Source organism: Nymphaea colorata, chromosome 2 (genome assembly GCF_008831285.2).
Source record: "Nymphaea colorata isolate Beijing-Zhang1983 chromosome 2, ASM883128v2, whole genome shotgun sequence".
Taxonomy (NCBI): domain Eukaryota; kingdom Viridiplantae; phylum Streptophyta; class Magnoliopsida; order Nymphaeales; family Nymphaeaceae; genus Nymphaea; species Nymphaea colorata.
This window is the reverse complement of record NC_045139.1, coordinates 355,481-473,203: the sequence shown is the minus strand read 5'-3', so window position 1 is coordinate 473,203 and position 117,723 is coordinate 355,481. Positions and strand designations below refer to the sequence as shown.

Genomic DNA, 117,723 nt, shown 5'->3' with positions numbered 1-117,723 from the left:
TTCTTCATTGATGATATTTCCTGAAAATGGAAAAATTCTACGTCGTCTGTGCTAAATTAGACTTTATTTTTCATTAGGGAACCTTGTATAGGATTGTGGAGTCCATCAATTGTTGTTTCATTTCAAATTATTCTCTTTGATTTTTGCTTTATAATATGTGGAAAATTGTGGCACTGGCTTGTAAGTGCGTTCCGCTTTTGCTTCTCAGTTCTATCTTCTAATACATCAGGGTGAGTAAGATGTTGAAGTCTTTCCCCCCTCTTTTTTAGAAGAAAAGTTGAGTCTCGTTGAAGTTTATTTCATTACGAACCCTATGGCGCTCTGGGGCATTTTTTATTATTCAAGATGGTTACGGAGTTTTGCCTGTTCCGCTTCTCTTTGTGAGTTTTCAGTGAAGAATCGAATTTGTGCTTGATCGAATCTGTTTCAGTTATCTGGTACACATTCTGTCTCCTGTAGAATGAAGTGGCATCTGATTGAATTCCCTATAGACTTTATCTCCTTTTCGCCTAAAAGTCTACAATTTTTTGGCTAACAGAGTCAAATGGATCATATCTTATAGGATTTATTCCACCTGCTTATAATTACATCAATTTTTTTCATTTTTAAGCTCCTGCTTGTTCTTTTTACTTTATGACGGACAAAGCAGGCACCCTCCCTCCCTCCTGGTAGTTGTCCCTGTTTGTGTCACCTGGCTAGTGCAAAAATATTTCATTGCAGTAGTTGAAAGGGAAACCGCTTTAGTTGTTATGTCTTGTATACCACGTTGCTTAATGCCCCTATAGAAAAAATTGTGTCTTGACTTATCTGCTCAAGGCCCGTGGTTCAAATGCTTACTGGCATTTTACTCTGGAGTCTTATCTGATTTGGAAAAGATCATTTATCCTTTCTAAATAATACCTTATATTTGCCAAGTAAGAGCACCATTGTGAAGAGCCACAGCTATTTTTTGTTTCCATTTTTTCCCCTTTCCATGACCGGTGGAGAAATAATCGGATTATGTACTTCAAGTGCTTTTCTAGTCAAGCCCATGAGTTTATTATTCTTGGAACCATCACAATTATGCCTGAAGACTATTCAAAGTATTATTTGTGCGCTTCTTGTGATTTCTGGGATGCTGCATGGTGGCCGACCTAGTCTTTGTTTGGTTTACGTCTTTGATTCTCTCTCTCTCTCTCTCTCTCTCTCTTCCTGTTTACTATGCTAGCTTTGGAATTCTAAAGTATTTCATTATTTTCTTACCGTTGGCTGTTGGTCAGGTGTGGTGAAGGTAACGCTGCAAGCAGACTTTTGAACATGGGAACCTTGCAAGGACCTGTTATTTATCATGCTGTCCATGCAAAACAGGAGCGGGGCACTATGTGCTTAGTAAGAAAATCTCTTCTAAAGACGAATGTGATGAGAAGTGGGAGCTCCCGCTCCATGGGCAGCTGTAGAGGTTATATAAAAGTTGGGGATCTGCTGAGACCAGCAGTTGTAGGAAAACACCGGACAATTAAGTGCAGTTTCAGTTCATCATCAGATGGTAGTGGGAGTATGGCAGAAAACTTCAATGAGAATGATGAGGAATATGTTAACTCCAGCGTTGTTGAAGCTGGTAAGTTATTATCTTTGACAAACTAGTATTACTGGAGTTACCTTGCACTCTCGTGTAGCTGAAAAATTTACTCAATTGAGAAATTCTTGCTCACCATTTCCCTAATCACTCCAAATATGACATTTCCATGACTTAACCACTTAAACTCTTGTTTTATTGCATATCTCACCTGAGTTTTTTTTTTTCTGATGGTTGGTTAATTGGTCCCTTTTAATGGCTATTTCATACATCATTTACATCACTGTCACTCTGCCTATGTGAAGCTAAATCAGGAGAGGACATGGGACACACAACCTGGGGGTTTGTCCTTATAAATGCCATGATATTGGTCTCTTCGGGGGTTTGAACCGTGGCATTTCTCAATAAATTTTGGAAGCCCAAACAATGGTGTCATTGTAATTTTTATTATGAAAGTGCTTGGTAAATTTTTCAAATAAAAATTTTTTATTATAATTTATTCAATATCTTACGGCTACCTTATTTTTCCTTTTTTGCATCACTAAAAGTCTAAAACAACAGGAGTAACAACAATAAAATCATGTCTTTATTTTTATTTCTTTGCTTAAGTGATTAGCAGATCTGAGTAGAGGACAAATGCTGTTTTATTGCCAATTGTTTGTCTATTTATAGCCGAAGAGCATCATTCTTTATGCTTTAGGTTTCATTACCTGTTCAAGGATGTAAACAAAGAGCTTTGTTTCAATGTCCCTTTTTACTGTCCGTTGTGAGTTTCTTGTCATACTTGACTGATATCATCTCTATTTATGTATTTTAATTTTTTGCTACTTAACCATCTTCTTGTTCCAGGCACATATGAAACTATTCAGTACTAGACGTATTTTATTTCTGTAGTTCGTCACTTAATTCATGCTACATAGCATCAGAGCGCTGGTGACTTTCTATTTCTGTGATTCATCATCTAATTATGCTGTATAGCATCAGATGAGAGGTGTCAGTTGGAAACATGTGATAATTGATAATTTGCTTTTTTTTATTTATTTGGCTTCATTGTAAGTTTGTTACAATGTGCCTGGATTTTCTTTCCTATTACAACCGACATGACTCCATGGACTTATTAGTTTCTCATGATTATTGGTTTTACAGTTGAAGTAAGAAGTGGGGCAGAGGGTTTTCTAATTAAAATGCGAGATGGTCGGTACGTTAGGTGTGAGCATAACAACCCCCATGGTGGACCTTTGCCAGATTATGCTCCACATCCTGCAATTGTGCTCAGGATGGAGGATGGAAGTGGTCTTCTTCTTCCAATCATTGTCAGTACGTATTTGTTTCCTTGGGAATAACAAGTTGTTAACTCGATATGCTAAAATTATGCAGATAAGAATAAGCTGATGAACAGTGTGTTTTAATTGGACTTATGCTAAGAACCTTGATTTTATGTTGAACATTTTTTTTTAATTGCAGTGGAGATGCCAAGTGTGCTGTTGATGGCTGCAGTTCGAAATGTTCAAATTGTCTGTTACCTGTTCCTCTACAACCTGCTTTTTTGTTTCTTTGAAATATTGTTTTTAGATTACAATTCAACTATATCTCTTATGAATAGTCCATAATTGTGCTAAATTTCTTTCCTCAGGCACGGCCAACCCTTTATCAAATACTAAAGGAAATGATTTCAAAAATGGGTTATGAGGTAATATTTCCTGCTTGGTTAAGAAACCAAGGTGAAGTAGGTTATTTCTTTTTTGTAACCGGTTCTTTTTAGTGGAGATACTGGATGCACTAAAGATGGTTCTTATTTGCAGGTAAAATTAGTGCGAGTTACAAAGAGAGTGCATGAGGCTTATTTTGCTCAGTTGTATCTTGAGAAGGTAAATACACTGCATTGCTTAATCACTTTTGTGCATAGTCAGTCAGCAAATAAGCAGCAGGATTTTAAAACCTATATTTGTTTGATATAATTTACAGGTTGGTGATATTACAGAAAGGTTCTGCTTTGATCTCCGTCCATCAGATGCCATTAATATTGCAGTGAGATGTCAGGTACCCGAATAGTTAATTAGATGTATAAACATGAACGTATCTCCATATTTATGCTGTCTAGAAACATGAAATATTTATTCTATAAATATCTCAGTGTTAAGTTGCTAACTAGCTGCCATCCTGGTATGACTGTTGAGGTTGATCCAATAATTGATCCTATTGTTCCAGAAGTATGAACTTTAACATATCTCCATATTGCTGTCTACAAACATGAAACAGTAATCTTGTAATATATCAGTGTTAACCAGCTGGTATCCTGGTATGACTCTTAAGGTTGATTCTATGATTGATCTTGTTGTTGACTTGTCAGTTGTCATTGTCACATCTTAGAATTTGTTATATTTTGCTAGTTGCTTCTCTTTTAGTTTGGTCTGAGCAACTTTGTGGTGATGGGCGATGACAGATAAGCTGAGCCTCTTTGAGAATCTATTCAAATGTTCTTTTTATTTCATTTATTACATAACCTGTACTGAGAGTCTTTTTTGCTCTCATTGGCATAAAACCTCGAGGCTAGTACTTCAGCCCATGGCATGGCCTCTGTATGCTTCAGCTTGCACAAATAATTGAAGCTGGAACCTCACTGGCCGTCAAACAGCTAAGGCCCACTCCACTCCACCTATGCCAACCCCTTGGTCTTACGCTCGAATGCCAGAGTCTAGGCAACTTGGCTTGGCTGGTTTTCCCCCTATTCATGTTCATTTACAATATTTGTTAGGTTTTGGGGCTGTTCAGGAAATATCTTCTAAGCTCCAGAGGTAGTTGTTGGTTTGTGGGGACCAAGTAAATATGTAGGTAGTAGGTACACATTAATGCAGTGTTGTAGATACGATTGTGTATCATAAGATACATTTATTAATATAATTATGAATAAGAATAATTATACATTTCTGAAACTAGCTTTAGGATGTAAGTATACCCTATATGGTGCAACTTACAGTCTTACAGTGCGCACGCACCCCCCCCCCCCCACCCTCTCCAAAAAAAAAAAAAGAGAACACCCTACTGTATGTTACAATATGGTGCAAGGTCATCTTTCATTACACCACTTAAACATAAAAGACAAAGAAAATGCGTCGTTTCAAATTAAAGTGATATGAACTTCTTAGGGCTAAATATTAAGTTCACTGTAAAAGCCTAAAAGGCATTGTTGCTCCTTTTTTAAAGAAAAGAAAACTTTAATGCTGATTTCATGAAACAAAAATTGGAGCTTTCATGTTCTTTGTTGTAATAGCTATGTCTATTGACCCAAAAAAAGTTCAAATTTTTATTGCCATTAAGTTGTTTCAGTACTCCCGCGAGTAAGTCAATAGTGTCATACACAAATGAAAACTTATTTGTGTTGACACCCATTTAAGTATTGAGAGTAATGATTTAAGCGGTCAACTTTGTTTGCATCTACAAAAGCCTGCACATTATAGGGTATAAAGAAAAATTTTGCCACTTTTTTCTTCATTTTATTTTTTGCTTTACAAATTTACGATTTTTGTGTTAGGTAATTTTAAGTCACATTACATATTTAGAATTTGGACCCAGTCGATATGGGTCATTTTACAGTGAGTATGTTTCTTTTAAAACTTAACTGGAATGGCATCAAATATATTTAGATCCATATCCAATCTCATGAATTAATATCCTGTCCTGGCTTTCCAAGTCTGCATTATGTTCATGTTGGAGTCCTTATTTTACTGCAGTCATGAATGGTAATGTTACGATGGTATCTGCCTGGAGGGTTTGCTTTCTAGAATTCATATTAGTTTACATTTTTCTTTAGGTCTTTTAGAAAGCACCAACGAAGCTGTGCAAAAGAAATGCTGTCTGTTGTGGTTAGAACTTCGTGAAACATCTGGCAAATATTACATTACCTAATTCAATGTTGATTTTCTGAGGCCGTCCATCTTGACAAGAGTAGGTTTATAGGAAAGTGGAACTTGTGAAAAGATTATTACTTTATCTGGTGTTGATTTTCTCAGCTTTATCCATCTTGCTCTAGTAGATATCATAGGAAATACAGCGTATATGGGAAATGAGAAAAATCGATACCTCAAATTAAAGCTTACTACAGGAAATTTTTGGAGTTGGGGGTTTTATAGGAACAGTGCTATTATCAGATTGTGCTTAAGATGTAACCTGCACCAACTCAACTGTCTAGTTATCATTTTATTTTTGAATTTGTTACAACAGAAGAAACTGCATGAGCTCATTTTGCTGGCCTTGTTTGGGAATTCCCGAATGCATTCTAACTTTAGTATATTCCACATGCCACTGTGGTTGCCATTGGGAACGGGTTGGCTGGATGAATTGAGTTTGGAGGTCTATGTCCTATTTTATTTATCTTGTTTAATGCAAATGCAGGTGCCTATACAAGTAAACAAACAATTGGCATATAGTGACGGGATGCGAATAGTTGAGCCAAAGAAAGTTGCTATTGACACCCCTCTTTCCGATGGTCTGCTGTTCACGGAACTTGATAGGTGACATTAAAAGCTTCTCAAATATTAAAAAGGAAAAAGACATATATGGGCATGCTTATTGTCAATATAAGAACATTTGTAGTCATGCTTAAATCTTTTTGGTTGTTGTTGTTCTGCTTTTCTGAATCTCTGATGCTCAATTCACAACTAAAATTGGAAACTAACATGGTTAAGAATCTTTCAGGCCGGATGGTCAGCCTTGTATTGAAAGCACAGAATTTGAGTTGGTCCGTAATATGATAATTGCCGCTGGTGAAGAGCGTTATGGAGATGCAGGTATTGCTTTCTTATATTCCAAATTATTCTCCATTGTTAACAGATGATTTCCTAGTCTTACACACACACACACACACAAGAGAGAGAGAGAGAGACAGAGAGACAGAGAGAGCGTGATAGGTTGAGATTTTTTCAGGATTTTGGCAAATTGTAGGTCGATCTTGGCAAGATTCTTTCAGATTTTGTCGTTCTCTGACTGTACCCGTATTCTGTTGGCCGTCAGGTCAAATCGGGTCCATGTCGAGTGAAAGCACCAAGCACCAGTTGCATTGGAATTTATCCTAGCATGTTTTAGGAAGCGTCAACTTGTGCTGGGGACTGGGAAGATAAGCAGTGGGCATGTAGTGGACTAGCTTGATCTACCTAGTGGGTCGTGACATGTATATAGCTCCGCATCTCTTCTCTGCTGTTAATCACACAGTGTCAATGGCCGTGTGGAACTAGTCGGTTTTCGTCGACATTTCTTCTGTAATGACCTGTTCGTTTCCTGTCGTGTTATTTTAGCTCAATGGAGAGACAAGCTCACCCAGCTGCGGTCCAAGAGGAGGAATCGGGCGTCGTAGGCTAACTGGTATGACTTTCTCGTCGTCTTCAAAACACAACGTTCAGTTACTTTTTTCCCTCGAGTAGGTTGGAAAAGGAGGAAGGGCCGAGGAAGCCGCCATCTAAGCATCTACCATCCCCGTGATTTCCCAGTTCTACAACCGCCCAAAAATTTTGAATTTGTTGCCTGTGTGTCTGCATTTGAGCTTGTTAACGACTTCCAACCACACATCCTTTTCACACTGTCCAGGCATTCTGCAATTTATGACGCTTCACGACTGACGTCCTTTCTGACGCCATCCGCTGTATGCTGCAGGGTCATGGATGCCCACACTGTACATAACGAGGCGGTCCCATGCAGACAGTTTCAGCCTTCTTCTTCCTTTTCATGTATATCTCTCCCTACTATAAACGTTGTGTATAGTGGTGTAAATGCACAGTAACTCTTTTACCAAGTTGGTGATGTGCACGTATTCTGCATCTCTTGCTGCCATCTTCCAAGAATCCCCCCCCCCCCCCTCCGGTATGTTCCTTTTCGAACAACAAGTTTTAATTACTGAGTGATTGAGGGGACACTGGGTCGGGAAAAGGAGGAGAAAAAGATGGGAAAAGAAATCCTCTGGCGCCATTGTAGAATATGCGGGTACTGTGCGTGAGGGTAAAGAAAACGACGGGTCTGCTGCCATCTTTCTTGTTCACTGCGTGAATCCGCTGGGGAAAGGTTTGGTGGGAAATCTTGGGTTTGTCGGTCCCCATGTTTTTTACTGATTGGCTAAAAGGCGTGCTGAGCTTTAATAATGGAAGGGTCTCGTGTTCTCTGCTCTACCGATGTCTACGCGGTATCCTATGTTGTTCTTTTCCCGCTTTTTGTGTCTAGGGACCATGTGCGTCCTTCCGCGATGTGCGAGGCAATGGCGATCGGCCACTCGCTGGTGGTAGGCATGGATGAACTGGGCCTGGGGTCCTCTGGGGACAAAAGATTTAAATTTGCGCGTCGAACATTTTCATAAAATGTCTAAACATTTTCTAATTTTTTGTTTGTTTTTTCTCTCACACTTGTTAGACAAAATGTATTTCTTGAAATTGATTTGGTCGAGAGATTTCGCTCTATGCAGTTGATTCACTGAATTGTTTGTTTTTCCGATTTGAATCATAAGCCTATTTTCACAATGTCGGCAACTTGTAAGATCTCATCTTTCTCAAATATCTGTCCGCTCTAGAACTGAATTGGTAGTCCGTTAATTGTTAGAAAATAGTTCTTGAAGGCATTTAAATCCATAGATTGTTTAGTGAAGGCTTGTTTTGGTCGATCGGGTAACTTTTTTTCTTTTATAAGCTAATTTTATTTGTCATAGCATGAGTCGCTTTTATACTGTTTATCGAGTAAAAATATGTGGTAGTGATCAGATCCCTCAGATTCGTCATTCAAGATAGCCGACTTGTATAAAGTCACAACCACCATTGCACGATAGAGAGCGGGCAATTAATGTTGGATTAGACATCAGATCTCGCATGGGTAAGCGTCCTTACGAAGCTTCTCTGCTGCCCTCAAGGTTTACGTTTCTCTTCGACTAACTTGGATAAAGAAAGTCAGGAATGGTAGCTTGTGAAAAAATTAAGTCAGAATCTCTCTCTCATATACGTAAGGATTTTGAAATTTTGGCATTCGTCGTGATCAGATGAACGTAAATGAGTTGTAGGCTGCTCGTACTTGTCTTCTTACTGAGGCAATGGAGAAGCCACGCTTTTGCTGTTTCATGGGTATCTATGTCTAAATAAGGGGCCACAGTAGAGCTACGTTTTGTATAACTAAAATTGCAAAACATAGTCGTGTCTTAACTAGAATTTCATGTCAAATACATTTCAACTGCCACAATTTGTCTTGGGGAAAATGAAGAGAAGAAAAAAGCACCAACTGAAATCTTTTACTCTGCGCACTCTGCATATAGCATGTCCAAACTGCAGAAACGAAGTTCATAAGTAGGTTGTGTGGATAAATTATCGTATATAAATTGCCACCGTGTTTGAAGCAAGACGTGAGTAAACTGAGATCTGAAATCCGGAATTTTCCAACAGAGTTTTGCTTGTATTGTGGTGTTTCAGTTGTCATGCAAGCAGCGGGAATTCAAAACCTACAAAAGTCGCTCGAGTCAAAGCAAGCATAGGCCGCCTTAGGAGCAGACTATTAGCCTCAAGTTCTTCTGCCGCAAAATCATGCAATTGAAGTCGTACCGCTAGGTGTGAATGGGCGAAAAACAGCGTGTAATCAAACAAACCTCTTAAAGTCAATGGAAATGAAGATCCTCAAAATGAAAAGGTGGCCTCAAAACTAAGGGGCAGGTTCTTAGTTGTGCCAATATTAATTGGTTTAAATGTGTACGCACCTTGATTTCTTGAGCATATTGAAAGAACTGAGTTACTATGAAATTTCATTGCCAACAGTTTTGTTTTATTTGGCCACTATATCTGGACTAAGACACCAACTAGTTTTTGGTGAGTAAGAACAGTATTTCATTATATCATCTAAAAGAAAGTCAAACCAACCATTTATTCTCTTAGCTTATAGTGCCTACTTTCGAGGTGCCACCTTCTCATGCTTCAACTTGCATGTCGGTGACTCGCCTTTTGTAACACAAAGAGTTAACGTCCCGAAATTTAAACCACAGACTGCCTACCTACCAGCCCCTGCTCCATCTGTTCTCTGGAAACAATGACACTTCAACATACATTAGACATTTATTTAAGCGCTTAAACCACCGAGACATTGCAAACCTTATCTTATCTGGGTACCCAGGTTAAACTCTGCCTTGGATCATATCTGGCTTTTCTGATGGGTGATGATATTGGTGCATAAAGTTAAGCATTTAAAACATGCACTAGAAGATTTCAAAGCTCAAATTACCCAGTATAATTTCTGCCTCGTATCATATTGGTGGCTTGCCTGATGGGTGACCTTGGTACACAAAGTCAAGCACTTAAACCACTAAAATATTTCAAACCCCAGCACAAATTCGAACTTCAACCACTAAAATATTTCAAACCCCAGAACAAATTCTTCCTTAGATGATATTTGTGGCTTGTCTAACGGGTGTTCTGTAAAGAATAGGACACTGACTAAGATCTACTGTATTAAGGGGAGGCCATCAAATGATCTCCAATTCTATATAGTACATGCTTCCTCATCATAAAAAAAAAAAAAAAAAGGAAGGGTAACGTTATTTAATCGCAATTATGGTACTCTTTCTCTCTCTCTCTCTCTCTGCAATCACCTTTATCTTTAAAGCAAGCCAAACAAAGTCAACCATCATTCTGAAAGAGCCATGTCAAGATCTTCACTGCACACTTCCCCTCTCCGGCCTTTCTGCAGGTGGCGCTCTTTTCGCTATTAATGAATTCTCTTCGGCAACTTTGGGAACTTTTATGATTTACTGTTAAGTTACTGTTAGCTTTTCCCCGGCGAGAAAGCAGAGATGAATTTGGATGTCTGGCTCCGGCAGTGTCTGCCAAGTCTGCAACCACCGGCATGTTCTCCTGTACACCTCCTGACTCCCATCCGTCACCGAATTAATTACTCAACTGTGCTCCCTGAGTTGGTACCGGGAGTTGCAGCATAAATGCCTTTGTTATACTGCGGCATGTGGCGAGGAGCCAAGCTTTAATGCCCATCATTTTCTTGAACAGAGAACGGTCTGTCTTTTGAGCGTTGACCAATTAGCTGCAAATTGGTTGATTCCAGAGCAGGAGGTGCCACCTTTCAATATATAAAAAAGTAGTAAACAGTAGTCTTGGTGGCAGTTATAAAAAGACCCATCATTCTTTCTTGATAAAAAATTGTCAGGCAAACAGAATAGTCGCATTCTTGGTACCAAATCCTTTTGACCAGTTGTATTTTTGAGTCTTTTTAAGCCTTTCTGAACTTTGAAAGTTTCCTTTTCCTTTTTCTGTTTTTTCTATTGCTTCGTTTATCGAATTCAATGGCGCAGAACCCCAAGCCTTCTTTCTACCAAGATTTGTGCTTAAGAAACATGAACTTAAGAACTTCCAATATCCAAGAGAAAGTTGATGGATGGCACCGTACTGGATGGCAACTTGGTTTGCATTAAAAAGACAAAAATATCTCTTTAACCATAAGTTTTAAGGCGACATCTATGCCTTTATGTTGGAGTTTTTTTATCTTTTTAATTTGAGTTAGCAGAAAGAGCCTTTAACATAAAATCTCAAGATCATACCCTCATGTTTTAAGGTTCCAACTTGTTTTGGGGCTTCGGTAGACTTATGGTATACCTTTCACCTTGAATGTTGCGCTAAGCTCTTATGTTGGTGCTTGCACTGCATGTCGACTAGTAATACAATTTCCTCCTCCATTGTCTCTTGAGCCAGTTACCATCGTCTATCAGCTATTAACCCAAGCTGTTATGCCAACACCTCTCGCGCCAACTTCATGATTTTGATTAGTCATCCTAATAATGAAGGTTAACACAGCTGTTGATCAATGTCAAGGGATTTGAACTCTTGACCTTTTTCAACCAGATGACCTCGAATCTGTGTGTGCCATGTGTTACAGAAATAAAGAGAAGTTGGATTTCTGGTCATTAATCAGGAACGCCTTCCCTTTGCTGAACATAGATGAACGAAGATGGCATTCTTATTGTCTTCTAGCTGTGGCATGGACCTAATTTGGGAGAACCCAACTGCGGCAGATTGCTGGGTTAAGTCAAGTAGGTACAGCCAGTAAGGTTGGTGGCTTTTTTATGAGCTAACAAACTTAGGTAGAAATGCATAAGAAGTAGGTAGAAATCCAAATTTTGTTTTTTTTCTTCTTCCCAATTTTTTATTTGGTTGATGAAAATTTTGACAAGCCAAATAAGAATTCTTCCCAAAAAGTCCACATCGGGAAGATACCCTCATTGAAGAAGAAAATGGCAAAATATATATATATATATATATATATATATATATATATATATATATATATATATATATATATATGTCATAAGATGACAAGAAAAATGCTGGAAATTGCAGTAGGCTCTGAGCTTACAGATGCTGACAAAGGGACTATTTGAGATAGGAGCGCCATGAGGATCACACATTATCAATGGGGACATTGGGAATGTACCCAACTCCCGTTTTCTTTTTTCTTTTTCTTTTTTGAACTTTTACTAGGTCGGATCAGAGAATCGGTTTGTTTATATTTTTGCTGCTGTACCCAAAATCATAGAATTTTAGAATCAAAAGGCTATTTTTTTTAAGAATTTGAAATTATTAAACAAACATGGTATTCTGTTTTCGAAATTAAGATACTGGAACCTGAAGTTTTGATTCTATTCCAGTTTGAGAAGAAATTATAGTCCTAGAATTTTCATTCTTAAATCAAAAACCACTAAACACCGCCTCAAGGTTGAAGGATTCAGATTCAACTTTTATTCGTCCTAAGGTTGAAAGAGTCAGATTCAACTTTTATTAGTGATGTGATAGAGCTCTAGGTCGCTGAAATCATTTAATAATGGTAAATACATTATTCGATATAGTGACATGATAATATATTATAGCAAGACGACACTCGCATATAATAGATAACTAACATAGGTATAAAATAATTAATACATGGGGCTCCATATGGATTATATTATGGCGAAAAATGCATCTAATGTAAAGTAGGCGACTCATCTCACACGAGCTCATAGATTATGAAACAAGGGCTCCATGCATTTGGTAGCAGCAGGTCAAGGTGGCCTCATGAAAGTCATTCGGTTGAGCTATGGGCTACAAACTAGTTCATGTATGTTCACTGCCCAAATGATAGAAGCTTTAATAGGAAGTTTTCTTTTGTGTTTTAACTGAAGTAAATTAGAACTAAAGCCAAAGCCAAGTAGCACAATATCTCAGCAACCCAAAATCTCTCTCTCTCTATATATATATATATCTCTATATATATATATATAGAATGAAAAAGAAGGAAGAGCCGATAAAATAAAAATATATAATAAAATTTGGGGACAAGAAGTCTCTTACTATAAAAACAAACTGCAAAAACAAAATAGAAGAACAAAATATACCAATTAGCAGTACAATAAAACATAATAAATAAGAGTGATGAATATAGAGTAGACAGATGGAACAATAGAATCACCGAGTAGTAGATGAAAAACCCGTAGGCGAATAGCAAAGTGAACATCCTCTACACAAGACGCGCTACAAATTCTTTCAAAACGTCTGGAATGGATGGTTTAGAGAGAGAAAAAAGAGGTGTAAACAGCTTGTAACACTAGATGGCTCATTAACCTAGAATTTGACGTGTATTTAAATGAAAATTATCAAGGAATTGTTAACGTTACGCAAAACCAATAATTCAACAGCCACCACCCCCACATGGTGTGGGCGAGCCGCCCCATGAGTTCTTTGCATCCTGTATAAGCTATCTCTCTTTGACCACGCTTTCCCAGGCTTTGGTCACAACCAAACACGGTCCATTCTGAACTTAACCTCATTTTACAACTTCGTTTTACGCGTTATACATACAATATCAAGCGGTTGAAAACGCAGGAAACTTCAAATGCTGGACAGCAAATACGCACAAAATAGTAAACAGCCGTATTTAACGCCATTAAATGTGTTTTAATATTATAAAATATCCAAGCGTATTTGTCTTGCCGACGGCCTCCAAATCAAATGCGGGTCCCGCAGAGGCGACCGTTACTTGTTTGCCCCCCGACCATTTACCACGACGAGTCAGAAGAGCGGAAGGATGGGGCCGTTAAGCTTGAATTACTAAATTGCCCTTTCCGATCACATTCTCGTGGCATAGATGGGGGAAGTTTGAACTTAGATTTGGATTTGGATCTAGATTGTGGGCTTTTGTTTTGTTTTTTCATCGACCAGAGCAGCGTTTTCTTTTGGTTTTTCCTTTTGAGGTTATTTGGTGTCGTTTGTTGGGCTGTAAAGCAACCGGTTTGGCTCCGGAATCATGAAAGGCCAGATTTGCTTAAAAATTAGCCAAATCAAGTAGGACAGATATGCCTAACCAGCCAGATTTTATTTTATATGGTGCACTGTTCTTCTTGTCTTTACTCTCTCTCTCTCTCTCTCTCTAAAAAGATTCATCCACCAAGTTTGCAAGCACAACTCCCTCCCTCATAACCTTGCTTTTCTTGAGTGTAACTGCATTATTGAGCATCGAGCCAATGAATTTAATACTGCACAGAGTATGTGATTACCATAATCAAGGCGACCTATGATTTTAAGAGGCTGTTTGGCAATGAGAACGGTTTGTAACAGTTTCATAAATATACTTAAAAATTGAGAGTGTTTCATGAATCTAATTCAATTAACATTGATTAAAGCAACAAGATTTGTTTTTTCCTTTGAAGAATCAGATTCGAATCCTCTCTATTAGATTTGTTTCCACGTTCAATACTCTCGTGATCCGATCCGTTTATTGATTGGAACTAACTTGGGGGGTGGGGGGGGGAGGGATGGCGCTCTCGTAAATATCAAGTACGGGCAGTGGTAATAGTGTCCTTATGAAGAGAGATTTCCGGGAACCGGAGTAATGCTGTTCCTCCCCCTATCACGCCGACCGCTCATCAGGGGTCCACGTGGAGCCATACTCGTAGTGGGGCCCACGGTGCGGCCCCGGGCTCCTCTCCCCAAAAGAATCCCGAGACTGCGCAATCTTTCCCCTTTTCACCTCCCCTCTCTCTCTCTCTCTCTCTCTTGTCTGAAATTCGCCCGATTATCTCTGCGTTAAAATCGGCGATTCTTCCCCTCCGCCACGAGGCCGACGCCCTTTCCCCCAGCGTCGTTGGCGAAGCTCCGGGCTCAGCTCCTCTGACTTGCGGTTCCGCTGATCTCAGATCGACGCCTCTCGTGGTGAACTATGGATACTTTTCTTCCCTCTTCCTTTTTTTTCGTGGTCTTTTGTTTTTGGCCTGGTTATTGCTGTTTCTTCATTGGATCCGATTCGCCGGTTTTTTTTTAATGATTTTTTTTTTCTGGTTCTGGTACTGTTGGTTAGTCGTGCATATGGTTCTTTTGTTTGAGATTGCCGTGTGGTTTTCTGGGTTAATGCAGGCGTGGTTGGTGATGAAATCGAGGGATTCTGGTTAAGCTTGTAACAGCGAAGCTCATCGGTTAATCGTCTTGCGATGTCGGGTCCTCTTGATCGGTTCGCTCGGCCTTGTGAGTAAACCTTTTTCTGATTTCTTTTATGTTCTTTGGTGGGTTTATTATGAATTTTGGAGAATTTTAGTCGATTTTTGGTGCCTGATTGTTGAATTTAGGGTTCTATAATGGTTTGTGTTGTTTTTAATGGAGGTCCTTTGTGGTTTTTGAAGCAATCTTGTGCTGCTTTTTTTTTTTTTCTTAGTCGAGGAGAATAGGGCTTCCTCGGTTAATTTGTGGGTTCTATTTTTTTTTCTTAATACAGTTCTTTTTTATCCTTTATATATCGCCGCACTTTTGACGCCTGCGTTGGATAGTAGAACAATTTCGATGTTATCTATGCGATGATGCTACTATTGTTCTGTAGGATTTTCTTTTTCTTTTGCCTGGAAAACATCTGTTTGCAACATGGAGACATTAAAGAGCAATTGAATTTATATTGAACATTTTTTTTTGACAGAAGGCTGCTGATGTAGATCATGATTTTGTTGATGTAGAAATTTGGAAGTTGTCTGGATTTCTCTTCTCCATATTTGTGTCGGAGCTTCCATGGAATAGAGAAACTTTTTGGCAATTTTGCATGTTATTGCACTTCTTTCTTTTTTACTATTATGAAACTCGAATTAAATGCTTTGCTTAGCAAGAACAAGCCAGTGCACTTCTCTGCTGTAAGTTGTACTGTGACCGTAGTTTTTAAAGGTTATTTTGTTATTGGTGTTTTTGCATTTTGCTTCAAAATGTAGGTGGGTTATTGAACTTCTTATAGTTCAGTACTTGGAATATTTGGAGTATTTCAGTGCAAGTATGCCAGTCATAGTTTTGAGATGGATTACTGATTACTCAATATCAAGGTGTAAGACAAATAAGAATCAACACAGTATATGACTGTTTTGATGATAAACACTCTGTCTATATTAAGGACTGATTCTTATCTGGCTAGAGTTTGGGCTAATTAATGTAGTTGAATTACTAATCCACATAAGGACTTGAAGTTCGAAATGCGAATGAGATGGTCGATGGTCAAACTGTCTAAGAGTAGGTTATCAATCTTTTGACACAAGTTGTATCATGAATCTGGGACATATCAATGCTCAAAATAAGTAAGAATCAAGAGAATTTGTTTTGCAAGTTAAGAATAATAACTTTGAAAATCGGAACTTGAGGAAGATTAGTTGGTAATATAAAAAAATAACTCGATGCCTACGACGTTGAAAATTTCCAATTCATGAATGCTGCATTCTGCTGTCTGTAATTTTGGAAAGGATTCTCTCCTAAGATCTTTATACGCTAGGGAAATTTTTTAATAATTGGAAGAAATAGGCACTTGGCTCTATATTGGTGAGCAGAGGTGGTGGATATTGCATAAAAGGAAAAGAGAATTGGAAATAATGTCAGGTGCTATTGAATTCATTTCTTACTGACTGTCGACTGGTTGTCACACCATATTATTCATCTGTTGAGTAAGTATAGAAGAAACTTCGACGGAAATATTGCACTATTAATGGAAAGTTTTTTTGCCAATGGGCAATATAGAAGCTCAAAGTAGAGTAGATCAGCAAAACCTTATCGGAAATCCACTAGCTAAGGCGTTAGGCGTGACAGTATTTTGAACTGATAAATAATAAAATCCTACAAAAACACTCAAATTTTGGTGGCACAACAAGAAAAATGCTTCAGTTTGGTTTCTTTTGATTTATCTGCCTGTGTCGTTTATAGTCCAGGAAGTTAAATGAAAGAAATTAAAATTGAAGCATGTTTTTGTCATCCCATCAAAACTTGAACTTGATTTTGAAATTTTTGATAAAATAATGTTTTCTCAACAGGTTTTTTGTCAAATTTCATTGGCATTTAAGATAATATTGTGGACATAGGATTTTGATTGCATTTTGTAACTTGTTTGCAACATTGCTACAGGCTTTGAGGGATCTTCTAGCCGTGAAGAGAGAAGAGAAAGAAAATCTGATTTTGAAAATTCAGAAGATGAGAGAAGGACAAGAATTGGTTCTTTGAAGAAAAAAGCAATCAATGCATCAACTAAATTTCGGCGTTCTCTTAAGAAGAAAAGCAGGAGAAAGAGTGACAGTAGAGTTATTTCAATTGAAGATGTACGAGATGTTGAGGAACTGCAAGCTGTGGATGCATTTCGTCAGACACTGATTTTAGAGGAATTACTTCCTCCAAGGCACGATGATTATCATATGATGCTGAGGTGATCATATTGCCCCTTTTTTTTGGTTTTTCAGACTGTTTTATATTTCCTCAAGATGCTATCTTTTTTTACCCATCGAATTTTGGTTACGTTCCATGTTTATGAGATGTTGGACCCTTGTGAGGATTTTCTGTAATAATATTAAGCTCTTGCTGCATTTTACCTGAAGAATTTTGATGAAACTCTTCTATATGTAGAGAATATTTTACTAGCTTTTTTTTTTGGTGAAATGCAGAATTATTATTTTCTGACCTATAGTTAGGGAACTTTTAAATACTGCTTAAGTTCTTGAAGGTTGCTATAGTATGCCTCAAATTTATTTCTTTGTCAGTTTAATTTTGATTTATTTCTAATTTTTTACACTTGCCTCGTAACGTACCGTTTCTGTGTCTAAAAAGTTCTCCTTGTTCTCAATGCTATAGTATGCCTCAAATTTATTTCTTTGTCAGTTTAATTTTGATTTATTTCTAATTCTCTACACATGCCTCGTAATGTACCGTTTCTGTGTCTAAAAAGTTCTCCTTGTTCTCAATGGTTTTTTTGTTTTTTTCTGTTACTTTTGTGATTTTCAGGTTTTTTGTTAATTTATACATTTATTTTTAATTTCCTTTGCTATATTTGTTCCCTTCACCTCAACGATTGTCTTTTAGTAATCATTGCCTTCCCTGCAAGAATTTCAGTCTCCCAAGTGATGGGATGAGGAAGCTATAAGGTTACACCCTTCTGTTACAATCCTTTGAGGTTTTTGTTCAAGAGTTCGGGTATTTGTTCTGAATTGTTCTTTTATTTGTGAAAAGAGAAAACAAACTCTTTGTTGCTTTGTAAAATATCATCTGACAACTTTGTTGCATGTATTTTGACCACTGCTTTGCATGGTTATCATGCATGCTGGCGTGCACTCTGCTGTACCAAAGCTTATCCTGTGATAGACATGGCATTTTGTTTATAAACAGGTTTCTAAAAGCAAGGAAGTTTGACATTGAAAAGGCAAAACATATGTGGGCCGAAATGCTCCAATGGAGGAAGGAATTTGGAGCTGACACAATCATGGAGGTAATTTCATCTTAATTATACTGGCTAGTTTATGCTATCAAGACAAACATATGTGATAATTCATAGAAAACATTACATCTCATATTTGAAATGAGAGCTACTATTTTCTGTTGTTTTCGAATGCCCTGTTTGTTCATTTAAGCTTCTTTTGTACCAACATTGTAAATATTAGCATTTTTAAAAGTCTCATAGCTTAATTGCGAATTTTTTGGATGGCAAATTGGTAATATAGCATAGAAAAGAGCAGAATATTTGAAAAAACATATAAATAGGGTAATCAGTGTAGGAACAAAAGAAACCAGATTGTTTATACTACTTATATCTTTTCATAATTTTTTAATTATTACTTATGTTGGATTTTCTCGTGGAAAACCAACAATTCTAAGACATTGCAATTTTTCTTTGCTGAGGTTTACCCATAAAGCGATGTTTGGTTGTGGTTTCTGCATGCTATGTGGGGTTCTGAGTCAGTGGTCCACCTGTAAAAGTTCTTGCTTCATTGGCTTCATAAAGAATTATATGTGCATTGTGCACTAATAAAGACATGCTTTTTCTAGAATTAACGGATTTATTAACTATGTCAATTGTTAAACTGAGGATAAGAAATTTAGAATAATTTAACACCCTCTTATCAAGGTCAAATTCACAACATGTGGGGGCAAGACCTTCATAGAGTGCAGTTATGGTTTTGGGTTACGTCACAAACAGCTTCATAGTTGATCCTTTGAGAAGATATGAGAGTTCTCCAAGTGTTTATGTTTTCTAGAACGAGAGGATCCAACCATCCTAAAAACCTGGTTGTGTGATTTGACCAGCTATCATGTGAGGATTGGTCACCTCACCAAATTGTTGGGTTTTTGTGCCAATGAGGGAAACTTGATTGCGCTTTTAATCAATTCCACTTTTGGATAGCATTTTGCACTCGTAAACGTCTGTTTAAGTTCAGGGCAATCCTCTTGCATTTCTTCTTGAATTAGCTGAAATATTTTCTGTTACATTTTGAAGTATTTTCCTAGTTGTTTAATGGCTGTTTGTCTTATGTCAGGACTTTGAATTTAAAGAGATAGACGAAGTTCTAAAATATTATCCTCAAGGTCATCATGGTGTTGATAAGGAGGGAAAACCCGTTTACATTGAAAGACTGGGAAAAGTTGATCCAAACAAGCTTATGCAAGTGACAACTATGGAGCGGTACATAAAATACCATGTGCAGGGCTTTGAAAAATGTTTTTCTGACAAATTTCCGGCTTGTTCTATTGCTGCAAAAAGGCATATTGATTCAAGCACAACAATCATAGATGTGCATGGACTGGTATACTTCCTTTCCCATGTCAATTTTTTACCTTTTCTTTTGCATGATTTTTTTTTTTCCAAATAGGGAACATTTTGTTCAAAATTTTCTAGTCTATTATGATCTTTCTGTGAATTTTCAATTGGTGCCCTTGTCTGCCACTTGAATTACTATAGGGCTTAAAAAATCTCAGCAAAGCTGCAAGGGAACTGCTTGACCGTCTGCAGAAGATTGATGGCAACAATTATCCCGAGGTAAAAATGATTCTTCATTTTAACTGGAGTTGGTGTTTATTCGTTATCAACTAGATCATAAGTGATATCCTCCCAATCGACTGTGTACTGCATAGCTGAAAGTGTGAATCCTCTAAGGCTCTAACTTGGAAACTGCATGCTGCAGACCTTGGATCAAATGTTCATTATCAATGCTGGACCTGGTTTTAGGCTTCTATGGAATACAATAAAGTCCTTTCTTGATCCCAAAACTACATCGAAGATTCATGTATGTAGCAATTGCTTTTGCCATCTCTGGTATGGAAAGTTGTGTTACAAACTATGGATTTTTAGAGCTGTATTAATTTTCTTTGTTCATTCTTGTCAGGTTCTTGGAAACCGATATCAGAGTAAATTGCTTGAAATAATTGATGCCAGGTAGGTAATTGATGTTGCAAGTTTGGCTAATGGTACCATCTATAATTTATGTTAAGATGCTTACTGTTGTTACTAAGATGGTCTATCCTTATCAGTGAATTGCCAGATTTCCTTGGTGGAACTTGTACATGTCCTGATCAAGGTGGATGCTTGAGGTCTGACAAAGGTCCATGGAAAGATCCAAATATATTGAAGGTTTCATCTCTTTCATCTTCTTTAGTTTACATTCCATGTGAATATGTAACAATTGCATTGTTCTTTGAGTTGCTGTACCTGCATGTGTTTGATCTTGTGAATTGCTCCTGAATGTCTTTTGCAGATGGTTCATAGTGGGGAAGCCCGATGTGCCAGACAAATTGTTACTGTTTCGAATGCTGAAGGGAAAATAATTGCTTATGCAAGGCCTAATTACCCGATGGTGAGTAATCAGAATGTCCTTCTAAGCTGTGGAATCATAACAACATGCTGGTTTCCTTGTGATCATATGCAGTCACTAAAGATCTTCTTGTTCCATTGGTTGGTCAGATGAAAGGAGGTGATGCATCAACTGCAGAGTCAGGATCTGAAGCTGAAGATATGGTTTCACCAAAAGCCCTGAGGAGATATCCGTCAACCATTCGGTTAACTCCAGTTCGTGAAGAAGTGGGTCATCTTTTGCTGTTAGGATTTGGTGCATCATTTTTTTGGATGAAGCATGTATATGATAGTAATAAATCACCATAAAGGCTATTTGAATGGAATGTCTCCTGCATGTAATGAAATATGAACTAATGAAAGTTTTCCAGTGGAGTAATTTGGGTTAGCTCATTTCCCTTAAAAATGGTATGCCTCCACTCAGGTTGATAATATTTAAGAAACCGTGGTTCAATGATTTTCCTGCATTTGTCTTTTCCAGCAATCAGATGGTTGTGCAAGAAAACCTCTTATATGGAACTTGATACACCAAAAAAGTCGTAATAGCTGTTTCAACAGTTTGTGACAATAATGGATTAACAATTTTCCTTTTATTCTTAGTGATTTTAATGTTCAGATGAACATATTAGTAGGATCTACGTATCCAATAATTGGTGGAACAGACACATTAGTGCTGCTGCTAAACCCTCTAAATGTGTGGTGGTGATTTTTGAAATTGGAACTACTAAATTAAGAAACAATTACCAATAAGAATTGTTTAAATCATGAAATGGAAATTGTAAAGGTTTTTTTATTAGTCCTCTGGAATGTAAAGTTAAGATGCTCAAGTTATACCTGACTGTTTGCACTGCCATTGTGCATAAATTTGTTTGATGCTGAAATATCAGACACCATTTGATTTTCATACTATCACGAGTCTAAAATCAGCTATATGAAAAGTTACACGTGTTGCCTTGTTTGATATTTTGCAGGCTAAGCTATCCGCTAAACCAAATCCTTTTGTAGAATATGATGAATATGTTCCCATGGTTGACAAGCCTGTGGATGCTAGTTGGAAGAAAGAAGTATCTGCACAAAAGGCACCTGTTCCTAAAGGTGAGACAGCCTGATTTTGGATCTTCTTATTTATCTTTGATTTAGTAGATAACCTTTTATGCCTGGCATTTGTTGCCTTGACTCTTGAGTCGCTTGACACAATTGGGTGTCTTTCTTTGCTCAATTTACTTCTATTCCGGTTGCAATTTGGGAAATACGCCAATCAGGATGTCATATAATTCTCAACACTGCTGCGCTGTCAATCATCCTTTTGCTATTAAAATTTCAAATGATGCTGCATTTGGATGTTTATTTCAATTTTTATGTATCGTTAAAACGTGCAATTGTCAAATTAAGGTGTCACTGCGATGTGGTGAGTTGTCAAAGAGAAAAAGGGAAAATGGCAAATCATTAAGTGCAAGCTTTTTTCTTCATTAGGGTATGTCTGTTACTGGTATCCAACTTGATCAAGTTGCTCAGAAATCATCATCTGTCTTTAGAAAAAACCCCATATCAGTCTTCAACTGCCTATTGAAGGAGTTGCTGATGAACTAGACCACTGCATTGTAGCTGATTGATGGATGTTCAGTGATTGGATACTAAACATTATAGCTGATTGTTGGATGTTTTGTGATTGGAAATACAACAGAACCCGTCTCTTATTCCACTTTGCACCCACCTCATCCTATTGCATTCCTTTCTTTGGTGCCACTCGGTTCCTAGGAGTGGTGGCTAGGGCACCATGAATACCAGGTATTAGCCTCAACTTGGCATAGATCCCCAAAACCATCTTCCCTCAAAGTGCCTCATGCTTTTAACTACTAGGCATGAACTAGCAGATAATACGGTGATTACTTCATAGTTGAGACTGATGATGTTCCGTTTCTGCTTGTGTCTCTTTCTAGCCATGAGGTGGCTCCACTTTCCAGATGTCCACCTCTTCATCTGCCTCCTTCCTCACTATCTTTTATTTCATTTATTTTGATTATCACTTTCTCCCGTCATTTTGTAAAGATTTGGCAATTGCCAAGCTATGCTGCCTCCAAACCCTATGTTTTCTTGCCACCATTTTCCTCAAGCTCTATGCCTCCACCTTACCAGGGTCCCTTTCTTCCCTCACTTCTCCTGTGACCATCTTGACCTGAAAATTCTTGCTGATGGTTGCTCTCTGGGTCTTTGGTTTGGTAACCAGTTGGAAAAACCTTTCCAGAGCTTTTGTGTGAGAGTATACAGGCCGGATGAAAAAGGAGGAGAACAAATATTTACTCTTCTTTTCTGTGCGCTGCCTGCTTTCATACCGTGGACAAAAAGGGGAAACCAGAAGTCTCTTATTTCCTGTACTCATACTTCTGGATTGAAATCTCAAGTGAGCGTTTGCAAGGTGCAGTTTTGTAAAAGCTTGAGCAGCAGCCTCACTAAACAGTACATTAGTTTCAAGCACATCTCTATCTCATCTAAGAAACATTATTATTAAATTATAAGCTCTTTTAGCTAATTTGTTATCGTGTTTTTTTTCATATGATATACTCAAGTGGAACTTGTTAATATCTTTATGTCAGGTTCATTTCCTCTGGGTGATGCAAACAAGATTGCTACAGGGATGCATGCCCAAGTTTTTGCTGGAATAATGGCCTTCCTGGTGACCCTTTTTGCTGTGGTGCGTACCCTTGTCAGCCGTGTGACTAAGACGCTTCCAGACAGAAGATTGTATCAGGATTACCATGATGCCATTTTCCCATTTGATCCAACACCTAAGGAAGAATTCCGTCCTCCTTCACCATCTCCGAGGTTCACTGAGAATGACCTTCTCCCTTCTGTTTTGAAACGACTGGGAGAGCTTGAGGAGAAGGTTGATGCATTGCAAGCAAAGCCAACAGAGATGCCGTCTGAAAAAGAGGAGCTGTTGAATGCTGCTGTCCGCCGTGTCGATGCACTAGAGGCTGATTTAATTGCTACAAAAATTGTACGTGGCCAAATGTCCATAAACTCTTTTCCTCTGAATACATGTCAAAGAATTGGTACAAGTAATTTGGTAGAAGTGAGTAACATTACAAATTGTTTTGACTTTTTCTTGTGTAGGCTTTGTATGATGCTCTAGTCAAACAAGAGGAGCTTCTCGCATATATAGACCGTCAAAGGGAGGCCAAATTCCGGGTAATTTTTCTTTTTCCTCTCTCATTTGACACTTTAGCATGTTAGGTTGCTTATTACGCAGGGACTTCAAGAGGATCCACTTGAGTCGCTGACTGGCTCCAATCCATTTTCTCTGTCCACATGCTGAAGTTTGTAGTATGTTTCCCTTTGAACTGTAGCACTTACCCTAGATGTTTTCTTCTTCTGCAGCACAAGGCGTTCTGTTGGTGAAACGGGGTGACAGATGCTTGTTGGTTTTTCAACACCTTAGGGTCTACCCTGTGTAAGTTCAGGATCTTGCCGTGAACTTATTCTTTAAAATAGTCGCCGTTTACACTGGCAATGATGAGTTCTCGTTAAATATTGTCATGTAATTACACACAAGCCCGGCGAAAACATTAATGCCTTATATAAATATAGAGGAGATCTGTTGGTTGCTTATATGATAGTGAACAAGGGATGGGTTGGTAAATAATCGACTGTGATTATCATGGACGTGTTTTTATATACAATCTATTCCTCTCACGTTGATGACAATACCGTATGCTTGTTTTGTCTTCGCATCAATTAGTTGGACAAACTCCGTCTTGATTGCTGTGCCGCTGTGGAGGGTCGATGCTCCGGACGATCATTCTCTTTGAAACTCTTTTCTGTGTTGGTAGTGACTACGAGTATGGCTGAACGAATGCGTGTAAGATCCGAGTTTAAACTACCAAAAGAGTTGGCAGAACCTAGGAGAATTTTTTCTGAAATGTTTGTTGAGCTTACTTTTCTAAGCTTCCACCCAAATGACAAGCAGGTCTTGGGTATTAATCATTCAGAGTGATGAAGTTAAATCAGAGGGTTTCACTTGGTTCATTCGAAATTCAAGGGAAAAAGATTAAATAAAATTAATACATCACGTGAAACCACAAAAGAAAGCGTTTGACTTGCAGTTTAGGAAGCTATACTGGGCAATGTGCTGAATGTTCTACTTGGAATTTGGTTCTCGTTCAGTAACATGACAGTGTTCTTTTCTGCAAATTGGTTCGTCGACGACACGTGATCATTCTTTTAAACAATTGCCAATAATAGCTGCGAAAATCCTGTCTTGTTTGTTCACTGATAGAAGATGGCAGGCAAGAATATGTGCGCATGTTGGCTCATCTTGAAAAGCAAAGAGATTTAAGCAATGTCAGTATAGTTATCTGTTCTTTTCCAACTGCCAAACTGATTGTAATCGGAATTGACTAAAGCAGCGCGATTGAGTGGGCAGAAAATAGTCACTGACTTGCTTAGTGAAGCGTATAATCCCATACTCCTTACCAGTGGGGGATGTAAACGCAAGGCAGCGAAGGCCTACCCAAGCATGTCTTCAATCCCTGCCGTTACCGTTTCCTAATGTAATAATACGTGCGAGTGTGGTTCTGAACTTTCTTAACTTATGGTGATAATTTGTCACTGTTGTCAGAATCAGCAATTCGAACTCGATGCGGTAACCAATAAATATAATTCAGCGGTCGATTCAAGAGTACCATACTTCAGGTTTTAACTATTTTTCATTTTTTTTATAATTTGTATACGTTCTTCATCTTTTTTTTTTACAAAATTCTGTAGAGCTAGGCGTCAAATGGTTAATGTTAAAATGATGTGCTTAGTTTGAGTAATTTTTTATATTACTAGGCTTAATTAGCTTTAACGCATGACAAAATATGAGCAGTACATTATGTAGTTTAAATGATCATGTAGGACTGGAAGTTTAGGGAAAATACACTTACCTGTGCCCGTAAAACAGCAAAAAGCCGAAGGGTGCACGTTGAAAAATGAAGGCTCAAGGGAAGAACTTCATTTGGATGGAACGTCAGGACGAATGAGATGGCATCGTATGTGTATATAACCTCGTATGTGTAGATGAGATCATATAGTGTGCGTTGAATACAATTAACGGATTAAATTTAAGTTACTGTCTCATCCTGAATTTACATTCACAATCGGGCGACAAGGTTATTACATCATTTCTTACCAGAATGAAGCCATTGATTCAACTGAAGGCAGGTTAAAATTTTAGGATCAGTAACTGAAACCATATTATGTTTCTGGCGATCTCAACCACAGCAGCCTCCTCCTTGCGTGACCGTGCCATCTCTCCCACCAGCGGGAACTCCTGCTCCATATCCGACTTTAATTCCATAAGACTGAATCAGACAAAAAATAATTCAATGATTTAGACAAATTTATAAACATTCTGAATTAAAACATGCACACCCACACACAAGCACAAAGATACAACTTTAAGCATACCAAGATTGCACGACCATACATAATTGGCACTATTGTGTGTATGCATGAGAGAGAGAGAGAGAAAAGAAAGAGAGAGAGAGAGAGAGAATTATAGTTGGGAATGGATACAGAACAGAGTTGGTTATGCCACCCAGCTACCGTGTTATATCGTTTATAACCTTGCAGTAGCCTACAACCTTGCTCAATTAATAGCCATAAACATTTCCTACTAACGACCCAAGATGATATCTAACTCAAAACTAAAGAACCTGACCTCATTGGAGACATCAAAGACGCCATCCTGTATCTTTTTGTAGATGGTGGCTGCTGTACTTATGAAAGCCTGGATAACCAAGTACACAAAATATACACGTACAAGACTGTCAGCAAGAGTTCCACCGAAGTAGATAGAATCATAGAAGCTTGAAGAACAAGTGACTCAAAGAGCTAAAGAAATGTGGGTATAAAGTTAAGTAACCTCCTCTACATTCTGAGCAGTTTTTGCTGATGCCTCCATAAATATCAAGCCATGCTCCTTTGCAAATTGTTCACCTTCTTCAGTGCTGACAGCTCTTCTATGGGCAAGGTCACATTTATTACCTATTAGCATGATTGTCATGTTGGCATTTGCGTGCTGCCTTGCATCCTCCAACCAACTTGCCAGATGATTAAAAGTCTCCCTCCTAAGGATAGAAGGGAGAGTAAAGTTCAGAATGATTTATTCCATGTTAACACATAAAATAGGTACAAAAATGCATTTTGGAGCTTAATTGCTCAGAGTTCTTGATAAATATTACAGCATTACCTTGTAATATCATAGACCAATAATGCACCAGCTGCTCCCCTATAATAAGATCTAGTAATTGACCTGAAAGATTCTTGCCCAGCCTGCAATTTAAATAAAAAATCTCAGAATTAATATCCACCATCCGCTCTGCATAAAAGACATGGAAGTAAAAATAATTAAAATAGTAGCCCCAGCCAACGATGAACTCATGGTCTAAAAAATTTTGACGAAACTGAAAAAAGGATAGAACTCGTAGTCTTTGTTTGTCAAGTATCCAAAATTCCAAATGGAAGGCGTAAATTCTACTGCACGGCTTTTCATCTCAATTCAAAATTAAAAAGAACAAAGTAAAGCAGCTGATATTCTTCTTCAGGAAACACCTCTGCAGTACTTGAAAATGATAAATCTTAATTTTCGTTCAACAGCTGGACACATAAAAATGTCAAAGTTCAAATGGTAAAGAGAAATTCTGATAGCACACAGACCAGGAAATCTCAAATATTCACCAATTAGTATGCAATAGGATAAACTAACCGTGTCCCATATCTGGAGCTTGATTGGCTTGTTGTCAACTGTTATCATCCGAGCACCAAACTCAACACCAATCGTCAAGTCATGCACTGGTTGGAATCGCTTGTCCGTAAATTGCAGAAGAAGGCATGACTTGCCTACACCTATAAGAAACCAAAATTAGATTAATGAAGGATGACCAAAGTAATCATTACGGAGAAGAAAATAAAAAAAAGTCCCTTGGGAGCTTCACCCAATAAAAGTACTACAGGAAGAAAAAAGGAGAAAAAAGAAAGCTACAAAAACTTAAGAAGACGTTAGGTTTGGGTGATAGTTACCCTTTATGGGTGCATGCTTCGCATCAAATGACAGAATTAAGACGCAAAAAAGACAACTCCATTCAGATGAAGAAGAGGAGTTCACTTAGATGGGAATACTCCTCATCAAGAGTATTTCTGGTGAGACCAGAAAAATTAGGGAGAGTGCTTGAACGTATATAGATTTTCCCTTGACGGAATCGACACAGAGGAATAGAAAAAGAACGGCCTCTAGCAAATGGGTTTCCACAAACAGAAAACCAGACAACTAGAGAACTGGTGCAAAGGTTTCTAGAACAAAAAGCTGAAAATGATGTAAGAGACACTAACAGTTTTCCAGATCAGATACTAACATCAAAGATGCATTCCTGATTGAGAAAAAAACTAAAAATATCTCCTGCCGACACAAAATCCATGCAATGAATGCAGATCCATCAAAGATGGGCGTGTACATCCATCTTCAAATATTGACTACAAGTTACAAAGAAGGAAACAGAGACGAAACCACTGACCTGTATCTCCGATGATTATATACTTGAATAGGTATGCATATGACATGGTCGTTCCGGGTCTTGAATATAACAACGCCTAACGTATTACCCTGCAAATATGACAAGAGGCGTATCTTGCCCGTTAGAGGTCCACGGTCATAACAGCTGCTTATGCTGAGTAGTGAAAATCAAAAGAGCAAATGGCATCCCTTGGAATCATATCAAGTATATGTACTTAAAAGAAAGCAAATCTTGCATGTTCAGACTCCAATTGCAATATCAATACATGGCAATTCTCTCCCTGTACAAGGCAGGAGAAACAGACGATATAACACAGTTGAGTTCAGTACAGAACTTTCTAATTATTTGATCAGTGACAACAAAATTTCATTTAGACCAACGATTTGGGCAGAGAGAGAGAGAGAGAACCTAGCAGGAACGCAATCCTTGCTCAAATCAGGAACCCCTTCCGTCCTTCACGAGCATGGCGAGACACCAACCTTGGAAAGAGAGAGAGGGAGAGATAAAAGGGGCGATGTGCTTGTACTGCGGCCTCCAATTTGAAGAGCCCTAGGTAGGTAATGGTGAGAACATGGTCAACCGAGAGAGAGAGAGAGAGAGAGAGGACAAATGTCATCAGATGGGCAGAACCAGTTTGACATAAGGGAGGGACATGCTACCCATTACGCTATTATATTTGGAGTGAACGACATCACATGTGCTCTTCGGAGACGCCAGAAGAACATCTAATAGAGCAAGTATCCGAGCCTTCATCTAATTTCTGTTTTCCTTCACTTTCTACGTATGCTTGTTCATTACCAAACTTTCAGAACATTTATAATATCGATGGCCTCTTTTACTCTGAGGACCAATCAGAAGGAGTGGTGGCATATGTAATGCGGTTCCTAAACATGTTGGGTGCGAGAATTCGCTCTGCAAAGTCACCAAAAGGTGAGAATTATATGTGTACATACAGTACCCGTGAGGACCTGAATCATCGACGTATTTGAATTTAATCACAGAGAGAGAGAGAGAGAGAGACGTGTGGGACTCAAGAAAGAAAAGGAAAGAAGGAAGGATGAGTTCCTTCCTTCACAAACTGAACTAAGCAAAGCAGGAGAGAGAGAGAGGCTCACAGAAATGTTCGACAAAGTTCTCCTGTTACAAGGCAAATGTCGGCATCACCATCACAAACGAACAACCAAAGTTGAAGACAAAAGAAAGCGGAAGAAAATAAGCGGTGGATGGGTTGGAGAATTCATCCATGAATAAGAGAGAGAGAGGCCTTAAATAAAGGGCGCCAGAAGGGCAGGAGGCAGAGGAGTACGTTTCCGCTTTCCTTGGCTATGGGGTTAACCTCTTTCGTTGCGCGTACAGATTGATCCCCGTTGTCACCGTGTCTGGCACGCTCTCCCTCTCTCTAACCTCCATCCACCGCCAGCAGGATTCTTCTCAGCGGATGGCTTTTGGATCAAATCCTGGAACGAGTGTTGTAAAAATTGATCTGAATTTGGTTAGTTCGAATAGAACCGGTGGAAATTTGATTCAATTCATTGGCAAAGGGGTCATTATCTCACAGAATAATGTATATTATTTCAAGAATGTTTTTGAAGTTCTCCTTATTCCTAATTATCTGTTACATATTTTCATTTATTTTAAAAATGTATATAATACATTTTTTAAAAGATCCAAATAAGAGTTTTATTCGTTCCTAATTAAGAGTTTCATTGGCAAAGGGGTCATTCTTTTAGAACCCCTTTGGGTATCAGGCCAGTTTGGGCTAGCCTAAGGCTCGATAAAGCCGAGCTCGGACAGACCAAAAGCCTTTGCCAGCAGCTCAAGTTCGGTCGGCTTAGTTATTGGGTCAGTATCAATTTTATGGCTGTTGGGTACTTGGTTCGATGCTTACGCTTATTTGAAACCCTCAATATTTTATTTTGTAATATCTGAAAGACCCTCGGTGACGTATTAAGAGTTTTTAAAAGAGCCATCAACCATACACAAAAAGTTTCTATGAGAGCCATAGGCGACATGCTAAGAGTTTCTAAGTGAGCTGACGGCAGCTGTCACACGATTTGCATATATATATATATATATATATATATATATATATATATATAGAGAGAGATCAAGCCGAGTCATAACCCTAACCCTAAAACCCTAATACTTAACTGGAGCCAGCCTGACCCAACAAGTTTTTTTTTATTATTTTAATTGAACTGGCTCAAGTATCTAATAACCAGCCCAAACCCGATCCATTACAGTCCAGGTACCTGATCGTCTGTTGGGTATCCGACCCGACGCCCTCCCTTACAGTGCTTGGTGGAACCCAACCCAAGAAAAGGTGCTCGAGTTACACAGTTGGAGTAATGCACTTTAGATTCAATTACTAATAAGCTCTATTATGTGGGTTGGTTTAAGTTTTAAGAAATTGACATCAGATTGGATTGAAATTTACGTTTGGATTTTAAAAAATATCCATTTGGAGTTGGATTCAGATTCAGGTTTAGTTTTAAATAAGTATATAATATATAACATTCCATTTTCAAAGTGGGTCATAACATATCATGATGAAGTTTGATCATATTCACTTTAAATGTTGGACATTTACTCTGTTATAATTAATTTGAAAATCAGATTTGGATCAAATTTGGAAGGTGAATTGGGATTTAGATTCAATATGGTATAGACTTTTGCTCATTTGTATTAGAATTCGAATTCGAATCCGATCAAGGTAAAGCGTACATGGTAAAGAATGCATCCAATTAGAATATGATCTATTGGCATCCCTAACATTATGGATCTCTATGCAACTAAGCAGTTGAAGAGAAAGTCTTCTCTTAATACGGGTCGTTCAGGCTAATTATAGACATTGGCCAGTATGAAATATAAACCATGGAACATACAGACGGACATGCACATGCGTGCACACACACACACACACCAGAACATAGAGTGAGAGAGAGAGTAGCAGTGTTCAGGAAATTTCATGTCATAGACTCAAATTAGATGTAAATTTTTCATGGCATGCAAACACGCCCGAAATAAATGTGGATTTATGATCCACAGATTCATTGCTTGTCCACCTCATTAGCCGCTTGTCTGTGCACATAAGTGGAAGGAATATGTGCTTCAAGCCTGAAAGCTTACATTCAGAGAAAAAAAAAAAAAATCGTTTTTCGCGTTTTTTTTAACTTTTGATTTAATCTCTAAATACATGGCTAAATTGAAGCTCTCGATTATAGAAAATAGTTTTATCTCAACGAATATTCATAAGGATTGCATAGATGAAGATAAGATCCTGTGTGCCTATCCGCCAAGTCTGGAATGATTACAACTGGAAATCTTAATTGATTTTTTTTTTCTTCTTGCTTTTTGTGATGTAATTTCAAAGAAGTCAGTATTGGAGAGGAAAATCAGCAATCTGATTTTCAGGAATCAAGAAAATCTTTTCTATTCATCAAAGAGGAAAATGGAAAAGTGAAATTTGAGGAAAATCTTTCCTTTTATCACAGGAATGTGATCCTCCAATCCCAAAATTTGTGGGATCTGTATAAACTTGTATAAATACCTCATCATATATGAAATGATGTATTACCTTTGGCTCACTCGTCTCTCTCCTTTCCTTACTCTTTTCTTCTGAATCAGGATTTAAAAGATGAAAAAAATCAACTAATGTGTGTATGTATATATATGTACATGTAAAGGAGCTGAAATCGGCTGCTCGATGCAATGCAGTATGCTGTGAGAAGCCAGACAGAGAAATCTACAAATTATATATATATAAATAAATAAATATATGTATATATATATATATATGTGTGTGTATAGAATTGTTGTTAGAAGGAAGGGAGGGAGAATACAAAAATCAGATGTTTAAAACGTGATGAGAGAACCACAAATCTGAGTTGCTGGTAAAATGGTTACATCATGAAGCTTGACACTCATTATGGCAGGTGAAAACAACAGACTGGGTTACAAGGAGACAAATGACTAAGACTTCTCCCTTGTTCATGGAACAAGGGGATCACATACATGATTCAGTTTTCTGCCTTATTCATCTCACAAGCAATATGTACAGCTCACCACAGGTACAGATTCTGCGATCAAGTCAAAATAAACAAACATCAGTGCCTTCCAAGAATCCCACACATATTCAACATGAATTCTTAAAGCAATGTAAGATAATACTGACACAGTAAACAAACAAATCAGTACATAAAAGGTGAAATCAGGAAAGTTTCTTGCTGCCTCAGTCAGATGAATAAGACCAGAGCGAAAAGCAAAGAGGTGAAAGAGGAAAACAGCGTTGCATTTTCGTGATCAGCTTCCCTTTTCAAGCTCAAAGTGGAAGATTCTTTTCTAGTGATTATGATTGTGAAGACGGATAATCTGAGATATGATCGGACAAAAACGAAAAGAACAAAAACATTTGTTTCTGTTTGGTATCTATGCACCGATCAATTTTTTTAATCCAAGAACTGCTACCAATTTTTAAGCAAAAGGAACAAAAATTTGATAGCACTGAAGCCTTTTAAAAGAGAAGGTAAGTTGGGAGTGAAGATCCAAATCACTTGGAAAACATGCATGCATTCTTAAGCAACTTATAAGAAAATTTATGAACATCGCTTCTTGAAATTTTCTTGATGCACTTTCATGTTCAGAATTGAGAAGCAGACGTACCCTCAACTTCTTCTTCTTCTTCTTCTTCTCCAAGTATGCAATTAGCTCCTCTTGGTGGGCAAGGGCGTCCTGAAGAGCCTGAATCCAAAGAAACAAATCCATCGTATCAATCGAGATGCACATTAAAATGAGAAACTATGAAAAGTTCTTGATAACTACATCCAAGAACACGTCGGCCAATATTTAAGATTATGAGAGAACACCAATTTCCATATTCATCACCTATCATATACTAAATTTTGCTTTCTGGATGCAAACTTGAAGCTGATAAAATGGCAGCAGGACCCCCACGAGAACAGACTCAAAAAACTAATGAACTTACCTTCTTAGTTTCGGCTAGCTCATTTTCCAAGGCATCAACACGCTTTAGTGCTGCATTCAGGATTTCCTCCTTCTCAGGTGCCAAGTCTGCAGGTTTCTTGCTTACTGCACTGAACCTATCTTCTAACTCACCGAGGCGTTTTACAATACATGCATACTCAGCACCAGAGACAGGAGGCAATGATAAACCACAAGGCAGTCCCTGACCCTTCTTCATTGAGTTGATCCCGAAGGTGGGCTCAGCATAATCAAGTGCTGCTTCGGTGATCTTTTTCGGCACGCCGCGTGTAAAACGAACGACAGTGGCAATGCCCATGACGACGGCCATAACTCCAGAGAAGATTTGTCTGCTGATTCCATCGTTAGCCGGATAGACATTCATGGTGGAAAAGGAGCTTGCTGCTAAACACAATTTGGGGAAGCTGTAAGTCACAATCTAGAGGATATTCTCAATTGGTTCGATTGGGGTGTTCTCCAAAAATTCATCTACTGGATGCTCTAGAAGTCCTTAAGGATTGCAAAATGAATAAATCATAGGGGATTTTATGTATCAATCTGACAAAAACACTAGCATCATAAAGAACAAAAGCAGCAAACGGAATTTAAAAAGTATCAATTTCTGATGTGCACCATAAAGTAATGCTGCCACATTCCTGAATATTGAACCATCTTTACATAATACACATTAAGAATCACCATCAAGGTAGAAATGTTTCCTTACACTTAGACAATGCAGAAAGTTTCTGATCATGTGCTTCTTTCTGCCAGTTGGTGTCCACAACCTTGTCGACCATTGGGATGCAATCATCACAGTCATAGGCCTTTGGAAACCTATCTTTCTCAAGCCGAGCCTACCAAGTTAGACATGATCAGGCCCAGGAAAAAGAAACTATACACAAAAGAACTTGAAAAAAAATCAACCACATGGCCGGAATAAATATGCCACATAAATGCACACAGAGTCTTAAGAAAGGGAAAAGTTGCTGCATATTTCCATATATGAAAAAGAAAATACGTGCCCATATGCTGAAATGATTTTTTGATTTGGCAGACCTAGTACACAAGGTCCTGTGCGAAGTATTACGTCAGCCAAATTCATTCACACTCATAAAGTCGTTTCTCTTTATGCTTTTTGCACCGAAACATCTGTATCTTAATTGTACATTGAGTCTAACCAGGGTCCAGTGTAAAACTTTATGAATAACATCCTTCCCTGTATACTTGTTGAACGCTATGGTTCAGGTGGGATTCTCAATTGGAGATCTTTTATAAACAGTCCTCAAAGTAAGATGTCAAATCCAGATCAAATATGTCACATCAGCACATGTTGTCATGCTGATGCACAAAAATAATCACTCATCAGGAGTTAGAAATTACCTAATCTGGCAAGCTCCAATTGTACTTATAATGGAAAACAAAAAAAGCCATTTTTAACAATGATCATGTAACACAAACTATTTTGTCCAAGATCAAACCTGAATATGTGAGCACCTCAAAATGTTTCATAAACCCTGCATAACCTCCTGTCTCGACTCCAAAAGACTAGTAATGGATGTCTCTCAAAATCAATTATGGATGATTAATAATGAGGTAGTATTTAGTTGTCTGCAGGAAGTAGACTATCAAAAGCTCTATATATCAACAAACAGGTAGAAAGCGCAAATGTGGTCACTTACTTCTTCATGGACAGGAGACAGCTGAGGGTGATCAAGAAAGTCCCTTGGATTTCCTGCAGTCTGCAAATTTTCAGCTTTGCACAATGTCTCTCCAACAAGTGTCTCAATATCCTTCAAAAGAAGCAATTGAATGTTTGTCAGGAAGGGAAAACTTAAAAAAACCAAATACATATCAGCATAACTTACGAGCAGCTTCATGTGCTAACCACATTACAGAACTACATCCTGCAGAGAGGAGAAAGTAACAACCTTAGGATACACTATTGTAGTTTCAGAAATAGTTTTCTCTTCACTTCCTGAAACAGTAATTTTTCTGGCACACTTGGCTTCTCCATTTTGAACAATCTGTCAAAAAGAAAGGTAGAAAAACTCCCATGAGCTGGTTATGAAGTAAAATTTTACTTGCTGAAGCAATTATCGTGACGCCAAATCAAACACGACCTTTAAGAGATCAGGATCTTTCCATGGGCCTTTGTCTGAATTTAGGCAACCACCATGCTCTGCACAGGTGCAGGTCCCTCCCAGAAAGTCAGGCAATTCGCTAATAAGAGAGTTCGATAACATTGTCAGGGAACTTACTGAAGATCTAGTATTTTAGTTTCCAGATGAGAAGGACATTTTGGAAATTGCAGTCACAGGCCTTATGTCATTGAATAAAGGAAGAATTAGATATATCTATGCAGAGACGTCCATGCACAAAATAGCAGGAGCATGAACAAGATAATATCTATGTAAACATGTAAAAGTTGAGAGGAAATAGTATTCAATAATAAAAGAGGCCCAGCCATGAAAAGAAGCTGGAATCTTCATACGAGGAAAGATAGTTTTTACCTGGCATCAATTATTTCAAGCAACTTGCTCTGGTACTTGTTTCCAAGAACCTGAAATAAACAATGCTCAAGCATGATGTATCTGACAGAAATTTGACGTGTCTCTGTCCCAAATATATTAAAAGAAGCTACATACATGGATCTTAGAAGTGGTTTTGGGATCAAGGAAAGATTTTATGGTGTTCCAGAGCATTCTGAATCCAGGACCTGCATTAATGATGAACATGCGGCACAAGGTCTGCAGCAGGATGAAAAGAAGGAGAAATGATCGAATCCAAATGCCCACAGTTCACGATAATTTTTTTTTTTTTTTTAAATAAACTTCTTGTAGCCATGAAAACATCAAATGGAAGTGGCACCTCAGGGTAGTTATCTCCATCAATTTTCTGAAGCCTTGTAATCAGGTCCCTTGCTGCCTTGTTGAAATTTTTAAGACCCTGAGAAACAAGTCAGGTTCCAAATTGAAACTTGAAGAAGCTGTAGTGGGTAGGTGAAATTGGTCAAGGAAATGAACTGAAGTAAAGAGAGCCATATTTAAATGAAAAAGAGAACCATACCACGCCCTGAACATCGAGGATTGTTGTGCTTGAATCAATGTGCCTTTTTGCTGCAATGGAGCAAGCTGGGAACTTGATGGCAAAGGTCTTCTCGAACTCCTGTACATGGTACTTTACGTACCGGTCCATGTCTGTTACTTGCATCAATTTGTTAGGATCAACTTTTCCTAGTTGCTCTATGTACACGGGCCTCCCTTCCTTATCAACTCCATGATGACCTTGGGGATAGTATTTACGAACTTCATCGACTTCTTTGAAGTCAAAATCCTACAAATAATAAAAAAATACAATATGAGACTCGAATAAGATGCTTCTGAATCACAATTCAGCACCATAGTAATTCTGATGTGAATGCAGCGAGAATGTAGCTCTATTAGTTCTTTTTAATGTGAGGCTCTAGGCAGTGTATCTGACATAATGGAGACCGAAACAGCTATGTAAAGAACATGAGAAGAGCAAGGAAGCCATGAAAACATTTTCCTGTCAGGCTGAACATAAAGAAAGCATTCCCTCAAGAAATGGAAACTACAATTGCAGGCAAATAAACGAACAAAAAAAGGATCGTAGGCAAGCTAAAGGTGGTAGCTCCTCTAAAACCAATAACGGGTTATATAGAAGAGGATAACAGTGCCAAAAAATTTCGATTTTCATGAAACTAATATTACCTCCATAATTGTGTCTGTGCCGAACTCCTTCCTCCATTGGAGCATGTCAGCCCACATTTGCTTTGTCTTTTCGATATCGAACTTCCTTGCCTTCAAAAATCTACATTCGTGATAGCATAAAATTTACAAAAGATGGTAAAACATCAACTCGTATCGATTACATTCATTTATAAAGCAATCTAGGTACGTAAAAGAACGGAATTATGTGCGAATTTTGTACGCGTATACACATATACCTGTTCGACAGCTAGTGTGATCAGTGGTGCAATCTTTAGGCATGAAAATATATATACACTTTACCCTATGGACTGCCGTATAAGCTTTTCATACGTCTGATGTAACACGTATATTGGGGGATAAACAATGAGGTGGTATCATTGGCTTCATAAAAGGACATACGGGACCATGTTTTTTTCAGGATGTCTAGAACACATCCACCTGGAGCTACTGCTCATGCGTATGTACGTATAAATATAAATTATATCATTACATGAATAATTCTACATGGTAATAATTTTGAGCACTTCTAGCAAAAATGAACACTCGTTATTCTGAATATTTGACAATGGACTGTTTTGGCTACAATAGTATTACAATCTGATAATCTAATTATACCAACAAAAGTCCTGTAGAGTTCCCGTATGTGTAGTTAAATTTTTGGGGAAAACATCAATAAATACAAATCTTACAACAAATTAAGAACAAAAATTTGCACAAAGTTTACATCAAATTAAGAATAAAAATTTTCACAAACGTTAGGGCTGTCTTAGATTTTGAAACGAACAAATAACCTTTTTGCTTTTTTTTTTAGATTCAACAAATGAAAGCTGCCAACATGAGCACGGATAGAATAAGAGCTAGCAGCTAATATTCGAATGAAAAGAAACTGAAAAACATTAAAACAAAGCTCCTGTTTGATATCTGGAAGCTGAAGGAGATGAAATCTTTACCTCAACATCATGTGATAATCGTCGTGCTTTGCGGGTAACAGCTCCTCCAAGATGAGTATCTGGCGGAAGGCGTCAACAGCCTGTGCCTCCTCTGCGTCTCGCACATCCTCGATGGAGATGGAATGGACTCTGCTGCTCCTTCTGCTTCTCTTGGTCAGTGAATGCCTGAACTTTGAGGACGCATTGATGGCCTTCTTCTTGAAAGATCCTATCATTGTCTTCCTCTCATCCTCCGAGTTTTCAACGTCTGGTCTTCTCTCTCGCCTTTCATCGCTGAAGGAGACCTCCTCAACAACTATGAACCAACCAAAATCATCAAAGGAGAAGTCAGAAAATGTCCAAATATCAAGCTGCCATGCACATTCATGTCATGTTTCAAAGCATCTGAAAAAAGCTCAACGTATCTAAACGAATTAATGAACTCTTGAAATTCTTCGAGAACTAAACATGCATTATTAATACAGCAAAAAACGTTAACTTCATCATCTTAGTGCTCATCAACTATTAAAAACAGCAATAAAAGAGAGTGCCACCTCTTTCTCTCTCTCGCTTTCGTTGCAATTATAATAAAGCAATAAGAAGGAAGCTGGCAGACATTGCGACAAAGCAAGTGTTGTCGAGATAAGCATAATTCAGGAACTATCTTTTTCTATGGGTGTAAATTAGATATTAAAGATATGATGACACCAAAATCATGGTATTATCATAACCATATCCGTGTTACTTATCGAGGTTGTTGACAGTGCCAGGATCCTGTGAGGAGGCAAGCTTAAAACACCATGTCTTGGCATCAAATTATGCCATAAGAAAATTAATGTATCCAAACATTGGCAGCAAAATTATATACATTGTAGCAAGTTACCAGGTCTAGCGAGTTTATCAAGCGGTCCGGACATCAAAGTTTCTCCCATGGTGACGCCCGCGATTGCAAAGGCAGGATACTTAGAAACGCATTAATTGGCCCAAAAAGAGCCTTCCTGCAGTTCCCCATCATGAACAATGTAAGTGCAACTGTTAGTTCACATATTTAAAGTTTAAAGATAGTTTAACTCTCAGCTAGCTAAGATTTATTTTCTAAAATATAATTGAAGATTAGCTATGTAAACCAAAATCCGGAATAAAAAATTCAATAAGAAAACCAAAATCCCGAACAAAAAGGCATTTGGCAAACTCTAGATTAAAACACATTATGTCATAATATTCTAGCATATGACATAATATGCCCATATGCTACACATAATGTGCTTTAATCTAGAGAATGCCGAATGCCATTTTTACGCGCTCGCGTATGCAGAGTGAGCTGCACTGCATCACATGTTCCAGTGAGTTTTCATGACTTTTTGATAATTGAGCAGATTATGTGCTGGAATGAATAAACTTGAATGATGGTAGATAGAAAGCTGAAATGGAATCTTTCTTGGTAAAAGAAGAACGAAGGCTCTTACTCTTGAATACAAATACGACGGCGATTTCTCCTGAGACATGAAGATGCACAAGTTAGAATTCGGTTATGAAACGTAAACTTGTGAACAGCAAATCTCATACCAGCAAACAATAGAAAGAGCTATTGAATTGTCATATTGCAGAATAAATAGATAAATAAAACCAAAGAAAATTAATGAAATGCATCAGAACTATGCAACACGCAGAGTAAGAGAAAGAGAGGAAGAATTGATTTTCTTAAAATCCTGGCCGCAATCATCAACCTACGCTCAAGGAATCTTTACAAAGGCAAAGGATCAAATTAAAAAGATAAACCGATAAAGCTGGTCGTAGTCTCTCTGTAGAGGGACGGGAAGGAGGTGGTACCTTCGTTGATCAACTTGGTAACGGGGAAAGAGCGAGAGAGATGGAGAGAGGAAGAAGAAAGGGAGGGGGACGAGGGTAGAAGTTGATGATCGTGAGAGGGGGTTGATGAATCGGCCTGGAATTCCGGCGGAGGGCTAGAATTGAGGTATGCACGATTGTTAACTCCCCACCAAATTTGACAAAGTCAACCACTTGCGTAGAGAGAGAGAGAGAGAGAGAGCATTGCTTCTTTTAGAGCAGGGTGGTGGGGAGCTGGATATTTTGAAGGCAATCACCTTCTCCCCAAGCGAAAACCACGCAACGCCAGTGAAATTTTGGACTTCTGCATGAAGAGAAAAGGAGAGATGAGGATCTCACTCTCACTGTCCTGATAGAGATTAAAAAAGACTAGCATCCAATACGAAAATAAAAGTAAAGAGATTAATTTTGGAAACCAAACAACCAACATTTTGATAGAGATAAAATTAATCAGATGAATTCTAGAAATTCAATAGACATGCATGTAAATATTTATATAGTTGGAGAGGAGGACGGAGATGGACAATAAATCAAATACCCTTTTTTTTAGTGTTAACTCATAGGATATGCCAGGAAGATTTGAAGTTTGCGAATTATGTCTACCACGATCTCCACTGAAAGTTGGTCCACTGGCCTTGCAACATTCTTTCATGCAATCGCAAATTTATTTAATAAAATTACGCACTTCAAGCGGTCTGACCAACAGCATAAGCTAGAGAAGACATTGCAGAGGATGCCAACCACGACATTTCGAATTTCTTGTCAACTTGATTATATATATATATATATATATATATAGAGAGAGAGAGAGAGAGAGAGAGAATTTCTTCTCGAGGTTTTTGTCAACTTGATTTGATATATAGATTCCTACTCGCGTCAACATCTTTTTTATTCATCAGTATTAAAATTATATATAGTTAACTATATGATTTATGTTTTGTACAGGTTACCTGGTACAATAGAATGTTTTTCATTTTCAATTCTATGTTGTTCCAAACACTGAAAATAAGAAAAATTAAAAGTGCCGAACTTGTCTCCCAGAGTAATTTAATTCTTATGATGAAATGAAAAGATGGTTTTGTATATTGTAGTATAATATGGAGCTTATATGCTTTGCCACATGTGGGTAGGGTGCATGTGGAAACATGTAGAGGCATTTGTGGGTTTATCCATCCTCTCGTTCATGCTCTGCTGATAAAGGGCTGCTTCAAACTGATAAGCTAATTAATTAGTTCAGGAGAAAGCGGATTTTTGGCTTAGTCATCTAATTATATAAAAGCTTACTATCTAGTAGTCTTTGCATGTTAATAATCAAATATAGATTTTCAAGTGTTTAGATCGCAAGGTCTTGATTTTTTAGATCTTCCTTTAACCAAGATCGGAGTTTGAATTATATTTAGTTTGTAGACAAATAACGTAAATGTTGACTGATTAAACATAAACTATATTTTTTCTTCTCATTATAAAGAAACACTCTATGCTATGGCCATAAACATAGTTAGCCAGGTCTGACGGAACAACGATCATTAGATCATCAGTTGGATTCTTGTAGATGTTAGATTCTCTTAGATGTTATTTAGGTCGTGAAGCAGTTTTGGATCCCAAAAATAAGGAAAAAGAGTAGTGACTTTAACTTGTTCAAGGTACCCTCAAAGCTTTTCTTTAAATTTTATTTTTTTAATTATTTTGCCTCTTTTTGTTCATACACATGAACAGCAGCGGTTTAATTGGACTATCCTTTGAGAGGTAGTCCTATACTAGGAACGTTAAGGGTTCAAATATTATCTAGCATCTCATGTGAGTCTAAATCTAGTTATTCAGATTCAATGAGGGAGTCTAAATCTGATTAAACGTTGAACCGATATTTGGTAAGGTTTTCTTTATATCTGATGGATATTCAGATATCATGGATTTTTGAACCAAAAAAACCGAATTCAGCTTCTCATTTGTAGTTTTGAACCCAAATTCAACTCCAACGCAATTAAGCAAATATCTTTACATTCAAATTTAGTATATGCAATTCACATTCAGCCATTTTTCATCCATATTGCTCTATGAAATTTTACTAGTAAAATGATTTATTAGCAGCCAAGTCAGTGTCGCCTTTGACAACATTGGCATGAACCTTCTTCACAACTTCCGTTGATTCGGATACTCGACATCCTCGGAAGTCGGAAATACCCTAAAAATAGCATAAATGCAGCGAAAAAGATGAGGAAAAAAAAAAATACCTAAGCCCTTGCTACCTCCCCTCTGTGCAAGGATCTCGCGTCCTTGCCCAGTAGAGAGCTCGGAGCTCCCTTCACTTCACTAATAATGGCAACCACCAATCTTCTCCCTCCGTCGCTGGCCTTCTCCAAAACCTACAACCCTCCTGAAATCCGTGCAAACCCGACAGTTGGACTGCGTCTTCCCATTTGCAAGCGCCAGGAGGGGGTCCTGAGACTGCGGGCGGTCCTGTCAGATAAGACCCGGACCGTAGATGCCGTTTCCACAAAATTCTCACATTGTTTTAAGAAATCAGAAGATGGGTTCCTCTACTGCGAGGACACAAAGGTCCAGGATATCATGGACTCCGTCGAGAAGCGCCCTTTCTATCTCTACAGCAAAACCCAGATCGCCAGAAATGTTGAGGCGTACAGGAATGCTCTTACTGGGCTGAACTCGATTATTGGGTATGCAGTGAAGGCGAACAATAATCTGAAGATACTCGAGTTTCTAAGGGAGTCGGGATGTGGGGCGGTGCTTGTTAGCGGGAACGAGTTGAAATTGGCCCTCCATGCTGGATTCGACCCTACCAGGTAACTTCGCGACTGAGTTCCGTCAAGTTTGTTTGATGGTCTTGAATAATGCGAGTTCTGGCCTTTTCTTTTGCATTGGTTTTTTGTTGATTCTGTAGAATGTGGAAGAGATTTTGGGAAAAAATGGAGGCTTCTGACGGCATAAACAACACAGTTTCTATGTTATGATAATATTGGAAACATGTTTCGCTCTATTCCTGTTATATGTTACTTGCTTAGTTGGAAGTGCACGTTTCTTAATTCTTATGTAGTTTTTAAAGCAATCGCTGCATTGGAGGAAAATTTGACTTTGACGACTCTTCGTAAACATTTCAAATGTTGATGTTCAATGTCCGAGTTTGAAGGATTACAAGAAAAGGATTCTTAGATTATTAGAGCAGCTTAATTTGTAGCTCTGGAAACTATTCCTTATTGGTGTCATTCATGTACTACTTACTACGCTCCATTGGAAACATCGGCCTTTATATGTAGTTCAGTCCATTGTCTGCTCTCTCACCCTGTGCTGCTATTTATCGTGAATGTAGCTGTCGAAAACTTTAAAAAATGGAAGCATTCTTAAAAATGTCGTATTTTTTTAACATCTGCAACTTATTCGGACGAAGTTATTCGACTAAACACACTTAAGAATTTTCAAGTATTCGTAAAATGTGGTTCCAAGAACTTAATTGGTTGAAATTATCCGATTGGCAATACTCTACATATGTCAAATTCAGATGCACCAGATTATCTGACATCCTGTTAGTACATTAATTGATTTTTTTTTCATTCTTGCATCTTAAAGTACGGAGAGGTGACTGTTTGATATTGTTGAAGTTTCTTAGAGGATTGTGTACAATCTTTTCGTTTCAGGTGTATATTCAATGGAAATGGGAAAACCTTGGAAGACCTTGTCTTGGCTGCAGAAGCTGGAGTTTTCATTAACGTTGATAGTGAATTTGACTTGGAGAACATCGTAACTGCAGCAAGAATAGTAGGGAAAAATATTCCTGTTCTGCTTCGTATCAATCCAGATGTGGATCCTCAGGTCAGATGACAACATTGTACTCTATATTGTCTTTTCTTCACCTGCTGAATGATTGATTGTCTAATGTTGATGCTTTTGCACTCTTCTCTTATTTTTGCAGGTTCATCCTTATGTAGCTACAGGTAACAAGAATTCCAAATTTGGAATCAGAAATGAAAAGTTGCAATGGTTTCTTGATGCTGTGAAATCTCATCCAAATGAACTAAAGCTAGTGGGTGCTCATTGTCATCTTGGCTCCACTATTACCAAGGTAGTAATCTGATTTAGTCATATTTTCCACTGCAGTTGGATCTTGTACTGATTTCTGTACGTCTCTTTACAAATCTTGGTTTGAATATTATTTTACAAATTGTAATTTTGAACATTTAATAATTGGTCATTCTTAACATGGAAAATGTGGAGTTGCATTTAAGAATGTGCATGTTCATGTACTTGGTGGAGTCTCATTTGCTTCTATTTCTCAATAATAGTAAAGTTCATCATATACAGAACGGAAGAATCTGATGTTAGTAACGAACATAATAACAATAATGGTGACAACTAGCAAATTGGCAATTGGCATCTAATTGTCCCAGAACGTCTATGAACATATACTGGTAGTATTTTGTAGCAGCCACACTATTACATCAATGATTGATGGTCAGCTAATAGGCTAATGTCTACTTTCATCAGCAATCAATTTCTAAGTTAGCTCAGGAATTGGTGCTTACTTTTGAACCGCTTTTCTTCATTTTTATTTTTTCCTCAGGTGGACATATTCAGAGATGCTGCTGTATTGATGGTGAATTACATAGACCAAATTCGGGAGCAAGGCTTTCAAATTGATTACTTAAACATTGGAGGTGGCCTGGGGATAGATTATCATCATACTGGTGCTGTTCTTCCAACACCAATGGATCTTATTGATACTGTACTTTTCTAACCTTTCGTCATTCATTTCATGGTCTTCCCAAATTATGTTTAGCCAGCAATGTGGTCTTCATTTTGTTTAGTTGCACATTTATAAATCATAAAATAGGCAGCATTTTCTTCCAAAGTATAAGATCCATCAGCTACATATGTACATAGTCTCGTCTGTTGTACGAGAGTAATGATAGGCAAGGTTTTAGATGAAGCTACCATTTCAACACTTCTGATTGTGGATTTGTTTATTAAAAATTAAGAATGTTGATCTTCTGGTGTATTTGATTTGCATAATGCAGGTCCGAGAGTTGGTCCTCTCTAGGAATCTGAACCTTATTATTGAGCCTGGAAGGTCACTGATTGCCAACACTTGTTGTTTCATTAATCGGGTGACTGGTGTTAAAACTAATGGGACAAAGAACTTTATCGTGATAGATGGAAGCATGGCTGAGCTGATCCGCCCAAGTCTTTATGGAGCTTACCAGGCAAGTTTCATAGGTTAAATTTGGCTTATAGTTTCAGTTTGTAATAACTTGGTGACGTAGGTAACAATTTCAAGCTTATTGAGAGGCATGTTCCTAGTGTGGTCCATTTATGAACCACCAAGTATTTCTGTCTTTCTAGTGATTCTTTATTTGTGCCCATCCTCAATCATTTAGTAACATGCTTGAAGGAGTTGTTGATTTTATGTAAGGACCCACATATGTCTTCTGATTCGTACATACCCAATCTCTTAGTATCTACTTGTTTTTAACACGTTCAACTGTAACATTTTTAAATTGAAACTTAAAGGTCTTTGCATAGCCAATCGGGCCTCAACTCTGCTGTCTTTGGGATAGTTTTTCCTACTCCCTTGACTATCCACTCAACTGATATGGAGGTCTCATCCCTTTTTCTCTTTATTTTCTAAGACCAAATTAGCTCACTTCTTTTTTGCTGTAACCTTAGTATTATTGTTGGTCACTGATGAAATTTGCCATCTTATGGTCTGTCAAGAATCAAAGCACTTGGTAGCTGTCTGCAAGTAGCTAACCTGAATATGTTTGATAGCTTACTTTTTGTTTATAATCATTCTTTTAATTGTTTTTATATAGCACATAGAGCTACTGGCTCCCCCATTGCCTGATGCGGAGATCTCTACCTTTGATGTGGTTGGACCTGTCTGTGAGTCAGCAGATTTTTTAGGGAAGGACAGAGAACTTCCAACACCAGAGAAGGTTCGTAACTTATTGGAGGGATTGGATCTTGCTTCACGTATCATTGGCAATTATCAATAGTGTTAAGTTTATATGCAGGGAGCTGGTTTGGTTGTTCACGATGCTGGAGCATACTGCATGAGTATGGCATCAACCTACAATCTCAAGATGCGCCCACCAGAATACTGGGTACTGGATTTATTTACGTTTCTTTGATATGAGTAATTTGGCTATTAAAATGCTAACACAAAATGGAAAAAGAGGGCAGGCATCAATCCATTATTCCTCATGCACAAGAAGAAAGATACAGAGTTACTTATGAATGCCAATACAAATTATACATTGACCATTCATCAAAGGCATGCTGATTTCTGTGATTTTATAGAATTATTTTGACCAAGCACATATGGATGTCCTCCTTCTTGTCTCACTGCTCGTATTGTTTAGATTGGAAAAGTTCAATTCATGGATCATGAAATCCAAGCATTTGTTTGACAACTAGATTTGCATTGTCTGTTTCTCTTTTCAGTGTTGCAATGTACCAGATCTTCTCATACTCCACCATTTTGTAGGTTGAAGATGGATCAGTTGTGAAAATCAGACATGGAGAAACTTTTGAAGACCACCTAAGGTATTTTGAAGGTCTTTGATCTGAATGTGCCAAACCCATTGATCATGCTCTGGAGAACTGATGCTTTGTTCTGTGTAAGAATATTTTATTTTATAGAGTACTTGCCCAATGTCTAAGCATTTGGTCATGCTTGCCACGTTGGAGGCCGAGTTATGATATGACTAGCAAAGCAGAATATTGAAAAGCCACCAGGAGGTTCCCCTCGTCAATTTTTCATTTGTTTCACAACCGTTGCATGTAGATCAAGAAAACCCCTATGTTAAGTTGTGCATTTGAAACTGCTTGCTCGGTAGCTGAGTGAATGGTTTGGCAAGTCCTTTTGGACAGTCTCCTTGATTATTGCATGAATTCAGTGGTTAGAAGTTAGAACGCAAGCTGGGGCTACGCTTATGACTGTATTTTATGTGCAGTAAATGCATATTAAATGTTATGCCATCATCAGGTGAAAGCGAAGCTCGCCAATTGATCAATTCATATCTGTTTAATTGGTTGTTTATTGTTTCTTTATTTGTATGGTGGCGCAAGCATGTTAGCACGCGGTAACTGCTAACTGCTGGTTTGATATTGTTAGACAAAGCATGATGCAAATCAAACATGAGTCCTGCAAAAAAACAGACGAAGTGACGCTGAATACAATCAAAATCGACTTATACATGTTAGAAGAGGTAACTTCGTTGGATTTCCTTGATGCGTTTTGACGCCACTTACAGGAGAGAAGAGGTCCAAAATTCCTTTTGAAGTGTCATTTAAATAAAAAAAAAAAAAAGAAGGCCTGTGCATCGTGTGTCAGTCGCGACCTGATTTCGAATACTCAACAAAATGAAGCGGTCTCCTGGAACAGATGATTCTTCTTAGGCTGATAGGCGGGTTGACATGGTGGGATGAGCGCTTGTGTCACGAGTCAGTCGAGAAAAGGGCTTTACTACTGCTGCCAAGACCGGTCATACTGGTATATGCATGGAAGAGAGAGAGAGGGAGAGAGACAGAGATCTCCCTTGACTCTATCTCAATGCCACGAGAAAATGTAGTGTTCACGGGAATTGACTATGAGATACCCGTCCTGGCCCTCATCTCACAACCCCTACTCGACCAGCTATGCTCCATAGAGAGTGAATTTGATTTTTTTGTCATGTTTATCTACAGTCTTCCTCTATTTTCATCAAGTTAGTCGCTCAGTTTCTCGAATATCAGTTGGAAAATAGTCGACATCACTCTAAATCTGAAGAGCTGTAATCCGTCAATTCCAAGTCCAAATTCAAAGACAGAACATATTTCTAGAAGTAATCTCCCTCTCTTAATCATCTAAATTTTATGCAATTCTAATTCCTTCCTGCTGTAATAGACATCAATTATTGCAGTATGCGGGAACTAATGTGCTCTGGCATTGACATGACATAAGCCATAGCCGCAAAAGTTCAGGTAAGTTGGTGGCCCCAATGACTCTTGGGGAGTGTGTGTTGCACGAGGATCACCAAGACAGCTATATGTGAAAAGTTTGTGTCCTTAACGTCAAGGAACATGATCATGTTGGAGATAGCAGAGTGGCTATCCTTATGGAGATGTGATGGTGCTGATGCAATCAAACGCTCATAATGGAAGACAAATGACTTCCGTGGGAGCCTAGGGTTGAAACTTGAAGGTACATTGTTATTTTTCCTAACCCTCTTGCCATCTAGAGGTAGCAATTGCAGATTCCGGAACTACCTCTGTTGTTTAGGAGCAGTAATGGACGTGAAGTTGGTTTTAAACTAGAAATTTACACTTTAGCACCCCACAGGAAGAATTCTTTTGGCAACTTCATCCCCAACATTCTGTTCTGTTAGTAGTATAAATTTCACAACAGAAAGAACCATTTCACTGGAGATTGGTCTGTTCACTTTCTTCATGGGCACAATTCGAGAAAAGGATTTGTCAAATGCCAGAGTGAGATCTGGAACCGTGATCAGAAAGAGATCTGAGAACACCACTGCTCATATTGTTGACGGATGATCACCATTATGAGCACTAACGGCGAACTGCAGTATCTCCACTGTGCAGTCCTGCCCTTCGTATTGGAAGCCATTGAATGGCACCAGTCAGTGCTCCGGAAGTCAGATTTATCTAAGAACGTGATTTACCGGACGACTCGAATCTATTCTCATGTTACTGCTAAGAAACTTTCCCTTTTCTCCAGCAGAAAGTATGTCGAAGTGTCCTAAACTCCAGAAGCTCAAGCAAACTCCTGATTTCCAAGAAACGGAATTCCACAAACAAAACTTCGCTTTGCGAACAAGTCAAAAGGTAGATGATAGGCAAGGAGTGCTGCCAGAAATTCTGAAAGGGCTTGTAGAAAAATAGTAACCAGATGCTGACCTTTTTTACTAGCAAAATATGGGCCAGCAAAATATGAACAGCATGTGTCGCTTCCATAGTTTCATTAATGTAGAGGAAGCTTTTTATCCAGGACTCGTGGCAGAATTAAAGTAGATGAACGCCACCAACCTCCAGAATGTTTCTAATGCACCTAAGAGGTTAAAGAATAAGGAACCTTTTTGCTATTTGCACATGATAAACGAACCTTCGTTAAGCATAAAATAAGAGAGAGAGAGAGAATTGTCGTATTTCGCACAATACTGTCAAAATATCACATAATTGCAGAATGGCACCAACTAAACTTCCATTTTGGTGAGTGATTATGTCATAGAACATTTTCTTTTTTTCCTTTTTTTCAAGAATGTCATCCTTTTTTCTTTTTTGCTATTATTGTGCTGTTGGCATCTCAAATCAGAAAAAAAAAATGATGGTTTTCTCTGGGAGGAGAGAAGAAATATTTTATTTTCTCACAAATAAGTTCAATTTATTAACGTGATGGAAGAGGCATGAGATTGATGTACATGGCGAAACGAAGAGGAAGTTTAATTGTTGTGTATTTAGACGTCAATGGATTTTTACTTGCCATCCAAAGGCACAACAAAGCTATATGTCTAACAGTCTAAGGGCAAGAACATAAAATCACATATAATAAGTTAATATCCCTTGATATCTCATTTAATAATTGCAAGCAGCACATTCCACAACTAACCCCACCATCCTCTTTGCCCCTAAACATGTCACATCCTTCAAAATTTTTTTAAGTTATCTTTGGATGTGCCCACAAGCAAGCATGGCCCCACAAATGCCTCACATAGTTGAAATGACCACATCATTATTTTTCTCACTTTTCCACTAATTTTCGCGAACTATTCGACTTTTTCCACTTATGCCCTTTCATTGACAACACCAAAACAAAGGAACAAGACAAAAAAAAAAAAGTTAAGGCATCGCAAATCCAATAATAGAGAGTTGACGCCACAGTAGTTCGAAATAGGAACTGTCTGCCTGAGAGTGACTATTGCACCAACCTTCCAGGAGATGATAATAGTTCATTTCATTGCTTTGGGGTTTCTAAATGTAAGGTAATACTGTGTCAAGCATTTCTAATCCATAATTAGATCTCCTTTGTCCTCCTCTTTGTCCCACTTGGGTCAAGAGGCCCATGTGTCCGTGTGGCTTTTTGAAGATTATCATATCAGATCCTTCAATTGAAAAAGCATTGAACTAAGATGGGTCCCAGGCCAGGTCAGGGCCTTGGATTTGAGATATGAAGCAATTAAAGTCTATCCAATAAAAGAATTCAGATAATGTAACATACTTTATTCTCATTATGGTTTCCCCTTAACCACATTTCTTAACTACTGACATCATCCAGATTGAATATTTATCAAAAAGTAAAACAATGTAGAGCCAAAAACCCATGTTCCTCCCCCAAACTCTGCCAGCATATCAGATCACCAAAAATGCTAAAGGACAACTCATCACATTCACTGTAAAATGCTTGATTTTTTTAATGGTGAGGGGAAATCTTGGAGTTCTTTAAGCATAAAAGCCCTCTCTAGTACTGCCAACAATAGCAAATTAAATATAGCCGGGTGTCGAATACCGAGGTACCACTTATATATATATATATATATATATATATGTATGTATAAAAGTGAGAGAGAGAGAGAGAGTTTTGTTTCTTAAGAAAGTTCCTTGAATGAAAGTATTTGGAGAAAGGTCTGTACACCGATTGCAGAACTTCTGCCTTTAGTTTGAAAATCTTATAGCAGGATTCATAACCACTAAACTTCTGAAACATGTATTCTATGAACAAAATAATATTCTTCTTATCAAATGCCTTCTTAGAGCCTTGGTAGCAAAAAATTTATAGTTGACGATCAAGATTTTCAAAGGGTAGAATGGTCATGTCCCAAGGCCAAGGTGGGCCGGTTGTCACCATCATCTTAGAAATCTCTATCAGTGACGTAATGACAAGTGGAAATTTCAGGGCTGTGGGCCACCAGGGATCCTTGATGAACTTCTCACCTAATCGATCATCTACTTCTAAAGGAGGTGGGATTTCCCCTGCAGAAATCCAACAAACTGCTTCTTAGTTGTCCTAAGTTTTCTTGTGAATTGTCTTTTTAGATGAAGATACAAGTTCTCATAATAACTGGATAAACAGAACGAACCCTTCTCAGCTATGACCAGTTTGAATTGGGTGTGGTTCACTTGCTTGTTGTTTGGGTTTGGTGTTTTAGGTAGGTTTGGCACGGTCCGCAGTGACCCAGTGGGCTCGCTGGATGGGTCCGCAACTTACATCACCAAATGCTAAGACCAAACCAACCACAAGGGGATCCTTTACCAGCTATTGTGCTAGGTCTTAGCCCAGGTCCAATTAAGCCAAGTTACCTATCAGGTCCTAAACTGATAGGTTAAGAGTTGCAAATGAGCCAAACTTGGTATGATAATGTTGTTATTTTTTCCCTTGGTTCTTGAATTTTCCAATGTTTCCAATTGTCATGAATTCAAGATGTTTGTATTAACAAATCTTGGGCTCATGAAAACATTTAGATTGCTCTTGATCACTAGAAAGCACCTTGTAGGATGCACGCCATGTGGTTCATACCTGAGATAGCAAACCAAACTTGGTGCTACTCACATGTTCGTTCCTTCTACCAAAACCAATCTTGGCCTTTTTACTCCCAGTAATGTCTTAATAGGCATGAGTAGACTAAATAGAATATTAGACTGGAGATGTGTCAACTTTAAGAAGACCCTCAACTCTGTCCTTTAGGACGACAAGATTGCAGCCTACTGCGAAGATGCATGGACCTAGTGAAAGACAGTGCAGCCTTGCTTTTGGTGCCGCACTTCAACCCTGCCGGAACCTGTCTTTGCCTACCCTTTCTCCATTGGCAACACCTAATATGATCAAGATCAAACGGATCTTGTTACTTCTTTGCTGGTCCAACTCAACAAAGCGCAGGAGTGAAGAGAGGGATCTTATACTGTAACTGTAAGACCCGTTCCCGGTCCGTTGACACTGCCAAGAAGCGGATGGAATGGCCTCTCTTTGGGTCGCTTGACCCTTGACTTGCCCCCCCTAATGACCCCATACGACCATGTAAGTGCAGAGAGCATAGAGAGAGAGAGGGAGGGAGGGCTATATATCAGGGGAGTGGGGAGGAAGGGGGAAGAAGGCCCCAGGACTTCGCATTGACAGTGGTGGGAGCGGGGAGTTTCTGTTTCCATGGGTGGTTTCTTATGTTGTATGGAAGCCGGGAGACTGAAAGCCACTTAAGATGTTTTCTGCAATTAACTGGTGTCTATGCTCAGGTTCTCTCTCTCTCTCTCTCTGTGTGTGTGTGTGTGTGTGTTTGTGGGAGGAGGGGGTGGGGGTGGGGGTGTATGTTGTATGATTGATTTTTTTTTTGTCATTTTTGAGGGGAAATAAGATGGTTCTCTGTGGGTTATTATTAGTTTTTTCTTTTGTTTGATGGTTTGTTGTATTTGGTGGAAGTATTTCTGGGTTTGTCATTCTGAATGACGTTGTTTATGTAGGACGTTTCTTTTATGAAGGCATTGTTGGGATGCCTCATTTTGTAGATTTTGGCTTTTGGAAGGCTCGGTAAGAAGACTGCAGGTGGATCTTTCTTTTTCCCCCTGTGAGTTGGTACAGTTGTTTTGGTCGCCATTTGTTTATCTTGACGGCTGTAACGTGTGATTTTTCTCAATCGCAAACGAGATAGCCTTGCTTCTGTTTCGAGGAATGTGGCTCCTTGTCTATCAGCCTCGGTTTTGGACGATCAGCGAAGCTGTTTTCTGAGTTCTGACACAAAGTCTGTATCTATATTTTTTCCTTCGACTCATAAAACACCGTCTGAATAAGAAAAAATCATATTCATAATTTGAAGCCTTAAACGATGTTTCGAGAGGCCTTCTCTTTCTTCTTATTGCAAAAGAAGGTCTGCAAGTGTACTGGTATTATATTATATGGTAAAATTAGAAGACCCCTACTTCAATTACACAATGTTAACTACTCATTATTTATTTGTTTATTTTATTTATTTTTTCTTCATATAGTTTCTTTGAGATTTTGACTTCGGATTGGAGAGTCGTACATCGAAATGGAGTCCTGAAGCATAAAGTTGGAGGTGTCTTGAAGCACCAAACTATCAACCCACCAGTCTTCCTGAAAAATGCTCATCCCCTGTTGTCTAAACAGTTGAAAATTTATAATGTTGTTTCAGGTTTCTTTTCTCGTCAACAAATAGAGTTGTGACTTCTGCATCTTCCATAACCTGCAATAATTTTGTAAGGCAAACACGTTTCCTGAGCTTTTCGACCATCATGGCGAGTGATGCACCGACTGCCTTGCAAAATGGCAACGGTAAAGTGCATGATCCTCAAAGAACATTTCAAGTTGTTGTTGCAGTAACTCCTCAAATGGGTATTGGTAAAGATGGCAAGCTGCCATGGAAGCTACCGAGTGATCTGAAGTTTTTCAAAGAAATCACTACGACTACGTCATCTCCCCAAAAGAAAAATGCAGTCATTATGGGCAGGAAAACATGGGAAAGTATCCCTCATGAGTATAGGCCCTTGCCTGGAAGGTTGAATGTGGTGCTTACTCGTTCTGGAAGTTTTGACATCGCAACTGCAGAAAATGTTGTGATTTGTGGAAGCATATCCTCTGCCTTGGAGTTATTAGCAGCACCACCTTATTCTGTATCAATAGAGAGTGTGTTCATCATAGGAGGCGGTCAGGTACTAAGGTAATTACTCTCGGTTCTTCAATCCTATTGAAATATCAGCTGTCTAATAAATGCCAACGTCTTTCATCACTTGCCTTGCCTAGTACCTTCTTTAGTTCTAGCCAGCAAAATTCTTGCGCATGCTGGTAGTTCTCCAAGTTGGTCACGTATATCTCTTTTCAACATGGGTAAGGCCTTTGAAATCTATAATTATTCATTGATTACATTCTGCAGGGAAGTTCTAAATTCACCGGCTTGTGATGCCATCCATACTACGGAGGTGCATTCTGACATTGAGTGTGACACGTTTATCCCTACAATCGACTTTTCAATGTTTCAGCCATGGTACTCGTCTTTTCCACTGGTGGAGAATAACATACGCTATTGCTTTGCAACATATGTTCGTGTTAGAAGTTCTCCGGCGGAGCCTTCAGTTTTGGAAGAGGGATTAGTTTCTAGTGTAGAGCAGGCAAATGATAAGTTTGAGATCCAAAAATTTTCCTTTTTGCCTAAATTCATATTTGAGAGGCATGAGGAATATGTGTACCTGAGGTTGGTCCAGGATATCATATTGAATGGTTATCAGAAAGAAGATAGGACTGGGACAGGGACATTATCAAAATTTGGTTGTCAGGTTCAGTTATTTTGTTATTTGATCGTTTAATTTTCACATCGTGTAATGTGCATTGATGACATTTTCCTCTAACTTTTAGCTTACTCCTCTTTCACTTTTGACCTTTGCTTTACAGATGCGATTTAATTTGCGCAAAACATTTCCACTTATCACTACAAAGGTACTTGTTCTTCATTGGCTTCTTTATTCTTATATGTGATACGCTTAACAAAAAAAAAAAAAGAAGTCATTCTGTTTCCTGTATATAATCATATGCTGGAATTGTCATGGTGGCTTATTTTGTGAAGAACCAGACTATGTTGTTATCTATATGTTTTGTTGTCCATCTTTTCAGAAAGTTTTCTGGCGTGGAGTTGTTGAAGAATTGCTATGGTTCATCAGTGGTTCTACCAATGCAAAGGTAAAATGAAAAAAATCTTGTTATTTGTGGTGCTCTGAATAATTGAACTAGAATGGCTCTGCAACCTAAACCTACAGTCCTGAACATCTGTCTAGAAGAACGACTTAACAAGTTATGCTTGAAGCTGGTAAAAACTCTTTTTTTGTGAACCTGAAGGTAAATTTTTCTCAACAGGTTCTACAAGAAAAAGGTGTGCATATTTGGGATGGAAATGCTTCCAGGGACTATCTTGACAGGTGCCTGGCTGTTTCCACCCAGCAGATACTGATTGAAAGTGTGAATTTTTGCTGTAAGTCTAGTTTTTCTTAAATGGTTCCTCTTGTGGTTGTGGTTGCAGTATTGGCTTGACTGAAAGAGAAGAAGGTGATTTGGGTCCCATATATGGTTTTCAATGGAGGCACTTTGGTGCAAGGTTTGTCTTACATATTCCTGGAGAAAATTCACGTGAAAAAATTATCTATAAATCTCACACGAAAAATTTGTTGCAGGTATACTAACATGCATGCTGATTACACTGGACAAGGATTTGATCAGCTATTAGATGTAATCAATAAGATAAAAAGATGTCCTGATGACCGTCGGATTGTTCTCTCAGCCTGGAATCCTACTGATCTAAAACTGATGGCTCTCCCACCCTGCCACATGTTTGCACAGGCTAGTCCAAATGAGACATCGTAATTTTATGTTTTTCTGTTATTATCTATTCTGGGGATCTTTATGTTTAAATACATTCTTGATAGGATGATTAAAATCTTTTCACAGATCCTGACCTAAGGTTTCAACTTTCAAATAACGCAACTTACACATTCTGGATGGATCAACGTAAATTGCTTCCTTTTTTTCATTTTTCTTCTCATATGGTCTTAGTTTCCTTATGTCCCCTAACAGATTATTTACTAAGCTGGTGGTGATCTGCTTATTTTATTTTTATCCATTCAACTGGATTCTGGCCAATTTTTTCCAACCTGACTTCGTGGATGAGCTTGATGGCTCAAATCTACATGTCTGGAAAAAAATGTTGAAATTTTATGCACTAATCAAATTTCAAGAGGCTTGTAAGATAAATGGGAAGTTTTTTGGGGGGCATAAAATTGAATGCAGACATTGGATTTTGGCAATTTTTTTCCAATCAGGAGAGCCATAAACATATGTATAGGCATCCCAAGGTGTCAAAATTTTTTCATGCCTGCGAGCCTGTCAGGATTTTTTTATCTCTGGGGAAATGCTAGAATCAATTGTTCTCATTGTATTTAATAAAGGCTTGTAATATTTTCTTTCTGTTGATTTTGGATTTCAAGTTGAATTCCTTCACCAGCAACCACTAAGTGCCGATTTTGAATCCTTGAAATATCCGAATTATTCATTGACATCTTTGCCGTAGAAATGGAAAAGTTCATTGTCTAGTTTCTTTATACGTTTGGCTTTTGACTTTTTCTCTCCTTTTAGTTGTGGTTTTTTCTTTTTGGCAGCTGGGTGTGCAGTTCAACACTAATTGCATATTGTGAATATGATCTGGTTCCTGAAAAATGTGTTTTTTCTGTTAGGAGTTGCTAAGATAGATTGGCTATTTAATTTCTAAACACAAGTTTGTGGTCATTTACCTTCACAGTTTTATGTGGCCAATGGGGAGCTATCATGTCAGATGTACCAACGATCTGCTGATATGGGACTTGGCGTGCCATTCAATATAGCTTCATATGCTCTCCTAACACGCATGATTGCTCATGTCTGTGGTATGTTATTTGTTGTTTGTTATTTGGTTCAATTTAATTTGATATAACGATTGGTTTGTCAATTGGGCCTTGATGTGATCAAACCCCACTCTCTACATTTGTATTTCCGCAACTTGGACTGTAGTTCATCAACCTTGTTCAAGTTGAATAATGATGATAGCTCCTGCTGAACCAAGTCCTTCTACAATCCCAAATGGTTATCAAATATCAACATTAACCTGTGTTTGAAAAAACTATGGGATTTGATTAGTTTTTGTTTTTCTGGTTTTAAGACTGGTTTAGTGTGGAAAGACATGTTGGAATGGTAGAAAAATTCATGCTTATTCTTCTTATGCTTAAGCTTTTGCAGAACTTATTCAAGCCGCTCTTGTTTGCTTTCCTTTTCCAATGGTTAGAGTGATTTGATTGAAGAATGAAGGCATGGTTTGTGTCTTTATGGTTGCCCTGCTAGCTTTTGATTGCTCGGGAAACTGACGTGTTTTAATACAGTTCATGCATTTATTCTCTTGTTCTTGATTCTTCCTCTTTTTGCTCTTTGAATGAGTGCTATTTGTCTGCAGATATTTCTCCAGGGGATTTTGTTCATGTTATTGGAGATGCTCATGTTTACAGGACTCATGTTAGGCCCCTTCAGGAGCAGCTCCAAAACCTGCCCAGACCATTCCCAGTGAGACTGCGGGAACACAGTTCTTACGTTCCTATGAATTGTTATTTTCATTCTTTCCTTCATTCCTTCCCTGACAAAGCATTAAAGAAACCTATACATGATAATGCTAATTTTACCAAATTTTTTTGCTTCATTTCTTGTTCTTATGAAACGATTGCACATCTTCTTTTGACCATAGATCTTGTGTTTGACAGGTGTTGAAGATAAATCCTGAGAAAAAGGATATTGATTCTTTCGTTGCAGCTGATTTTGAAATTGTTGGATATGATCCTCACAAGAAAATTGGAATGAAAATGGCAGTCTAGAACAGGCTTGACAGAAGAACGTTCCTGTTCAATCCTTCAAATGAGTTGATGTCTTCATTTTTATAGTAAGACAGGTTTCACACCAATAACGAACCTTTCTTTCTGGATAAGGTTTTGCTGTAGGGTAATCGGCGATGCAAAGTGAGATATATACCAAGCGATGGCAGTCGGATCATGTTTTTAGATCGTTTGGAGTGCTTTTCTGCGAGAGAAAAAAGCTTATAATATTTCCATTGGTTTTTTAGAGTTTGTGTTTCTTAAGTTTACTTTGCTGACAGATGTTGGAGGTCAGTTACTTAAGTTGTATCCACATTTCAACCTTTGGTTGAGTGGCAAGAGTTCCTAGCAGTTTTAGCCGTTGGCGCTTATGCTATTTGTTAACTGAAAGGATTGAAGTTTGTTCACATGTTTTTCCTATGAACAAAGCTTAGAAACTCGGGAGCTCTCAATGGTACAGCTCTTTTGAATTCTAATATACTTCGAAAATCTTTGATGGCCTTCGTAGATTACTTTCTTAATTTGGTCTGCAGATTTATCCCCTTTCCTTAGTTCTAAAACCACTTCAATCATTTGGTGATGGCTTGATCCATCAATCCTGCCTTCCTTTTGAATGTCCAGGCGTGAAACGGATGAATGCTTACATGATGAGAATACACAGATGTGAATATGCATCGGACGTTCTTTTCCTATTTTCTTTTTCTCAAGCATCCACGAAGACTCTTCATTGGACGATGTTTGCACAATGTGGTGAGACATAAGGAGAACTTTTTTTCGGAAAAGTGAACCATAAATTATTCGCAGCTTGGAATTGACATCTAGGAATCATTCTAACATATTGAAGTAAAATAGGTGGATCTTAGAACTGACTTTGCTTGGTGGGGCATTCCTGAATTCATGGTTTTAAACAAATTGTAGATTTAAAGGTTTTCAATATCCCTCAAATCTTGAGGGGAGGAGAGGGGGATCTAACTTGGAACCGTACATGTTACACGATGCAAAAATTACTAACTGCATGCATCTCTTAGACAAAGGATTTAGATCATGATCAGAAATCAAGGATCTGAACTCTTTGAATCTAAGACCCCAATATCTCAAAAAATCTTGGATCTTAGATCCAACCTAACTGAACACCCTCATAGTTTATAAAGTCTCATGAATTAGCTTCATCATGTTCTTTTAGCAGTAATCCAATATTTATTAAATGTCTGGTTCTTTCTCATGAGATTTGGATACGTCAAACCAATGTATATAGTGTTGGATTCCTATTTCAACTTATATTAGGGTTTTGGAGAATAAAAAATCACAAACTGCATGCATCTCTTAGACAAAGGATTTGGATCCTTATCAGAAATCAAGGTTCCGAAATCTTAAGAGTCTAAGACCCGAAGATCTCTTAGACAAATAAATTAGAGATCTTCAGTGTAACTTGGCATGAGTCCTAGAATCGGAACTTTACCATTTCGGCTGAAATGTTAGTCTACTTGCCAGTCTATTGGAGCTCTTGGATCTGATTTGATTATATCACATGAGAATGGATAAGCCATGTTGGAGGCAGAACTGGTTGCACTGGTTTAAACCGTCGCAATAAGATTAGGGGCCGTTTGATGGGCATGGGGAAAAGTCTGTGATTAATTTTTCCCCAGCTTATCAAACACGCCTGAATTTGTCCTCCAGAGAGTGGATCAGGAAAAAATGGGATGGGACAAGTCGGGTCCGACTTTTTCCCATGGATTATCTTTTCTGCCGTGCAAGTCCCCAATAGGAAAAAATCCAAGTTCTTCGCGCAAGCCTTCGCCTGCTTCCTCTGTTCATCTGCCCGAGTCTCCTCCTCTTCGGCCCCTGCATTCCTCGCCTCTCCGTCTTCCTCAGGTAAAACGTCTCTCTCTCTCTCTCTCTCTCTCTTGTTGGGCAGAAGGAAGAAACTTGCTCCGTTGGTTCATGTTGATAGTGGAAACCTTAGCTTTGTAGGGGTAGATTCCTCGGCTTTTCTCTTGTTTATTGTTATATGAACCGCAGGTTTGTGAATGCATACAAGTCTTCGATGTAATTTCACTAGAGGTGTTGTTGCCATCGGACCGTGGATTCAGATCACTAGGCTAAAATTGTTTTCCTTTTTGTGTTTGATGGACAAATCCTTTCGCACCCATTGACCGACTTTTCCTGAAGGTCTTGAAAATCTTGGTTTGAGAATTAATCAACGGTGCAAACATGTAATTTTTTTTGTTCGCCTTTAGTGAATCTGTCATCTTCATCTTTCTTGCTTCTTCTGGCTCCATTTTGACTTTTTCCATTTTCCTTATGTTGTTATCTGTCTCCTTCTGGACCATTTTTTTACAGGAAGCTTTAGATCGATGATGGCAGTAGCGCCCCCGAATACAAAGCGATGGATCATTCTCTATCCCGTTTACATGAATTCGAAGAAAACGTTAGCAGAGGGACGCCGGATTTGTACTAGCAAAGCGTGCGAGAACCCGACTTGCGCGGAGATCGTAGATTGTTGTGCCCACCTCAAGGTTCCTTGTGTTTTTGAGGTCATTGCCTGATCTGTTACAAGATGTTCATCTCATACTAGTGTTCATATACTTCACTGATGTTGTTGTTCAAAACTTCAAATATGTTTCTTTTTATATTTATGACATGCCCATACATCACATATGAAAAAATGACGCCAAAGTAATTGTTGCAGGTGGACAAGGCATATCCACGCGATTTCATGCAGGTGGGGAGGGTGAGGGTTTCACTGAAGAAGGAAGATGGTTCTTTCTATAATCCTGAAATATGTTCAAGTAAGCATCTTCCTGGGCTTCCTGTCGTGTTAAATTGGCTGTTCCAGTTATAAGCTACAAGTCATGATGCCTTGTCCGTCAGACACGACCAATTAATTCGGCATTGTCATTTCTTGAACTGTTAAAGGAGATTGTCATTGTGATATTGTGTTATGGTAAAGCGCAGGAACAGGCAGAAAAAATAATGATGTTTTACTAGTCTGCTGATGTTTTTTTTCTTCAAAAAATGAATGATGGGCATGCTGCTGAGATTAGCTATTTGATGCTTGATTGAAAGTATAGTTCTCGTTCATGCCCGTTTACAGAAACATACCATTGTGCACACGTGATCCTGTTAGAAAAGTAATCCACATGTTTCCCATGCATTTGGTCTAATATGATTGCTGATTCATATGGGTTTGTCTGTTGGTTGATTACAGAAAAGCCTCTAAGTGTGTTGGAGTTAGTTATTGCTGCTCCATGAAAGTATGCGTTCAAATCTGGCACCTAAACTTTTGGAATAATCGAAATGCAGTTACACATACTTTGGGATTCTTAGGCAATTTTTCAAACTTCGACATTTGCATGAGTTTGAAGTGTTCATATCATGATTCACGTGTTCTAGTTTTGGTAAATTATATACATTTATACGCTGAAATTACAGCTCCCAAAAGCTTTGTTTTCCTGGTGATATCAAAGCATGTAGTTGATCTTTTCATGTCTTTGTCTTTTCTCCCTGTATCTAAACAGTTTTCGTGTTCTACTAGTAATTATGCATATTTCCTGATTCGTATATTTTGGTCGCTATGCTTCACTTATTCTCTTATGCAAGCGAACACAACTTATGCTTATAGTTTTCCAGGGTATTGCTATCTTATGAAGTTTTTTCACCTATAGCTAGTACAGAAACGCCTTTGGAATAGAACCAAAGATTGGATTACCACTTTGATTTATTTAGCAAAAAAAATCTACTGGATTATGCATTTTTAGCAGGTAGAGCATTTGTGTTGTTTAGCAACAGGATCAGCAGGATCTTGGGAGACTATATGTGTCATATTGGGACCAGACTAAGAAACATCCTTATTGGAGTAATCTAATCTTCTCACTGTCAGATGGATATGGCTGTGGGTATGCTATACAGCAATTTATATGAGTTTTTTCCCCTACAAGGAATTCACAAATGGGATATGACATAGCAGTCAGCGTGGAGCATCAAGAAAAGTCATCTCTGGACTCTGGATGTTTACTATCTTTGAATCCATAGCTAGAAAAACCAGGTGACTTATCTTCAGTACAGCCACTGTATGAGTTACCTCATGGATACAATTTATCAGCCGTATTGCTGTATTTTTAGGTTTTCTGATTTTTAAAGATAATTCAAAATATTTAAATTGATTTTATAAATGAAAAAATAAAAATCTGGATCTGTCTTGCTGAACAATACCATACATATCAGCCGACATGCTCCCATATAGAGAGATATTGATAATATGGGTTCCGTGACACCAGGTAACCAACAGTTTCTAGAAGTAGCTTCATATGTGGCTGCTAGAGTCGGTTAACGATAGTGAAGAGTTATTACTAGAAATTAAAATAATTTTTTCTGATAATACTATATGCTTTACATCTTGTCTTGCCATGAGGATGTCTATAGCATATCGTGGCAGCAAAAAGCTTAAAGAGGGTATGCTTTGATTTTATTGGATGTGCTATATTTGTGGAATGATGGACTTGATTGTCATTTCAGGGAAACAATTAATGCTTCAAGTGGCTGAGTTAGTCCCTAGACATCCTGGAAGGAGCAAGAAGCAGGAACCAGCAGCAAGTACGGCTGCAGCATCTTCTAAGCCCAGCAAGGGTGGCAAGAAGAAGAAATAGAGAAAATTCCAAAGCCCGTAGGGTTGCATCTTTTCCCAGCTCATTTTCATCTGAGCAGTCATTGGGTTCATACTGAGGGTCTCTCCTTGTTTTCCCTAAGGAGGCATTGTAATCCTAACCAGAATATCAAAGACTATGGGAACAGAAGTTTAATAGGAGTTATTGCCATTCTTGTTGACATTCGGGTTGTTTTGGTAACTCATTGAAACGACTTGTACATTTCATCACCCAAGTTACTCATGCTATTCCAAACATTTACATTCTTGAAAGTTGAAACGGCTTGTACATTTCATCATCTCAGTTACTCATTCCATTCCAAACATTTACATTCCTGGGAAGGTTTTTTATTTTTTAATGTTTATGTCTAGTTAGTTGGTGGAAATCCCATCCTTGACTCTACAAATTGGCTTCTGGTTTGTAAAATCCTTAACTCCTCCACCTGACCTGTGTGTACAGCCACCTTTTGATCTTATAGCAAGGGAACTGTTGATTTCCCAGCAACTTGGTGATATTTAAGTTGCTCTTATGATCATTAGACGAACAGAATTTTTGCTGGGACAGAAAGGCCTAAATTTTTACCAAGGATCTATGTCCGACATTTTTTTTTCACTTTCGCTTGTTATCCCAAGCATGAATTCTTCCATTTTTGCTCAAAGTCTTTCATGATAGGCTTAGTCAGTTTTTTGTCTGTTAGCTGCAGAAGATATCCTTCAAACGGATGAAGTAAAAACCAGTGACCAGGGTCACTGCAGCCTGAAAGGGAAGGGTGCTTGTAATTGCAGATTGATTATGTTCTGCTTTATCTATTTGTCTAGGCATGAAATACAAAACCTTGCGAATAAGTTTTTGGTCAGTTTCGGGAGGCTAGAAGATTGCTTTGATAGATGCAGCTGTTTTGTGTTATCACGAAGCCTTAAGGTGTGAGAGTAGTTACTGGTTTGGTTGTGCGTAAATTCTTTGGTATTCAGAGGCTCTGAAGTCGGTTTATAATGTGGAATATAGCCATAAGATTAATGTCATTGCCTTCCATCTACATGATTTTGTACATGAGATTCTGAAACAAATTTATCTTTATCATACATTTTCATGCTTCTTGCTATTTTTGAACTGTTGAAAGTTGAAATACACATGACATTATGTACTGTAAAAATCGTTGACAGTACAACGACCCTTTTACCATCAAATTTGAAATTTTTTTCTCGGTGAATAGTGGATTTCCGGCCCATCAAACGGGCGGGCCCTGAGGGAAAATATAGATATGCTTTAAGTAGGTTGGCTTGTCCTACTTCAAACCTCTTCAAAATTTTCCTCACCATGTTCTTCGAATTCTTCCTCACCATTGTCATCCTCTTCTCTGCCTTCTACATCTTCCTCACCATTGTCTTCCTGCTTTTCTTGTAGTTCCTTCTTTTTTTCCATTGCTTGGATTGCATCTTCAATTGCACACGTAGTCTCTTTATTTCTCATTAAAACTTCTGCAACTTCTGCTGGGGTTATCTCCACTTCATCTATCAGTGTCCTTATTCTTTCGAATAAAGGATGGTAATCAATCTGAAGGTAATTGAAGACCAAGACCTTGAACGCTGAAAAACTGCAGTAGTTCATGTGCACATGCATATCCATTCGACCTGGCCGTAGCAATGCCGGGTCTAATCGATCCTTGTGATTAGTTGTGAAGACAATTATACGTTCGTTTCCAACACTGGACCAAAGACCATCCACAATGTTGAGGACACCAGAAAGGGTGATCCTCGTCTTTTTTCTACCATCGTCCGTTGAGCTGGAGCGGTCCTTCAATCCAGAACAGTCGATGTCTTCAACGACGAGGATAGATCGGTTTCCAGTTGCAAGCAGGACCCGCCTGAGGTCATTGTTAGACTCAACCTCCGTGAGCTGAAGGTCATATACATCGAAATTTAGGAAGTTTGCCATCGCCGCAATTAAGCTAGATTTCCCTGTCCCTGGAGGACCATAGAGAAGATACCTATAGAAAAGTTTGACAAGTAAGAGTTTAGTAATGGCCTTACCAGTGAACACCAATGCAAATAAAGTATTCGATTTGATTGCTGAAACTGACATCGTTGCTTATCTTGAACCCCAGAAAGTGGTACGTGAAAGCAAATAAATGCCAATAGCAGGTAAACTAGTTTCAACTAGTAAAAAAGGGTTTTCTTCAATGGACAATAGAAATGAAGGTTTAATAAGGCAGACGCAGTCAAAAAATGCCAAGCAGCTGTAAATCACATTGAATTAAGAAAGTTGATGTATGGAAACAACTTTTTTTCGTTTTTCCACCCCCTCCTTCGTTGAAATGGTGACAGAAAAACAATTTCCAACTTCTGTCGAATCTGTTTTAAATACGAGAAATTATGTAAAAAATTGCCAGTTCATCTGGTACTTATCACTTTCCACTGAAAATTTGGTGATACCCAAACTGGAATTTTAAAATTGACTCATCTCATGAACCTCCATGGTTATTCATCTACCACTAGACAATTGACCTGGAGAAGTGATGGCAATTCCATGCTAAAGTTCATTTTTCCTATGACCTCTGTTCATTTTTATGTTTCGTGAGTTAAAATATTAGCACCCTAATAGCAGAAGATTATCACATTATGTTATTTGATAATGAAGGAAAACTACCAATAATCAGTAAGACATCGATTTATGGGCGTAAATCTTTCTTGCTGGCAGAAGAAGCCTCCAGCTTTGCTTCAGTTCAATGGCAAGTGACACTCCCAAATAGACAAGGTTCAATTTAACTTATCCACCCATGCAGATATGCAGAACTCTTTTTGGGAGGTTTGGGATATTATCAAATTATATCAATTTTTAACAAAAACAGATTTCTCTTTCCCACGTTGCAACTTGCAAGCGTCAAGGAAATTCAGAAACGGAGGATTGGTTGATAAGCTATGATAACACAAGCAGGTGGGAATGTGCAAAATAAAAGTGGATCAGCTTACCCTCGCTTCCAGGCCTTTCCCACTCTCCGGTAGAAATCCTTTCTCTGTACAAATATTTTCAAGTCATCCATGATCTCCTTCTTCATCACCTCATCCATTGCCAACGTCTCGAAAGTCGCTGGATGATCCAAGTAAATCGATCCCCACACGTCGCTAAGCTCACCATACAAGTTGTCTATTGAATAGATCTTTGGTGCTCTTCCTTTCTGCTTTGTTTCTTGGGCGCGCTCTAACACGTAAGGCAAGTAAGAATTTAAAGCCAATTCCTTGTGCTTCTTGTGGAAACTCAGCTCAAAATGTCGGCTGTCAAAGTTCCTGATGGCGCCCGTTCCATGGTTAGGATCCAATGCCTTATTTTTTTCAGAAATCAGAATCCATGTGAATTGTGCGCCATTGAAAGTATCCACGACTTCTTCACCCTTATCAATACTAATTGCCATTAGCTTCTCTTGCTCTTCCTTGTGGACGCATAGCCTACGTACAGAAGATGAATTAATTAGGCTCAGGTACTTGTCCGTCGCTTCGAACATCTGATTGGCGTTCAGGCCGTCAAACTCCTTGATGACGATGGAGAAGTGATTGGACAGGCGCAAGAACAGGCCTCGAAATTTAACAGCCACGTAATCGTACATATCCTCCGGGATCAAATCATTTACGATCGTTTTCATCATCATAAGCGATGCTGTGATTGAAGCAGCTGTAGATAGAATGACTGCGGCAGATGGCAGAGACTCACCATTGAACCTCATTCTCGGCTTGCCAAAACTTGGTGCAAGAGATACTTGACTACCACGACCTAAGAACAGCAATCTTTTTCTTTGTGCAGCAAGTTCCTCAAAAAACTTGCCAGTTGAGAAAGAAAGAAAGAGATTAGCCTTGAAGGAGGCTCCCAGGACGCATGCAGACTGAAGTAACGAGTACCTTCTTATAGGAGAGGGATGGATGCAAGGTCGCTTAGTCGGTCTTTCGGCGTCTGAGGGAAGGAGAAGGAAACCAATAGGAAGAAACTAAGCTGCCCATTTTGACGAAAAGATGAAACCAACGTGTAGCAGGGGCGGAGTCTAAAAAGCTTTTATGAGTGACGGAACCAGAAACTTTTCACAATCGAAATCGAAATTGAATTAAAGTTTTTAAATTTTAAGTAGAATTCAAAATTTTTTTTCAAATTTTTTATATAAAACTAAATAAAATTTTTAAAATTTATATGTAAATTCTTTGAAATATTATTTTGAGGCAAAGCCAGGGTCTATGCAGACCCTATCTTGACTCCGCAGTAAGGGTGGGCAGAGACGAAAGATATTACATATAACATTTGAAGAGGCATTAAAATGTAAATGAGAATTTTTTTTTTCAAAAATGTTAATATAAAGATAAAAAGTGCTTTTAGAATCCACACCTGGCTACGCCCACGATCGAGTTAGAACGGCTTATTAAAAAAGTCAGTCGGTGAGGAGCAGGTTAAACGAGTGGTGTTTGTTGTTGATTTCTTTAAAAGAAAAAAAGTATTGGCAGATGGTAAGGAAGGAGGTGATAAGGCGTGCATGTTTGAATTGCGTCTCTAGATGGCACCTTTCTGTGAATGATTGTAGGTTGGTTGCAGTCCATCTTGCATTTTCTTGTACATATTCGTCTCCTGCACGAAATCAAGAAAAGGTAAAGAGCATCCGAGATAAGGCCTACAACTTTTGGGGGCTAATGTACTCATAATGAAGCATATGATTCCTTCCGAATAAACGGTGAGGAGCTTAGCATCCTTCAGGAAGAAGAAATTCAACGTAAGCGTGATCTAGTATATGACAAAACTCCATCTGGGACGACGCGTCTTTCCATTAGAAATCATAAAAAGGAAAACTTTTGAACCCTTCACAGAGATCAGACCACTTGACTTCGTGTCTTTCGGTTGGTGCCCAAGTTTCCTCCTTACTTTTTCTCCTTTGACCCTTTCCATGATTTTATGTGTAGGAAGCCGAGAGGAAGAGACCTTTTCTGCAAGTCCGTCCACACGGGAGGGACTCGGCCACTAATACAAAGCTTCCCTCAGCAGATTCCCAGGAAGCAGCGGCTTGATTGTCTCGTCAAATGTTTCACACGGACACTCTCAAAGGGAGACGATACATATAATTCTTTACACATGCAACTTCGATTAACAGGCACTTGCAAGATAATATCAAAGTGGAAGACTCAAAAGAAGAAATTCACCCACACAAACACTTGTGCATGTTCTGTGTTGTTTATGTTGGGAGGGATGTTCAGTCAGTATAATGCTCTGTAACAAGTGCTGGAAAACGAGCCCAACAAATCGAATTTCCTGTGTTTGTCTTATTTTCTGCAGCCGGCTAAATTGGGGTCATCCTCATGAAAAAATTGAAGCAAACAGCGAGCTCATTTGCATGAGACTGCATTGTTATTTCAAATAACAAGAACTGAACACCAATCTATTTGCTTTAGAGGGAAAACACTTGGAAACGATATTTTTACATCAGTTCTGTCCTGTAGATAATGGTTGGAAAGCACGAGTCACTAGCCAACGAAATTATATAAGTTCAGCCAAGCTGAGAATCCACCATTCCATTTGCAAGCCAATTTTATAAGATCGAACAAGAATTTGCAAGCCAAAGAAAAAAGGACCCAGTTTCTTTCCTGTCCATGCTAACCGCTAGCAATCAATACAAAAAAGCTACTCAGATGTCAGATCAGGTCAGGTTTGGTCATCTTCGGCCTACATGATCCTACAGAGCTGAGTGTACCCAAAAAAGATTTTCGTTGCTGAACTGAACTGCCAACATAACTAAGACAATCGAAAGCAGCAAGTTCTGGACTCATGAATTGCTTTGCAAAGCATGTACTTAGAGAAATAAATGCACACAAACACTAAAACCAACGCCTAACTGTGAGTTCATTAAATTGCTGATCTTCTTGCTTTTCTCTTCAAAGAAAACACGAGAGGAACTTGACCGTGCTCCATCCTCTTCTAAAGATGAAATTGCTTCTACTTGTAAAAGGATGACTCCCTCACTCCTTGAGGTTGTAACTTGGTAACAAATCCAGCAGAACAAGCCCCTGTCAGATCTTATTTTGTTAGGCGCCAATGGAGATCTTTTGCATACCCCTTAAACTATAAAAGCTCACACTTAAGATATATCAAAATCTTACGCAAGTTAGCTCAAACTAGACAAGTGAAAATTTATCCACATCTGTAAGAAATGTTCAAATGTATGGATTGGTGGTGAGCAGAACTTACACAGGGGTGCCTAGAATTTTATATTCAGTCGAAAAATCGCAGCTTAAGATGGCGGAATTTACACATTTGTAAGCGTTTCACATCCAAAAGACGCGAGCAGACATAAGTTTCAACGGACAAACTCCACTTTTGTGGCTTCTTTCACCCAGGAATTTGGCTGAAAAAATGAAATGTATACAATTTGTTTACTTTTTGCAGATTTGAGGCATAGGCATGAATCGGATTCTCATAACGAGGAGAATCCTATCCATATTCTAGCCATTTATGAGACCACACCAAATATCAATTTGTGGCTTCTTTCACCCAGGAATTTGGCTGAAAAAATGAAATGTATACAATTTGTTTACTTTTTGCAGATTTGAGGCACAGGCATGAATCGGATTCTCATAACGAGGAGAATCCTATCCATATTCTAGCCGTTTATGAGACCACACAAAATATCAATTTACGCGTTTTAATTTACAAAAGGTTCACACAATTCTCTTCTACTTGAACGACCATCTGAATGCTTCTCTCATTTTTAAATGACAATTAACTTCACTGTAGGGAAAGCAAGTGTTAAATCGATAACTTTTCACAGTATATTGAACGTGGGGAGCTCTAAGCAACACACATTTTATCACAATAAAAGCAATGGTTACGAAAGGATCAAGATCACAACGCGTCATCTTTGTGATGCACAAATAGAGAGAAACTGGATACCTGTAGTCCTGGACGACCGATACAAATCTAGGAATCGTCCAATTTAAAAAATTCACGCTTGAAACTCGCCATAGAACAAGGCGTAATTATCGGTACACCCAATATTCGGAATATCTCAGCATATGCACCCTGAGAAATAGAAATGATGACCTCCGAGGTCTTTCATATCATTCACTGAACAACTGCTTCTTACTCATTAGCAAGCACCGTCAAAAGTAGCGTCATTTGATTATGAATGATTGATCCCTTCCCTGTCAGGAATTTCCATTTTGCGCAGAACATGCTGCGGTAGCAACAAATGATCATCCCAGAGAAGTCACTAGTCATCTTGTTCACATCTGATACAACATATTCTCATGGGTGGGTGTACTGTTAGCAGTTAAGAGTCATATGCTCATTCTAATCCTTGGCTTCTGTTCTCCTCTGCTTATCCTAATTCTCATGGCTCTTTCCGAACATATCACCTTATAACCTTCATCAGTTCAGGACTTGATGAGACTTTCTTATTTATGTAGAAGTTCCATCATTCCATGCCAGTTGAGATAACAAATTTAAGTATTTCACGTTGCGCTATCACAATCATTTGGACCTCCTTTGAACGGCCTTGGCGTTGAGAGCAAACTACAATTTGACAGGTCCTCTTGAAGGGGATTTAACACTAACTTGAGTTAGCTGACAAGGTCAATTGAGAAGTCCTGAAGGGATTTAACACTTAACTTGACTTAGGCAAGGTCAATACACTATACCGCAGAAACTTTTCTTTTATTTTGTCATTTTGATAAACTTATTGGTCCACTAAAACGAGGCAATAGGAAACATTTTGGGTTTGAATCTTTAAACCAGTATAAAATTTCAAATATCAAAAGTTATGCACATATCAAGGGGAGAAAAGACAGGCTTAACAAACAGAAAGAAACCATGTGAAAGAAAGGACTTGAAAATAGTTCTATAACGAAGAATTTGGAAAATGTTCAGGGGCTCATACACTCGTCTGTGATATTGTCAGTTGTCCTAGCTCATAGCTTTTTTGAGGTGCGAACTGGAGTAATCGGCTACATGGAAAGATGAGACACACAATATGAGGCAATCATTAGTTTAGGTCAGATTATAATAGGTGGTAACAGACCATATTCAAAACTCGGTCCTGAGGTTCAACACAAGTACCCTTGTTACTTAAAGTAAATTGTTACCCCTCAAGTGTGCAAAGGACTACAGATTTCAGAATAGTCAAACATTAAAGCTTTTGATAAACCTTGAGAATTTATATGTCCATGTTGATTGTCCTGGTTTACAGTGAAATGAGGTCAGCTGTGGGGTTAGTGGTATCCGTCAAAACTAAGAAGTCAACTGGATCTAAGATCCAAGAAGTGAGGAAGCATGCTTCTTAAGGAGAGTGAATTGCAACCCTAGTGTGTGGGAAACTGACTTTAAAATAGTCCTATATTGAAGATTTTGAGAAATTTTAAAGGACTTTTCAGTTGTCTTGGATCAATTTTAAGTTGAACTATTATAATTGTATCAAAGTTACAACAGTCAAATGTAAGGTCCAACATGTGAAGACATATGTTCAAAGTAGATTGCAATAAAGTGACTTGACAGCAATTCTATATTGAAGATGTTGAGAAATCTTGAGGGGCATATATGATCACGTCCTATGCTATCGGTAGTCCTAGTTCATAACCTTTTTGAGGTGTGGATTGAAGCTCGCTATAGGGGTGCACTGCAATTAGCCAAACTGAAGAGAAGCTAATTCTGAACAAGTTATTACACAAAAGATCACTCTAGACATAACCTAAGATTTTCATTCTAAAAGATCTTTGAGGTGATCTCTACATTATAAAATTGAATCCACAAACAGGGAAAGGAAAAACCATTAGCAATTACTGTGCAGTATGTGCATTGCCATATTTTAATAGATGACAGTTGAATAGCCTACCCAACGAAAACTAAAGTTTCCAGCAATACACATGATATGAGAAACTATTCACCAGCAATCTTTTCATGTTGATCTAGGGACAGCAACACAGCCGATCTGCAAGGGCTCTGATCAGACTAAATCCTTACATTTTTTTTCTTCGTAATTTAAATTTTAAAGATTGAAATGGAACGGATCATCGCATATAGCTAGTACTTGAACAGTTGAACTGGTGGCAATAGAACATGCAAGGTTGCAACGGCGTGAAATTACAAGCATGTTTTCACGCTTGGTCTAAGAAGTAAGAACAGCCACGTGAATGTGGTTAAGAGGTTGCAATCATATTATGTTTAGAATAAAGCAGATACATCCGACTCAAAACTTCGCTTGTACTTTTGTCATAATAAACTTGTACCCAAAGATAGAAACACAATGTGAAGATCAGCTTTTCCCAAAATGCCAAGTGTCTTCTTAATCTCGTATCTCCTCTCGTAAAGGAAGACTCAGCCACTCAAAACCATGTCGATATCATCCTGAACCTACTTAGACACACACTAGTATACTACAGCCCAATGAGAGACCAAGTTCATGATAGAAGTTTAGAGATTTGCATCTTACCATATCCTCTATCAAGTCTATGGCGGAATGTAAGAGCCACTGATTTCTCTGCAAACTTAGGTTCTAACTCTCAACAAGACCAAGATCATTCAATTATGACACCCGGAATCCGGATGACCAAATTATGTTTCAAACAACCCAATAACCTAAATGCAACTTTCTCCATGATAGAGCCCAATATGGGTGTGCTCTCCACCCTTAAGATGATCTTTCTGGCTCCACGCTGAAGAGATGGATCATAGGTGAGCCAACCGGCTCCAAAATGCACCCAGATCAGGAGGAGTATTTAATCATGGAACTGGAAACCGACAAAAAACATAACATTTTTTTCTTCTCTATGTTACTCTTCAAACACTCTCACCATATAGTACTGCTACTGCCCCTTCAATTGATCCAATTTCCCAACGCCATATAGCATCAACTTATCACCTTTTGATCCATCCTGTTGCCAATGTGTTAGAACTTAAAACTCATGCACCTCAAGTAGAACACAAGTTTTATCGTAACTTGCAGGAAGAACAGTATCGGTGAGAGATCGGAAATCATGAAGCCAAAAGCACTCTAGCTTCACAAGCTACTACCGATATCCCAGCTCTCTATCAGACAGAATCTCGTTAGATGTGGCACAACCTGGAGTGATTATCTTACTACTTGAGTCCATCCATCAAAATGAAAGCCTCCGCAAGTTGGGAAATGTTGCAATAAATACAACTTAAGAAAAAATGCACCATTAAAATTTCTTTGGTATGAGGTTGTGAGCCCTTTAAAGTTTAAAGCACTGACTGATGTCTTCTTCCTCATCGAGTAATGGACAAATCGTTGAAAGTGATTTTGAAGTCTATCAGTACTTGAATAGACAAAACTTGTTCTCACAGGAAAATGAGTAGACATTAGTTTCTACAGTTCGAAAAACCCTAGCTTGCGAACTGTTTACGGTTAATAACCATTTCATCAAAATCCCTTTGACATACAAGATGGGAATTGACCTCCGTTCACAGTCATGAAAAGGACATAGATACCAGAAACCCATTCCATGCCGGTGAAGCAAATTATCAAATAGGAAAGGACCAGAGTAAATTAACATCCAGAAAACCATATGAATCAGAAAGAAGAACTCCAAAGAGCACCATGGAGTCGAAATGTACCTAGAACCCCATCATTATTACACAGAAAAACAGATTTGTTGTCCCTATTTTTGTCCGACGAACTTCCTGTAGGGTCTCCCCGCATCCTCATCCTGCATATTCTGAAAAAGGAAGAAATGGAAGAACAAAGACCGGGAAGCGACCCAAAAGGAGAAACGTGTCAGAACTAGTTCACCCAGCGACAGAAAAAATCGAAGAGAAAGATTAATGGTTGGATGGCCTTACGAATTCGTTGATGATCCCCTTGTAGACGAGGATGGGGACGGCGATGCCGAAGATACCGACGAGTGCCAGATTCCGGCGGGTCCATCGGAAGTTGTGCTCAAGATTCTCCCTTGCTGCGTTCCAGTCTTCAATGAATTTGTTCTTGTTCACTTGCATTCCACCCGCCATGGTTCCCGCGTCTCTCTCTCCGGCTCTGCAGAAAGGCACTCACTTTGGCTCCGCCCCCAATTCTGCCCGAAACTTATGCAGATGATGAGAATTTGTGAAAACAATTTTCATTTTTCAGGAAAATTTTATCTTTAATCCCACAAACGGAGCGGCCTTTTTCAAATTGTGACACGAACCCGCACATTAATTTCATAAATCAATAATCTAAGATTTCAGGTGCAGAATTATAACGTTTTCTGAACTTTTATTAGATCAAATGAACAATTGCATGACGGGTAAATTGTGAACACATTTTTAACTCGCCAATGTAGGTTTTTTGTCTGACGTTTATGTTCATCTGCTGTTAGGTAAACTGAAGCCTATAAAAGAAAATTTAAAATTTGAAGCTCAGTTTGGATATCATGTCCTAACATTGGTTCGACACGCAAGGTTATCATATATATATAATATATATGGGCGATCAGTACTATGCTCATACTCATATACCTATATATGCTACTGGTCTAAATTTTAACCATTGCTTCAGTAATTTCTCTAAAACATAAAGGTACCACATAATAACTATGTTTCCTAGAGGCCTGGGCTTGGGCTTGTTGCTAAAAATTGGGCAACTCATTAGTTCAAATCAATACAGCTTGGCATGTCAACTTAGTTTTTTTATTAATTTTGTTTAAATAAGTCTATATATATATATATATTATAATTAATTATATTTATAATATTAAAATATATTATTTATTTTAATTTGGTCGGACCCCTTCGACCCGAATTATGAGCAGTCAAACGGTTCAATCCAGTCCGATGCCCAGCCCAAATTGTTTTGAATTGGAGCCGGTAAAGGAAATGCTTAAATAAAGGTAAGGGCTCCGAAGATTTCACCTCTTAGGGTTTCTAAAGAGAGAGAGAGAGCGAGAGAGAAATGGCGTCACGTGTTTCTTCGAAAGGGAAGGGGAAGGGGAAGTCTGCGAAGTTTCTGAAAGGATCAGAGGAGAGATCGACAGCAAAATTCGTGAAGGAATGGACTACATGGACGATGAAGAAGGCCAAAGTTGTTACCCACTATGGTTTCATCCCTCTTATAATCATCATTGGCATGAACTCCGAACCGAAGCCTCAGCTTTCCCAGCTGTTAAGCCCTGTTTGAGGCGAATTAAGCGATGCCCACATCGCAAACTTTGTCGAAAAAACATGCGTTTATGATGTATGCGTATCTCTTTTGGCAAGAGCTAATATGAACGAAGTAGATCTTCCTTCCTTATTGTTGGTTTGGTGTTTTAGATCATAGTTTATGATGATGAAATTCTTTGTCACTATCAATTTTTTTTTTATTTACATGATATGTTTGATGCTGATCAAATAGTTAGTTTCTTTGCTTTTTGATTCCCAGCTCAATATTGTTGGTGCGCGCCCTCTTTATTTTCGGTGTATTTAGTTTCAGATGATAGAGAAACTGCTGGTTGCGTTCCAAACTCATGAGTTTTACTGCAAGGATGAGCTCGCGTATGACGTGTTTATGATGCCTATTGTTGACGGATGCTTGACAGGCCAATATGATTTAGATCCATTTTTTTGTTTAGTCTTATTTGATGTTCGAGGTGAAAAACAAGGTGGTTTTGGTATTCTGAATAACCGTAGCTTTGAGCAATTTGAATTGATTGAATCAGGTTACCCTGTGGGGCTTGTTGCGATTTATTAGGTTCTAAAACAATCTTGATATACAAATACTGTAATGCTTCCAGGGTTATTAAAGTATGGTGGCACCTGTTACTTATTTGAATAGCTTCAGTATTTTGAAGATAGAAAGTTGAGTGCTTTTATTACACTTGGAGAGTATGCCTTGATTCAGAAGCTGATAGAGATCAATTCACAATGTTGGACATTTTTCAGCTGCACTCGGTATGTTCGACATATATAATCAGTTTCACCATGTATTGAAGACGTTACTGATATAGTGTGATATTGATGTGCTATTTTTTTTTCCCTAGCCTTCTTTTTTTTAAGGTGAAAACTGGGGAAAGACATTCTGATTTAGAACTGGTGGCATCGTAAACGATGTATGCTGTTGCAATGCAGAGTTGGGATATTTTGGCAGCTCAGTTCTATGTTCTTTAGGTTCTGTTTTTTGCCTTTTAAGAGAAAGAACTCTGTCTCTGTTAAGTCTTCTTGGTCTCCCAAATTGGAGTAAAGTGCTTATTTTTATTTAAAATTGAAATTCTTAAGGAGACAAGTTATACACTGAGTTAGCAACCCATGATTGAGTGTGTCTGTTTCCATGGCACATGGAATAACCACAGTATCTAGTGTGCTTTATATGCATGTTATTGGTGGAGGAAAATTGTAAGATGGAAAAGAAGTCTGTATTACGCAATAGTTAAAATCAACAATGTTTAGCATATAAAATCTTTTGGATTTTGGGGCCAGAATCCTTAAGCTTGATGCTTCAGTTGTCTCTTAGCTAATAAGTCGACAGTAATTCCAGATTTGCTATGTTACTTCGTGCAGGAATGCAAAAAAATTATGTCATTAAGCTTTGGTATGTTCAATTATGGAACTCTAAAAAATTTTATTTCATATGTTTATTGTGGAGATAGGTGGAATATGAACTTTCTTTGGTTTCATTGCGAAGATTGCAGTTGTTCTGAATTTCATAAGGTGTGAACTTATTCAACAATTATAAATTAGGTAAACTTTTATACGTCGGGAAGTTTCAGGCTTGAGGGATGTTGCAGCTAGATTAAGTTCTGAATTATTCCGGTTCTTGTGGTGCTTCATCCAAACACAAATATTGAGAAGTTGCTCTAAATTTGTCTAATAAGACAATTATGAACTTATATTGTAGTGTCTATGTCAAATGTTAAGAGTCTGCTCAAACTATCTACTAAAATCAGTTATGAAGGTATAATGTAGTGTCTAGCAAGCAATGAATAATAGACAAGGATTTGGAAAGAACAAACCACGACCTTGACATTTCAAGGCAAAAAAATGGTTTGAAACTTAAAAGTACTTTATCCATGTTTTAAATGAATATCTAAACTAATCACTGGATAGGTATGTGCTTCCAACCGTGAGATAAACCCATACAGTGTGGCTAAGGCTGGATGGTGGTGATGATGATGGTCTATGGTATTTTCTTCTGTTTGAAATTAAACTGCAACTATATAGATTTAGAAATGAAGGATTTAAGGAGGATGATTCATGATGTGGAATACTTAGTGTTGATTATTCATTATTGTCTTTAGTCTGATGGTGATGATGACAACAATGCCGATGAGTCCAGATAGCAGGACAAAATTTGTTCTTATGGATGTCAGTTGCAAGATTCCTTCTGTTAGAAAACCAATTGCTTCTATATGTATGGTTTTTAGGGGGAGGGAGGAAGAATGGCGAAAATATTGACTTTTGAGTTCATCACGTTGTTAGGCAGTTTCACCAGAGTGTCTTGCTTGCTGGGGATTGATTTCTTCCTTTTGCAATTGTTTCTGTACTCATGATCTCCTTCAGCAATGTTTTCTACTGCATCTCCTTTTCGTTTTTTTTTTTCAAAAATTTATGTATTTGTTTCCGTTACTTTCATGGTGACACTTTATGGTCACAAATGTAAGAAGATTACCATGGACACACTTGATTTTCCATTCATGAGGTAGAGTTGGGAAAGAACTGAAGGATCCTTTTTGCCGTTCTTGTTGGGCCTGAGCTAAGAAGTTTGGCTGAACTAATATGAAATCAAAGCGAAGGAAGGGAGCAACTTGATCTATTGATTTTTCTTCTGGCCAGTTAGTCTGGAAAGGTTGGCAAAAGATGCTCCTCCAGCACCACCAAAAGTTCCAGCTGCAAATAACTAAGAGTTGCAGAATTTGATACGGCAATGTAACCATTGAATGTAGGGAACCAATTCATTTGTGCGGAAACATTTGTTTTGCCTATTTTGCTGTTTGTTGCAATATTGATTTTCTTTATTATGCCCGCACCTCAAAAATTTAGTCTCGTGACAATGGTACTAAGCACATCTTTCAGCCTTCTTGCCCTAGTATTCCATACAGAGTAATCATGTACGTGTAGATAATACGGTCAACCACTGGTGTAGTACATGTTGATCACTATAGTGATCGGAAGCTTTAGTTTTGTGTTGTGCAATCCTGTCGACACTTGCTGTTCGTTGTATGCACATCGTATTAGAATATTTTTGTGAGACTTGCGTGCGAGCTTTTCGTGTTACGTCACTTGTATTTCTAGGAGCATATTCCTGCTCATCAACAATTGTTACGCAGACACCAGTTCCACGTATCCTGGGGCTTATTGGCAGTTCTTTCTGAACCGAGTAAGGTTGAGCATGTTCAAGGTGGTCTCTTTCATCAGCTCGGTCGTCAATAATCTTGCGTCAGCCTCTCAAAATTTAAGATAATTTCAGTGGTTCTAATGTCCTGGATGTATATGTCGACTTTGCCAAGAAAAATAAGGGAGATCGGCAAAAGAAGTTGGTTCACTTGACAGTTTTTTCGTCTGCTTGTCATGTTACTAGCTTCTCCTCACCCTTCCTTTGCCCATATTGGTGCCTAGTTCTACCCATTTCCTAGTTAGTTAGTTAGTTGTTTTCTTTTTCGGCGTCAAGCATATTTGCTTGGTATTCTCTTTTCAAGTAATGGCTTTTGGTTATGGGGCCTAAAATTACTCGTCTGGATCTGCTCAATCCATGGAGCTCAGAATTGTTTCTGGTCTGAGCTGGGCTAGGTCGATTCTGTGTCATCATTGTCGATCTATAATTTATCATACCATAAAATTCATAACATATTCTATGTAAATCTGGTATATCATAATTTGTCTTTTGAATCTGCTACTAACTGCGGTAGTACACTTTAACATTATGCATTGAGCTACCCACAGTTAACTCAGGTATGCAGTCTGTAGGCATTAGAACGCGAAACATCACATTGGTGAGGCGAATGGCTCGTTATTGACCTTCAGTCACAAATTCCAGCAGTAATTTCAAGTAGCTTCTTCACTATTGTTTCATTACGACGATCAAGAGCTTACTTGTTCTCAGTGAAATCAACAGCAAATGACTCCCTTAATTTGAATATGCTTGCTTCTTTCTATGTTCAAATGCGTTTTCTTATATTATATTATGTCTTCACAATTCGTAATGTTCATCTTTGATTTTCAACTAACCTAGAAAAAATCTTATCCTGGGGGTGTATTTTTCTTTTAAATTAAATAACTGCAAAGTGGTTATCAGCAGAGTCTCCAATATATATAGACCTCACTGTTAAGCATTAAATGAATGGAAAGAGTCGTTGGCACAACATACAGACGCGCCTGCATGCACATCTATTTCCAGGGCGGTCAATGATTTGAAGTAAAATTTTCACACAAACAAGAATCTCATGAACCATTAACAAAAAAAAAAAAACTTACCGATAAATCTGATATCAACATGCATGTGAAGTAGTGGTGCATCACCTTTGATCTTATTTTATTTGCCGTGTGACGATGCTTCGCGTTGCCCCGGCAGATTCTCCGGCCTGCATGCAACATGCCGTTTCAAGACATATAAAGTTCTTCGGCGGCGAGACAGCTTTCCCCAGCAGATCTCTACTTGGTTAGGTTTCTGGACTTTAAAGCAGGCTTCCAAATTGAAAGAGCTCCCAAAGATCAATATTTGGGGCGCATCTTAGGAATAAAATTGGTAAATCTGCTTAGCTCAAGCCTTCTCATGCAATCAACAAACTAGGGCTTGACCAAGTTCACAATCAATCTACAATCGCTTCAACGCAACTGCAGGCATGAAAGTGTCACCTACACTCTTGGTCGGTCAGCATGAATTCTATTCTAAGATTAGCATCTCAACTCAAGGGGTTTGGTATAGCTGGTTGAGTCAGCGTCGGCCATTGGTTCTATTGTAAAGGCAACAACCCCTTGTGAAAGCCTAGGCAAGTATAGGCTCTAGGTGTTGGGGTCCTAGCCTTGGGGTTTTATGCTGCCGCCTGCTGGGCGAGAAGTCTCTCTGCCCAAGTGCGGTCTCCTTGAGACCAAAATTAAAGCAAAAAGAAGAAAAAAAAAAAAAAAAAGATTAGTATGCTGTCTTCACCTATATAACTCGATTTTTGGTAATTGAAAGTAGTTGCTAAGTTTGGCATCTTACGAGTCACTAGCACGTCTTCAGCCGGTTTCACTTGGCTAACCCTTTAGCTAGGTTTAAAGAGCTTTTGTTGGTGTCGACGATGTGAATGGATGGCCACAAATGGACAAGAGCTTAGTACTTTCAATACAATTTAGTTTTTAGCTAATTGAATAGAACCACCCACATGCTTATGTCCAATGGTTTCCAACTTTCAGCCTTTACACCAACTTGGTTGTCTCTCTAAAATAGCACAGAGCAAATTTAATTCAAGTCAAGGGAGTAGCGGTAGTATATTTTATGAACCAAGGGGATCTTAGGTATAACCCCCATTTCTTCTCATCTAACAAGAAAAGGTAAGAGATTGAGATTGCGGGTGCTGTCAGCGTCAAAGTTTCCTTTCTCTAGAGTTAATTTGGTAGCAGCCGTGGCATCTGAACATGGTGGAGAACAAAAACTACCCATTGTTTGGTAACTTTTTTAGGTGAACCAGCGTAGACTTTTAATTCAAGAATGACGTCTTCATCACCTTTACAACAAGACATACAATTTGGCAAAGCTGAAAGCAGTTAAGAATTCATGTAATGAACTCTGAGTTCAAAAAATCTGTGATTTGAATATGTTAGGAAACAAGTTCCACGGCCTTGCCTTGAGATCAAATCATTGTCTGTATGTGATACAATAATATGATTTCACCGTTTTACATAACCGAACATGCAGCAGGTGGCTCATAGGGTAAAATGCTAATGGTTATCTGTTCACATGATCTACAGCACGGTGGCAATTTGACCTCTTCCTTCTTCTCTTCCTTTTTCTCTTCCTTCTTCTCTTCTTTTTTCTCTTCCTTCTTCTCTTCTTTTTTCTCTTCCTTCTTCTCCTCCTTCTTCTCTTCGGGTTTAGGTGGCGGCCCTATGCTTTCTACCTGTACACACTTCCCTGTCTTCCTCGCGCGAACAATGATCTCAATTGGGTCAGCCTCACCAGTTACTGTAATGATGCCTTTGGCTGCATCAACGTCGATCTGGTCGATGCCTGACAAGCCACATTAGTAATAAATATTAACCATTGCTAAATTATAAAAGACAAACGCTGCAAGTGGTGATGGTGTTGCGAATTGCTGCATATTTAAAGAACTGACATTGTATCATGCATTCCTGCAGTTTTTTTAGTTAACAAAGAAAGGAAGCACCAATAGACCAAGACCCCGAAGATATACTTCAATGAATACTGAAAAGTGAACAAGGATGAATGGCCCCATCAATTCAGCATCAACAAGAGCATAGCTATATAGCAGATGGATCCAATCAATCTGCTCACATATTGAAGTTAAATACCTGATAGTTCCTATACATTCAGGCAGACAAAAAGTTGATCACAATTATGAGAAAATGGTCCCCTGATATAGTAGCCTAACTTTGGCCGCCTCATAATCTACCAGAATTTGATCATTTTGGGAATAGAACTGCAGTAACAGATCAAGTATGAGTTCCAAATCTTTCCCTCTCCAACATAATAACAATTAAATACCTGATAGTTCCTATACATTCAGGCAGACAAAAAGTTGGTCACAATTATGAGAAAATGGTCCCCTGATATAGTAACCTAACTTTGGCCGTCTCATAATCAACCAGGATTTGATCATTTTGGAAATAGAACTGCAGTAACAGAGCAAGTATGAGTTCTAAATCTTTCCCTCACCAACATAATAACCATGATTTGGTCATTTTGGAAATTGAACTGCACTGACAGAAAAAAAATACGAGAATCAACGAGAATGGCTCTCCAGCTGATGACCACTGCAGTTTAATGACCTTTCTTGAAGGCTTATATATTGAGTTGGGATTGTTCTTGGACATCTAAGCATCTCCACAATATCAGTAACTCAAGATAGGGAATTGCACAATCCTGTTTGTTTGATACCAGTTATAATGATGCAGGCTCTTACCTTGAAGGCCAGAGATCGCCATGAGGAGCATCCTCTTGCATTTCTCGCATGAAATCTCAACCTTGAGAACCGTCTTGATCACCATGAGGAAAACAAAAGTTGCAGCCAAAAACTACGAAGAACTCAAGGGGAGCCGATGATTTCAGTCTTTTGGCGTCTTTTTATATGTAAATAGTAGCATGTTGGAGGGCCTTGTAACCTACCCACCATGTACGGTTGACTTGCGATTATGTGATGCCTTCACATTGTTACATCACATTCCAATTACGTTTATTCAACTTATTATCCATATGCTACGATCAGTAATTTCCCATTCATGGAAAATTATAACCTTTTTAGTCTTGTCGATCTGTAATTTCCAGTTCATGGAAAATTATAACCTTTTTAGTCTTGTCGATCTGTAATTTCCCATTCATGGAAAATGAGGACTTTTTTAGTCTTGTTGTTTTCATTTTTTCTTTCTGGAGTTGGACGATACGGAGGTGAAGTACATGATTTGGTTCTAAGGAATCGGCCATAACTACATCAGTTTACATGCATATACAGGCATTTTAAATGTGAAATTTAAAAATTTACAAGCTATCCACGTGTTTGTGTGTGTGTGTGTGTATATATACACACACACACATATATATACACATACACACACACACACACACACACACAGAGAGAGAGAGAGAGAGAGAGAGAGAGAGAGAGAGAGAGATTCTCGCTACCAAATGCAGGGTTGGTGCGTAAATGGTGATTCAGGGGATCAATTCTTCCCTCAAGCAATCTAAGCACATTTTTCCATCCAATGGTCGGCAACCAATCAAGCGCCGAGCCATTATTAATTGCTTCAACACCGTCACCATGGGACCTAAGATCCGACCAACTGATCAGGGTCGATCTGGGAAGTTGGGTTTTTAATTTCATTGTTTTAATGGTGTGTCAACCATTGATAGGTGGTGGGTTCTTTTTTCACATGTTTACTCCTCTTTTTGCACATTCTGTCAAAATCAAACATTTCTTAGTTTTTTCAGCTGCTGTTTTGGTGTAACGTTAGAGAGACAGAGAGAGAGATTTCTAGCTTTATGCTTCGCAAACTTTTGAACTGTGCAATTCATCATCTTCAATAACTTCTCATACTTTAAAGTGTTCATATTTACCTCACCCTTAAATCTTGAGAAAACTTTTCAATTCTCCAGTACTGTAATTGTTTCAGGAAAACCTTTCAGACCCTCTGAAGTTGATAAAAAGTATATTTGGCTTGTTTAGAGCATACTATCTGTCTAATTGTATCTCTTCAAGTCATCAAGAATTCAAATTAAGAGACCACAAAAGCAAGTGCGTTGCAAATGAATGGAATCCAATACAGCAAAATATATAAAAGGGGATCAAATATTTTGATTCAGTACACTAAAAACTGAGAAAGATCCTCAAACCAGATTCAGTACAAGAGTGACATGGAAACTTTTTCTAAGAACTAAAATTTGGATGGTAGCTTGCCTGCCTGAGTGGAACCTGCACCGCCTCAATATCGAGGTACAGTTTTTTCTAAATGACAAACAGCTTCTGTAAGGAAGAATAATTTAATAATGGACAAAATTTGGTGAGAAGAAAAATAATATCCGTAACAATCACAATTAGATATAGCTGCGTACAATAAGTTGGTTGTCTAAATACAAGATGCTTGCATGAAAACGATATACGAAAGAACTAAAAACTAAAAAAAAAAAGTCTGCCCAAATGAAAATGTAAGCGTTGAAAGGAAGTTAACAGACCAATGAATACACAGAGCCACGTCCCTTAAATGCAGAAACATGTAAACACGTAAGCGTTGAAAGCAAACTAATTAATCAATGAATTTAGCGAGCTACGTCCCTCCATATTTTAATAACAGAAACAAAGTGTTTTTATTTCTAGATGAAGAGATAAAGAAACAGGTACTCTCTCTCTCTCCCTCCCTCTAAAGGCCTTTTCAACTTCAAGGTTCAAACTCTTTTTCACGATTCCTACTTTCTCATCTTCGAGAACAAACTTTAATTGTTCAAACTTTTGAGGCAGTAAGTTTATTTCTTTCCAATTGCTTTTGAAAAATGGGAGTTGGTCGTTACTCTTGCCCACCTTGTTTCAATGAAGGATCTTTCAGCTCCACCTACCCTCCATTTCTTATTGGCCCTTTGCTTCCTCAGCCAATCCAACCATAACGGAATTGGGACAGAGGGAATTGATCAAACCCAGACGAATACCCATGAATCAGATTTTAAGCGACAAATTTTCCCAGTAATTGTCACATAAGAAAACGGCAACCACAAAGTGAGAAATAGCATCTGTAACATTGAATGTTTGTCAAATTTGGTAGGAAAACTCATACCATCTGATCTGAATCTGATTACTAGTGAGTGAATTTTCTTACTGGATCCAATTATTTGAAGACAGATTCGGATCAAATATCAGGTTATATCCGAACCATTGACAACCCCATGTGAAAACCAAAACCAAATGGTTCCCGAACAAAACTAAGTTTGTGACATAGATGGGTTTTGAAACACAGCCAAACTGCTCATGGAAATGGACCTGGTTTGTTCTGTTTTGTCCATGTCAGTCCTTACCTGCTTTCAGCATCCAGTCTGTTTCCATGCTGTACATGACGCAATCAGCTTGATATATTGACCGCCTACCATGAATTGACCTCGTTGGGATTTGGCGTAATCTCTTTTATTGTTTTGCCTGAGTACGCAAGTTATAGGTGACTTGCTCCCCATTGGATTATGTTCAACGCGAGGAAAACCTTGCACGGAACAGAATGTTCCACTCTGTTCCAGTCATTCCATAGTAAACCATGAAATGCTGAGGAACACCAAAACCGTTTGAACGTTCCTTGTTTGCAAGTGCTTGCAGGACCTGTTCCACGCGTTCTGCGATGCCTATTAATTATTAAGTGCCCTCTTATGCGATACCAGGTGTAACCTTTGGATATGTGGATGTGTTCCATGGGGTGCGATTGCTGGGGATACTCGATTGTTGAAAACATGTGTAAGTGAGACTATTCAGTGCTCTTCCATGATCTGAGTTTTTCTTTTCTTTTGATTGAAATCATAAAGTTATGGGGAATGCTTAAAAAACTTTAGAATCGACTTACCATCAAAGTTTTTCGGATCTCTTAAGATTTAGTTTAGAAAAACATTAAATTTCAAATCACTATAGAGTCTGCTCCATATAACAGAAATCCCACGTTACAGTGAACAGCCACAGTTAAGAGGTTATCAGATTCAGAAAGAAACTTTGATGAACTGACCTTTTGAGTAGGTGATGAGTTTGAGTTTAGCATGTCCTAGACTACGTACATAGCCAGTCAATTTCAACATTCAAGTGGAAACACCTCAACTGGTAGGGAGTTCATGAAGTCTTTGAGAGTTCCTGCATGCACGGAGAAATTCATGTACATTTATGTGAATAGACTGGTAGGAGTCCGCAAGACTTAAGGTAATTTCGAGTATCAGGTGCGACGTTACCATGTTCAACCACTTCAGCGGTTCTTTTATTGCATTGATAAGGACAATGTTGTGCAAACTTTGGATTCCTTTGCTGTCCCATGAAGCATATGGCCAAAGCCTTCAACTTGGCAGCCAGAGTTCCTGTACGGCAACATACAATAGCTTATTACCTCACCAAGACAGATTTTTCTGGGGCTGTAACCTTAAGCCTAGGAAAACTAGTAGGTTCTTATCGCTGCTTCTGCAAGGGTTGTGGCTTGGGTTTCCTCTTCAAAAGACCGAAGAAAGGAAATCCTATCATTTTTATTGACAATTTGAAGAAAAAAAAGGGCGTTAGCTTTTCTAAGTTCTGCTATTTGTGATAATGAATGTTATGACAGTAAGGCTGAATAGGCTGACTTGAAGTCTTGAACCGATGCGATGACAAACTCAATCCTGTGGCCGGTTCAAGAGTGTCATATATCAACTGTTGACTTTGTTTTTTTAGAATATATATATATATATATATATATATATATGGCTGGTTTACAACCAATTTGATTGAATCAGTAAATTGGCCGATTCACCGAATGGGCAGCTCTGCTGATTCTGTTTAAAACTGATTTTTGCATCACTGATTATCATGAGTGGAACAAGGATAATGTTTATAGGTTAACTCGAATTTTTCACCAATTTTTCCTTACCTACCAAAACATCTTTAATACCTCCAAATCATGGGATATCCTCTAATGACCTGTATTCGAACGTAGTTTCATGAAGTAAGCCGCAGCAACCAACCGAAACAATACCATGGGAAAGTTCAGGCAGCAGAATGGCAGGTTACGACTTGATATGGGGTCTTCAACTTAGCACCCTTCAGATTTCGCTCTTGCCACTTTCTCACCACCTGTGGCTGATGGATATATCATATATGCATTCTTCCTTTTTTTAATTTTCTTCTTTTTAATTAAACAAGACAGATGATGCTTGAACCAACTATTAACTTCATGTCAGAAACACAAACAAAATCACCTCGTTCTAATAACTGGCGAAGATTGCCTTTTCTTACAAAATTGCTGTTCAAGGTGTATTTTCACTGTAAGTCATCTCTGTTTTCTGGTAACTTTCCTGTTGTACATTTTTGGTTATTAAGGGACAACAACCAAATCTGGTGTAGGCTTAAGCTGATAGCATCAGTTTAGCTTTTGACTAGCATGAATATAACTGATCCTGCAATAAATTACAAGTTTCAAATTGAGGCACTTTACCTCCATAGTGCTAATAAAGGCCCAGGAAAAACTAGTTGATTCCTATCAAACGATTTGCTGGTACTTTTGCCCCTAACTATGTCAATGTAACATGATAAATGGAAACTTAGCTCATGATTGTGTCTACTAACATTGTCAGCAGGTCAAATCTACTGGATTACAAACTCAATCTACACTCATTCAATCAGGTCCGCCAAAGAAATTTGCAGCTAGATATCAATTGAATTTGGGCACAGCTTCAAAGTTGTGTCCAAGAAACCATCTGATTAGGACATGTAACCATCAGATCTGAAGCAAGACCCAGTTTTGGTTTCACAGTATTCAAATTCAGGTCTGAACCCGATTAGATCAGACTAGTAAAGTCTGAGCCTGGTTGAAGTCTGAACCGTTTGCACGTCTAGCTTGTAGTGCTTGGCTGGAAAGCATGGACAAGGCTGTGGAGGACGGTGCAAACTCAGGAAGTTTTCTATGCCCTTGCCATGAGTTAATAGCAAAATCTACTTTTTTAAAGTCCATCTTTTCTCCTTATGTAGGAATTAATTATCACAAAATCTCAGGTTAATTACTTTCTTTGAAAATAACCTCAAATCCGAGTGTAAGAGGTTAAAGAACATAGTGTTCTTGGAACATGTGTTCCAGAAACACGAAGTTCTCCTTATCAAACACCTCTATCCATCCAAAGGTTGGGGGGATCTATTGTTTATGAGACTTTTGGTGTTGCTTGCCTGGTGAAAAAAAAAATACTTTCAAGGTGTTTTAGGTGGAATACCAAACTGCAGATCCCTAGATAAATGTTCAGTTGATTCTTCAGCAGAGTAGCTTAAGATGCCCATGCTTGGAACCTCTCTCTTGCCTCAGCACTCTTTTGTGTCCAAACACGACCAACAATGAAAAGAATACCAAAACTCTAGATCTTGAGGAAGAACGCTGACTTCATAGACATTTCTTTCATGAGATATGCTTAGCAGGTACAAGAAGGATGTGCATGTGAATGCACCAGAAAAAAAAGGTGATGGAGATGGAATTCCCTGGAAAATGTAGATCTTAGGGATGGATTGATCAATCACAAGGTAACATTGATCGGCTCATCAATTCCCTGTAAGGTGGCGATCTGTCTAAAGTTTTGCATGTCAGGTCGGACACATGCCCTCATCTTGCAGCCAATGTGAATTTATCATAGATGCCGACTTTACAGGCATTAAAATCCCATACCTGCTTCAACTTGGAGGCTTTAAATCAACCCACCTAACCAGATGCATAAAATCCTTACTGAGACACCTATATGCAATCGGATGGAGGTAGTTTTCTCTTCACCTATCCACTCTCCCTCCTCCTAGTAAAGTAATGTACCTTAGGCAGTGGCGTGTGGAGACTCACACTGGAGCACCCGTTCCCTGAGTCCCTTTTACAGGCAAAGAAGGGGAGAAACATGACCACACGCTAATTGAATCACACCATTCTCCTACTTCCCTCCATAAATTCACCAATTCAAGTTTAGTCTTACTGGCTCTCATTGGACACTTGTTCATCCATCTCTGAGCTTCTTCCTTCTCTTTGGATGGGTGGAAAACGAGTCTAAGTGATGCATGCTACCTTCTTCATTGGTTGAGTGCCTTTCTTATATATGGACTACCGCATTTCAGTTATGGACACCAATTTTCGAACGTACAGGCAAGGTGCTAACTGTTCATCTAGTGAAGTGCAAAGGCATTTCATGAGAGAGAGAGAGAGATGCATTGTTAGACCATGTTTTGCTTGTTCAAAGCAAGAAGCATGAACATGTAATGCTATTTCCATGATATTGCTCGAATACTGGGCACAAGGCAAACCAAGGAAAGACACAAGAAAATGGCTACCTAACGAAAGCAATGACAAAGAGAAGACACGGTGAAAGACTACATGCACTTCATTACCATATTGGAAGACAAAGTAAGCAATTCACGCTTGTGCTCCGGATGAACTTACATAATGACTGCAGTATATGATTACTGAACAAACAAAGCCTGCCAATATGAGCCGGCATCACCAATTAATATATGTGAATGAACTTTTTTCACGGTATCAGAGAATGGGGCAGTGCCAGTGATTATCTTCACGTACAACGAACCAGGAATCACATCTTTGGCAGCAATTTGGCATAATAGGATATGTCAACTTCGTCTCATCCTTAGGAGGACCAACACTCACAAGCTCTGCACACTTTCTGAATTTCCTTATGCTTTTAATGATCAGTGCGGGATCAGTTTCTCCTACTACCGTTGCCGTGCTTTTAGATGGGTCCAGCACAATGGAAGTAACACCATCCAAGTCTGCTACAAGCTTCATCACTTTCCTCTTGCATTTGGTACATAAAAGCTGCACAGAGACTACGGTTTTCTGCGACCGGGTGCAAGAGATGCTTTAGTACTTTCAGGTGAGAAAAGTGTGGTACTCAAAAAAGAAAAAAACTTGAAGCTGCTTATTCTCCAGCCAAGATGTCAGTAACAGCAATGAGACGAAGAAACAACAGAGATGACATTAAACATACCTTTGGCATGCTTATTAAACAAGAACCGCAGAGGTATGCAGGCTCTGGCAGTAGCAGCAAGGTGGTAGGACAAGATAATAGTGCGCAGGATACTGGACTGCAGAGTTGCGTATATAGAGGATGCTTGTTGTTCTTTCTCTCAATCATAGCCCTTATTGTCATCCATCATTATAACCATCAGCATCATTATTGTGCCGCTGCCGTAACAAAAGGCAGGACCCTTAAGCTACCTTATAGTTGCATATTTTTACATAATTTAGTATCGCGTACTGATATATCAGGGGAAAACAACAGCTCACGAAAACAAACATTAAAGTTAAGATAACATCTGTCACCGAATTTTAGGCGAGTTTTAGGTGAGTCGAACTAGTCCACTCGACGAGTTAAATCAGCTTTTGGAAGAGTCATGAGTTTTGGACTTGGTGATATCGCACTTGGTATCGTATCACCACCATGTTTGATTAGCTTACATGCAGTTACGAAGCATTATAATCATTATCGGACCGAGTCAAAGCCTTTGCAGAAATAGTAAATCTAGTGCATGGAACCGTTGGTGTCTACCGAGAAGGTAGGCGGGAGAGTAATTATGTGTCAGACGTTTGATGGCTATGCCAGTGAACATTCATTGACATGCATGTTGCCTCTTCAAAATTTCTAAAACGCAGCTATGGAAGTAAAAACAGGATAAATGGGTGAGAACTTTTTCTGTTTTGGATGAAAAGGGCGAGGCCATTTTTACGCGAGAGAGGGAGAGAGAGAGAGAGAGAGACGTGACATATTTGTTGCATCCATTGTAGCACAGAACTACTTGCTATTTTTCATCGTCGCCCGTTTGAGCAGCCGAGTTGGACGATTGCTAGCCCCAGAATGGGCTCTGGAAAACGCAACTGTAATAATTTGCAATATATGATAAAGCTGATAGGGTTACCTTGAACCAACATAAGATTGATGCTTGCTCGGTTATGCTGCTGCTGCAGGCAAGAGACCTTTCCGCGGCTTGATCAACAGACCATGCGGACGTCGTTCATAAGCTTGTCAACAGTTGTACCTTATTAGGCATCACCAAATTTTACCAGAAAAGTTTTGGAGAAACCTTTGTTTTCCTCACTTTGAAGTCAAAAAATTCTTAGAGTAGTCTGCCTAATGTATGTCCGAGCCCGGAGTTGAGTACAGTGAATGTTTTGATGGGACCAATTCTGATATTGCAAGATTCTCCCCATTTTGTTTCTCGACTAAAAGCATAGAACAGCTGAAACCCGACTTAAACGCAGTGACCATAAACTAGGCGACGCCAAGACGCAGTATATTTGTGTTCACGTGGAAGCTAGTGCAAAGTTCCGGGTGGGATCGGAAGAACCTCCAATTCAAGGCATTCACAATTCCACATCCACATTTAATGCAGCTTTCAAGGCCAAAGTCTGAGAGGTCATCCATTATTGCAGTCAGAGACCAAAATAACAGATACGCGATGGTTGTACAGCTCGCTCATTTATTTGAGACAATACACCAGTTGCTTATGACTGCAAATAACGTTAAATAACTTGGCAGAAGAAAAAGGGATCGTGGAAATAACTGTCCGTTTTGGTGTGTTCATAGGTGACTTACTGTCGTAATTAATCCCATTCCAATGGATGAACAACAGAAGGAGCTTCAACAAGTGCATCAACAATCAGTGATCAGTTTACTAATCAAGAACTTCAATAGCTTATTTTCTGATAAACTATGCTAGGAGCAGCACTCTGAGTAACGCCACTCATGAAGTTTACCTAACAATCGGTCCCTAGAAGTAGCAGTTGAAACCTGTGTTACGCTAAGGTAAATGCTGAGATCTTTGGTGGTAATAGTAATACCTCTCGCGTTTCTTTCGCATTAAATACCAGCGCTGGATCCCTGGCAGCCCTATATTTCTCCTCGATCTGAGGCAGGAGCCACAGAATAAAATCATGCAGTGCCAAAATTTATCACGAGTATACCAGTTTGAAACCAAATTTATGATCTAAATAATCACAATGAGTTCATGTGACAAGGGATACAACAATACCAGCACCATCAACCAAACAAAAGAAAAGAAGCGTTCATTAACCAAATGAACCTCAAAAGACACCGGGTACCATATGTTAGCTAATCAATTGAATGACAGTTGAGAATGCACGAGAAACTTGAAATATTCACTCAAAAATATTATTGAAGATCATGGGTCGCTAATGTTAAGAAAAGGGCTGGAAGGGATTGGGGCGTCAAAGCACTCGCATTTCATTGCGTTAGGGAGTGTCTTCACGTAAAGCAGTGCTATTGCAGCACACATAGCCACAAATATCGTTCCCGGGTTTTTATCGCAAAGTTGTTTTTCCAAAAATCTTGAAAAAATCTTGGAGTTTTTTTTTTAAATAAAAAATCAAAATTTTACGTAAAAATACAAGAAATAAAAAGCTAATACGTTTGTATTGCATTTAGGAGGTCATGTTAAATACCTAAAACAAGAGGAAATAAAACAATGAAACAAAAATTGAAGAAAATAAAAAGAGAAAATTTAAAAAAAAAATGAAAAAAAACGCAAAAAAAAATCGTGACAAAATCACGTTAAAATTAATCATTTTTTACGTTTTGAATGTATTGCGATATTTTCCCGTTTTTATCATTTTCTTTATTTTTTTCATTTGTGGCTGTCGCATATAGCTTCATTCTGATCATTGAATCCCACAGTTAAATGTGCAGACTATCTTATGTAGAACATCTCAAGTTGAATTTTGCAATAAACCACCCAGGTTTTGAGTAGGTCATTCCTTTTGATGCATATGACATCCATGGGGAGAAAAGGAAAAAAAGAACTGAACGTCTGAACAGTCTTCCAGTCCAGTAGTTGAAATCGTCATGCAGACCATTGAAATCTATGTGAACTATAAATTAATTTCCTCAGACAGAAGTATACACACTGTGCACAGTAGACAGATGTGGCACGAGGCAAGAGGGCAAATACATAGCTCTTCTAGAAAGTAAAGCTCAATATAGTGGCCTTGAGGCTGAAACTATTCATGTTGTCTATACTTGGAAAGAAAAGTTTTATAAGGTAATCCACGCAGTAGATACCAGCCTATGACATGTCCAGTGCCAAGGAGTTGCCCAACTGTAAACTTGTACGTGAATATGCCGGAACTCTACACGTATCAGGGTAACTTGGGTCCTTGTGCGAGTTGCTGCTACATGCATATAGATGAAAGGAAAGCTGTGCCATTTGTATAAAAGAGCAAAAAGTCATTCAGTCCTCAAGAGCACCACAAATTCTCAAACATTATTAAAAGTGACCAATCTCAAATCCATGAGTTCTTGCTCAACGTGTCTCCCACTAATATTAATGTACAACAACAAAAAACTATTGTCGCATTAGATTGCACATGAAGTCAATTATGTTTAAATTTCAGAAATAGGCTCTGTTCAAATTCCACGTAATTTCACTAAGCAAGTTACTTATATGTAGGCATTTGCTTTTGCACTTGCAAATATGGGGATTCTTTAGCTAATAAAGTCTATTGATCACCGTGATTTTAGAGCAGTTATTATCAACTTACAGTAGTAGAATCAGTCAATTCTAGCTCTCCTAGTTGAGGAAAAGAAGAGAAACCAGAAACCAAATAAAGCACAAAAATACAGTTATCTGAACAAAAGATGAGGTGAAGCTTTTATTCAAGGTTTCTTCTGTTACAGATATCCAAAATAAATGTGAAAGGTGAACGTCTACCTGCTCTAAGCAGTAGCCTATGCCACATTAAGCGGCATCAAAGACATTCTTGCACACTGTGTAGTGCTGGAAAGTAATGAGCAAAAGTTCCAAGTAAATGTGAAAAATACCATAAGCATTCCATTTTTGGTAAGTGTGTGCTTCTAAGAAAAATCAACATCACACTTTATTTGATTGCTCATGTTTGATATCAATTACACCAGTCCTTGGTTTTGCATTCTGGACACACTCACAATTTCCAGCCCCTGCTTTCACCATATGCATGCGATAACAACTTGTTATTTTCTGGTCCAACTCATAATGGTAAACCATCTTTTTCAAAGGCTTCATATCAAGGTCAATGAAGTGAACCTGTGGATGTATTTAAATACGCTCATGTTAATTATTTAATAAAAGCAACCAACAGTACAACAATTGAAGCCAACCAATATTCTTCAGGAAACAGTAAGTAAAATTTCATATTGACTAATGAGTGAGAAAAGACACACACACGCACATGATACAGAATGAAAAAAGCAATTGCACAATTAACTGTAAAAGTGATTGCTGATCAGATCTCAGTGCAACTGGGAATCAAATTTAATGATGACAAAGTGCTTTTTGCAGTGATGAGATCACATATTTTGCCCCTTGGATCTTGGCAATAGAAGACATGCCAAAGTAGAAATAGTCTATTAGGATTTTGCTAAATAGGTACTTTTAAGCACATAACTTGATTCTTTCTTCATTTTCATTACAATGAATAATACTCAAATACTAGGAAACAGATAATCATGTTCATCCTTGGAACTTGGAAGTAGTCAACATGTAGGAACAGGCAAAAAGCAGTACCATTGTCAAGCTGCGAACAAAATTTAAGACGTACAGGTTCCGATATATATTTATACACAGACACATTGAAGCTTATACATTAAGTCAAGACTTTGAATGATGAAGCAAGCAGCAACGGACATTTTATGTAAAGCCAATTGTAGTACATTAACACAAAACCACAGAAATAATATGAATTGAAACAACTGTTGTCTGGTGATAACACGAATGAAGTTGTAGAACATAAATCCATGCCAAAAAGACAATGTCCTCTATGGTATCACAATTACTTGATGAATTTCCTCAGGACTTTTCAAGAGAAACGAATAAAAAAGCAAGACCTTCTTTGATAAGCAAACATCCGTAAAAACAAACTAAAATAAAGAATTATCTTTGACAGGAACTTAAAAAAGAACAAGAAAACAAATGCTGAAGATGGATGAGCGTGTAAAACAAATAACTATACATGATTTAATTTATTATGTAAAACCTTAGCTAGCTAGCCCAGGCTTGAACAGCTATGATGGTAACAACAGAAATAAACCCTCAGTATTACTATTACCTTGTAATTGAAACTTTGACTTGTTGATGTCAGATAGATAGAGTCATATATGTCATCCATCTCTCCATCACGTCTGGGTTGAAAGCTAATCATAACACTGCAATCTTTTGCAGTTACAGATATGAGATACTCCCTTACGATTTTTAAGCTCTCCTCCAATGGAAGAGAATGGAAGAAAGAACACCGCTGTATCATTTCCTCATCATGCAAGTTCTTGCATATGTTGCATGGCTGCGAGATTATGTCATAATATGCATGAATTGCCCCTTCGATATCAAATAGGTCAAGTTTTTGAACCTCAAGAAGCTTATTTAGTACTCCAGAATGGTGAAATGCCTCTGTAACCAGTTCTATAAAGCTTGAGAGACGCATATCATTGCTAGCCTTGATCACACCATCAAGCATACCCACAAATTCTTTGCCTCTTTCACATGCATCCATCAAAGAACATGTAGCTTCAGAGTAACCACCCAAGCCGCCATAAATGAGCAATCCATCCAAAAACACACGAAAATTGTTTTGTGGAGTAGTGAAGAGAGATTCAATAGCATGGGACATTCTTTCTCTAGATCCAGAGAATAAACCTAGCGGATCATATAGGCTTAACTCTGATATCTGAAACAAAACCAGGCAGGAATCATGGGTGAGACGAGAATGTATGACGAAAACCTACCAAGACATGAACTAGCAAACAAGACTCCCAAAAGTGTCAAGCTTTCTGGAGCTTTTGGAAATCCATTTCCAAACTAACTATTTGTCTGCTTGGTGCAACCAGGTAAGAAAGCAAAAGAGTGTACAAAGGTTCACATGAAAAAGGAGCAAAGAACAACTTGTTTAGGAGTCGAAGGCAATTACAATGTGTGAAATTTGTAACGTGTAAAAGCAGCATGACATATTAGCAAATAGTTGTAAATAATGTAGCAACTTGAAATTTGTGAACCTTGTAACCGAAGACTTCAACTTCATGAAAATCCTCTCAAAGTCAGTTGCAGTTTGGTTTAAATCTAGACTTCTATAGCAATTTGAGAGAATCAATACCTCTCCTTGATGAAATTTCAGGGCTTGGTGCATTTTGAAACGAGAGACCTTCTTCTTGATAGCATTTGCTTCGGCTATGAAACTTGAGAAAGGAAGAAATCCACATTTTGGCTGGTTAGTTGTAACCCAATGGGCAGCGAACAGGGGAAAAGGAAAGAAAAGAGGTCACAAGATGAGAGTGTCAATGGAAGGAAACAGCAAAGCAGAACAGGACTTATTTACTAAAGTTTCAGAAAAGACACCTTTACTTCCACAGCAATGCAGTGGCTCTCTGACAGCAGACCTGAAATGACAGAACAAAGCCACCTTGAGGCTTGCACACAAGTGAGAAAATAAAAAGCGAAAAAGAAAAAACTGGAAGCATGAAAAACAAAAGAACCTACAGAAAGAAACAGAAATGTGTCCATCTAAGAAGCATTTTCAAAATTCTTTATTAGCTGCTTGTATAGATTAAGGGTGCTTCAAGTTCATGATAAGTCACAATGCAACAGACAATGAAGCAAGAAATGCTGAATTTATGATTCCCAATATAGTTTTTTTTCTTAATCCTCAGTATTCACACTTGACACGCTACTGAATACATAAAACTGCTTTCACATTATTTAATTTGCTCAGGCCAGATGAATTGCTGGAAATGTACTAGAGATAAATATTGAAATGAGTAGCCCACAGAAACAATTAATACAACAAAATAACATACACCAGTTACATTACCACAGTCACATATTTTGAAAAATGCACATGAATTATCTTTACCGTGTGAAAATAAAGAATGGTCAGACATAAGAAGAGCATAATCACAGAATGTGTTGACTTTGGCAGCGTCAACACGCCAAACTGGGCGCAGGCCAATAATCCTCTTCTCCACTTCCTCAAGGAATTCCTTTGATACTCGGACCAGCCTCTGACAAGTTCAAGAAAAAGGCTATCCAAAATTAGGACCATGAAGCGCATGATCTCTGAATCAAACAGAAGAATAAAAGCTGAAGTGCAAATTTAACAATTCCCAGTATATGCTCCTTGAACAAATTATTCAATCCATAGATCATGAAAAATCATTCTCAAAGAAATAAAGACACATCTGCTCTTGTTTTTTTACAAAACCCATCAAAGGCTTCTTTAATATTAAACTGCACTTTAAGAAGATGGTGATTGCCATATTGCATAACAAGAACCAAAACTTTCCAGCCATTGAATGATTTCCATGTTAGCAAGGTATAGACTATGTTGCAAGGATGTGTAACAAAACGGGTGTTGTACACGAGTTGACATAGGCACACATGGGCATGGGTACTGGACAAGACAAAATACATTCTAGGTCCTATTGTACACTAGTTTATATTTTATGCATATAAATAACTATCTCACATGAGCCAGGAGTGGAGAGTGGGTTGGGTTGCTATAGTAGTATCAAAGCCAGTTCAAAACTTGGACCTAAGGTCCCACACGTGCGGACACGTGTGCATTAAAAGGTGTAGATTATAACACTGCAAAAGTTTAGTCATGCATCTATGATTGTGAGAAATCTTGGGAGAGTTGTTAAGTGATTAGTTGTCATGGTTCCTAGTTTTTCTTCGGATTGGAACTGAAACTGCTAGGGAGCATGTTAGGATCCGTCAGACCAAGGGGCCCGAGCCCGGTGTGAGAGTGAATTGAGCTACTACAATTAAGATAGACAAGACTGAAGAACTTATGTAGTCATGTTCGAAAACAGACGCAGAGACCATGAAGAGTTTTCTTTCCCAAGCCATTTCTATGATTCATTATAGTTTTGGAATTCAATCCGAATAACAAAGTTTATCTTGGGCTTCTTGCATTTTTGCAGAAGTTTTGATTAGTTTTCCATAATGAACAGCAATGAACTTCAAGCACAGTAAAAACAAAATTACCATCTTATAAGGGAAAAAATGAAAGGATAATTGTTGAACATTTGTCTCATAATCTCACAAAATACAACAAATTACAAATAATTTATATCTTCTTCAATAAACCAAAGGAGCTGCTTTCTGGCAATGCCCAACCGTTGAACTAAAACAGAAAAATGGCAAAAATGGTATAAAAGTGACCAATAACTTGATGTGCTATCATGAACTTTGCAATAGTTATTTCGATCTCATAAAATTTCTTAAATTTAATTTGTTTATACATGTCCTAACTTTAATTTCTTGAATGGAATAACAACTTTATCTTCTTGAACATAACATGAGAAAAATCATCATGTATTAAAAAATGATATCTGAAAACAGTAACTGTTTCTTAGTTATTAAAGATTACCCCTGCATCAGTATGTGTGTAACCTAACAAAGGGCACATTACGTGCAGGGCAAAAAAGTGGGAGATCATTTCTTTTGAAGAGCATATCACAAGTTCTGGCATGTCTTTCCAAAGAAGCTGTTCATGTGTGGTCAAGATTGTAGCACTGGTGACTGCTTCAGATTTCTTTAGAGAAGCCTTTGGGACACGGATGACTTTGCCAACCTGAAATATCCAGAAGTGGATAAGAACGCAAAGTAAAATAACCATGAACATTTTGAAAAAAAACATTAACGAATTGTAAGCATCAGACCAGCCGAAAATATAACGCTAGAAGTTATAAAAGCGAACCGATGAGCTGATATTTTGAAGGACAAGCACTCAATACAGCAGTTGCACAAAACTAGAAACAAAAGTTGAAGTATGGAAAGCTCCAAGAATCAACATACAAATGCAGATGAAGAACCAGAATATCCCAAGACTAGATTGGCAGCTCCTTCTCCCCTATATAGCCAATCATCTGCATCCTTTTCTTCCAGAATCAGCTCCATATTGATGAACAACTGCAGCCACTGCACATTCGTAAGGATAGAAAAAACCCATAATCCCAAACCTACACAGGGAAGTCAACTCTGAAAAACAGTAACTTAATGACTACCGAAAGATAGAAGTCACGGCGCGTGAGAGAGTGGAAAAGGAGAAAGCTTCGTCTCGCTAAAAGAAGAACTTACAGTCTACAAATATGACAAGTTTCAGCGAGATGGTGCTAACCTCAGAACCTGTTATAGAGGTGGAATACAAAAATTGCCAAGACATTGATTTTGCAAAGAAAACAGAGGAACCATATGCAACAAGATCAAAATCAAACATAGAAAAAGATAAATAACCAAAATTCAACCGAATATAGGCAGACCATGTGACGACCCTATTTTTTCAAAATCCAAAATCGTTTTGAATTAAAAATCATAGCACATGGAAATAAATTTTCAAAAAATCAACTTGTAATACCATTAGACATCATTACCAATTAACTCCAAACTGCCAACATTTAATTAATAAATTAAAACAAACCTTCTAAGTAAATGTTTCATGAAAGGTAGAGAATACAAATGTCTAGGACATTTAATATTGCAAAATCCAAATCATAACAGGGTTCAGTTGGGTAGCATCAGATCATCGTACAGTGCAGTAGCCTTGTCACCATATTTTCTATTCACGATCTCCTCAAAGGGAAAATTAGGGATGAGAACTTGATGAAGTTGTCAGTACGATGTCTACAATTGGTTTATTCTGACATACCTTATCACCACATGAAATCAACAGATTTAATACATATCTTCAATATAAAATATGCATATGGATGATGAAAACGTATAACAGGCAATTACAACCACAATACATGGATGTCTATGCACATGCATGCATTATTTATTATCTGTTGGTATGCTTACAGCCATAATGCAAAACTCTTCGCAACCACTAATCATGCATAAATGTGTATGCTCAATCAGAGTAAATAAAGTATTAGAAATGACCATCATACGATTCATATACATTAGTTAGCAAAGCCATAATATCATAATAATATACATGTGGATGCATAATTTTAATCAAGTCTTCTCCAAATTTATATCTGTATGCAATTATTAACATAAGATACATGTAAAACGAGGCAAAACGTGTTTTACATAATTTGAAGTTACTCCTTTTAAAATTTATTAACATGTAAAGTTATTAACATTGTAAAATAAAGGGTCGCGAGTCATTTTTTGCAATTATTTTTCAGAAAATGAGGCGAGTTAAGCACAAACTAATCACAAAGTGTTTCTGAAGGCGCGGATTTGAAAATTTTCGTATCGAACGTATATAAACCCCATCTCAAGCCCGATCTGCCATTTTCACCCACTCTTTCTCTCTCCTCTCGATTTTTTTTATCCGACCGAAGTTTCTCACGGCTGTTCCGGCCACCTCCGGCAACCACTGGCAGCTCCAGCCAGCGACGGTGGGACGGCGCCTGCCAAACCCATGGTGAGTTTTCATTTATTCCTTCATTCATTTGTTTTATTTTCATTTTTGTTTTCCCTTCTTCTTTACTCAGGGTTTTAAGGTTTTGGGTTCGGCGGGAGAATAAACAGCCAGTGCCTCCCGCCTGCCCTGCCCGGTTTCAGTGGCCAACTCCGGTGATCGACAAGGCCACCGGCGAAGGCCCAAGGTATGCTTTCCATTTTTTTTTTCAATCATTACTACTTTCTGCACATGCCAGGTCAAAAGGGGGAAGCAACATTGAGGCAGCAAGATAAATCAGTCGTTCCCCATCACACGCTTCGATTCTTCATTTCCATTCTTTAAGCTATATGATAAGCAGGGGGATGCATAGGTTATGCATCGCTCGTGCTTACGAGATATGATGGCATGCAAGGGCATTAACTAACAATTATCATGATCTAAGTAAAGCTGGTAGAGGAAGGATAGACAGGCATGTACATACGACAGTGATGTCTACGAGATAAATCAAAACATATTTGCATATAAGGAACATCATCCGACTCAAGCTCATAGAAATACAGATGCACAATATTAATCACATAGAATCATGCAGACGGATATAGCTTTCCTGTGGAGATGTAACCAACAGTGCAATTAACAGATAGACATCGGTACCTTTCTTTGCGCGAGCTGGTCCTCAATGCACGCAACTCAACAAGAATGACAGAGAAGGAGAAAACAAGAGGAAGGAAAGAGTAGATACACAGATATGAAGGACCAGAGAGGGGGAGAAAGAGTGAGAGAGATTAGCGTCTTGTCTCCGCAGACATTTGGCACGTCTTCCTGCTGGCGGTGGCAAGCACGTCAGAATTAAGGCCCTCCTTGCTGCGCCTACATGCTAAACCGTGCAAGTCAGAAATCCTGCAGGTCGACCCTGCTCAGTAAAAGGAATAAAAGGCCCTCGGGCCTCGGCTGGATGTTATATCGCTAGTCAAAATCTGACTTTTTAGAATTGCAGATTGGATGCAGGTAATTTTCTCTAATCCAAATATATATCGCCGTATTTGCATTTCTACTTATTGAAAAGATTAGATATCGGTGTTTCTCCGCTTAAGATCTGGTTAAAAGGTTGGCATTTAGAAAATGACAGATAAATATTTGGATTTCATTTTAAATAAATAACTTATATTCGATACATATACATCACCAATAAAACTATTAAAACCAGTAGTCTTGAATTCGAACAACTGTCACTGTATTTGTTTTCTTTTCTGAGGACCCTTTTTTCGCAGATACGTCAAGCGGAAATGCAAGGAGATTATAATGGACATTGGAAAGGTTGTCATTCATAATCATGAATCAATGTCGCTTGAATCCTTTCTTGATAGAAAATAATTGGCAAATTTTGTCCGCAGAAACTTTCTGCCAACCTGAATTTTTGACCCTGAGAAATCTAACAAAGAACTATGGGCAATCTTCGATCCATTCTGCAACCAGGACCTGAAAAACTAAACCCCGTCCACTATCTTAGACAAACATCCCAGCAAATTCTACGGCTTAGCGTACAAGCACGCTGTGACCTTCTAATTAATATTATAGCATGATTAAACTGACGAGTAATTAGATGTGGGGTTCCTTCAAAATGTCGAGCTTTGACAAAGCCACGAGTGGGTAGAGAAAATCAGAAGCCTCTTGTTTTGATCTTCCAAAGTATGAACTTTTCTCTGTCAATTCCTTCCGCGCATTCAGCCTCCTGGGATCTTTTCCTTTTCAGTTAGTTCGCTCAACTCATTCATGCATCACTTTCTAATCAGTTGTTAAAAGTAATATGATTTGAATTCCATCAAAAATTTCAACTTGAATCGAGTTTGATTCCAAATGTTCTCCTCAAACCTGCACTTTACCTCATTTAAGATCAGTCTGTTTGTAAAAAGAACTTATAGAAAATCTACAAAATGGGCAGTGTGCTAGAAAGGATGCAGCATACTGAATCTATGAACATGAATCTCTGCGATGCGAAATGCCGAGTAATTTTAGGACCATGTTGCGTGTATGGGCGTATATATTTCAGTAGATCAGTAACAAAACAAACTTGTTTTCTTTTCCTAATCTACAAAAGTGGCCGATGCGAGCAGATGTGTATCGGCTCACATAGTGTTTGGTTTAAGGTTTCCGATACGCCTTGGAAACCTATGTATACAGCATTGCTACGGATAATTAGGCAACTGCGAGTTCGAAACTCATAACAGTTATCCTTTACTGTAAGATTATTGAACGAACGCTTCCATAAGCGGGGATCCCAAGTGATTACCCAAGGAATCCCGAACCATTCATGTCTCGGCCACGAGATTGTTCTTCCTTGGTGAGGAAGGAAAAGAAGAAGGTGATTGCAGTCCGCTGTTAATGCCTCTTCTCAGATTTTAGAAATTCAGTGATTGGCAGTTTCCTCTCATTGTCCCATCTATTTAAGGCCCTTCAAGATTTCCTTTTCTTGGACAACCAACGACAGCTTGTTTGGTGCAAATGTAAACTTGTTGGTTAATCCCCTATTTATATATCTTTGTTGTTTAGGCGGCCATGAGATCACAAACATGCCAAATTCGTCGAGGGCCTGTTTGTTTCGCCGGCATTTTGTACCTCTTTTTTCATCAGACACGGTGTCTTTCTCATGGAGGCCACTGAAACCGATGCCTCATTTGGGATTCGGAGGTCGGAACCAATAAATATTTTTCTGCAAAACTTCAGTTTCATGTGAACTGAGTCACGGCTCCCCACTGAGAAAGATATTTCCCACAGGAAGACCATCCCTGCTCATTGATGACGACTTGAGGGAGTAGATTTGATGTTAAGATCGACAGAACTGTGACGTCGCTTGATTCCCCTCACTAGACACATTTCCAATCTTAGAAGATCTTTAGGTACGTTGTACCTTTCTGTTTGCATCCATGGTTGGTGTGAGTTTGTGGTTCACACAAACAACTGAGTCCAACTGCTTAAGATCATGAACCTGAAGCATGTGAAACTTAACCATCAAGAGACTATGAAGAGCAAAGTAGGCCAAGATTGTTCATGAAATTCAGATGGATCAGCCAAGTTGGACTTCTAGTTAGGCATACAAATGTTGGTTCATACCAGTAGAATGTCGATTTCATACCAATGAAGAAATATTGTGGCCACCATACAAGAACTTGGATCAAACCGGCCGATTTTTATCAAAACCAGACTGAAATCTCAAGTGTCAATTCGACGGGTAACAGCCTACATGAGTTAAAAGCGACAGAGATCTGTAAACAACTCGGTCTCCTTCAAAAGTTTGGCTTATTGATTTTTTGCTCTTCTGTTTCTGCATAGTGGTCAGACCTGATTTTTTGTTTTTGCAGTAACTTGTTTGCAGCAAATTAGCTGCAACCATTAAACTGATAATGCCAAGATCTTTTCCCCTATTTCACGGAAAACAAGATATTTTTCCCTTTCGATGTTCAATTTAAGTTTCCAATCCAATATCTTCAATCTCATAGCTGACAATTTTCCTAACCTATTCAACAGTTACTGACCCTGATTTCTTACCATGTTTGTATTTTACATGGCTGATCATCGCAAACAGCTGACCAATTAAAGGAATGAAGTTCAGAAAGCAGTCATGGGGAAGGTTACATTCAAACCAGTTGGATGGATAAGGAATTTTGCCAACCTGTTACTTCTTACAGATGTGATTACTTGCATAAAAAAAGATGAGTTCCACTGCTATGAACTTCCACCTTTGACTAAGAAAACAAGGAAAAAATAGCGAAACTGAATGAAAATTCTGAGGGATTAAGGAAAACAAAGCAAATTTCACAGAAAATAATCCTAAGCTAAATATAAATATGATCGTTCTCAAGATAATCCTTCTACCAAGAAAACTAAATTTCTTTTGCATATTTAAGATTACCAACAATCATTATCCAAATGTAGGTCCAAATTAATGATTTTTTGCAAGAGAAAGGTGAGTTTGGATCAGCTTCTGCATCACTCATGCCATCCCATCAGAAATCAGATCCACGTTGGTAATTCAGGACCACCCTGCTCCCTCTCTCTCTGTCTCTCTGTGATCTCAAATTCAGAATTTTCTTTCACAATCTATGCTTAAAAAAGGAAAAGCATTTTGCGCATTTATCATGTAATCGTGAGAAGCATCAAAATCAATGCATTGGTTTAAAGAGTTATAGAAAGGTCATGATTTCTTACAGCCCACAGACAACAAGAGATGGAGTGGCATTCTTATCTCAATGGTGCCCGTTGTTCCCCATTAACAGTCTAAAGTGGGGTGAAAGGCCCCAGCACAACACCATTTTAGGATCCAAAACTTTTATTCAGCCTTCCTCTTTGAGTGATTCCTCCCTGTTGCTTAGGCTTTCTGCTTCACTCATGGTCCTGTTGCTCTTTTCCTTTTCCCCTTCCTCCCTTTTTTTTCTTCATATCTAGTAGTTGCTCCAATCACTGCTTGACACGTGGCACATCACCCACTGAAACACCTTTAGCACTCGGCCTAAGTTTGCTGTCAGGGCCCCAAAAGCACCTGTCCTTTAGTTGGAAATCTAATTGACTAATCTATAATCATCTTTTTCTGTGTAGGCTTTACTGGTAATAGTTCTTTAAGTTACGATGAGATTGTCTATGGCTTCATTGGGGAATTAAGTGGAGATCTAGTGATGGAGGACGAGTTACCAGATGCACATACTTTAGCTTTGCTTAATATGGTGGTCTTGCAAGGATGAGAAAAAAGAATTCCTTTTCTAGAGAAAAGGATACCTGCCTTTTCCACAAAGGTGACCAACCATGTCGCTGGGATAACACAGGAAAGGGAAAAGGTTGAGTAAATGGATGTTGGCATGTCATTATCATCTCCTAGAAAAAACCAGAATAGTCATCTTTTGTCTAAACAGTACACTGTGTTTTTGGTATTATATGAAACCATGCTAGCTATCAAACTAAATTTCAAATGCTTGGTAGAACAATCCAGCAATTACATGTACAACTGATAAGCTACCTCTAATAAGATTGAAAGGGAAATAATAGACCCTGGAACGCTTCAAACAGAGTTTTTCCATATAGAATGGCAAGATTAGTTGGGAATTGATTCAGGCAGCTTGATTTTCTGATCTCAAACACCTTCTGTTTTCCTCCACCTGTAGTAGTCATATAGACAAATACAAACACAACAGTTTTCTTCAATTATGTGTGAAAGCTATCAGGCACCTTGGAGAACTAGGAAACCTAACTAGTGCCCAACACAATAAGAATATATTCTTCCGAATGTATTTAAGATTCTGGAACTAGGTGCTGAACTTTTTACACTTTCTGTAGACAGGAAACGTATCCATATGCACAATGCCCTCTTAAATATATTAAACATGCTTTCTGGATCTCGATCCTTCGAGAGGTGATTCAATGATTTTCTTAGAGTCGCAGTTTGTTGATTACAAGCATATGACACCAATCATGATTCATATGGATGATGATTCTAATAGCCTAACTGAGAAATGAGTGTTTTGTTTTTTTGTGCTCGAGTGAAGAACCTTTCAATAAACATCGTTTTCCTTCTTGCGACATAATTGACTACTGCCCATACGGCCAACTACAAAACACTACAGTATGAAGTCATCCAAGAGATATTACCAAAGAAACCAAATCTCACATTTAGTGTGTAGTTGAATTGGTGGTCTCTTCAGGCAAGACAATGTACAAACACTTGATTTGCAAATTCAATGCATGGTTCCGCCATTGACGTTTACTTGGATCCTCATCCAAAAGAAAGTGTTTGTAAATTAAGGCCTCTGCTGAGGCATTGAGAAGGGAGGAGGGTGTGTGTCCTTTCAGAACAAAAATAAATATACAAGGGGTGGGCCTCCTGCTTATTCGTGGAGTCAAGTCTGTGGACTGTGCGCAGGAAGTTGCAGGAGAGGCCGATGTAAAACGAAGGGTCATGGCAAGTGGCAGACTAGGAATAGGATATGCTTGGCAGGTAGGCTACGTTTCTTGATATATATGTTCCTTGAAATGTGTCTTACAGAATCCCCGTCTGTACCTCGGTATATTTCCTTGCTCTTTCCTCCTTACCTACTCTCAATCATGCAAACATGGAGAGAGAGAGAGACAGAGAGTAAAAGGACCAGGAACATGGTGAACTTAAATGTGGGGTCCTTTTTCTTAAGAAGCAGTCTGAAATCCAGGAAAGTCAAGATAAAAGGTGTGAATTAATACTAGATAATGAAAATATCTGTCATTTTTTCTTTTTCTTTTTTTTTTCTTTTAACCATCCATCATAATCGATCAAACTTCTCTAATTAAATAGCTGGGTGACTAATGGAAATCTGGAGTCACCATTCAATATGTATATATACATATATATAGGAAGAGAGAGAGAGTCTGCGGCACATTATGGTGCAATATGGAGGCAAGAAAAGGGATAAATAAAGGAAAGAGCAGCAAGCATCGAACCAGGTCAGGTAGAACCTCTCAGGGAGAAAAGAGAAGCATTGTGCTGAGGTCCCTTTAAAAAGGGTAATGACCTGAGTGGATTCTTTGTTTTGCAGATCCTTGTTGCCTTTTGGCCTCTCATGGCCGCCTGGGTAGTGGAAAAAGGTGAAGGCCACGCCCCTCTCTCTCGATCAAACACCAGAAAACCAGTGCCCACAGTAAACACCCCTTGAAGCTTTTGTCCCCAGCCAATCCCAATGGAGGCCTTCTAGAATTTGCCTGTCAAGACAAAGGGTCACTTTTGGTACTTGAGCATATTAAAGCTGCTGCCTTCTCCATCAAACCAAAAATGAAACCCACAATTGCAAATATATTGGAAGGATGCGAATTATTTCTTCGCGTTTTCTAGAGGAAAAAGAAAGAGTTCGCATCAAAATCAGACAGGAACAAAAAAATATTCTTGGTTCCTCCTCTCTTTTCTTCCGCGAACAAAAATTCGCCGTTTGTCTGTGTACATATGGATAAATAACTCTTTCACGTAAAAACTCAAGACCGAGAGAAAGGGGGAATATATTCCAGGGAGCAAGTGGATGGGATTTTTGAGGGAGAGTGGCGTTAATATTTGAACTGTAACCACATTTTGGGGGAAAAAACAAAGAGTGGGTATAGAACTGTCTAAGCAATCTGACCTCACTTTATCAACACAGCAAAAGCAGGATTGTATTTTGATATGAACCAATCTTAAATGCAAACAATTTCCCTCATCTGGTTTGGCATGATTTCTCATTATTTTATGTCCGTCTCCAACCAGCTTTACCGTTTTTCATTGGCATGCATAATAGTAGTAAACTAGTATTGTTGTTGCTATTTTAATTATAATATGTGTATAAATGGCAGCAAAAGTGGTGGCAGTGACGGCGGTGGTGGAGGAGTTGATAACAGTAAGTGATTAAAATAAAGGAGCAACCGTGTCATTTTGTGACAACACTTGCTGTGTATATATCTCTGTGTGCCTGCATGTCCTGCCATGCATAGTGCATGCATACATGCGGATATATATGTTTAAGCTCATGAAAAGGTAATTTGGTGGACCAAAATACTTGCTTTTGTTACAGTTTGGCATGAATCTCCTTTTATGGTTTATATAGGTGAAGAACACTGTGTCCATATATACTTTAGGTCAGAACTAAAAACTGTACCTTATAAGTAATATATTCTACAGGATCGAAACCTAAATTCGACAATTGCGTTGTGCTTTCTCTTATGCATTAATATATGTTCTGTCGCGACCAAGAAAGTTCCAGGGTGTGAAATTACAGGCTGTGATTTTTTACAGTACTGGAAAATCCTGCATCCATGTGCTCGAATCCCCCGATTCTAAAGGCAGTCCCCACTCTCCACTTACCAAAATATGCAAATCAGACGCTCTTTAAATGTTTCTGAGGAATAAGAAAGAGAAAAAAAATGAAAAAAAAAAGTGAACAGTTAGTAAATATTGGCATCCTTTCGACGTTTGTCATGTAGTTTTGCTGATTGGGTTAGGCATATAATATATACCAGAGAGGGAGAGAGAGAGGGACCATGAAAATTGACTTTTGGGGGCCTGTGGGTCTCCATGCCTGCGCCCTATGCGAACCATGAAAAGGATGGGGAAACGCTGCCAGCAAGGAGAGGAATCCATTCCCTTACTGCGTGCACTGTGGTATCCTCCCTCCATTCACCTCAGGCATTTCTATCTTAATGGAATCAGATGCTAATCTTCAAAAGCATAAACAATTATGATGCCCAATCCATTGACTGTTTAATCAACGTGCAGAGAGGGAGGGGGAGAGAGAGACAGAGTGTGTGTTTTGGGTACTGTGAAAATAAAATAAATTAACTATTCACTGTTTCCGTGATGCTAAAGTTTTCCCGACATGAGAGACCCGCGCACTAATCTTTTATCGGCACGACCCACCTTCCGAGAGGAAATCAGAAGACCACGTCGCTTTTATCCTCGCGGGAATGAGACAAGGCTCAGAGAAGCAACCAACAGCAAGAGGCTCGAAGCGATAGAGCCAACACCAAGAATTTTGTTCATGCGGAGGGAGCAAACCTGGCAGGCGACAAGCATGCTCAGACGATGCCCACTGGGAAAGGGATGAAAGCTTCCAGATCCAGACTCTTATAATTAGATCCAACAAACACTGTGAGAAGAGATAGAGATGGCATGTGATTACTAATATTTTATACAATCCAAAGCCTCTGAAGAAGTCCCTCCCAAGTCCAAAATATCTACAAGAATACAAGACTCATTAATTACATTCCTAGTCTAGGCCCCCGGCACGCATCCGGCCGACGGGGTTAGGTTCAGTACACAGTACTCTCATGGAAGCAGACTTATCTGGCACTGTTATTTCCGTCGGCTTCGTGGGCATTTCTTTGTCTTTTCTCGCCGGTGCTTCGAAGCACACAAAGCAGATTACGGGCAAAATCATTTTAAAAGGGGCGGAGGGACTAGAGGAAGGGGGAAGAATGTCACCACTCTACAATATACAAATGGATCGACAATATCCCATGCTTGAGTAGGTGAAAAAATGGAAAAGAAGAAAACAATATAATTGTTCCAGCAGCGGCTTGAAAGAACAAAATTAAACCAAAAAACATCACAAGAGAGTAAGAATTGACAATTCGACAATAAAATACCGGGGGCAGCGGCTCCCAGGAAGGAATGCTCTTGTCGCCTCCTCGCGCCATCCACCTTGTTCCCCCTAAAGTACAATAAGATAAAGTCGCTGTAAGACGTTCCAGAAAAATTTGATTGAGTACCCTTTTCCAATGCCGACACTGTCCTGACACTTTTCACAGGCATTCTTTTACAGCCAGGTTCAGTCCTAATTAAGATCATTAGGGGAATCAGGAAGAGCAAAACAGAAGGCAAAAGAAAATTGAATTGCAGAGGGAAGGCATTAATCCCAAAAGACTTGGCATTTACCCTGTTGCAGCAGAAAGCTACGGAACCAATTACATAAATGTGTACAAAATGAAGCATTTTACATCTCGACGACAGATAGAGTGAGATAATTACAATAAGACTTTGACTCTCTTCATCTGCATATTTTATGTAAATTAATATATAATGTTTCATATTTATAGGAGGGCTTAAGCAAAATAGCAACTCTAGATGAAGCAAAAAAATCCACAGGATTTTTTGGGGAACTCTAACATCCTAGTCGCATTGGCTCTGAACAACCAGAGCGAGAGATTCCTGGCGCTGGAATTGAATTTGTTTGGCAATGAACGCATCCACGGTGCGCTGGAACTCCTCACTGCTCAGCACCGAGACATAGGCCTCATCGTACTCGTAGGACCAAGCCCCCAAGGGCGGGTTCAACTCCCGCATGCTCTTTTCCGTCTCTGTCCTCCGCAGCTCTCGTCCGATTTTCCGACAGGTTGCCTCCTGCTTCTCCGAGAGGCTCCTCCGATAAGCGTGCGGCTCTCGGGACTGCTCCACGACGCAGACAGGCTTGTCCTCGAAGACCGTCTCCTCCTCCCCCCGCCCCTGCTCCGCGCGCGGCGGGACCACGGGAGGGTCGTCGCACCCCTCCCAGGCGCGGGAGGCCTGCGTTTGCTCGCTGTTGCGGATGAACTCGTCGTAGAGGTCGCCGGAGAGGCGCCGGCGGCCTAGAAGGCCGGATTTTGCGAGGAGCGTGACGACGATGGCGTTGCCTATCAAGAAGACGACCTTCTGGCTGGCGAGCATGTGGAGGAAGAGGCAGAGGTAGTCGCCGGAGGCCCTTGCAGCCGCCGGAAGGCGAGAGGAGAACCAGGGAAAGAGGAAGAAGAGGACAAGAAAGGCCTCCACACACCTGAAGAACTTGCCTATATGGTGCGTCCTCTTGAACTTCCTCATGGCCATGGCTTTCTCCGCTTTCACCGTGTCGAACTCGAACCCGTCCATCGCAGTTTTTCTTTCCCTCTTCTGCTTACTTGCTTTTCTCTGTCTCCCGGATAAGAATATCAGGGATATGAAAATCTAGTTCATTCCCGGAGCACTGTTAACAGTCGGCTTCATAAACTCTTTCTCGAAAGGAAGCGAAGAAGGCAGGGTTCGGTAGGAGCAAAATGAAAACTTTCAGTTTCAGCAGAGATGACGAACTCTAGCTTAATATGGAGAAGATTTAGGAAGAAGAATCAGACAAGGGCCAGAAATGTGCGATCAATGTCAGGGAGAACAAAAAGCCTCTCCTCATCCAAAAGCAAATTTGCTCAGAACAAGGCAAAGAGAGGAAAACAAAACAATGGAGAGATTCCTACGTTACAGACGCAGAGGGAAAGATATGTTTCCCGGGAGAGATCAATCTCCCTTCTACCACTCCACCTCTAAACTCGAGGCTTTCATGATATCCGCTTTCTTCAAAGCGTTTTCCCGTCGTAAAACTAAAAGCCTCTTCTTCGATCTCAGAAAGCGACTAAAACTCCGGACTTCGAGCGGCGCCGGTCAACAATCTCCGGGCACTCCAAAAAACCAACAGAGAAGAAAACAGAAAACCAGAGAAGGACGATAGATCGAGGCACGCAGAGTGCGCTCTATTATCCAACTTCTTCGCTTCAAGCTTCCGTCTGAGAAAAGGACGGTCGGACTCAGAGATATCTCCGTTCTTCGTTTTCTGCAGCTTATCAGACTGAACGCACAGAGGAGGGTACTCCCACTGAGAGAGAGAGAGAGAGAGAGAGGCGGGGACTTTGAAGGCGGAGGTGGAGATCTCGGCACGCTCCTTTTATAGTGTTGTGAGTATGTGCGGGTTTTTGAAAAAGAAAAAGGTCGATCTTTTCGAAACTGGAAATTCAATTTAACCACGGTAAAGGCGCCATGGGGCTAACCCATGGTTAGGAGTCGGGAGCGTTTTCCGTGGGCCCCACCACCCCCAAGGGCTGGCTTTGCTTTTCTGAGACTCGTTCAAAGATCTTCGCGATGACGCGATTAATCGCCGAGTGCTTCGACGCCATTTTGTGTCCTGCCCGAATTGCCCCTCCCCAAAGCACCCTCTCCCTCATTCAGTCGACAAAACGATACGAGAAGAGGCCCGAAACTGCTTCACCTAAATATCAGCCTGTATCGGCTAGCTAAATAAACCTCTTATCGCTTGAGATGTTACTAAAATAATATAGAAAATTAAAGTAATTTTAAATCACTGATATCACATGAAATGAGCTGATCCGTATCGACCGAAATGTTATATTTGCCGCATTGCCGATATTTTCAACAAATAACTTGGCATTGGATCTCAAAACTTGTTGGTGCACAAAATTTTTAGCCTTTTGGCGTCATGTGCAAGCCTCGGCATTGGGCTAGGCCAGCCTGACATCCAAAAACTGGGCCTGGGCTCTATCTGACTCGAAAAAACCAGAGCCTGAGCTCGGCCTAGGCCTGGTCTGATTAAATTTAAAAAAAGTTTTTAATATAAAAATAATATATAAATATAATTAATTATATTAACATATTATAAATAAATAAATATATATATATATATATATATATTAATAAAAAGGTTAAAAATAAATTATCGAGTCCGAATGGAACTTATCAGCTTAGCCCGGCCCGGTGCCCAGCCTTAATCTTGTGAAGTCTACGTAGCGATACCAATATATGCCTCTAACGCAAGACACACGTTATTAGGAGGAATCTTGTTTTATTAATGAAAGTGTGTGAAATAAAAGAGAATATCAAAGCTACTTAAGTGAAAAAGCGAGGTCTAAAGCCACATGATATTCATTTTTAATCCACTCAACTCACTGTTTATGACACTTATATGGAATCCAGAATTCATTCTAGCTAGGCGTTTGTTCTTAGATCCTTTTTTAATAAAGGCGGATTGCCGATCTCCCAACAATCCTTCATTGGAATATTGCTCCTAGTTAATCTTTTGCCAAATTTTGCCTAGAGAATGCTTTAAAAAATTTACTTTAACGGTCGAAAGTATGTTTGAGTAACTTCTATCTACCTAGCAACATATCACATATCCCACTTTTTAAGGATGGTGATAGGTGGATTAAATTTGCATCCAATATTCTACCGAAAAGGTCTGATAATGAATAAAAATTTAATTGTATTCCGATTTGAGAAATGATATTTAATTGGATTTGGAATTCAATGTTTGGACACATCATCATAGTACAGATTCAATGGAAAATTGGATCATAATTTTGGTTACCAGAGTCGAATATCGAATCGAAGAAGTTGAAATTGGGGTAGGCGAACCCGATCCGCATATCCGTATCGGAACAACAAAGGAGAAGGTGGTTTTGGGGAGGGAAAAGGGCCGCGGAGTCCAGCTCAGGTGTAGGGGCGATGAGTTTGCGGGAGAATCGGGGGGGGGAGCGGACGTCCCGAGGACGCACGGTCCCAACCCTTCAAACCCTCTCCTTATCTTTGTACTCCTGCCTGCGTACGGCCCCTTTTGAGTTTTAAATCAACAAGCAGTAAATGCATCACGTATTATAAAACAAAATGTGTGAGACAAGGCAAGCCAGACCACCGTATTGGTGACGTACCGCTCTCAATCATGGAACCGTGCGGACCCTGACCCCGCTGGTTCGCTTCGACCTCGGCTGAGTGGCTGGGCTGGTCTAGGGTTGGCCCATGCCCAGGTAACCACTCATGCAAATGATAGATTCAAACATTCGGGACTCAAACTCAGATCGGCACATGCTCTGGTCGGTGAGTTGACTCATAAACTCAGTCGAGTTTTAAAATAACTTCAATCGGGTGAGCCAAGACAAGTTAATGGTGAATCTGAGATGGTCGGACCAACCTTGACTCGTAGCCAGGTTTTCTAGCAATCCAAGTTGACTCAGGCAACTCTTAAGCCAACTCCGTGCGCCAGCCAACTACGATAAAAGCCCCCCATCCAAACAGGGTACAGGTTTGGCCTCCTTGTATTCATTTTTGAAATGTTGATCTATTTTGAAGAGGGGGGGTTAAATTTGAATTCATGAATTTTAAGGTCTACAATGTGCCTTTAAACTGGTACATCTCAAAGGGGGAAGAGAGAATGGAGGGTAGGAGGAGAGTTTGCCCTGGAATTTAAGGGTGTGTTTGAAAACCTTAGGGATCATTGTTATGCGGGATTGATAGTATAAAGAAATACCGGATTTTGCAATTATCTAAAAAACATGGACTTGAAATCTTCAGTTTTACCATCAAAACCTCATATTTGGGGTACCTTGATCTATATATTTGAGATTCTCAATGATCTGAACCTACCTTAGATCTCATATTTGAAGCTATCAAACACCCTCTCATAGATTTTAAGGAGCAAATCGATCTTCCTCTCAGGATTCTCATTTGGATTTGATAGAGGTTCCTTTTATTGGCAGAGCCAGAAATTTTGGTTGGTGGAAGCATTAGTTCAATAACGTTAATGTATTAATGGACATTTGTATATATAAACAACCAAATATATGAAATTATTAACATAAAATAAGTAAACTTTGTGAGGCTGGTGTGATGTGGCCCTCAGTTCCATTTTATAGATTGCATGTAGTTCTTAAGTTTCGAACCTAATGCCGGCACTCTTTAGTTTCGAATTGCTTAGCAAACCCTAGCTACCAAATAGCTCATATAGAACATGAGAGTGACATGGGAATATGTCGAGCTGGTTGACAAGAGACGGTGATGTATGTTGATGGCAGCTAGAAGACGGCTACATCAACTAGGAACAACAAAGTTCTTAATGTCAAGGCAATTTGGATATAGAAATTGGCGCCCTCTGTTTGTCTTCAATGTAAATGTTAGCAAACATCATCTCAATGAGACTAATGAAATTTGAACTCATGACCAACTGCCTGCTTGTCCGGCCGGAATTGTTTCTTTTTTTTTTAGTTTTTTTTTATCTATATGTATACATGCACGTGCATGCACACACAGACACTCACATGTATTTTTCGTTTTTCTTTTTCTATCTATATGTATACGTGTGCGCGCATGCACACACACACATACTGCACATGCACAAGTGCGAATCTTGTGCTTAAGTGTTGCACGTGCTCATGCAAGGTGCTTGAGCTGGGGGGTTGGTTAAACGTAGCGTGAGTTAGGTCACAAAAATTCGGTCCATATCTTGCAGTATCCTCATTGATTCGACCGTGATATTTTGAGATGCGGATTTTAATGGCGGCGAAGGAAAAAGGGGGGAAATTTTCCACAAGGCGCTTAACTTTTACAAATATGTCTGATTTATGTTTTAACTTATAGAAAATTTCACTTTGCCGTTCCATTTGCCTTGCTAAACAATGTGAACAGCAACACAGGGTATAAGGCGCACGCAAACTGTACAAGCCATAAGAATGGAAGGAACATTTAAGTAATTTTTTTTAAAAATGTTCTTTTTAGTTTTTTTATTTTCATTTTAGTTTTTACAATTTTTTTTATGCACACGCATATAACCAGGTCCTGACAACACATGGCATGTGCACGTTTTTTTTTTAATTCCAACAAAAAAAAGTGGAGCGCACTTTTTTAAAAGTATTCTTCGCAAATGTCTTAGGTGACTTATAAATATCGATACTTTTCATTTTTCATTCTGAGAACAAGTGTTTTGCAAGATTAAGAAGAACTGACTCATTAATATATGCAAGATTATGACTTCGGCACAGGAAATAATACGAAATGCAACGCTACCATTTAAATTTGTATGCAAAGATAGATTTTCTTGATTCACCCTCCATCTTTCACCATTTGCTTTTCACTACCCAACTGATTTTGTATCTTAATTTACCGCACCTCCTCTTCTTAGTTCTACCCCGAATAACTTGTCTTATCAAATGTTGAATCAAAATGACCCGCAAGTTGTCATATAAAAAATGTACACAAAGTGGGCACCCCTCTTTTTAGGGGAGTAACATGTGAACCGTCATACGGCGGTAAAAGGAACTCGAAAGAGAGATGCTTAGAAAGAAGTACACTATCAATTCATGCAAAGTTTTCATTTAAAAAGCCTTAAGAACTACTAGAACCGATTGATGCATGGCAAGCCAAGGACGTCCTCTACGTCAGTCTAACAAGCTGAATTTTTGTTACTCTATTGATAAAATATTGAAAGCTGGTCACATGCATCTACAAGACCATAGGTCTGAGTGTCGAACCAAAACCATAGGTCCGAGTGTCGAACCGTGTTCGGATACTTATCCATACATACAAAACCCGCAAGAGACAAATGCACATTTCATAATTCCTGAAACTCCAACACACGACCATGTAACATGTTATTTGATAGTTGTATTAAATTTTAGTTTGTTTCAATTATTGAATGCAGTCTGGGCCAAAATTACGAAGTGAAAACTATAGATATATAAGTTTCATGTATATATATATATATATATATATATATATATATATATATATATATATATATATATATATATATATATATATATATATATATAGAGAGAGAGAGAGAGAGAGAGAGAGAGAAGTGAAGTTCAAGTTTGTTTACTTAGAGACGGTAGACTCACGGACTTTGGGATTTCTGGCACTGTTGTAGCCCTTTAATTGGCATCTGAAAAGGACCAAGCAGCAGCTAGCTCCCCTAAATCCTCGCTCAAATTTGGTGGGTGTCAGTTTCATCTGCAGCAGCAGGCCAGGCAGCCAGGAGCAAACGGTCAACCAAGCTACGGCATTCAAACTTTTCTCTTTATTGGTGGTGCACATTTTCTTACTGGCCTGCTGATAGTATTGGTCAGACATAAATGCGGATAGGCTTTAACTCGAGATGACCGGAAAACAGTCCGGAGATTGGACCGGAGCTCTTGGCTTGACGGGCATGATCTTTTGCTTGAACAATATTTTTAATTTCTCACTCGACACATGTCCGAATGTTTGCCATAAATGGTCATAAATTCATGGCGGACACATGATCAAGGAAAACTATGTCTTTCCCTGCTGCAGGTTCTTCTGCACGAATTCTTAGCGTAGAAGCAACTATTCCCTCTCTCTCTCGATCAGGCCACCATGGTGCCTCTATCATGGCGAACAATACCAGCTCCATGAGTTCGGAATATGCACAAGGTTGGAACTTTCATGAGACCAAGAAAATGACAACACATGATGAAGATGATCATGATCTTCGCACAAAACCAGAGCTTACTTGCCCAGTCGTGAGGCTAGCCACTTTGAAATTAGTGTTGCGCGGCATCCTGCTTTTCATGCCGGCCACTTGGTTATCGGTTTCACCACAGGTCACGGTAATGGCCTCCCGGGACGACGAGATAACTTTGGTCACCTTATCATAGGGGCCTAGCTTGAGTACTGCCTGACCTGTCTTAGCCCACTCTTGGTCCTACAGGCTGCAGACTAGGCCGTCTACGTCCAACTGCTCTTTCGTTTTTGTGTCTGCCGCTTGATCAACACGGCTGGATATTTCTCTCTCTCTCTCTCTCTCTCTCTCTCTCTCTATATATATATATATATATATATATATATATATATATATATATATATTGTAATGTTTTATAAAAGAATACTCTTGAATGGAAACACATAATGCAAGGGGTTTATTCCTAGGAAAGGGTATATATATTGTAATGTTTTATAAAAGAATACTCTTGAATGGAAACACATAATGCAAGGGGTTTATTCCTAGGAAAGGGTCCACGCTGAATAAGATTCTAATTTGACCAACATGCTTTTGTTAGGTAAGAAATTATGAATATGTTTTGCCGAGTGCATATGGGACCAATCATCCTTTCACGGTGGCTGTGTACAGAAACGGACGAGAGTACTTTTCGAGGAGAGACGTGACACAATATACTGCGTTTCTCCGGCCATTTCCGCATGAACATCTCAAATTAGTTTCAACATTCACCTCAGTCATATATACGGCCGGCCAGGATGCTAGCTACATGGTTAAAAATGAAAGTTTGATTGTCAAAAGCATTTTAATCTATCATTAAAAATCATGAACATCTCTGCATCATAACTAATAATTGTGATGATTTTTTTAAATTAATTTTTAAGCATCAGACAAAATACCATCAGCATAAAACTCTTATACATATATATATATATATATATATATATATATATATATATATATATATATATATATATATATATATATGTGTGTGTGTGTGTGTGTGTGTATAATAAACTAATATCAGTCTCAATAAATTTACCGGCTCATCCAGTTATGCTATCATTTGAAATTGATTTTTAATCGCATCTTCAATGTTTGCTTTGGAAAACAGAATGTTAGAAAAATATCTAGCTCCCAACTAGGCATTTCAATGTCTTTTGATGACAAATGGATATTTGAAACCTTGGGAATATATATATATATATATATATATATTATCCGTTTGGGGTAAATGACATTGGAGTTGACACCCTGAGGCCCTATGACTGCAAGTGAGAAATATGTCCCCTCTATAAGTGTATATGCACCACTGTATGTCCCCTCTATAAGTGTATTATGTGAATGATTGATGGCCTAGATGGCAGACCCAAAGTGCAGAGGGGCAGCGTCTCATGCACTCACTTTTTCAAGAATGTCAGACCAACATTGGTAACCCAACTGTTAGGCATTAATACCATTATTGTTCATGATGTGAGCGTTCACATGCTTTTGCCAGGCATCTCTCTATCTCTCTACTATATATATGTGTGTGGGAATAGCTTGTAGACGTTTTCATTTATATAGGGACTTCGTAAGGAAAGGTAGATGTATGAAGAAATATGAAATGACGAGGGGGAATTGGCCTTCCTTGAACATGGACACACAGAATAGGCGCTAGACAGGTAGACCCTCCATGAAATCCAAGGAGGACTAATAATCAACATCAGAGCTTCATTTGATCAGAAACATATACATATACTCAATCATTAACCACAAAGTGACATCGAGTTGCCGAAGATCCAGGAAATAAAGGCCACAGCATGGGCCCGCGTCGTTGATTACAGTTAGCCAGGAAGATTTGCACTAAGTGATGACTAACTAAAATAATGATAGTGCATGTCAATCACCTAGCTCCTACAAGGTCTCTGTCCACTTGCTAATGAGAAATTTATGGTAAAAGTGCCATTAAACTGGTGGATTGTCATGAAGCAGAGTACACGAAGGGGGCACCAATTATCAAGCACTCTTTAGTTGGTAAAACTTCAAACAGCAGTATTAAGGTCCCCTTTGGGAAGCAAAGAGTACCTTAAGATGGTTATGTGTTCGGGCCAAACCCCTTCCAGTCTACCAGCAGAGGGCCCGTGTCATAAAGGGGCAGGCTGAACATGCAACCAAGTTCCTTAAAGAGAAGGTTCTGCAATTCTGCGGCAAATGGTAGCAAAAGAGAGGACTTCCCTTGGCTACCCATCAAAGAAAAAACATGGGACATCTATAAGTATCTACTAAGCTGTGAACTGTACCCATGACCTTGGCCAGTGAGGGTCTAAACTATCCCCTCAGACATATGCACAATGCATGCACATTTACACCACAAACACACATAGTTGTTTGAATGCTAAGATTATCCCTTCATGCACGTGCATGTGCCTGCCCGCACACACACACACACACACACACACACACACACACAAAAACATGAGATGCTGGAACTTTTAGTGATCCTAAAATTGCTTCCATGCCCATGTGAATGATGTTATCTGCGCTTAGACAAGAGAAAAGCAAAAGAAAAGTACTCAAAGCCAAGTGTGTAACTCAAACCATGCGCAGGATTAGATGGGATTCATGGTAAAAAATTCGTCAGCTATAGGGACAAAGGGAACCCTATTCTTCTCTCAAAAGCAGGCAAAAGTTCGAGAATTGATGTGCATGTATAGATAATTTAGTTTAAAACCAGTTTAGGAAGGAGTCCTAGTTG

At 38.7% G+C, this 117,723-nt stretch overlaps 14 protein-coding genes and 1 long non-coding RNA gene across 25 annotated transcripts in view; 7 read left to right on the top strand and 8 right to left on the bottom strand.

The window, feature by feature from the left end:
- Positions 1–7,365, top strand: part of LOC116248033 (bifunctional nuclease 1-like) — an 8,224-nt gene extending 859 nt beyond the window's left edge. For 2 of the 3 annotated variants that reach the window (XM_031620598.2, XM_031620597.2), the window contains exons 2-11: positions 1,260–1,597; positions 2,702–2,872; positions 3,020–3,069; positions 3,189–3,245; positions 3,358–3,423; positions 3,521–3,595; positions 5,948–6,066; positions 6,251–6,342; positions 6,847–6,913; positions 7,202–7,365. In XM_031620598.2, the coding sequence (XP_031476458.1) occupies positions 1,297–1,597; positions 2,702–2,872; positions 3,020–3,069; positions 3,189–3,245; positions 3,358–3,423; positions 3,521–3,595; positions 5,948–6,066; positions 6,251–6,342; positions 6,847–6,905 (990 nt within the window). In that variant the 5' untranslated portion in view covers positions 1,260–1,296 and the 3' untranslated portion in view covers positions 6,906–6,913; positions 7,202–7,365. Of the gene's footprint in view, positions 1–1,259; positions 1,598–2,701; positions 2,873–3,019; positions 3,070–3,188; positions 3,246–3,357; positions 3,424–3,520; positions 3,596–5,947; positions 6,067–6,250; positions 6,343–6,846; positions 6,914–7,135 lie in introns of all 3 variants that reach the window. The other variant, XM_031620599.2, reaches the window with a different exon arrangement.
- A 7,199-nt stretch (positions 7,366–14,564) lies between these two features.
- LOC116246790 (phosphatidylinositol/phosphatidylcholine transfer protein SFH6-like) lies at positions 14,565–24,274 on the top strand. The gene is made up of 15 exons (XM_031618653.2): positions 14,565–14,757; positions 14,959–15,066; positions 16,963–17,257; positions 18,211–18,310; positions 19,356–19,622; positions 19,778–19,855; positions 20,001–20,102; positions 20,202–20,251; positions 20,347–20,446; positions 20,571–20,669; positions 20,777–20,893; positions 21,637–21,760; positions 23,260–23,663; positions 23,780–23,854; positions 24,044–24,274. Exons 2-15 carry the CDS (start codon positions 15,033–15,035, stop codon positions 24,062–24,064), a joined length of 1,866 nt encoding a protein of 621 aa, XP_031474513.1. The 5' UTR covers positions 14,565–14,757; positions 14,959–15,032; the 3' UTR covers positions 24,065–24,274.
- Positions 24,275–25,739: 1,465 nt separating this feature from the next.
- On the bottom strand, positions 25,740–29,505 carry LOC116246791 (ras-related protein RABB1c). Of its 2 annotated transcripts, none has more exons than XM_031618655.2 (7): positions 29,334–29,505; positions 28,219–28,307; positions 27,414–27,553; positions 26,898–26,980; positions 26,571–26,775; positions 26,367–26,435; positions 25,740–26,007 (listed from the first exon to the last, which is right to left on the bottom strand). In XM_031618655.2, exons 2-7 carry the CDS (start codon positions 28,262–28,264, stop codon positions 25,918–25,920), a joined length of 633 nt encoding a protein of 210 aa, XP_031474515.1. In that variant the 5' UTR covers positions 28,265–28,307; positions 29,334–29,505; the 3' UTR covers positions 25,740–25,917. The 2 variants fall into 2 exon arrangements, with proteins under 2 accessions (XP_031474515.1, XP_031474514.1); XM_031618654.2 differs by lacking the exon at positions 29,334–29,505 and adding an exon at positions 28,627–29,282.
- A 2,549-nt stretch (positions 29,506–32,054) lies between these two features.
- On the bottom strand, positions 32,055–39,845 carry LOC116249053 (phosphatidylinositol/phosphatidylcholine transfer protein SFH3-like). Of its 2 annotated transcripts, none has more exons than XM_031622165.2 (16): positions 39,689–39,845; positions 39,325–39,354; positions 38,742–38,856; positions 37,880–38,174; positions 36,930–37,029; positions 36,265–36,531; positions 36,067–36,144; positions 35,844–35,945; positions 35,709–35,758; positions 35,319–35,418; positions 35,127–35,222; positions 34,878–34,988; positions 33,923–34,052; positions 33,203–33,603; positions 32,881–32,958; positions 32,055–32,297 (listed from the first exon to the last, which is right to left on the bottom strand). In XM_031622165.2, the coding sequence occupies exons 3-16, from the start codon at positions 38,788–38,790 to the stop codon at positions 32,280–32,282; spliced, it is 1,875 nt and encodes a 624-aa protein (XP_031478025.1). In that variant the 5' UTR covers positions 38,791–38,856; positions 39,325–39,354; positions 39,689–39,845; the 3' UTR covers positions 32,055–32,279. The 2 variants fall into 2 exon arrangements, with proteins under 2 accessions (XP_031478025.1, XP_031478027.1); XM_031622167.2 differs by having other exon boundaries at positions 33,203–33,600; positions 39,689–39,840.
- A 2,058-nt stretch (positions 39,846–41,903) lies between these two features.
- LOC116249243 (diaminopimelate decarboxylase 1, chloroplastic-like) lies at positions 41,904–46,755 on the top strand. Its single transcript, XM_031622461.2, has 8 exons — positions 41,904–42,507; positions 43,357–43,531; positions 43,632–43,781; positions 44,280–44,441; positions 44,734–44,919; positions 45,529–45,651; positions 45,730–45,819; positions 46,203–46,755. Exons 1-8 carry the CDS (start codon positions 42,023–42,025, stop codon positions 46,278–46,280), a joined length of 1,449 nt encoding a protein of 482 aa, XP_031478321.1. The 5' UTR covers positions 41,904–42,022; the 3' UTR covers positions 46,281–46,755.
- A 5,029-nt stretch (positions 46,756–51,784) lies between these two features.
- Positions 51,785–57,598, top strand: LOC116248449 (bifunctional dihydrofolate reductase-thymidylate synthase-like). Of its 3 annotated transcripts, XM_031621244.2 has the most exons (12): positions 51,786–51,937; positions 52,163–52,244; positions 52,852–53,376; positions 53,590–53,989; positions 54,105–54,149; positions 54,324–54,389; positions 54,564–54,625; positions 54,727–54,801; positions 54,878–55,043; positions 55,999–56,122; positions 56,683–56,789; positions 56,984–57,598. In XM_031621244.2, the coding sequence occupies exons 3-12, from the start codon at positions 52,952–52,954 to the stop codon at positions 57,092–57,094; spliced, it is 1,581 nt and encodes a 526-aa protein (XP_031477104.1). In that variant the 5' UTR covers positions 51,786–51,937; positions 52,163–52,244; positions 52,852–52,951; the 3' UTR covers positions 57,095–57,598. The 3 variants fall into 3 exon arrangements, with proteins under 3 accessions (XP_031477103.1, XP_049932175.1, XP_031477104.1); XM_031621243.2 differs by lacking the exon at positions 52,163–52,244 and having other exon boundaries at positions 51,785–51,937; XM_050076218.1 differs by lacking the exons at positions 52,163–52,244; positions 55,999–56,122; positions 56,683–56,789; positions 56,984–57,598 and adding an exon at positions 55,152–55,173 and having other exon boundaries at positions 51,785–51,937; positions 54,878–55,063.
- A 1,178-nt stretch (positions 57,599–58,776) lies between these two features.
- On the top strand, positions 58,777–62,037 carry LOC116247089 (signal recognition particle 19 kDa protein). Of its 2 annotated transcripts, none has more exons than XM_050075804.1 (4): positions 58,777–58,963; positions 59,432–59,607; positions 59,781–59,880; positions 61,607–62,037. In XM_050075804.1, exons 1-4 carry the CDS (start codon positions 58,792–58,794, stop codon positions 61,735–61,737), a joined length of 579 nt encoding a protein of 192 aa, XP_049931761.1. In that variant the 5' UTR covers positions 58,777–58,791; the 3' UTR covers positions 61,738–62,037. The 2 variants fall into 2 exon arrangements, with proteins under 2 accessions (XP_049931761.1, XP_031474905.1); XM_031619045.2 differs by having other exon boundaries at positions 59,432–59,625.
- Positions 62,038–62,742: 705 nt separating this feature from the next.
- Positions 62,743–65,729, bottom strand: LOC116246712 (AAA-ATPase At3g50940-like). Its single transcript, XM_031618541.2, has 2 exons — positions 64,704–65,729; positions 62,743–63,721 (listed from the first exon to the last, which is right to left on the bottom strand). Exons 1-2 carry the CDS (start codon positions 65,450–65,452, stop codon positions 63,025–63,027), a joined length of 1,446 nt encoding a protein of 481 aa, XP_031474401.1. The 5' UTR covers positions 65,453–65,729; the 3' UTR covers positions 62,743–63,024.
- A 1,539-nt stretch (positions 65,730–67,268) lies between these two features.
- LOC116247091 (uncharacterized) lies at positions 67,269–72,791 on the bottom strand. 2 transcript variants are annotated; one of them, XM_031619051.2, is made up of 3 exons: positions 72,550–72,791; positions 72,325–72,425; positions 67,269–67,763 (listed from the first exon to the last, which is right to left on the bottom strand). In XM_031619051.2, the coding sequence occupies exons 1-2, from the start codon at positions 72,715–72,717 to the stop codon at positions 72,369–72,371; spliced, it is 225 nt and encodes a 74-aa protein (XP_031474911.1). In that variant the 5' UTR covers positions 72,718–72,791; the 3' UTR covers positions 67,269–67,763; positions 72,325–72,368. The 2 variants fall into 2 exon arrangements, with proteins under 2 accessions (XP_031474911.1, XP_031474910.1); XM_031619050.2 differs by lacking the exon at positions 67,269–67,763 and having other exon boundaries at positions 72,196–72,425.
- A 792-nt stretch (positions 72,792–73,583) lies between these two features.
- On the top strand, positions 73,584–73,975 carry LOC116247099 (mitochondrial import receptor subunit TOM7-1). Its single transcript, XM_031619059.2, has one exon. The coding sequence runs from the start codon at positions 73,637–73,639 to the stop codon at positions 73,859–73,861; it is 225 nt and encodes a 74-aa protein (XP_031474919.1). The 5' UTR covers positions 73,584–73,636; the 3' UTR covers positions 73,862–73,975.
- A 5,357-nt stretch (positions 73,976–79,332) lies between these two features.
- On the bottom strand, positions 79,333–80,916 carry LOC116248357 (heavy metal-associated isoprenylated plant protein 43-like). Its single transcript, XM_031621105.2, has 2 exons — positions 80,778–80,916; positions 79,333–79,864 (listed from the first exon to the last, which is right to left on the bottom strand). Exons 1-2 carry the CDS (start codon positions 80,860–80,862, stop codon positions 79,533–79,535), a joined length of 417 nt encoding a protein of 138 aa, XP_031476965.1. The 5' UTR covers positions 80,863–80,916; the 3' UTR covers positions 79,333–79,532.
- A 6,363-nt stretch (positions 80,917–87,279) lies between these two features.
- On the bottom strand, positions 87,280–88,216 carry LOC116248356 (uncharacterized). Its single transcript, XM_031621104.2, has 2 exons — positions 88,031–88,216; positions 87,280–87,879 (listed from the first exon to the last, which is right to left on the bottom strand). The coding sequence occupies exons 1-2, from the start codon at positions 88,190–88,192 to the stop codon at positions 87,565–87,567; spliced, it is 477 nt and encodes a 158-aa protein (XP_031476964.1). The 5' UTR covers positions 88,193–88,216; the 3' UTR covers positions 87,280–87,564.
- Positions 88,217–91,907: 3,691 nt separating this feature from the next.
- On the bottom strand, positions 91,908–99,232 carry LOC116248962 (inositol-pentakisphosphate 2-kinase-like). Of its 3 annotated transcripts, none has more exons than XM_031622021.2 (8): positions 99,091–99,232; positions 96,879–96,992; positions 96,451–96,654; positions 94,933–95,080; positions 94,419–94,459; positions 94,177–94,287; positions 93,136–93,753; positions 91,908–92,119 (listed from the first exon to the last, which is right to left on the bottom strand). In XM_031622021.2, the coding sequence occupies exons 2-8, from the start codon at positions 96,978–96,980 to the stop codon at positions 92,093–92,095; spliced, it is 1,251 nt and encodes a 416-aa protein (XP_031477881.1). In that variant the 5' UTR covers positions 96,981–96,992; positions 99,091–99,232; the 3' UTR covers positions 91,908–92,092. The 3 variants fall into 3 exon arrangements, with proteins under 3 accessions (XP_031477881.1, XP_031477879.1, XP_031477880.1); XM_031622019.2 differs by having other exon boundaries at positions 91,908–92,117; positions 93,139–93,753; XM_031622020.2 differs by having other exon boundaries at positions 91,908–92,117; positions 93,139–93,753; positions 96,879–97,001; positions 99,091–99,230.
- Positions 97,010–103,363, top strand: LOC126409842 (uncharacterized). Its single transcript, XR_007572663.1, has 4 exons — positions 97,010–98,457; positions 98,528–98,641; positions 99,077–99,444; positions 103,030–103,363. It is a non-coding gene; the product is annotated as an uncharacterized LOC126409842 (long non-coding RNA).
- Positions 103,364–107,801: 4,438 nt separating this feature from the next.
- LOC116246848 (uncharacterized) lies at positions 107,802–109,599 on the bottom strand. The gene has a single exon (XM_031618740.2). It carries the CDS (start codon positions 108,812–108,814, stop codon positions 108,083–108,085), a length of 732 nt encoding a protein of 243 aa, XP_031474600.1. The 5' UTR covers positions 108,815–109,599; the 3' UTR covers positions 107,802–108,082.
- Positions 109,600–117,723: the final 8,124 nt, after the last annotated feature.

Bases quoted from the DNA above. Each gene is read 5' to 3' on its own strand.
- LOC116249243 (XM_031622461.2), top strand. From the start codon at position 42,023: ATGGCAACCACCAATCTTCTCCCTCCGTCGCTGGCCTTCTCCAAAACC. The intron at 42,508-43,356 runs GTAACTTCGCGA...TTTTCGTTTCAG, and splicing joins GCTGGATTCGACCCTACCAG to GTGTATATTCAATGGAAATG. The intron at 44,442-44,733 runs GTACTTTTCTAA...TGCATAATGCAG, and splicing joins CAATGGATCTTATTGATACT to GTCCGAGAGTTGGTCCTCTC.
- LOC116246790 (XM_031618653.2), top strand. From the start codon at position 15,033: ATGTCGGGTCCTCTTGATCGGTTCGCTCGGCCTT. The intron at 17,258-18,210 runs GTGATCATATTG...GTTTATAAACAG, and splicing joins GATTATCATATGATGCTGAG to GTTTCTAAAAGCAAGGAAGT. The intron at 20,670-20,776 runs GTGAGTAATCAG...TTGGTTGGTCAG, and splicing joins CAAGGCCTAATTACCCGATG to ATGAAAGGAGGTGATGCATC.
- LOC116248357 (XM_031621105.2), bottom strand. From the start codon at position 80,862: ATGGTGATCAAGACGGTTCTCAAGGTTGAGATTTCATGCGAGAAATGC. The intron at 79,865-80,777 runs GTAAGAGCCTGC...GTGGCTTGTCAG, and splicing joins GGCGATCTCTGGCCTTCAAG to GCATCGACCAGATCGACGTT.
- LOC116248356 (XM_031621104.2), bottom strand. From the start codon at position 88,192: ATGACAATAAGGGCTATGATTGAGAGAAAGAACAACAAGCATCCTCTA. The intron at 87,880-88,030 runs GTATGTTTAATG...ACCCGGTCGCAG, and splicing joins GTTTAATAAGCATGCCAAAG to AAAACCGTAGTCTCTGTGCA.
- LOC116246791 (XM_031618655.2), bottom strand. From the start codon at position 28,264: ATGTCATATGCATACCTATTCAAGTATATAATCATCGGAGATACAG. The intron at 27,554-28,218 runs GTCAGTGGTTTC...GGTTTCTTATAG, and splicing joins TATAATCATCGGAGATACAG to GTGTAGGCAAGTCATGCCTT. The intron at 26,436-26,570 runs GTTACTTAACTT...TTGGTTATCCAG, and splicing joins CTGCTCAGAATGTAGAGGAG to GCTTTCATAAGTACAGCAGC.
- LOC116246848 (XM_031618740.2), bottom strand. From the start codon at position 108,814: ATGGACGGGTTCGAGTTCGACACGGTGAAAGCGGAGAAAGCCATGGCC.
- LOC116248962 (XM_031622019.2), bottom strand. From the start codon at position 96,980: ATGGAGCTGATTCTGGAAGAAAAGGATGCAGATGATTGGCTATATAGG. The intron at 96,655-96,878 runs GTATGTTGATTC...TGGATATTTCAG, and splicing joins CTGGTTCTTCATCTGCATTT to GTTGGCAAAGTCATCCGTGT. The intron at 92,118-93,138 runs GTAATAGTAATA...ATACATCCACAG, and splicing joins GTCAAAGTTTCAATTACAAG to GTTCACTTCATTGACCTTGA.
- LOC116246712 (XM_031618541.2), bottom strand. From the start codon at position 65,452: ATGAGGTTCAATGGTGAGTCTCTGCCATCTGCCGCAGTCATTCTATCT. The intron at 63,722-64,703 runs GTAAGCTGATCC...ACTTTTCTATAG, and splicing joins GGAAAGGCCTGGAAGCGAGG to GTATCTTCTCTATGGTCCTC.
- LOC116248449 (XM_031621243.2), top strand. The intron at 53,377-53,589 runs GTAATTACTCTC...TACATTCTGCAG, and splicing joins GGAGGCGGTCAGGTACTAAG to GGAAGTTCTAAATTCACCGG. The intron at 54,802-54,877 runs GTTTGTCTTACA...AATTTGTTGCAG, and splicing joins TGGAGGCACTTTGGTGCAAG to GTATACTAACATGCATGCTG.
- LOC116247099 (XM_031619059.2), top strand. From the start codon at position 73,637: ATGGCGTCACGTGTTTCTTCGAAAGGGAAGGGGAAGGGGAAGTCTGCG.
- LOC116247091 (XM_031619051.2), bottom strand. From the start codon at position 72,717: ATGGCGGGTGGAATGCAAGTGAACAAGAACAAATTCATTGAAGACTGG. The intron at 72,426-72,549 runs GTAAGGCCATCC...TTCCTTTTTCAG, and splicing joins AGGGGATCATCAACGAATTC to AATATGCAGGATGAGGATGC.
- LOC116249053 (XM_031622165.2), bottom strand. From the start codon at position 38,790: ATGGGAGAAACTTTGATGTCCGGACCGCTTGATAAACTCGCTAGACCT. The intron at 35,419-35,708 runs GTAAAAACTATC...CTCTCTTATTAG, and splicing joins CTTGAAATAATTGATGCCAG to CGAATTGCCTGACTTTCTGG. The intron at 34,053-34,877 runs GTAAGTGACCAC...CTAACTTGGTAG, and splicing joins TGTCTCCTGTCCATGAAGAA to GCTCGGCTTGAGAAAGATAG.
- LOC116247089 (XM_031619045.2), top strand. From the start codon at position 58,792: ATGGGACAAGTCGGGTCCGACTTTTTCCCATGGATTATCTTTTCTGCC. The intron at 58,964-59,431 runs GTAAAACGTCTC...ATTTTTTTACAG, and splicing joins CGCCTCTCCGTCTTCCTCAG to GAAGCTTTAGATCGATGATG. The intron at 59,626-59,780 runs GTCATTGCCTGA...TAATTGTTGCAG, and splicing joins AGGTTCCTTGTGTTTTTGAG to GTGGACAAGGCATATCCACG.